The sequence below is a fragment of the Blennius ocellaris genome (genome assembly GCF_963422515.1).
Source record: "Blennius ocellaris genome assembly, chromosome: 1".
In the NCBI taxonomy this organism is placed as follows: Eukaryota; Metazoa; Chordata; class Actinopteri; order Blenniiformes; family Blenniidae; genus Blennius; species Blennius ocellaris.
In genome coordinates this window covers 20,860,910-20,988,560 of record NC_137650.1, presented here as the reverse complement: position 1 = coordinate 20,988,560, position 127,651 = coordinate 20,860,910, and the positions used below count along the sequence as shown (strand labels likewise).

The 127,651-nt window shown below is 38.6% G+C and overlaps 1 protein-coding gene across 1 annotated transcript; it reads right to left on the bottom strand.

Moving 5' to 3' along the window:
• Positions 1 to 18,485: 18,485 nt before the first annotated feature.
• On the bottom strand, positions 18,486 to 89,256 carry spon1a (spondin 1a; the record flags this gene model as incomplete). The annotated part of the gene is made up of 16 exons (XM_080500331.1): positions 18,486 to 19,389; positions 19,492 to 19,758; positions 21,657 to 21,821; positions 22,678 to 22,845; positions 23,198 to 23,368; positions 27,103 to 27,285; positions 27,396 to 27,471; positions 28,300 to 28,440; positions 30,794 to 30,995; positions 42,538 to 42,602; positions 67,093 to 67,241; positions 71,537 to 71,659; positions 72,122 to 72,195; positions 80,821 to 80,954; positions 87,603 to 87,709; positions 89,025 to 89,256. 16 exons carry the CDS (start codon positions 89,254 to 89,256, stop codon positions 19,226 to 19,228), a joined length of 2,421 nt encoding a protein of 806 aa, XP_080356457.1. The 3' UTR covers positions 18,486 to 19,225.
• Between the last annotated feature and the right edge of the window lie 38,395 nt (positions 89,257 to 127,651).

The following is a 127,651-nucleotide window of genomic DNA, read 5'->3' as shown; positions in this document are numbered from 1 at the left end:
AGTCACAGGGGGAATGAGCTGATGGGGAGCAGGTGCAGAAGCGGAAAGTTGCCAAAGGGGTCAGATGAGCAGGTATGATACAAACAAAAAATACTCACAAGAAGAAAAAAAAAAAAAATCACCCCTAGACCATGATGAAGCCCTGAGAAATATTTACAGCACACCATATACGGAACCATATAATGCCTCTTTGTAATGAATGTCTAGTTTGATTGCCTTGTTAACTAGTTAAATTTGTCCTCTATGGCTGTATCAAGATCACTCGTAAATATATACAAGAATATTCACGGCAAAGAACATCAACTCCGAAATCAGATGAAATAAAGTACTAAACTAAAAAGTCTTTGGATGTTAAAGTCCTGTGATGAAATAAACACAAAAAGTAAAGAAGCAAATGAAGTCCGGCTGTGCTTCACAACAAGAATACCCATCTGCTCAACAGCACATCTGTGAATGGTTTGCATGTTCTCCAGGTATCCTGGTTTCCTTGAACATTCCAAGACATTCATATAAGGTGAATGTTGCCCTGTATATATGTTTTGTGTACTTGTCTGTCTGTCTGTCTGTGTTTGCTCTATGAGGGACTTGTGAACCGTCCAGAGATAACTTACCTTTTACTTAATCTCAGCTGGAATCGACTCCAACAGGCTTGTGACCTTAAATTGGATAAAGTGGCTACAGAAGGGATGGGCGGAAAGAAAGTTAATTGACATCCCAAGTGTTTTCATTCTGTAGTTATATTGTGCTTTATAAACAATGAATACATTCCACTTTTCAATTTGATGACAACTTGTAATTAGTGCACCAGGGTTTCCCAATTAATTTGGGTAAAACTAGATTCAAGACAAAACCTTACTTGCTCCCACAGCTTAATCAAAGTTCCAACATGCAAACTTAAATAATATAAGATATGCTTTACCCATTTCAATTACTGGAGCTGAACATATTCAAGAAAAAAAGGTAGGAACATGCAAGAAGGAAAATACAATGGAACTGCTTTTGATTGGGGTTAACAGGTGTTTTGTGATAGTGTTTGAATTATTCAAGAACATATTCATTATTTCAGCCTTTTTCTGGGGGTCACACTTAACAAATGTGCTGAAATTGTTGCTCATCTAGATTAAACTTAACAAGAGACATCAAGCAGGATTAGAGTTCAGATCAAATGGGTCTGCAGGACCAGCGAGCTCCATGGATGGCTGCTTTACAGAGGTATTGCATAACAATGGTCATAATAAATCCTTACAAGGAGAATCATCTATTGCAATGTGATAAATCCTGCACTTAGCCCAAGGTATCTTAGTAGTTCTTTGCTTTGTTGCCGAGCTACAACTAAAAGTCTGCATTTCTCTTGTGGTTTAATGGCATGCTTGCCTGCAGTGAGAGTAAAAAGACACATTAAGCTAAGCTCAGCTGCTTTAAGCAGCTCACCTACAGTTAGCTGTGAATGATTGAGCTCGCTTGTACGTTCAGACACAAAGAAGAGTTAAGATCTCGCAGAGAATTTTATGCCAACACCCACCACAGCCATATCATGCTGAGCTGTGCCACTTCATGTCCGTGAACTCATCAGACGTGAAGGATGGATGTTGGACTTGAGGATCTGATGCACTGACCGGGGTTGGAAGTGATGCTTCACATACATAAGCACACCAAGCATTTCTAGATACTTGTACTTTCATGCCTGACTTTTCCAATTACATGATGGAACTCATGCTTAATGAATGATATGCAATCTCCTTCACTACTTTTATAATTATGAGAAACGTGTTCTCGAGGTTAGCGAAGTGGACTTGGGATTGGAATATTACTGGTTTGAATCCCCCTAATGACAGGTCACCACTGTGGGCCCTAGAGCAAGACCCTTGAGCCATCGATCCTACTGCTTCCTTGCTCCTTGCATGTAAAGTTAAGGTTAACTATAGATCAGATGTTGAGAAGTATTTTCTTCTCGGGGATCAATAAAGTAGGTTTTTTTCTTTAAGACCTTTTGAGCTGCATTTTTGTAGCCAATAAATATATTATTTTACCAAAGAATCTCCTACTTCATGTTTATGTTTATGAATAAAATCACTGAACCATAAGCATTTTATAGTTTATTTATACTTTAAGTGCTAACAACGCAATCAATACTTGTTAAAAAATATGTTGTGTTTATGGCATTTCAAACAATGTCTATAGTTGTGCTTGAGTATACATTTTCAGTAATCTGCTCACCACCATTCAAATCTTAACATTTGAAATTTAAGAAAAGGATACAGATAGAGAACACTATATTGGACTTAGCAGCAATGTAATAGTGATTAATTTTATACTGTGAAATCAGGTCGTCACTTGTTACTTTTCTTATCTTTGCCACAGAGCTGCTGTCTCTCTTCACTCTCCTCTCCGAGCTGTCTGTTAGCATCAGCGTTTTAGCAATTGTCTCCAGTAAAGATGTCAGACTGTAATTAACATGAACTTTAACGGCTGCTTTAACGGCAGCTTCATGATTCAGCATAAATGTTAGCCTGCCTGTGCAGCAATGTCTGCTGCTGTCTGAAGGCTTGTGCTTCATCTCAGCTGTGTTGTTGCTGTGTCTTCCTGTTGTCATTAGTTCATAAAATCAATTATTTCTAGACACTCAACATTATAATCTATATAACCTCCATCGATCTACCAGATTCAGCACCAGCTCCAGGAACGTATTAAGTGAATCAGATATTTGACCGATCCACACATATATATTTACACGCTAATGGGACAGGTATAATTGAGAGCACCATTTACAAGTAACTAGATTATATGACAAGTTCCTGAATTTTTCTCCCGAAGTTATGCCACTTCGCTTCGGAGCACAACATGTTTTGTTACTTTATTGATGATAGAAGACGGATTCGATGCACAGTGTTGTACAGGACTCCTCCATGTTCAGTAATGATGCAGCTGGAGGATACACTGTCACAGAAACCAGTGCACTAATGGTGCAGGGAAAATGCAGCCTCGTCAATGCAGCAGCACACTACTGAATCGTTCTGAACCACTTCCACAGCTCATTGCCATTATGTGTACAAAAGACAGACTCGCACAACCTTAAGTGTGTGACTTGATCCACATTTTTTAAACTAATCAGATCATTTATGATGCAGATTGAGAAAAGAAAACAACATTTATATTGAAAATAAACAGGTTTTGGTTTGTCAGTCATAAAATCGGTGATTAAAACGTTTCTAAACATCTGAATGTAAGACGAACCGTGGTCTACTATAACGTGTGAATGATGCTAAAAATAACCTGTGTCATACACTATTTTGGAAAAAGAGATAGTTAGACAAGGTGGAATGATATCTTAGATTTTATTCTCTCATCTTGCTCTTAGAAAAGTGATGCACAAAATCTGTGTAACCATAGAATTGTACTTGGGGCTTTGGGGTGGTTGTAATTGATTGAAACTGTAGATTTGACTACTGCATCTCATATCGGTTGATGTCTGTGTATTTGTGAAGATGTAGTTGTAACATGGGTCTGAAAGGAAAATGGTCTAAAATCTCTTTGGGTTTCAGACATAAACCTCCTCGGACATATACTGTTTGTGTGTGTCAAAACAGAAGACATACGACAGAAACGATACAGATTTTTTTTTATCCCAGGTGCAACATGACTTCCCTTGGCTATGGTCTGATTTTTCTAACATAGTCAACATTCTGTATGACCACAATTACAGACCTCACCCAGTTTCTGCAGCAGCATCGTGGTGCCTTTGTTTCTTTTCTGCTTCGAGACTTTATTGCTTGCTCTTCTGTTCCCAAAACAAATACCGCCACTCTGCTTGTCAGTTTCCTGAGTATTTTCCCTTGCATGATGGAACCAGGTCAGCTCATAAACTATTGTCAGGAAAACTCTTGAAGAATACCAAAACAGTTATGACATAATGATCTCCTTCTAAAATCTTTAAACATTGTTGTCATGCTTGTCATACAGTGGCAGGCTTCATAACAGAGCCACTATCACAAGACTGAAATACACTTTTCGTAAGCATGCATGCTCACACATGCAGTTAAGTTTTAGTATTCCCGTCGATTGATGTCACATTGTTGTACACATTGTCTTCATGCACGATCTCATCCAAAATATCTCCTCAGTTTATCTTCTGTCAGAACATCACATCTCTCAGTTGTAGAGCAAGTACTAGTATACTGTTCATAAGACAGACCGAATCAACAAAAATGTTATAATCATCACAAAACAGTTTGTAAGTTCCTAAAATACAAACACAATTTGCACAGAAATTGACCATGGACAAACAACTTATCACAAGCTTTGTGTCAATTATCTGTATGAGTAATAAAGTCTCACAACCGACCTTACAAAGTTACAATTCTGGGAACAAAAACAAGGTTTGACTTATTAAATATTCTCAAACAAACATTGAGTAAGATATTACTTATTGGGACTCTGTCTGCCCATCCCTCATCTCCACCTGCATGATTGGCAGACTGTAAGCAGCTGAGGGAAAGAGATGTGTTGCTTTGCAAGACTGTGTGTCGCCTCAGGAGGGATACACCCAGACAGAGGCTAACACCTGCTAAACCTGCTGAGGCCTGTGAGAGGATGCTACTATAAAAAGATCACGCTTTTTGTGTTGGATCATGTTTCTTAGCATCTTTTGGGGAAAACACACGCACGCACGCACACACACACACACACACACACACACACACACACACACACACACACACACACACACACACACACACACACACACACACACACACACACACACACACACACACACACCCTGTGCACAAGCTTGTTTGTACTAAAGGTTTTTTCCTTTTTTATTTTTGTATTTATTAATTCTGTACTGTCAGCAAGAGCTGCTAAACTTTACACATATACATATCAGATTTGACATTAATTAATCCTTAACTGTTCTACCTGTGTTCTCGTACCTTTCAACCACATTGTGTTGACACTCCTGTCCGGAAGGCTCACTCTAAAGTAACTACTCTCATCATCACCCTGAGCATACTTTAACACAGAAAAATATGTCCAGCTGGAACAACTATGGCTATAGACAATTGCACTGGCATTATTGTGAATCCAACACACAGTTGCAGGCCTCTTTTTTTTCATTAGATCCCTGCAGTACTCCTCCATACTACTTTATCAAACATGCCGACCTTAAAACCTGAAGCAACAGCCCAAATTGTGAGTCTCACAAAGCACAAGGTTGAAGTAATGTCAGGGCCACTTGCTCTTCTCACATATTTTCTGGCCTTGAAGTTTCTAATTTATTCTTGTGGACACCCACACCATCTAAAATCTGATCCTCGACATCTGTTGATTCAAGACTAAACTGCAATTTGTGCTGCATTTATACTACATGTAGCACCGTATGGAACTCAGTAATTAAAATATATATTTATATTGATGCTTCTCCACAGCCCTGGAGCTGTGAAATAGAATTCCTTCAATCATACACAGTAAATTGAATTTCCATTTGAAAGGGATGGGGCCATTAAGCTGGTTTCATTTAGCCATAAGGCACGAGGGAACACTGCAGCCTTGCTAATCATTATTACAATTTAAATCACCCAAATTACAACATTTCTGGTAGTCACATCCTGTAGGGGGACTTCCAGATGTTCTTTGTGTGGCCATGGCACATTATAGCAATTACAGATTAAATGATTTGCATAAACACAAGGAAACAATGATTCTAATTGTTAGCTGTTTTATTTATTTTGAAAAAAGACAAGCTGAGAGATGACTGCATGCGTCTATTCATTTCTCTGAGAAATCTGGCCTTAATCCTGTTACTATCTAATTAAATATATGATTAGAAATAGAAGCACCGTATAAAAATTTAAGTCTTAGGTTCATCAAGATGAATGTATCATGTCATTAGTGACAATGAAGCCAGAGTCGTAAGCCACACAATATTATTGATATATTTCCTGTTGTGCGCCCTACGATTGATTGTGTTAGAGTGATTTCTTTAACCTGGAGGGCTCTCCAAGCGACGTAGTATCCTCTCTGTTAGTCTGACACACTTCCCGAACATCAACAGCTTCACTGCATCTTTGTGAGAGAGCTCTGTAAGTAGACTCAAGGGAGGAGGGCAGGGCGATGGTTCACACAGTATTGCCTCTGTCTGTGTGGAAACATTTCCATGTTTGTGTTAATGTGCTTACTTGCATACGCTGTATAATGCATGTTTGTGAGACCCACAAGATATTGAACATACAGTGGCTGCTCAGGGACAGTGAGTAGTGTGGGACAACATTACCATGTCAGTAATAATTTAACAGACACAATCTGTGATGCTGGATGTGTATATTGCACACATGTCCCCTGGGTTCAGTATGTTTAGGCATACATTACAAGCTTCGATAACCAAATGCACCAGACATGACAGTATTGCAGTAGTGCAATTAGGAAAACAACAATATTTATGTGTGCATGTGTCTGCTCACTCTTGAAAAGTGTAATGCAATGATGCAAAAAAAAAAAAAAAAATTGTAACAATGCCAATGCTCTGATCTGCAGTTATACTCGAAATTATGTTTTTAATGCTTTCATATATATATATATATGTGTGTGTTTTTTAATCAGGTACATTAAATGTAGATTAACTGATAACACTGAGATGGATTTGAATAGAAATGATACACAAAATGAAGAGAAGACTCCTTTCTTCTGTAAATTCTTCTGCTATTATGCAAGTCCATGTTAAATTTTCAAGTGATAATCTTTCATTTTCATGTGTCACATTAGTGATCGTTCTAATTTTTACATCATGAATTCAGCAAGATTCCCTCAGATCAAGGTAGATTGAAAACCAGTGAACCACTTTCTGCATCTCACAGAGAGAAGAACCAACTAAGCTGAACCATTGCACCAAACACCAACAGCCAATCTCCTCTGATGATACCCCCCCCCCCCCCCCCCCCCCCCCCCCCACACACACACACACACACACACATGCCACACATGGCCTGTTGCCATGGTAACAGTGCAGCAAGTACCTCTATAGCTCTTATATCTTCTGGATATGGCTATCCTTTTCCATTCTTAGGTGACGGGATTGATCACAGTTCTCCTCACCAAAGTGTTGGCTCAGGGTGAGTCTTGCACAGAACACCTGGAAATTATCTCAACCGAGACTGGCTACTTGTTTAGCCAACAAACCATGTGAGGGAGACTATTGTGCCACAGTGCAAATCTGATCCGTCCATCCAACATAACCAACCAGTTTCTGATTATTATCAGGACAACATTATACATTCTCATTCAATTTTTGGCTTGAATATTGGAGTGAGCTTTAGATATGCATTTCCCAACTGGGTATTAGTGTAACTATATGCCAGCATGCTTCAATAACACCTCAGTATCATTGCTTGTAGACAGGAAAGGTCTTTTCGCTCAAAGGCTGCATTTGATACATTCTTTCCAGATTAGCTTAACTGGTTCACTTCATCGGCTGATACAGTCTAAATTGCTGAGAAACAATGTGCTTAAGTTAATTAAAAAAAAAACATTGTGTTCTAGGAATGGTTGTGTCGCACAATGTTATCATGTGATAACAGTGTTAGTCACAAAGGTGGCGGAACCTGTTAAGATGCAAATACCCTTGACAATCAACACAACCGTGTGTCTCGACAAGGGAAAGAAACCTGCTACAATATACCAGGTTGACATGTGGCTTCATATGAGGATCACTGAGCTTTATTAATAACCTTCTGTGATAACATTTTGTCCGGTCACTGCAACATCATTTCACTGAATCCTCGACCTCCCACTGCTGCAGACGAGCTTCTTATGGAAGTATACCTTCCATATATCAGAATATTCAAAGACCAAATTCTTTTCAACAGCAACAAAAACATTTCTCACAAAATACAAATCTGTTGTTTGTGTTAAGCTTCGTGATCAGAAGACACTGATGATGTGCTGTACCAAGTCTTCTTCAAAGCTCAATCGGTCTATAAATTACATTTTTCTATGGAATATGGAGAATCGATGGGTGTGTTTAGGAGCCAGATGTAGAGACTTTCATCTGCTCAGTACAGTCACCATGCTACTTTTTTTTTTTTTTTTACTTTGCTTCACTTCATACAGACTGACATTCTCTTCAGTCATTGCAAAGATCATTAGCCGCAGTTTGTCTCATTACATGTTTTTTGTTTCTACCTTTTGCACCAAGAAACAAATTGAAATGATGGTGCAGAGGAGTCCATTTCATACAAAAGTATAGTGACTGTTTAGTTTCCTGATCATTAACAACATTCCTCAAGTGGAGGGAGTTTAAAGTTTCCTAATAATAACTGTGTATGCTAAATTGGTCGAAGATTGACTTACAAACTATTTGTGCTGTCACTTTTGAAAATAGGTGCACAGTCTTTTTTTCTTTCAGCGGATGTATGTAAAATTACCTTTCCAGTTTCTGACAGTAAAACTCAAACATCCAATTAATGAAAGATGAGGGGAAAAAATCAAAAGAAATAGCAAACAAAAAAAAAATTGGCCTGCATCTGAAAAATTTTATAATCCAGACTAAGTATATCCCAATAATAAGTCCTCTATTGGAACCAAATTATTAATGCTGGAGTAAGAGCAGAATCTAATCAGATTGTCATGTTTACTGCCTGTATGTCTGTGAAACATGAAATATGTTCCCAGTTAGACCATAGATTGTTTCCATCAAATAATGAAGTTGAATAAGTCAAATCTTCAGTTAGTCGATAGTAACATTCTGAGAAAAAAGCTGAACTATTTCATGAATTCAGACTGCAAGTATTCTTGGATTAGAAAAATTCCAGGCAATCATCCAAATGGCTGAATTTGGACTTGATTCAATGTTATACAGTCGTGGCAATAGACAAATAGGTCTGAGGTTCCCTGGAAACCATGTGTAAAAACATGCATGTTTCGCATCTGTGTCTTTACATTTTCCTCCACGTTTCATTTGCCACTTTAGCTTGCATTGTCAAGTAATAAACAAGCCTCAAAGTAAAAGAAACTTGAGGCCTTTTGGTCAAAACAATTACACTGGGTAATTTTAAGCAAATAAACATGATTTCAAGAAGCAATACATATATTGCATGTGATAAAGAATTCCTTTGTGGGGAGAGAAGATGATAAGCGTGTCAGAGAAAGTAAGAGAGGGAAAGGAAGAGAGGAGGATTTAAATGATGTGGGAAAACATTAGAGGGAACCATTACATGCTCTGGCACTGCTCTGGGAGCCATTAGCTTGTGTAAACAGGTCATTCCTCTGCTGAGCTCTACTCATTGATTCGTAGATAATCTTCTCTTGCTCCTCCCACCAGCACTAACTGAGCTCAGCCTGCTCAGGACTGCAGTTAATATTGGAGGTGCCAAAAATGTTCTGGCTGACCTGAGAGGTCCATCTAATAGTTTTAGTACTTGCTAGTGTTTTGTTGAGCATACATTCATACTTCACGGATTAAAAATAGCATTCCTATCATGAATCTTGATGTATAGACCGAGCTCCTGCTGTTCCATCACATCTCTGGCGTACCGTACCATCTTGCTGCACTCCTCACAGGTGTGCGGCGCCTCTGTGCAACCAGCCATGATAACAGAGATGTAATCTGCCAGAAGCCATGCTTTTATCCATCTATCTCGTACAAATCTGTAGAGACCAAACGAACAGTTATTGCAAGCTTGTTGGCGGCTCCGTGTTGACCCCGGGACATTTAATCTAAGACCATGTACCTATACACCCTGTGGGCAGAATGAAACATGAGCAGATGACTGGATGATGCACAGATGCATGAGACTACAGTGTGCAGAAAAAACAATACTTCTTTAAAAAAACGCAAATGCTCTGGATAAAGCTTAGAAGCCTGACTTTGATAAAGCAGGGCTAGGAGGGGGATGGATGTTGTTGTTAGAATTGGACCTCAATTATTTTATACAATCGTCATTGCTTTGTGCAACAATAGATGTGAATTTTGCTCTAAATAGGTGAAAAAGAGTGCACAGTAGCAGATGGATGAAGGAAATGCCAAACCAAATATAAACTTCACTATAAATAAAAGCTGTAGCAAAGTACAAGTGATGTACAATTTCACCTAGGTCTCTTCCAAACATCGACTCAAAAGCAGCTACAGGACATTAAAAGTAAGTTTGTATGTGTGTAGAAAAGAAACCCCATCTCTGATTGTATGTTTCATCTAGTTGAATTGGAGCCTGACGAGAAGTAACCATGAGTATATGCTGTAAATAAAATCCAGCTGAATGAAGATTGTTATTTAAAAACCACAACTCAAGAAAATGAATCTCAAAACTGTATATTCTGCATTTTTTAATTCTTATAATCATGTTGCAATTCAATGGGTGGATGGCTTTTACTTTCTAACAAGGTAATATGATACACATTTTAAATATAATTATTTTCTAATGTTCAAACTGAATAAGAACAATAATCACATATGCATTGTATTGAAATTCAGTGAATACATGCGCAGATATTTTCTGAAAATGTTATACTTGTGGAAAAGTGTTAACAGTTTTACTGTGATCATTTCAAAATGCTAGTATTTCAACGTATTTTGCAGCTATTGGTCAATCTGTTGGTGCCAAGTTGAAATCACTTAATGCTTCAATATATGTGATAGAATTTCTTTTATGAAACAGAGCCAAAATAATTTTAATTCACGATGTTTTAAACTGGTTTATGTGTGAGAAAATCTTTTTTTAATCTCACGAAAGAACGTGTCATCTCCAGCTGAAGTTGACTGTGCGAAGCATCCAGGGAACTTGAGTGCAGTGTGAAACTATAGACACACAGAGAGACAGCATGAGAACAGGACATGACATGTGCCAAGTTTGGAACAAGGATTTGTCACAACCTTGAGGTCTCAAAGCTTTTCGCTGACTCTTGGCAGCAGTGACTGAAGTTCTCGAGACAGTGGAAATAATTCAACCACAGTCAACCTTACAGCGTCACAAAGTCCTTTAATATCCATCACAGGCACCCAGAAAAATAATTAACTCTGCTGAGGAGGTCGTGTTTTGTGTCTGATAGTCTGTTGTCCTCCGGCGATGGAATAATTGATTCCATTTTGGTGCTGAACTGGATTTTGGATTACTACACTAAGACAATTAGCCTATTTAGCCAAGCCTTTCAAAACTGTTGTTTTCAGCAATCAATCCAAACAAAGACATAAAACCTCAGGGTGTGTTTCCATTGTGAAGCAAACATTAGACATATTATTTGATTAATAAGCAAGATAAGGCAAGTTTACTTGTATGGCGCATTTCATTTACAGGCCACTTCAAGGTGCTTTACGACGTTGAAGAAAACAAGACATGCATATATACATACGTTTAAAGGAATAAGATGCAAGGAATAAAATAGACGGATTAAATGCAATACAAGAAGAAATCTAAATGTAAAAAAATGATAAAGTGTCAAGGCCTGCCAGTGAAGTAATCCCTCTGATGGAGTGCCGGCTTCAGGCTGCAGAGATAACTTGATAGAGTTCGATGGAAAATAGCTACTCATTTAATGAACTCTGAAGCTCATCTCTTAAGTCATACCAACCCAAAAAATTAATTGAAAGAAAGAAAGAAAGAAAGGAAGAAAGGAAGAAAGGAAGAAATAAATCAAATAAGAAGGAGATACAAATAAGAAGTAAAACAATAGAAACATGGTCAAATGGGAATGAAAATACAAAATGTCAAGTTAAGAAAGGCATCGTCATGACTTTGGTCTTATACTCTGTAATCTCCAAAATTGTTTGTTTAACCAACTTTTATCCCCTCATGGTTCCCCGAGCTTCAGCTTGTCACTTTATCAAACTGTCTGTCTGACTATGTCAGTAATAAACTGCTAGAACCAAGTCTGTCCTCTGCTTTTGCATTTGTTTCCTCTGCTTTTGTTCCCGACAAAGCAAGGGAACATTTTTTCTTTTTTTTAAGAAATAGCTTTGAAACTGTTCCATAACTGGGCAGCATTATAATTACAAGCTATCTTACCGTGCTTGCATCTGACAGTGGCAATGCTCACAGGTTTCTTTCTTGATATCCAGAATGTTGAACTGGTATGGGATGTGTCAGCGTTTCTGTGAAATAGATTGGACTTGCCCTATGGAGCTGAAACTCTAAATACATGGTCTTCTTCTAACTAGCTGATATAGATGGATGTGCATCACCTTCTGATTCATTGTGACCTAACAAGTCTGGTTCGAGCAATGGATCCAAGAGTTCTTCACATAGACTCTCTGAGGATGCAGCCACAGAAATATACTGAGCTCACACCCACATGTGAACAACCAGCTAAGAGCCAGTAGTGTAGGCTCTCTTCAGAAGCTGCTCTCAAGGCAAAATCATAACGAATGAGGTTAGTTTAATTAGACGCCACAGTGGATTATGGAATAGTCTCTAAAGAAAACAACATACTTAATTATTGATGTGAACACACACTGGTATAATTCTTTATTAAAAATTATAATACGCGATGATCTGTCAAGATCATAGCTGATGTGACTCAATAAAAATTAAAAAACAAAGTAGAGACAGTAGGTCCAACATTTTATTTGAGGTTTGTGAACATGTCGTATGTCTTGGTAAATAAATTCAAAATTGTTGATGACAACAGAGCTTGGCATTATTGGGACTCTATTTAAGTCATTTAAGCGTCAGCCAGCACTGATTAACATCAAATCTAACATTTCATTTCCTTCGAGTCCACTGATCTTCTATCATTCAAAAACAGGCTGCTCAAGGCTATCTATCCCTGTGTCGCATGCAATCTTAATGAAATCACTGAAAAATGTGTGATCTAGTCCCTACAAAAGTGTATGGTCATTTATATTTTACTACAAGTGGCATGACTATGTTGTCATGGTAACAAATCGCATCAACTTTCAGACTCTGGGTTTTTAAGATCCAGAAAACAAATGTTCTCAACAACCTTCGGATGCGATGTCAAACATGATGGTTAAAACCGTCCCTCCACCAGAAACATGCATGGTGAGGGCTTTAAAAGGCTGTTGAAACAACAAATAGTGTTGTAACATTTCGGTATGTTTCGCACCAGGAGAGCATTTTATTATCAGGAATAAGTTATCTGGACATTAACAATGTAAAGTTTTTTTTTTTATCAGTATAATGAATAACACACATAAATAACCCCATTGCAGTCTCAAGGACACAGTAAAGTTTGTATGCATAGAGTGAAAATGTATCCATCTCCCACTCAACACAAGAAGTTGTATAAATAGAGTACAATAATAATGATATTTTTTCTCGTTATATTCCAGCCCCATCAAGCGATCTTACCTTCTGTCTGTATGTTGGTGGTTGTGTGGTTTTCCTTTGACGGACGAGTTGTTCAAGTTGTACCCTGGATTTTGCACACTGCCAGGACTGACTGGCAGGAGCCCTTTTTGACCTCAAACTAAATGAAGTATATTCAGTGGATGGATTAATGTATATTGTCTAGTGTCACGGTCAGAGCTGAGGAGACAGCCAGTTCCAATGCAGGGTCTTTTTGTGAGGAGCTCACATTTTATGCTTGAAGACGATTTGAAGTTGTAGCTCTAAATAGGCTGTGATGTACACTTTTGTATATTTGTGCTCAGACTGGTGACATGTCCAGGATGACCTGGTCTCTTGCAACACAATTAAATAAAAACAGATATAGAAGATTTATACTGGATTTAGTATCTCAACCAATATATATAATAATGATTCTGTTTGCTTTTCATTGTCATTTTTCTCTTTTCATTATCAGTTGTCATCTTGTAGAACTTCAACTTATAACAACAGAGACTACAGAAGTCCCATGGTGAGGCTGAATATCCTCATAGTCAGATTCATGTCGTTGCTCTGCAAATTCCAGCAAAACATGTTTCCCCAGCAACAGTAAAACTACAGTAAAGTCCTCTTTTGCACAGAGAAGGCTTTTTTTTTTTCCTATCGTCTCTGCCAGCCTGACTAAAAGCAATGCCGGCAATGAAAGAGAAAAAAGACAGTAAGTAGTCACTCCAGCTTTAGATCTAAACATGCACAGCCTTGGAGACAAATAGCGAGCGATGCCCTGAGGGAGACTTTCAGCAGCCCAGACTGTAAACGTCACACAGGAGGCCCTGGCTCTACCTCTCTGGCTGTAATTGTTTATTCCACTAAAAATTCTGAGTATGCTGTAATGCTAACTGACATTTCACAGATTCATCCAAGTCCAAGTCTTCGTCGGCCATAAACTCAGGACATTGATTGTAGCAGTAGTCTATAAATTTGCGGAAAAGAGCCTTTGCAGGGCTCGCAACCTTATTGATTTTCCCTCTGAAGTTTATTAGATTATGAAATCCTATATTTCCCGTCTTTCTCTGTCCAGCCTGAAGAACAGCTTGTGATGCCAATAAAATGAGGGACCTACAATGTATCTCTATTTTCTTTAAAAATCTATATGGCTGTATTTAAAAAAAAAAAAATCCACTTCCTTTTTGGATTTTGTCAATGAATGACCCAATCCCATTCAATAAAAGCTCACAATCAACTTAAATTGAATCTATTTCTGTCTTCATGAAGCGTATGCTCCATACCAGTGCAGGGGTGCACCTCTCCTGGGGGCAACGGAGAACATCCGGTTGTGTAGCAGCAGGAACAGTCTGGAGGTCAGCAGGATGCCTTTCTCTGGCATTTCATCCTTCATTCTTTTGAGAAGAAATCTAATCTGAAATCTTTAAAAATGCAAAGGTGGAGGGTAGAACTGTCATTTTCTTAAAATGTGTATTCATGAAAATATATGTTTTGTAAGTGGAATGAGATCAGCTAAAATGGCAATAAAGATCAAGCAAGGTTCAAGCTTTGAAAATGACCTACTTTGTATTTTAGGATAATTTTAGAGACAGAAACTCATTATTTTTTTAATTCAAACTCTGTCGCGCTTGTGTGAGACTCTGTACTTTGAAGGTTTGATTCTGTAAAGTATTATTCAATACATATTTGATTAAATACTTAAGAAGTGTGTATGATAATTGTCATTAATATATAGTGTTATTTTGTTTACACCAGAGGTTGGGGCAATTTACAGATGTGTATTAAGAGCTTAAAATCTTAATTAGTTTTATGATAATCATGGGGCAACAGTATTGATAAAAAGAAAGCTACATCCTCAGGCTTCTATCGCTTTCAAATAAATAAGATGTTATACTCTCGTTGTTGTTTGAGTTTGCAAATAAACTTCTGAGTCAGTAAAACATTTCGCTCTTAGTCAGAAATAGTAGAAAAATGCCATCATAGTTATTATAGCCTTTTAAAAAAAACCCAACAACATCAATATGAAACTGAATTTGTTTAATACAAAGTAAAGCAATGTTTTTTCCCTATAAGTTAGTTTCATCATAGTAGGCCCATACCTTTATATACCAAAACATCATGACCACTGACAGAAGTGAAAAACATAGATTATCTCTCTACCATGGTGGAATATATTAGATGCTAAGTAAATATTTTGTCCTCGATACTTTAAACGCAGGAAAAAAGGCATGAGGATTTGAGTGAGTTTAGCTGTTAAATAGTGTGACGGTCAGATGGCTGGTTAGAGCATCTCCAAAACTGCAGCTTTTTTGTGGCATTCCTGATCTGCAGTGGTTTATTTCGATTAAAGTCGGCCAAGGAAGGAGATGTGGTGAACCGGCGACAGGATCATGGATGGTTAAGGTTCACTGATGCATGTTGGGAGTGAGTGTTGGCTCGTATGGCCCGATCTGACGGAAGAACTGCTGTAGCTCAAACTGCTGCAGGAATGAATGCAGGTTCTGATCAAAAAATTATCAAAATGTGTTGTGTATCACAGTTATTGTGTATGAGGAGAAAAGGCAGGACCTAAACAATACTAGGCTAATTGGTGTATTCAACAATTCTAAGCTGATAAGCTCCCAATGTAGATGGTTTTATGTATGAATTAAGTCGGGAGTGTCTTAAGCTACTTCTACGACCACCTGCTTGTATGACCATTATCATGCCATTAAAGGCTGTGATCATTTATATTTTGAAGTCAAAACGGGACTGGCAATCTGTCCAGCTAAAATTGTGGAAAAAAAAAGGAGTTACTGTTTGTGCATACAACGTTATGTGCATATTATGTGTCATCCTTGTATAGCTGCAGACATTTCTCTTTGTCTGAGTGTGTGTTTGAATATACGTATATTACAACCTGGTTATGAGTCTCGCCGGTAGGATGAGTGCTGCAATTGCTGTTGTCGTGCTTTGTGTGTTTTTTTTAAGCTTGGGCACTACTTTTAAAAATTTGATGTCAAGACAAAGTCGGTATGCCTGCCGCTTTGCCGCTCTCATGCTTTATGACACCTTCTCATGAAGGACCGGATATATTCCGCATGGTAATGGAGATCAATAGGGAGTGAAAAGCACCACTCTTCTCATGCTAGATAAACACTTAGATTTTTAAGTATATTTTAAAATATTAATTTATTATCTGCACATTCCACAACTTTTACATGTACTTTTTTTTTTTTTTTTTTTTTTAACATGGTTTTGGAGTAAATCTTTTTTAAAGTTTTCATTTGTTTCTGTGACTCGGGCAATTAACAAAATCAGTGATGTAATGAAATAATTCAGTTTTACCCTCCATGTATTACTGGGCAGCCCCTCCCCACACTAAAAACCAGTGGTCAACACTAAAAACGTTCATGTTTCCCAATGATGTCTTCCTCACTGATCTAAGCCTCACACTCAGCGTGTCCTTCGCTGGCTCTTTAGACTTTGTGCTTGATGTTGAGTAACAATTACATAACAATTGTTCACAAACTAAAACAGTTCCTATGAGCAACTTTGTGTTCACTTTAATAACCAGCAGGCCAAAGTTAACTTCTGCAAACAAGGCGGTACAAAATGTTGTACTCAACTGCACATTTTAACAGGGTCAGCCACAGCAAAGCATTGCAACTTGCATCAGGCTCAATCTGAACTCCGAGTGTGGTAGGAAGGTCATCTACTATGGTTCTGGTGTTAACACTTGCAGGTGTATGTGAGAGCGTTTTGCTTCCCGTTAAACAAAAGGGATTCAATTACTGCTATGGCCTTATCACTCAGAGATTGATGTAGGATATAGATATGCAGTACGTACAATATGAAATTACTTTCAAAGGATACATCCTAAATTTTAGACTTCAGGCTGATCATCCATGTTCTTTGTCCTACTGTAGAATCTCCCATGCATACACCCACTGTACACTGTTCTCACATCTTTGTTTTGCCTCAGGCACTTTGAAATAAGGACAGGGTGTTGCAGAAACTTACATGAATCTTGCCTTTGAAAAATGTCCAGGCAGTAAAATAAATACAATAATGGTTCTGAGCGATGATAAGGAATGCTATCTGACTCGTGGTTAATAGTCTATCTTAACATCAGCGATGAGCATTTCGCTCACCCTCAGTGTGAGCTTGAAAGCTCGCACGGAAAGGAAATAACATTAAGTGAAGAAAAGGATGAAGGGTTCAGTCTTCAAGTCCACACTGTGACCTGCCCCCACAACATAAATATCCATTAGTGTGTCCACAGACAGGGGGAACTCATTATAAAATCACAGATACAGGAAAGGTCTCCTTGCATAACTGCATCTTTGACTTGGTTTCCAGCCTGAGCTCAGAGATGCCGCTGTGCTAAAATCAGCCTCAGGCATCAAACTGGACTAGATGAGCTCTAAAACGGCTCCCGAGCAGATCAACAAATAAAAGATGAGATCATACTTTATGTCCATATTTATTTACCCATGCATGCTTCAATACAGCCTCCATAGCAATTTGTATTTTAACATCTCACTCACGCATCTTATAATTCCCCCTCCATGTTGCCACCGCCTGTGAAGTGTGTAGGCTTCCCCCCCATGTGTGGTTGTGTTGGCATGGAAACAGGAATGGCATTGTGATGTGTGTATTGAATTTTTCACCCCTGTCCCCAGAGCTCCACAGTGAGGAGAGCCTGACACCATCCCTTCCCCCCACCGATTACACAAGAGGGGAGGGTGCAGATCCCTCGGAGGTCTCAGAAAGCATGCTCATCTGAAAACTCTCCGACCTCCACCATCCTTTTAAACTAAGAACAGAAACCCTCCGTATGGATTAACAAAAGGCCATGAATGCTGTTTTGTGTCTCGTAAAATCACTTCCCTGTTTGACTGAGTGTGTAGAGCAGCTTGCTGCCACATGAATGGCGACATGCTGCATGTGATCTTAATCATTTTCAGGCAGCTTTCGGTGTCATTTGCAAATCAATTCACCAAATGAACCCAGTGTAATCATAAATATATTCACCATACATCCCACTGCCCCCTTGTGGATAACGTATGTCAGTACAGAGAGTTGTGGCGAGAGAAGTCAAAGAGCTTCAGGAATCATTAATTGAAAAGAGACTTGCTATCGCCATCTAGTGGCAAATCAAGTGTAAACCATGAGCTCCTCACACTACCGTCTCATTCCCCTGAAGAAAAAGACAGATCCATGTGACAAGTTGTCACATTTACTTTTATTGTAAAGGTGATATTATTCCAAAATATTAATATGTTAGAGGAACAGAGAAAACGAAAAGGAAAGAGGAACATCTACAAAACACCTACACAAGACTTTGGTCTTGGGACACATTCTTATCAAAAAATTCCACTGGAAAAAAATAACATTTTCTAATAATGTTCAAAATCATATAGATGTCAACTGTGGTGCATCTACATGTACAACAATATAGTTGGGTAAAAAGTTAACAGGCGTTTTGTATTCTAGAAACAACTGAACATTTTGAAGGCATATAAAACACTGGAATGGCTGGGCACCTGTGCTTTGAAGTCTGGAAGTACTACCTAGGGATACCACAAGATATAACTTTATATTTTTTAATTAATAAATCAATTTATTGTTCATAATTATTATAATTTCAAAGATAGTTTATACCACGACGAGTTTACAGTAATGTTGCAAAAGTCAGATGTGTATCAGAGCTTGTTTGAAAGCACAGAAGAATCAGCCAAGTTTAAATCCAGGGTTTTCCAGAGAGATCATTTAGTTTGTTTTTCTCTTGAGAAAAAAAAAACAAAACTCTGGATTTAACCATTACAGATTCATTAATGTATCATTTCAGCCCTAAACAGAGTGCATTGGGTTGTTATGTGACAGTGCGCCTTTTCCTCTTCCTCACTGTCAGCCTACCCCACCCTCTCCTCCTGTCCACACCTCTCCTGCTCACTCACTCCTTCCTAGCAGGGGTGCACATTGCAAGCCCTGATCTCCTTCCTGTCCTTACAGCTGGACAGCTGGGCGCCTTTAAACCTCTGCTTCACGATCATGTGTCGTTCTTGAACACCTCCAGCACATATCTTAGAGCACTCTGTCCAACTGGACCATGGCCTCATTCTACACCCTGAAAGACAGAAAACAAGAAAAAGAGAAAGTCAGGATACTGTTTTCAATCACCTGTGTGATGTTGTGGTTATGATTGATTGCGACGAAATTGGCTCCTCACCTGGATGGTCAGAGGCGCCTTCGGTCTTTCCCTGTTTGCTCCTCCTCTTTTCACGCTGTTCCTTGCGTCGTTTCTTCTCATCACTGTTGCCCTGTCCTCGGTTGCACTTCCTGACCTTACACTTCTTCCTCTGGATGGTTTCAGGACAGGGGTCTCCACCAAACTGGGGCTCCATTGTCACCATGCGTGTCCGGATCGTATGCCCCTTCCCGCAGGACTTATTGCACTCTGACCACTCAGTCCATTCTGACATGACACAATCTATGGCTTAAGACACAGACACATAAGGTCAGAGTGATGTATATTTTACAGAATGTAACAAAAATTTACAAGAAATATGATAAAGGTATATTCCAGTGGCAATTTCAGATCAACTTTGCATTGATTCATGCATTGACATAAATAGAATCTTCTTTAAAAAGCGTGAAGGGAAAAGATACACAATAGTTTAAATTTTAAAGTAAAAGCCACCAACCAGCATCTATCTAGAAATAACATTCATTTCCTCAGGATAAAACTTTGCCAACAGTATTAGCAGGAATATACAGGAATCCAAACAATTGACATTTTCTGGTGAGCCTGAATTCCGGACTAGTTTTACTCTCAAAATGTGAGATCTGACACCCCAGCTTTGATTATATTTAGAATATATGTATTTGATGTTTATTGACGAGACGCTGTCAAGTAGCTTTATTCACTATGAGGGCAGGATTACTTTGATCCCCTCCGGTGATGAAAATAATCCAGCAGATGAGGCATTGCAAGGACCAGAAAAGGAATTGATCCACCATCCCCCGGCCATGACAAATCACAACCGGGATATAATGTATGATTTCAGCCAAGTTTCCACCATCAACAAAACAGACCCATAACATAATAGCTGTTTCCACCTAATTTCTAGCTGTGATGTTCAGTAGGTTTTGCCTCTCCTACACCAGACATGTTATTCATGCATGCACCAACACTGTTCACAAATTACTTGGCTGTGATAAGGTTTCCAAGTACATAATCTTTTCTTGTTTTCTCTTGTCCATGTAGCCAGTACTCAGGCTTTTGTTTTGGCTTTCATCAGGCACAGATTTTTCTTTGCTGCTTCTCGTCTGAGTTCCATTAAGAGATAGGCTGCTGGCTACACACTGAGGACCTGGTTTAATAAGATCCTGCATAAAGTGTGCTATGGTGGTGCTTTCAATGTATGTGTGTTGTGGGTCATTTACTAAAAATAACAGAGTGATATTGTGTCAAAATGAGAATTCAAATGAGGGTTTTGGCTAGAAGCCACATTGGTTCTGTGTTCATTTACTTGCCATAAGGTGGTTGGATGGAGGGCTATATACTATACCATAGCTATATCTGAACATTACATATTAATCATTCAGCATTATCACCCACATTCAAGGCAAATTTACTAAATTGGTAATGCATGTTATTTTCTGTGTCTATTAGATGTAATCCCCAATGCATCCCATTAGTAGATGAGCTTCCACGCTGGTGGAGCAGGAGTGCATGTATCTATGAAGTTGAAATGTCAATATGACAGGATAAAGTTCAATAAATGATATGAAATATTAATATATAGGTCTATGCGACTGGTGACCTGTCTTGGGCATATCCTGCTTACACAGAGAGTTAGTTGCGATCCGTTTATGCACCTGTTGACCCTGAGCGGGATAAAGCATATCGATGATCAATGATACAGCTAACTGTCTCTTGAAACCTGATGTAGTATTTGAAAATGTATAAACCACTATATGGTATTGTTATCTGGGTTACAGTTGTACTGCCTTTTGTTTCATTTTCAAGATACACACATTTTATTATAAAGGTCACAAAACATTAATATTTTATAAGGCCTTGTTCGGCTTAGACCTCTGATTCACCTCCTCTCTGGATTCTCATACCAGTTTATCTCTTGGGAGAGTTTGTATAGCAGGTCAAACCTGAATTCATCACAATTTCACACTCACTCCCGCAGTTACTGTTAAAAATACACGGGATGAAAGTTGCTTCAGTCACCTTTCTGCCCTGGCTGCACTGAACTTCCAACCATTTTTACAACAAGGCACCGGGGTTCAGAAGAGGGATGGTGTTTTCATGAATTACCATAAATTATATAGGTTGACGTTCAGTGTGTGTGTAGGTAGATAAGTATATTTCCTACTTACGGCACTCTGGCAGCATGCACTTCTCCACCTGTTCTAACTCCTCTGTACACTCTCCCAGTTCCACCGGTGACTTGAGCATACGCTGCCGTGTCCTCAGTCCCTTACCGCAGGTCACACTGCAGTCACTCCAGTCAGACCACGGTGTCAGCATGCAGGGAATGGTATCTGCACACATTAGAAGGCTCTAAGAATTCCACTGCTAAACGTCTATCGCCACACTACATAAATATATATATATATATATATATATATATATATATATATACTGAACAAAAATATAAATGCAACACTTTTGTTTTTGCTCCCATTTTTCATGAGCTTAACTCAAAGATCTAAAACATTTCCTATCAACACAAAAGACCTATTTCTCTCAAATATTGTTCACAAATCTGTCTAAATCTGTGTCAGTGAGCACCTCTCCTTTGCCGAGATAATCCATCCCACCCTCACAGGTGTGGCATATCAAGATGCTGATGAGACAGCATGATTATTACACAGGTGTGCCTTAGGGTAGCCACAATAAAAGGCCACTCTGAAATGTGCAGTTTGATCACACAGCACAATGCCACAGAAGTCGCATGTTTTCAGGGAGCGTTCAATTGGCGTGCTGACTGCATGAATATCAACCAGAGCTGTTGCCGGTGAATTGAATATTCATTTCTATACCATAAGCCGTCTCCAAAGGCGGTTCAGTGTTGCGTTTATATTTTTGTATATTATATTCCTACATAAGGGTAATATAGGCAAAAATGCCTTTTGAAACACAATTGTAAAAAACAAGCGTGAACACAGCAACTATTTAGTATTTTTGTCACGAAAGGACAAAAAGTTGTATGCTTACTGAGGAAATGTCTTCTTCAGCTGCAGTTCAGACATTTACTACAGGGAATTCATATGCGGGTTTGCTTGTCTGCACTTAGGCTGGTGTCAGACTGCTGTCTCCATTTGCATAATGGAAGAGTTTTCTACAGATTTGCAGTGTATGAGGTGTCAGGATAGTCCTGTTAGTGTTTCTACTCACGACATTCTGGCATCATGCACTTCTTCACTTCGAGAACCTCTGCCCCACAAATGGAGCCATCTGCAGGAGGCATCTTCACCATGCGCTCCCTCCTCTTCATGCCAAGACCACAAGTGGCACTGCAGACGTCCCATTCACCCCATTCTGTAACCAGGCAACTGCTGGGAGCTAAGAACAAAAGAGAAAGACTAAGTACAGTCAAACAACAATGTTGTTTGACATTAGTTCTCCAGTTTGGACGATAAGACATAAAAAAAAACTAGGTTCGTTAAAGCCACTCTCTCACTGGGCAACAAGAAATCGCTTAACTTTCTTCTGATCTAATATTTACTTTATGTCTGACCCCCATATATCTGTCAGCCTCAGGTTTTTCTGACAGGTGCAAAGTACTAATGTAGTGTGATTGTAAAGTAAATTTGTCATTAGTTCATCTATTTTCTCTTGTTTATTTTGCATTCAACTTGTTAGGTGCGTCGTGAGGTAGTAGCTTAGGTGAGACAGAAGAAACCTGAAAACTCACAGCATTCTTCATTGACGGCACAGTTCTCAGTCTCCTCTGTGGGCAGTGTGCAGATCGAGCCGTCGTCAGGGAACTGTTTAACATAACGCTCTCGTGTACGTGTGCCCATCCCACACGTCATACTGCAGGGAGACCAGGTGATCCACTCTGACATCATACAGGTGGACGCATCTTTAGAGAGGAACAATATGTCAGAAAGAATAGCATAATTGTTTATTCACATATTGCCTAAAGCGATGGTCAGAACCCACTCTGCGTGTCTTTAGTCTGTATGTTTTTTGAGATTTCAAATTTTTAGAGGGAGAAGATAAATCCTGTATCATGTAGTTTTACATATTATTTCTCATTGATATTTTATGTATAGTTCATGTATCTAGTATATGCCCATATATATTTAGTGTAGTATCATACGGCTTTATTTCTCATGAAGAATGGTCTTCTTTGAGCACAGGTTGCCCGCCCCAGCCCAAAACTATATATCAGTCATATTTAAATCATGTCTTTACACCTTTACAGAGACACTTTGAAATCCAATCCTTCAAATCAATAATTCTGAAAAAGCATGTAACGTCACTCTGAGTCCTGCAAACCTGGGATGTCACCTGTCCGACAGTTTAACGAGCACATGAACGCATCACTCCAAGCTGTCATTTTTGAAGCTACGTTTGAACTTTAAGGCTTCACTTGCAAGTACAGCCACTTGTGACCATCGCTTTAATCGACATGTTATTCCACACCAAGTGCCAACTAATCTTGCACAATATATAATATACATTTCTTTACAGGCTTTACACAGAGTAATCCAAGCTCATGATGGCAACTAATTAGGAAGGGTAATTGCAAGCACTTGCTTACATTTATTTCGAGCTCCGAATGTAATTATGAAGGTTTAAATAAAGACCAAACCAAACAAGTCTTTCAGCAGGAGAGCAAGCGATGTGTGGATGTGCATCTAAAGTATACATGAGGAGAGGTTTGTCATTCTTTTATGCCAACATATACCAGCACATTAGAAGATGAGAAAAAATGGCATCCTATTTATTACCAACGCCACTTCTCAATGAATGAGAAACATAAATCAACCAACTAATAGCCATTTGTATTCATAAAAATAACTACAGCTTGAGAAAGAGAAAAGTTTGCAACACCTCCTGACTTCAGTATGAAAATGTCAACTGTGATTTAAAAGCTGGCGAACTCATCCTGCTTTTCAGGCACATATGTTGATCAATACCTGGTTTGAGTCCAGTGTTTGAGCCTTTGCATATTCTCCCTGAGCAGTGCACTCATAGGTTTTATCTGGGTACTCTGGATTTCTCCCACAACTAAACATATTTCTGAAATTAACTGTTGACTATGAATTGACCCAGTGTGCATGTGCCTAATTCTACCTGTTTACCCGGTGAAGGCTGGTAACTCATCCTCGGTGTATACTGCCTGTCAACAATGTCGTATTTCAAATTAAGTCTCCTGAATTTGAACATGTTCCGTAATCATATGCAACATCTTTGTCAAAAGCTTGACTAACAAAAAAAGTCATATTCAAGTGTAAAAAAAACACACAGCAGAGGCCTGTAGTTGGTGTTAATTTATTTTCTAAAGGTCAGATCAACCAAAACACATTTCTTTCTAATAATCCTTTTACACCCACTAGCAGCCTTTGTTAGTTAAGAAATAATTGGTGTCATGACACATTGAAGAAATAGAATGGACACCTGTAGTGAAAAAGTAATGGAAGTAATAGATATGCCCCATGGCCACTGATAGTGTGACAGATCCTTTTGTAAAGAGGGTTAAAGAAAAAGAAAAGAATGTCTGCAACTGATTTCTCTTAATCTCTTGATCGCACTATACACCTTTGTCCCAAAGTCAAGTGTGAATCTCTGACGCTAACAGTCAAACAGAAGCAGGAAAAAAAAGAAAAGGAAAACAAAGGGGAAAAAAACCTCAATAAATTCTATGGTGTCACCTCAAAATGAGAGACTTGGATTCATTCTGGATGCTCTTGTTTGTTTCCTCCTACAGTACAGAAACATGCTTTTGAAACTTACTCGTGACTCTAAGTTTTCCTTAGAGTCTGCAGTGATGCTATGAAATGTTCCTGTTCAAGTCGCACATTTAAAAATAGACTTTAAGACCAATGTCATAGAAAAATATATTGCTCTAGAATAAACACCAAGAATATTAGTAATATGATCGATGATAGTAATGATAACAAAAACTAAATATAGTATATAAATACTAATGGCAAATATAAGTGTCATTGTTAGTATATTGCGTAAATAGTGTATATAATTGTACAACTATAATAAGATATGATGTGTATACAGTACATGTGTATTTGTAACATATTGTGTATACTTCTATAAATGAAATGTATTATTATGTTTTCACTTTATCGATGAAGCTTGAGTTCAGAGTCTGATGTCTGCGGCCTTGCAACATCTTATCTTTGATTTGTTAATAGGATCAGGCAAAATAAGTATTTTACTTCGGCCTTCAACCCTTTCGGCCTTTACATTTGTCAGCCTATGGATACAAATGCTTATTTTATTTAGTTGATCATTGACTGAAGAAATAATTAAATAAAAAAAAATAAAAAAAATCCTTAGCTGTGAAAAGCTGTCTGTGACTGTCCTTTCCTGTGTTTTCCTTGTGATGGATGGATGGATGGATGGATGGATGGATGGATGGATGGATGGATGGAAACAGCCTATTTTAAATACATACATCCATTGTTTTGTCTCTTTGGTGACCCAGGATTCATTGAATAAGATGAGGTTGTGAAAAAGGAAAGAAGGTTTTTATTGCAAACAATCATTTTTTTTTATGGTATGGTTCCTCCAGAGGCTGAATCCTGTGACTAATTTAGAAAACTTTTTCATTTTACTGTTCATCTCGATTCGTTGTGGTGCTATTTCCCCTATTGTATCTTATTTACTTTTATATGCTTGTGTTATTGAAGACTGGCGGTGGGGTATTTTATTTGTATTCCCTGTACAACAGTTAGTTACATATCATTGAACAATGATATGTAACTAACTCATTGAACAATGATATGTAAATGTAATCCCAAAACTTAATAATTGAGGGCTTTCAAACTATATGATAAAAGCAGTTAAGATGCAAAGAATAGCCTGTTCTATCAACACTATTGATCGGCAGTAAAAGGCTTCTTTCACTGATGAGAAGAGGAAATGAAACCTATTGATGATCGTGAACGCAAAAGCGTGTCTGAAGCCTTCATTACATCATTTAATTATCTGTACAACATAATATATTTAATCACCCATGCTTGTTATTGACGTGTTGGTCAAAAGTAATTTTGACTCAACGGGGTGTTTCTGCTAATCAAAGTAATTATGTTTCGTTATGTGTTGGATGAGCTCACACTGTTGAACACTAAGAGACAGGATGACTAAGCTGCATGGACTCGCACCCTGAGGCAAAAATTGTTGTGCACAGAATAAAAATTAAAATAATGAAGAGATGAAAATATATATTAAAAAAAAAATCCTTGAACAACAGGCAGACATTTCCTTAGTGAATTATTATTTACTTTTATATTTAATTGCCGTTTGCAGTTTAACTCATCTTGCTGTAAAACTTAAAAGCCTGTCATATAAACAAAGAACTCCTCTTTGCCTATTTTTCTACTCTCACTTAATTGCAGCAGTAGAACGGTACGTTGGGTATTCGTGATGAGCCAGCACCAACAAACATGCTCCCAGTTCTTAGATGGTCAAACATTTACAAATGCAATCATTATCACAGAGATTTAAGTGGTCATAAAGTGCTTAGGGGCTGCTGAATCATACAAAAGTATTTGTGATGTTTTTCATTCACATTTTGTTCTATTCTTAAAGCCAAAACTCTGACCTTCAGTTACTCAGATGCATACTCACCCTCATCACTGCACCCAGGCCCCATGCAGGGCTCAAAATCCTGAGTGTGTGGACAAGGAACGCTGAGGTCCAGCTGGGCCTTCAGCATCCTCTGTCGCATCCGCTTGCCCTTTTCACACGTGGCCGAGCTGCAGGCTGACCACGGAGACCAGTTGGAGTAGATACATGTCTCGGGAGTGTCATCTGAAGGATGAAGACGCGAAGAGGGCACACTTTAAAAAGCTGTTCAGTATGCTTTCAATCTTGTATGTTTTTGTTTGAGAAAGGCAGTGAAATTGGAATGGGATATCGACCTTCCTCCTTCTCCTCCTGGGCAATGTCTGCAACAATGTCATCCACATTGTCTGGCACAATGTTGCACTGTTCGCCCTGCGGACACACAAACACAAGCCACCGAGCCTTCCTTTGAGATGGCTTTCTATTAGCAACCTTAAATCCAAAAGAATAATCTCTGAATTTGTAATCTTGGAGTGTAGTTTTCGGTGCATCAACAAGTTGAATAAAATGGGTAACCACAAGAAAACTCAAGTACAAAAAAATCCTTTTAATTCCTCACAGCTACCTCTAGGTGCCACTGAAGGACTGCTGCCCCTTGATCCCTTTCAGTTTCACCAACTATTCCATTATCTGTATGAAGCATCTATTTCTATATGAATTCCATCTGAATGTTGTTTCAACAATTTAAAAATATATTGTGTTCTTCCGGTTAAAATAACAAACAACTGAAGCGAAAGAGATCTTATTGCCATTTTAGCCATCGACACTAGTAAACTGTTTCTTGCTTTCTTTTTAATGGATATATTTTCAAGAATTATATCCATATTTAAATATAATAATACTAGATTGGAAATTCTGTCCCATGTTGTGACACTTGTTGGGCATTGTATGTTGACACTGTTTATCACTGGTTAAAAGTATATCTTGGTTATAATAATAAATGAGCCAACTTGGTAAGTCGTTTCCTAAATATTTTGTTACCTCCTGTTCACATTCAAAATCAGCTGTTTATAATTTCTTCTCCGGTCAGCATGGGCAATGATTGAGTTTTTACACTGTGGTGTGCTTTAACATATACAATATCCATCAAGTCTATTCATATAAAGGTTAAGAGGAACACACTTTCCTGTCTCAAAAAACTACCAATTATCTGTATTTGCATTGAGACATTAAAGATAGGGGGGAAAAAAAAAGTCTGACCTTTCTGGCAATACGCTCCACCACCACCCTGGCCACAGGAGTGATCGCGCCCCCCTCGGGATCGTAAAAAGGGCTCTGCGGATGATCTAGACTGGTCAAGGGACGGATTTTTTCCTGAGGTGCTGAGGGCTTGTTGGGTGACTAAAAGAACCACAGACAAAGACACAATAAGAAAAAGAATACACATGGGCCAAAGCAGCGTGTTTTGGGATTTCAAAAATATCACACTGAGAATTTTTGTTGTTGTTGAAGAATACATGTGCACAAGTATAAAGAGAACAAAGTGACCCAAAGTTACTCAACACAAAACTCCCACAAAGGACAGGTTTCAAAGTCAGAGAGCAGCTGTGGAAGACCACTGTAGTTTTTTGGGTTGTTTTTTTTTATGGGAGATGCTCTTATTAGTCAACAGTAGTAAAGGTCTGCCAGCATGAGGTTGATAGAAGCACCACTGCCAGAGGCGGCCTGGAGGCAGAAGACCAACTCATTCTTCACCACTCCCCCGCCGAGGCCACACAGAAAAACAAACTGTAGACTAAGAGAGAAACTCTGCATTTAGGAGGGACAAGGAAAATGAGGGGAAGGGTAATGAGGAGCCACTAATTAAAAGGTACAGTAAAATTAATGAGACAAAGGATGGAGTTCATTGTTTTGTTACAGACCTGTGCCTTTAACAACTTAAACAACAGAGAGCCAAAGCCCCAAAGTCACACGTACGCATGCACACACACACACACACACACGTCTACACACAACAATGCATATGGAAGTTTTAATAGATGTTTATGTTCAAAAATTTACTTTTCTCCCTTGATGCACTGCAGGCTTTTTCTAACATGGCTACAACTGTTGATCCTAACCTTAGTACCTTAAAACATGTCTTCATGTCCAAATGTTGTCGTTTTTCTCATGTGCAGACAAAAACTCGTGGTAACTCCAGTGATGCAGGTTTCACCAGCAGTCATATCTGCAGGATTTGTGTGTTGAATTTGTTGTTGATATTTTAGTTGTGTATAACTCACATGAGTAGTTTTAGTTTGTGTTAGAGTACAAACGCTTGGCTTTTATATCAGTTTACACATCGGACAAAATAGGATGATTCACATGCAGGTGATGAAATTCTCATCGTTTTGGCAGGAATGATATAATGTTTTAAAATTCATGTCACACTGAATCACAAAATGTGTTCCTGTATGTTCACATGTGAATTAGTTAAGTATTAAAGGAAGGAGAATGACAGTTAATGGTAATTGTAGCAATCAGGGACTGAAGGGTTTAACTGATCCGAACAGCCTGTGTGAGCTGCTTAGAATGCTGGAGATACAACTGCTGACTATGTTGATGGGTGGGTCAATCAATGGGTCAAACTATAATACTTTGTTTCTTGCTATTTTCAGAGAACGTGTTCCTTGCCCCACATGCAATGTCCCTGCCTTTTGTTTCTTCCTCTTTGCCCCATTCCGCTCTCTCACACATTTATATTAAGCGGACAGCTTGGAAATGACTGCTGCAAATGGTTCTAATTCTTTTAACAAAAGGTTTTACAAATGCACGTCATGAGATTTAATCCTGATTCACCAAGTTTGAGCAAGCACACACGCAAGTCAAGAGTGAGAGAACAAAAAACACAGGAGGAGGAAGAGGAGAATAAGTAATATTATTCCAGTGGCTGGCCAAAATAAACAAGGGAGTACAGTTCAGTGAGTTCATCTTGTGAGCGTGAAGGGATCAGCCAAAGGTTTCACAAATGTAGTCACAGAATTTGGTCAAACATAAAGCCTAATCTGTCGGTGCTGGCTGGAGACACTGAGCACACAGAAGACAGCACCTCACAGTGACGGCTGGGAGGGAGGAACATTGTTCAAGGCTTTTAGAGGAGAATTGGATCGGAGATGGCACTTGAATTGTTGCAGCCCGGCGCTTCGCCGGTGTGAAGAGGTGAGAGTGAGAAAGTGATTGTGAATGTGAATGTGAGCTGACAGGCAGATGAAGAGGAAGAGGTCAAAATGATGACAAGGTCAGTGCAAGGAGAAGCCTCAGCAGGCGATCAGACCAAAGCAGACAGGTTGTCCAGGCCGGAGAAAGGTGGAAGCGTTTCCAAAAAGGCCCTGATGTCTACAGGCTCATAACTCAAGCTGAGTCACCACAGGGGGAACGCTACAGCTTTTGTTGCATCATAGTAATAAATACTGTCCTTCATGAATGAAATCCATTCCTTTTGGTCAATTTGAAAGCAGGTTTGTTAATTTCGTATGGAAAATATTAATGATTGCAATGTGATGTAATCCCCTGGAGACCTAACTGCACTTAAATTCAAATATAAAGAACACCGCAAATGAACATGAATTAAACAAATACTGCATGTGACAGTGGATGATAAATTACTCAATGTACTGTGCTATTGTGCTTGTTTGTGGCAAATTAATCAAGAGACACAGTGATTTGAGTTTGTATTTAACATCTGGATGATTGCATGGATGGATGTTTCCTTCACCTCATATGTCACCCCACTGTCAGTGCCTGCATCCCACGGGATCATATCCTGCACCACCTTCTGGGCCCACCCGCACTCCTTGGTGCACAAGTCCTCTGCAGCTAGACCCACATTCCAGTCTGGACTCGGGCCTAACATGGTCAGGAAGGACATGAGGTGACGGCTCCGGTCCACTGAGAATTCAGCTGAGGGAGCAGCCCGCCTGAGGAGAGTGAGCACAAGTCAGTTTAAACATTGTGAGAGTACAGCTGTAGCCTCACTGACAAGGACCAGCCCACATTTTGAGAACACCAGGATTACAGTAAGTCAGTGTTTCAATGACCCTGCCTTATTAAAAACACCCTTCACCAAACTTTACCTTTCTTCTGCTCCAAAAGTTTTGAAGAGTAACAATCAGTAACATTTCGAGCCAACACAGTAAGAATGGGAAAGCTATGACTGCAATCAAAGCAATAAATTAAATGTTTTTTTTTCTCTCATGTATGCTCTTTTGATTTAGTTATATGGAGTTAGAAAATGGGCCCCATCACAGGCATCCTGAAAGACACCAAGCATAGAGGAAAATATAGTAAAAAAAAAAACTGACATAACATTTTCCCTGATGAAGCCCCTTGTGGTATACAGTACCTATAGGTATATCTGATCTGCTATAATATATAACTAGAATATAATAGAAATAATTTGAATATCTAAACTATCTAATACTGAAAACCATGTTAAAAAAGAAGCAGCGCAAACACCTAAAATTATAATTGCAAAAACAGTTTTTAAAGAGTGTTAAAAGCCTCTTTCGAAAGGTAGGTCTTCAAGGGCTTTTTAAAAGAGGCCACAGTCTGTAAGGTTCTGAGGTGGCTGGGTAGAGAGTTCCACACACGTGGTGCAGCTGCACAAAAGGCTCAATCCCCCATGTTTCCATTCTATCATACGGACAGCAATTTTCTATAATGTGATTCTTAAAACAGATGATGTCCCCATGAAACACAACCTCAATTCCACACGTGCATGCATTATTTTACATTCACATAATGCCCCTTTTGCCTGAACCTGAAACATAACCTTATTTCTTTACACACGTCTGCATTCTAGACCCCACAAAAGTAATAGTTTACACACACACACACACACACACACACACACACACACACACACACACACACACACACACACACACACACACACACACACACACACACACACACACACACACACACACACACACACATTTTTCTATTGACCAATGATTGACAGCTAAAACTAATTAGGATTTTTTTTTTCCGCAGTGAACACAACATTAATTAGGAATGGGAAGCTTCTTGTTGTAACTTAGACAATTAGCTGGTGATTCCTCTTCACCTGTCGTCATGCCCATATAAATCCCTGTGACTCCAGCCAACTCAGCCCTGCCCTCTCACACTCTGCTAATGATGGCCTCTGACATTGTGAAACAGCCCTTATCCCCTGGGAACACAAAACTTGACTCAACTCTCTCGGGCTTCTGCTTAGTCTGCGCTGCAAGTCAGAGGTTTATCTCAGAGAGCCACCTGGGCTCTACAAAAAGGTAAAGTGTAATTGACAGAAAAGAGGAGACAGAGCAAGGCTGGTAGCAAATGAGGAAAGGATTAATCACCCTCGATAACCTCACTGAAATGCTCCAGTAATTCAGAAATGTCTCTGGTTTTTAAATGGGCAGGCATATTTCTGGAGGGATGTTGATGTGAATAGTAGTGGGTGTCATGATGTTGCTACATATTCGGGGCTAATGATTCCCCTACTAACTCACTTGCATTTCACTGCTTCACATATCATTTGTGTGGGTGGCTAATCACGTTTTCTAGTTAGATATGCTCTGGGGTTTTTTCCCCCTTCATGGAATAAACAAGCTAAATAAAGTTATTTGAGAGCACAGTTTTAGTCCACCTTTGGCAATTTTGACTAGTTTAATTAATTCTTTGCAACTAAAAACCAGATTTAAAAAATGCAAGTTTATGGTAATAACTAAGTGTGAAGCATCTGTGCTATCCATTATAAAGAAGTGATGAGTTGAAAGGAAATTGGGGAAAAAAAACACTTCTCGACTAACTAAATAGTTTAATTATGTCTATCCACTGTCAATGGGAAAAAAAAAATTGTTGTGCAGATTCTGCAGTTTTAATGCCAGCAATGTAACAGGCTGCTCACTCAATACCACTGCACCACCTGATTGTTTTGGACTTGGTGGCTGGTGGGCCCACGTAGCCCTCCCATGCAGCTTGTTTGGACAGAGCCATATCGGGACATGCGGCTTACTTCATCACCAGGCACACGCCAATACAAGTTCCAGTGACTCTCGTCTGGACAAGATGTGCACTGTTCTTAGTTTTTTTTTTTTTTAATTGTCTGTCTAAATCTTCACTACAGATTTGTGCACCTTGCGAGTCATAACCAGGATCACAATGTGCCAAGGTCCAGAAAATCTTGTGGCCCTTCAATATTGAAAAGAGCAAATTGAGTGTGCTCGGTTGTAGTTCTGGCATCTGATTAGGATTGCCCCCAATTAGAGGATGATATGTCAAGATAGTACATCTCATTTGGTCGAGGCGGCTTGAGCTTTCCCCATCAGAGCTCCCCTGATGTTGCAGAGGAATAATGTGGATGCATGGATATGACATTTTTAAGGGCTTAAAAAAAATCTTAATACCTGTTCAGTACCACTCTACAGCAATTATTTCTGGCCAATTCTACATCATTAAAAGCAGATGAATGAAGGTATCTCTCATGCACTGCACACCTACACCAATTTCCAGGTTTTAGAAAATATTGCCCGGTAGCTAGTGGACGAGTTATTATCCTTGAAATTGGGTATACAACTATAAAACACTTTGAATCCCCACTATCAACTCCGGAATGTAAAAAGCTGCTCATTACCAGCTGTATCCTTGTCTTCAAAAGCTTTCCATTTTACACTCTTCACAAATACCTTTTTTCCTCACTGCTAATCAAGTGGAACTTACAGAACACCAAAGTCTTCGTCTGGTTATTAGGAAGAAGCCTGACAAGAGAGTGGGAGTGGGAAGAGAACAACAAGCCAACTTGAGTGTCGTGAAGGTACTGAAGCTGTCAGGCAACCAGTTTAATCCAGTATAAATGGGAAAGTGGCACAGAGAGGGGGTGGACTAATGGAAAGTAGTTTGGTGAGGAAACGAAAGCAGGAAGATACTGTAAGAAACGTGATTTGGAAGTGAGTGGGAAGATACGATGCAACGAGTCAGAGGTGGCTTCGCATCAGACTCTGATGTGAGGAACATCTCCTTCTAAACATCACAATATACTTAAAAAAATATATACTTTTTTTTTTTTTACTTGTGTCTATGAGCTTGTTGTTTCTTTATGTGTTATTCTGTGCAAAATAATAGTAAAACAATTTTTTTTGTGTGTTTTCACACAAATGTCCATCCTCTTCTCTTGCTATAGAAGAAAGTCATAAGTCAGACGACTCATCCAACACTTGAGGGCGTTTATTATTCATTTGCAGTTTCTCCCCTGCATCAAGAGCTTTGCTGGCTTCCAATATTGGCTCGAACTGTTGGGGGCGTGTAACGCACATCCGTCACGATTAGATACTGAAAATGTCAATCAAATCTGGGCTACTTTACTACTCTTTTCCCCTCAAAAAGACGTAAATATGCCGAAATCAAATAGCACTGGGACATTTCATGGGGTCGTCAAGGGGTTAGAGAAATTGCACCAGACAACTGATGTGCAGACAATCGATGTAAGTGTCTGACGTCCATTTGGGACTGACCAAGTGAGTGATGGAATCGTGATTTCATTAACGAAGGGGGCTTGATGGGGAACCATTTTTCAGGCTTGGCACAGAAGTTTGTTATAGTCAAAGTGGCACCTTAGGTAAGTGCAACACCACACCGATGTCCAAAGCCTCTAAAATAGTGATATACTGACATTTCAGCAGTTGTTCTGACAATAAGTTTAAGTACTGACTACCTCAATGTCTGCTGACTGTAAGACTGATTGTCTTCTTGTGTCAGCAGCCAGTGACAATTACTATACTTAAATGTCATATTTGTCTCGCTTCTCAGCAAAGGCAACTTTTTTTTGCTGCTTCTTCAAACATCTGCTTCCCCCCCTCTGTTTTTACTATATGAAGAAATCAACAACTTTAGTTTATCTTAAGTCTTCAATGGTAGAAAGCAATTAAGACGTCTCAGCTTTGTGTCGCAGTAATTACAGGCTGAACAAATCGAGAGTGGGGTGAGTGCACCGGTCTGACTCTAAAGGAGGCGTAAACAGAGTTTAAATGGAAGAAAAGTTAGATATGCAATTTATCATCACATTACATTTCACAATCTGACTGCTTTTTGCACTCATTTCATAGGTAAAAAAAATAAATACTGTTACATTTCAAACTAAGAGGTGGAAAAAGCTGATCAACAGTCTACAAACAACTAGAGACATATTTAAAATAATCCATGATACATTGTCCCTGACTTAAAGAGACACCGATGTTGAATCAGATTGTGGCTTTTAGGTTTGATACAACTTGATACAGATGCAGTTTGAATTATTATATTCCCCCAATACACTGTTTATCAGGATCATTGCCTGTCTTATAACAATGCTTATGAAACAATGTCAAATATAATGGATACTTACTAAAATCTGGCACACGAGGAGGACATTTCAGCCCATGTTTGCACAACCACATGTGGTTTCATCCTCACACAAACCATTGAACACAAGTCTCTGCATCAGATGCATCATTCAAAGCTAAAAGTGTGTTAATCACTAAACACACACGTAAACACACAGTCAGTCGACAATCACCTCACTTCAGAATGCATAGGTAACAAGTCAGCCCACGCTGAATCCAGGGTTTGTCGGCTTTTCTCTTTTGTGTGCATCAAACTAGATGACTAGTTTAGAGAAGACCTATACAATTATCATAAAAGGGGAAAAGCAAGAAAAAGAAAAAGCTTTTACTGTTGAAATGAGGGCTACTTTAGCCAAATAGATCAGAAAAAGAATTCATGTACCTGTTTAGAAGCTGCTTAGAAAGAGTGACCTGATTCAAGGTGAAATACATGTACGCAATTTCAGTAGACTTTAGATTTCTGTAAAATTTAAATCAAATTCTACCTTGGCCATAACTTTATTTTGATGATTTTTGTGTTAACTTCTGGTCCACAATAACCTATTTTTACACTTACAATGTGCATCTCTCTGTGTGTTCACAATATGCCATAGAGAAAAAAACCTCCCAAAATTGTGTTTCCTTATGAGTTGGCTTACTTCAGTTGGTGCTCATGTCTTAAAAGGTTGTAAAGGAATGTATCATAGTAGTATTAAGTAGAGCTTTTAAAATGGCATTTGCTCTTACAAGAAATGTATTACCGTATGTTTTACACTCTGTGTGTATGTCATTGTTTTTTGTCTGTTGGGTTTTAACTATGCCATCAACTTCAAAACTGTTAGATTTTGTTGCTTGTATAGTTTTGTCAAGATCATATTAACTTTTTTACATGATTGTTGCATGCTATATTACGTCATGATCATAAAAGACAATGACACACACACACACACACACACACACACACACACACACACACACACACACACACACACACACACACACACACACACACACACACACACACACACACACACACACACACACACACACATTCTTTTTTATAAGATATTGCTTGACAATTACAACTATAAACTTTCGCCTGCATTTCCATTGAAGTTCATAGAGTAATTATTTGGATATAATTTGTCTATGGTGCTACCATTTTCAATTTTATCTTGCTCTCTGAAAAGATATCACAGCAGCTTCAATCAATATGGATGTATTAGTAGAGGAGCTTCAGTTGTGTGTCTTTTTTTCTGGAAAATATATTGTCACATTTAATAGTTTCTCTATTTCTCTCTTTGCTTGGAATCTCCTGGGTTTGTGGGGACTGCTCGAGACATACTGCAGTAATGTTTGTGATAATGGCTCCATTTCTTCAGCCTCATTCTGTTCTTATCGCCCACCTCTCTTCTCCTTCTGTGTTTCCACTGCTTTGGCTGCTTTTGCCCTTTGTTAGAGCAATTATTTTACCTTTTATGACCGATTGAAACAGTGCACCATTTTTTACCAAATACAACAGTGTTACACATGAAACACAGTTAGGTTTTTTTTCCACATACATAACAAAGATGAAAATATTCATGTCAAACGGTTTTTGAAACACACACACACACACACACACACACACACACACACACACACACACACACACACACACACACACACACACACACACACACACACACACACGATATTGCACAGCTAAAAAAGACCTTCAGTAGACAGGTTTCCACATTTAGTAGCATCACCACTTTGAGGAGTCGTACATACAGTGTTTAACATCTCAGTTTGAATCCATTTACTTTCATATCCAGAAGTTGAAAGTATCTTAAATAAACCTTACCACTGCATGACCAACATTTTCTGCGCCCTTAAACAGCGTGCAAGCAATTGCAAATAATGTGTTCATGTCTTTCTGTATACTTTTTTCCATGGGCACTCATTTCACTGTGGGTACATTACTTCAGGTCCCTATTTTTAGGTGAAGACATGCTGAAGAAGGTTAGGGTTTGGGTTATGCAAGTATGGCGAGTTTCGAGTAAATGTGCTGGAAACCAATGCAAGTCGGACTTGCTTTCGATTTTTTATTAGGTGCAAGTACGTTTTTCTTATAGTGGCTTTCATTTCAATCTTTTAGTGCATCAGCATTGAACAATGAACTGTATGTCTCAGCTCAGGGTGGTATATTTCCTCAGCTTTTTTGCAGCCGTATTGTGGGTTTTATCTTCCTTCCCCAGGCACCAGATGTGTGACTTTATTCAAAAGTTTAGTTAGTTTCCAAAACCTTTCCACATTCAATATGTTGACTTCTGTACTTCTTTTTGCAGCTTTGTCAAACAGAACACCTGAAACTGTTAAGTGGTCGGGCTTTGATATTTTTAATTGCAGCTCCAATCGTCATACTCAGTTGCTGGGATGAGTTTCAGAGAATGGATTTAACACCTTATTATCCTATCAAGCCAATTATGATGAAGGAATTGATGTTTTCAAATACTGAAAACATTTATAGCTTTCACAATGCATTCATTTGCTTTGTACAGTTTATGAAAGGAGGGCTGCATGGAAATCAAAAGATAATTAAACCTTATTTATTTTTGTTTCTTTGAAGGAATGAATGTAGTTATTTTAATTAACAAAAGCCACCAATCATTTACTGTATTTCCAGACTATCTGGACCTTATAAACCCTCCGTTGTTGTTTGTTTACATACTCTGCTTTAGACTAGTTGTTTTGTTAACTTTTATTTTTGCACCTTCCGTGTTGATTCTGAGTGAGCCAACACCGGCGTTGTAAAAAGTAATTCCCGGCCAAAAACGAACACCCGTCCCCAGAAGCAGCTTTTATCAGGATTTACATCCATAACCTAAAAATATACTAAAACTGTGCCATGTATCACATATGTATATTAATCCTATAAGTGATGTACAACGTATTTTACATGTAACCCATTGTAAATCATCTCAATTTGCAGTTTGGTTTACAAGTGCAAACAAGGAAAACAAACAACTCAAATACATAAACACTGAACAACAACTATTGACACGTAAATTACATGCAAGACGATGCTATGAGCTGCAAATCCTTCTTTGTTAAATTGTAATTTTTTTTCTGCACAGAAGAAACCTTCCCAGAGCTGCCATCTTAGTTACTGTGTTGATACAGTTTAGTATATCTGTATATTATGGCTATAAATCCTAATAAAAGCAGCTGGAACAGAACGGTCACCAGTGGACCCAGTGACAGCCAGTTAGTGCGCGCTCCTGTGCACTTTTTGCGCAGTGGAAATGAGGCTTATGTGGAGTCTGTATGTTCTTACTGTGTGTCCATGGGCTTTTTTTCCATATACCCTGGCTTTCATCCAGTCCTAAGACATGCATGTCAGGTTAATCTAATGTCTCTAAAGTGCTCATAGTCAATTGAATTGAGCATTTCCTATGGTGTGTCTCTGTTAGTTCTGTGTGTGTGTGTGTGTGTGTGTGTGTGTGTGTGTGTGTGTGTGTGTGTGTGTGTGTGTGTGTGTGTGTGTGTGTGTGTGTGTGTGTGTGTGTGTGTGTGTGTGTGTGTGTGTGTGTGTGTGTGTGTGTGTGTGTGCGTGCTGAATCCAATGTTACTCCCAACAGTGTGCCAGTGCCTCGCATGGCAGCTTCTCCTATTAGTGTGTCAGTGTGGAAATAAATGTCTACATTAATAGGAGAACGTAACTGATAAAAGTGCCTTGAGACAGCAGAAGTGTTAAAATGTCCATTTACCATGCCTTTTTCTAAATGTCTGCTAGGACTGGATGCTGCCCCAAGAAACTTTAAGCAAGATAAAGTGGAAGGATCAATATGTAAAGCGAGATATAAAGAGGGAACTTGTGAGGTGCAAAATGTATAATCTGCGAACAAGATGTGTGGAGTCTTATCTTATAAGCTGCTTTGCTTTGCTTCATGCTATAAATATGTTTTGTTGTGGTTATGTTTCTTTATGGCACTTTTAAATAGAAAAAAAAAAGGTCTATGTTGTGGATAACAAAACATATTTAGTTTTAACATACAGTGACATCAACATGATGCATTTTTTTAATTGAGTAAAAAATTATTATTTTAGATTAATACATCCATGACATGGACAAAGTTAGTGATTAAAAAAAAATAATTTCCTCTCTGTGCTTCAAACTACTGTAATTGATCCGACATACTTGCATGTACTGTACACAATCACTGTGTGAAACAATTATTTGGCTGCATGAGCAGCACCAAGTAAGCTAATTAGCCCTCATGGATATCATGGCCTCTGTTCCTGCTGTGTTCTTCCCTTTGGAGACTAATCTCAGAGCCCTCACTGAGGCCCTGTGGTTGTAGAGACAACACAACACAAGCCTTTGTGCAGCTGGAATTCTGCTACACAAGCAGAGTCAAAAAAAAGGGTTCTTGTTTCTTTCATGAGAAATAAATTAAATGGGTCCTATTTATTAATGTAGGAGTGAATTAATGTGCACATTGTGAGCCTGTGTAGCTGTTACTTCTAGGGCTTCTTTCATTTGGGTTTCCACATATCAGCAAGCACTGGGTCCAACTTTGGAAATGATAACTTAGCCTCAGAAACTTCAAACTTTGTGGGCTTTGGTACAGAAACCCACAATGCTGTAAGATTGATTTCCTGCCCCGCAGGCACACGCTGCTTTTCAGTTATTTTAATATTTTCTAAAGATCAGCTCGCAGAGAACTTGAAAAAGATAATCCATCACAGCTGACATATCTACAAAAGAACATGCCAAATAGTGAAATAGTGTCTAACTTCTACAGTTTAATCAGTTTCAATATAAATGACTGATTTCTTATGTCCTCAAATTCAAATCACATCAAATGCAATCACATGGGATTGTCATAGTGGAACTGCTTGTGTATAACTGAGCCACCACAAACACTACACTGTTACCCAAGAATTATTAAAGGTCAGAGTATTACATACCGATTTAAGGAATTTACGGAACAATACTCAGAAACAAGAAGTTAAAGGAGCCGACAGAGGAGAGAGTAGCAGAGAGACTCTGGGCTGCAGATGTTATCAATCTTAAATTCAGTCCTGTTTCTACCTTCACATTAAGTCAGAAATGTGTGTGAGATAAACTGTGACATCTTTAATGGAATGAATTTCCTTTAAAAGATTTAGAACTTGTAAAAATACGGAGCACCTTTTTACTTTATTGCTTCATACCCAGTCAGTCCTGATGCATATTGATCCCATTCTAAGTTAAGAGAAACACTAAAGTATTGTCTATGGACACAACTGAGAATGTTTGCTTTAATTGTTTTGTTTTAGTTTGTGAAGGTGAGCAAAATTAACAGCTCTGTAACTACAGTAAAAGCCTTTGGTTTCGGACAGTCCTGGAAGGGGACTTTCCAAATCCAAAGCTATAATATAATATGTTCAGCTCTGATTTTGTTGAAATTAGATTTGTACTGTCTTAAAAGTAGATCTTGGAAAGGACCCAGTCCTTTTTGTGGAAGGCTTTTGTTTTTGTACCCTGGTAAGCTATTGTGTGTCAGCCTTTGAATTCACTGTAATGTTTCAACGAACCAGTTTGAAGTGGGCGTCTGAAGCCTATTTAGCGATAAGCTTTTTTTCTAATGTACTGTACAGCATCTATCGATCTATCTATCTATCTATCTATCTATCTATCTATCTATCTATCTATCTATCTATCTATCTATCTCCTTACATTTGGGCACTTTGTCTACACTGATTACTGCTGATCGGAATCTATTTTCTTAAAGAGACCTTAACAATATTTTATTTCCATCAGTTGCTGTTCATTTACAGACTGTGACATTATTTTTTATATGACTGACACCTAAACATTTACTTTGTTTTTCTTTTACACTGCATTGCCTCCAGACATGTTTTCAATGGATGAAGTGAAATATGATCCTTCAACATGGTATATTTTGAAAATGACCCAAGACATAATGCCATTTGTTCTTCGTGTCTGGCTCTTATTATTGCTCAGGGTGTTAAAAAACAAAACAGTAACCGTTCATGCAAATATACAATTGTGTCAAGTGGATGTGTCAGAACTTTTTACAACGTAACCCAGAAATAATGGAGACAATTGTTTTTGGACCCAGAGAGGAAAGGTTAAAAGTCAGTGCTCATCTTGACTCCATGTCACTCAAGACAATAAACCAAGCCAGAAATCTGGGTGTAATTATAATAAGCTGCAGCTCATCCAAAATGTTGCTATGAGAGTCCTCACCAACTCAAAGAGTGTGGAGCACATTACACCTGAGCTACGATCTCTGCACCGGCTGCATGTGTGGCATATTATCGAAGCCAAAATCTTACTTCTTGTCGATGAAGCTTTGAATGGTCTCGGGCTTAATCACATCTCAGATTGACTTGTAGAATATGAAACACACAAGACCCCTAAGATTTAATAAGTGTTTCAGAGTCAGAAGAAGCAAAGGTGAAGCAGCTTTTAGTTCCTGCACTCTTCAAACTGTGCAACAAACTTCCTGCTGACACGCTCACTTCTTGTAAATCAAGACTGAAATGTCACGCTTTGCTCAGGCTTTCCATTAAACAATAGATTCAACTTATTTCATTACCTTTGTCTTGATAAAGCCTTTACTTAATTTCTTATCTTTTTGATCACTTTGTTCTGATGTATTTCATAATCTTAATCGGTTAGGATTAATCGCCTAAATTGTTTTGCTTTAATGTATTTCTTGTAATTCTTCATTCAGCACTGTGAATTGCCTTGCTTCTGAACGCTGCTCTATAAATAAACTTGCTTTGCACTGTTTTTCACCTTCAGAAATCTCCATGTGACTAATATTGCTCCTCCTTGGCACCAGTCTGCTCAGGAGGAGCTGATTTACTCTGGTGAAAATTTGACGCACACGATGAACTGAAACTGGCATCAGTTTGTGTGAAAACATACTCACTGGTCACCCAGTAGGCATGAAACAGTGAAAACAATGTTAATTCATTCCACGTGAAGTCAAGTAGAGGAAAGATCGCCCATTATGCGATTGTGAGAATTAACTGAAGTGTAGTAATTTCCTGATAAAACCTGCAGTCAATGTTGGATGTGCAGGAGGTATTAAGGTACTTAAAATATTTCACTTACACGTTAAGTGGCTGCCAGGCTGGCCACTGCGCTTTCATTTTGATGACTGTCAGGACCTCATCGCCCTACAGGAAAGAGACAGATGAAAAGACAGAAAAATTAAATGTCAGCCCACTGAATTAATCGACCCTTCATTCTCCGATGACTGTGCTTCACAAGTGAATGATTGAAAAGGATCGGTGGAATACTTTTTTCCATTTCCACTCTTTATTATCAGGAGGTCAAGATATATGTGTGGTCAAAGGAGTTAAAAGCAGCAAGATAGACAGAAAAGAAATAGGGAAATGCTCGGAAGAAATTGCAGGTCATGGATTTCAATGAAATTCTCAAAACATCTACATTGCAGTACTTTTACATATTCAGGATATTAATGTCCTTAATGGCCTTTAATAGTACTGGCATATCCATTACCAGTACTGAAATGACAAATGATGTTTACACAAGTCACAAACAGTATTGTTTAGAATTTCCCACTGATGCTAATAGTTTAAGGTTTATGACTGACCAAGTTAGTTTTGCAACTTTTCTGGCATGTAAATACAAGAACAAAACAAAGATTGTCCTTAAGATGTATACATTACAAATGGTGATCTGTAAAAACACTTAATTACTTGAAAATCACAAATGGAGATAACCAGCGTAACCTTCACAATTTAGTATTTTTGTTGTATAGGATTGAAATAAGTAATGTTAAGGCCTCTCTTTTGTTCTGACCCATCTATTGTCTTCACACTTTTTGGGGAAAAATGTAATTAGATTAGCCATACATTTACTCTGAAGAACAAATCTGTTAGTATGTGTAAGCTACAATACTGAGCAGAATCTGCCATGGAGATGCTTAATCTTGTCAGTCAGATAATAGTAAACATATTGTCCATCTTCCAATTCATAACACTCCTGATTTCCAGAGAACACGTCTTTAATGAATGCAAATTAGATGAAAGGTCATTACTTCTGATTGAACAATGTATGTAAATATGTGCAGAAATGTGCTTAAATGACAAGAATACTGCTGCTTCCTCTGGCCCTTCCATTGTCTAATAATTGTTTTTACTCTCTTAACCAAAATGTCAGCATCTTTTGTTGTTCAATATGATTGCACCAAATCCTGATTAGCCAAGCAGGGTAATCCTATTTCAGACCGAATTCGTGAATGATATACTTTTAATCTTTGCATGATTTGACAACCTGACACAGGAAGCGTTTCCTTATTGAGTAAACACTTAAATCATATGGTGAGACACTTTCAAAGTTAAAGTAACAGCATCTGACAAGCACAAAACTGAAAAAGTCAAGCTGTCAGTTCAGGTTCAGGGTCAAAAAATGATTTCAAATAGTGAAAAAAGTCCCTAAGTGTCCTGGCCTACAGAATGATTACATGCGTATAATGTCTGCAAACAACGTGATTGCGAGTCATTTATATGTGATGACAACACAGTATCTTCGGGTAAATTAAATAATACAATATACTTTGACACATTTAGTTTTGATGACTGAGTGTGTATTTAGCAGTCTAAAGTGGTTTGGGAGAGGAATGTGTGCACCCAAATTCCCAATGAGAAAGTGAAGAAAAAGAATACTTTTTGCTTTGTTCAGTAAACAGAGTAACTATTGATCTTTAAGTCAATCTCTTACCAATCTTTGAGAAATGTTGCTTGAGTTTACTTATGTAGATCACACTACATGTATATACTTTTTTGCTTAAATTGATGAGACTATATTAGTCCCGGTGGCTGGGGCAGATATGGCTGAGGCTGCTTGAACAGCTTGTGGACATGATATTGACATATCTGCAATTAATCATGACACTTCTCCTTTCCATCAAAATGTCTTCTGAGCTAACAAGGGGTGGCTTTCTGGTAATTAGCCTGTCATGATGGGAAATATTGGATCACATCCTCATTATTGCCCCTACAGTCTCCTGCTGACTGCATCATTGCTGCTGAGAGGTGCCACTGGTACTGGACTCTCTTTTCTGCACTATACTCTTAACTGACTTCTCTATTTTCCGTCTTGTTCAATACACGCTCAAACACAGGCACGCACAAAGGATGAAAGAAACAGATCTAATGAGCAAGCACAACCCCAATTTCAAAGAGGCTAAGTTGGTCTCGAAAAAGTTCTTTTTTTTATATACAGGATTGAATTCCCATAAATGTTGGTTTTTTTCTGTATTGCAACAAAGATTCAAGATTTTGAAAAATAACAGTCCAGAAAAAAGTTTGCTGCTTTGACTTTAATGGTATTGACAATTAAAACAAAAGTTGAGATGATGGCAGCTCAGGGCTGATGTAACCAAAAATGAAAAGAATGTCTAAGAAAAGAATTACAGAAATAATCATATGCAGCAACAAGAACTAAGTAATAAAAAAGTAAACTGAGCTAAAAAATGTATTGCTGTTAATTCAAGATATTTGACTTTAAAGAGGCTACATATGATCATAAAACCTTCACTCTTGTAGCTGTAATTTAGAAGAAAATTGCCAATCTTGAATAAATGACTTTGGAATAAACCATTACAAACATGAGAAAGGTGATATTTACACAGCTAAATCTGAGCCTTGTCATCGTTGAATACACATAAAAAACGAAGCAGGAAACACTGTCAAACCCATTCAAATCTGTCATGAAATGCAGCTGTTCCTCTTCTCTTGCACACTTGCTCATGCATTACTTGAGATTTTCCAACTTGAAAGAGTGAACAACCTTCTGCTCTGAGTCCATCCATTAGAGATGAGCATTTCCATGCATTAGGATGCCAGAATAAAATGATTTTTACTGCTTCACACAACTTTGCTGTTGGGTTTAATGGCTGGTAGCACAGAGATTTATGAGCATAATGATATACAGATCATTACTTTGGTACAAAATCCCAAGGTCCTCAAATCATTTCTCAATTACTAAATATAACTGGGCATGCCTATGCCTTATCTTCCCTCTGTTTTCAATCCAGGGCCCCCATTATCATTTCTGAAGCAACGGCCAACAACAGCGTGTCTCTTCTGCTCTCCATTAACAAAAGGAGATGGGCTATCTTCTTTCAACAGCCTGCTTGTACTCTATAATAGAACTGATGTTGTGATTTTTGTTGTTTATCCCCTGGCTAATTTGATTTCAGTTCTGTTAAGCTGTTTTGATATGTTTCTTTTATGTTGCTGTTTTCATATGTTCAGAAACAATAATATAGTGAATTTGTATGAATACACTCGTTATACTTTTGTTTCACACAAAACCACCAGCCACGATTTCTTTTTTATTTACACAACAGTAACTCAAGCAGTTGCTGGGTTGCTGTTAATTGGTTTGCTTAACCCCACAATTTACTATCCTCTCATTGGCAAGTTTTTTTTCCCCTCTTGTTTCCTCCTGCCTATGTCAAAGGCAGATGGAAAGCGACAGAATTTCAAAGATTACATGAGAGCGGAGCCTCTCCTGTTTATTTCCACTAATGGCAGGGATAAAATTGAACCCCATTAGTCATATAACTTGTCCCTTGCTTCCTCTGCCAAACACCATAATAGTTCATGCTCAGACAGCCAGTCATTTCCCTCTGCTAAATTAATATTGGCAAAAAGCTCATCTGTGATTTTCTTAAATTCTGCAGGATGGCAGCTAAAGGACAACCTCTCAGGAACTTATTAGAGTAGACTTGAGAAGTGTCCTTTCAATTTTTAAGCGGTGGTACAGAAAGCCATTAGAAATCCAAACACTGCAGCTTCTCAACCATCCCGCCTTGCAAGGTTCCCTTTTTCACTGTTTTTTTTTTTTTTTTTTTCAAACCGATTTGCCAATTTATGGATTTGTCTCCGGTAATTAAATTGCATGACCCTGAGTCGAGTCTCATCAGTTCTTGTGCTGCTTGAAATAATGCGCTCAGTGTCTGATTTTTTTTTTTTTTTTTACATTAAAAATAGGCTTCCAGGAACTGTGATGCCTCCATCACCACAAAGTTCAGTGAATAAATGAATAAATCCCGTGCATTGCATTTCATCTTTCTCCCTCTTCATGTTTCGTCTCTGTCGGACCATGATGGTGTTTCCCGTGAACACAAGATAATTAGCACAACAGTTCTGACTTTAGGGAGAAGCTCGAACAAATGCTGTGACTAAAGGTTTTGACCTTCATCTACATTTCAATCAGCTTAACTCTCACAATTCCCATCAAAACTATTCAAAATGAATGCAATCTGTTTTAATCAGTAGTATTGTGCAGACACTCCCCGCTGTATAGCTGCGCCCCTTATGCACTGTATCATTGTTACATTGGTCAAATGGACAGATTGTTTATTTATTTATCTGTCTGTCTATCTATCTATCTATCTATCTATCTATCTATCTATCTATCTATCTATCTATCTATCTATCTATCTATCCATCCATCCATCCATCCATCCATCCATCCATCCATCCATCCATCCATCCATCCATCCATCCATCCATCCATCCATCCATCCATCCATCCATCCATCCATCCATCCATCCATCCATCCATCCATCCATCCATCCATCTATCCATCTATCCATCTATCCGTCTATCCGTCTATCCGTCTATCCGTCTATCCGTCTATCCGTCTATCCGTCTATCCGTCTATCCGTCTATCTGTCTATCTGTCTATCTGTCTATCTGTCTATCTATCTGTCTATCTATCTGTCTATTTATCTATCACACATATTCAGTGGTGCAAGGCGGGAACGAAGCCGATTGGCTTGTACAAGTAAATTGGACTTACTTTGGCAAAATATTAATATTAACATTGACTTTTGGTTTTGGTTTGTTTAAATAAAGGAGTTTTTCGTTCCACGGCAGTGTCTGGCATCTATTGAGTCCACCTAACCACACACGGACCGTAACGATTTTCTTGTTTTTAATTCATAGAAACAGTCCCATGATTGACATATTCAGCTTAAAAAAAAGGGCTAAAACGTATCTATTTGCAAAGACCTATGACCTTTAACAATTCTATTTAATGTGTTTTACCAACTTTGTTGATTCTTCCCTTTATCCAATTTTATCTTTCATTTTTATTTGTATTTGATAGGCTTTAATTTCCTAATCCATCACTCGAACTTTGATGCCTACTTTTATCTGATTTTATCTTTCATTTTTATCAGTATGTTTTTATGTCCTTATTCTCACTTGTAGCATTTTGAGATTTCTTTCCAAAAGTGCTTTACAAATAAAATGTGTGTATTCTTATTATTAAAACACAATTTTTGATTTCGTTTTACAAACAGTGAATTTTTCTCTGAAGCCAACAAGGATTTCCTTTGATTTCTAATTGAACCAAAAATGCCCAGTCTGTGCAGCTCAGTTTCTTTTATTCTTCAACGTATTCTGTCTGCCTGATACATGCTCTACAGCGGATTAATCAAGTGGAGTGAGGACAGAAAGAGAGAGAGAGAGCGGACAGCAAAAAGACTTGAAATGAATTGATGGTCTTAAAACTCATCAGTTTGTATGAAATAGATTTGTAAACAAAAGTTTAACTTTTTTTAATTTAACCTCCTTATAACATTGATATTTAGGTTTCCAATTTTATATATATATATATATAATAGAGTAGAACTGAATACGACATCGGCAAGATTTCCCATATAGACATGTTTTGTTTCCTCTGAGAATTTTGTAAACGGATTGCATATATATATATATAGGGCAATAAACAGCTACGCCCTGCCAGTGATCAGGTACCCTGTGGGTATAATAAGGTGGCCAAAGGAAGAGATACAGACCACAGATGTTAAAACACGAAAGCTCCTCACCATGCATGGTGGGTTCCATCCTAAATCCAGCACCTTGAGACTGTATGCTAGCCGTAAGGAAGGAGGCCGAGGACTAGTGAACGTGAGAGCCACTATCCAGGATGAAACATCCAAGCTCCATACGTACATCAAGGACAGGGCTCCAACGGATGACATACTCAACGAAAGTCTCAGACAATGGCGAGATGAGGAGGTGCTGGAAGAGGGACCATCATGGGAGGACAAGCCCCTACATGGGATGTTCCACCGGAACTTAACTGAAGTGGCTGATCTCAAGAAGTCCTACCAATGGCTAGAGAGGGCTGGCCTACAGAACAGCACAGGAGCAGGCTCTGAGCACCAGAGCGATAGAAGCCCAGATCTACCACACCAGACAAGACCCAAGGTGTAGACTGTGCAAAGAGGCACCTGAGACAATCCAGCACATAACTGCAGGGCGCAAGATGCTGGCTGGGAGAGCATACATGGAACTCAATAACCAAGTGGCTGGCATAGTGTACCAAAACATCTGTGCGTAGTATGGTCTGGAAACCCCAAGGTCACAGTGGGAGACACCCCCAAAGGTGGTGGAGTATGACCGAGCGAAGATCCTGTGGGACTTCCAGATACAGACAGACAGGATGGTAATGGCGAACCAACCAGACATTGTGGTGGTTGATAAAGGGCAGAGGAAGGCCGTCGTGGTGGATGTAGCAATACCAAGTGATGGTAGCATCAGAAAGAAGGAACATGAGAAACTTGAGAAATACCAAGGGCTCAGAGAGGAGCTGGAGAGGGCTTGGAAGGTGAAGGTGATAGTAGTGCCCGTGGTAATCGGAGCACTCGGGGCAGTAACCCCCAAACTGGAGGAGTGGCTACAGCAGATCCCTGGAACAACCTCGGACATCTCAGTCCAGAAAAGTGCAGTACTTGGAACAGCAAAGATACTGCGCAGGACACTCAAGCTCCCAGGCCTCTGGTAGAGGACCCGAGCTTGGAATAGAAAAACAGGTGACCACCTGCGGAGGGCGAGAGGGGAATTTATATATATATATATATATATATATATATATATATATATATATATATATATATATATATATATATATATATATATATATATATATATGTAAATTGGTTGTTGATTCTTTTCCAAGATAACGTCAATGTTCAATATCTGGCAGTTATTCAATATCACAGTGTGATTTGATTGTTCATGTTACAAATGTATGATACACTGGTGAACTTGTCTGGATGGTCGTACGGCTAAAGTCACGGGAGCCTCTGAGATGTCAGGTATATTAGCACAAAGCTCTACTTTTCTGGCATCATGAATTTTTTTTGAATTTTGCAGATTTCATAAACAGTGTAGGAGTTATTGGAAGTTTGCCTGCCAAAACCTGTCAGAAGGAGCAGAATAGATATTGAAAGGTTAGCTGGTCTGTGAATAACACCAATAAAAAAAAAAATCCAATTCCTATCAAATGTGTAGTTGTAAATCCAAAGAAAAAAATTGGACAAAAACCCACATTAAGGCAAAACAACCCTGTAATGGCTGCTGTAATAACTGAACTTATTATTATTTGGACAGTAGCGTTATACAGTGCAGCAAGTGCATCAAGCCAATAAAAGCCCTTTTAAAATTGTTCAAGCTGAGCATGTCTTTTTTTACTTTCATGATGACAAATTCAAGTTCCTTTACATGGTTCTAAAAGAAAAGTTGCTCATTTCTCATGAAAACACCTTTCCTGCCCATTTGCACCTTTGCCTGAATCTCTCCCCGTGTTATCCCTGCAAAGCTTGAGATGCAAATAAGAGGCAAAAGTGAGGAAAGCCTAGAATGAAATATTGGTGTCCATTTCCTATGGGCTGTATCTAATCTTTTTCATCTGAAAAGTTAGTAGCAACACAAACGTTCAAACTGCATAATTCCTCTGCAGCTCTCGGCACAGATCAAGAACGAGGGCAATACTTTATAAGTGACGCATCGCTGTTCATGCTCAGTTGCACAAACCAACCTGAGGTAGAATCCTTTACTTCAGTTTGTCACTGCACATTCATTTGGATCACAGCACCATATTAACATGTGGATGTGTAAATAAATACTTACCACCTCATTTGATCAACTCAGACAATAAATAATGCCAGGAATATTTGCTAGAGACAAACTATCAAGACACTGATTTATATTTATGTATTAATGTGCATTTATAATCCTACAAGATTGTGCTTGTGAGCCTTTGAAATAGCCACACTAAGAGCTGGAAATGAGCCCATTGTCAGAGTCTTCTGAACCCACCAGGCCAAGTCTATCCTGCTGGGGTGGAATTGACCTGTCGTGCTCCCTCACACTGAGGAGATCAGCCATGAAATTGGCTTACAGCAAGCTGAGGGTATAGTCTTTAGATACCGCTGCAGCGAGGTGATACCCGAGTCGTGCATGGTTCTCCGATTGGCACGGAAAACCTTAGCAACCCCCCAAGTTTTGTCCTTTTGGTCCATTACTCAGACTGCTGTGCAGAGAGGTTGTTCTGCAAGCCCAGTGGGAACCCTTGTGCTTCTCAGACATAAATGGTTTATTCTTTATGATCCAGTGAGGACAATGTGGAGGAGAAGTTCAGTATAGTATATGAATATAATTCCAAAAAATACTGTACAATCAAGATGTGCAAAAGTTACTTGGGTACTCTAATCAAATTCCTCAGGATTTATAATACTGCATTGAGTCATTCTTTAACAGTATTGATAGTAAATGGAACATTAGTAAATGTCATCATTGTAACATTTTAAAGGTAAACGTGTGCAGGCATCCAAAGAAGTAACCAAGCGAGTTACCTATTTTTGTTTGTTTGCTTTACAAAGGATTAGATGTTATAAAATACTAATTACAGCAAAAGGCTCAATCAAAAAAAAAAAAAAACAATGTGTGTATGTTTCTGTGCATATTGATCCAGTTTTTTATTGGCAGGCTTATGTAATTAGATGCCTGGTCATGCATTAAGTGGTTTTCTAATGGCAAAATGACCATACACCCAGAAGTCTCTGTGAGCATGCATGTGTTATAAGCCAAGTACGTTCCGAGTTTGTGTCTCAAGATTGCATTAGCTCCAACACAAATGTGAAATAAATAGCTCCCTCATAATTGTTAATGTTTAGTCCTTTTTACCCTAAGAGTGTGCTTTAATATGTCTCTGATATTCCGAGCAGGGTTTATGAGACAGAAAGTTGAACTAATCTGCATTCATTTAACATTCTGCAGCGCTTGTCTTGAAATGTTTTATGCATTCCTTTCAACAGGTTGAGCGAATTCAGTGCATGCATCCACATAATCCACATATTTAGCCTCCTATGTGTATCATGTGCTTTGAGCATGTTTGTGTGCACTGCCAACAAAGACCAGACTGTGACCACCTGGAACAATTGCAGCAAAATCCCAAGTGTGAGTCATTGGTCTTATTGCATTTCAGACTCTACGGAAGACTCTGAAATGCAAAGTCTGAGGGTTTGTTCTGCAAGGTTGTCACTCCTTTCTCTTTCTCAATATTGAATTATTATACCAAAGTGCACCGTGAGAAATATCATATATTTTTTTAAGTAATAGAAAAGACTTCCTTCTGAAAGTCACTCCTTTATCAAGAGTCATAAAAGAAAACTGACCTCAAGTAGCACTACAATGACTTATTTTAAACTCATTTGTGCCCGTGAGTTGTCCAAACCTTAACATTATACCCTGAAAAAAATGATGAAAAAAAATGTTGCAGAGAAATTGGAAATGAAAGGCCAAATGTTTCATTTCAGAAGGAAGGTTGGAGGTAATAAATGGAAGAATGGTAGGTATAATGGAAATCAATAGTTCAAATGTTGTAGTCAAGTTCCACAGTATAACGAAAACATTTCAGTTATATGACAATGGATATAGATATGTGAAAGGTTCCATGAAAAACATAATTACCGAACAATTTCCTAAGCATCCCCAAAGTTATTTCAAAGAATGCACCTCACAACCATACAAATTTCATTGACAGGGTAGATTGGCTTAACCCTACCCATGGCCTTACAGGCGAATAGAAAACCTAATTGGCTGGCTGGCCGCTGCTGTGTGACACACCATAAAAAAAATTAAAATTTTTAAAAAATGCTTATTGCACAAACTGAAATCTGTCATGTCACAGAAAGAAAATATCGTAAAAAGCTCAGTGGAGTCATTTCCACAGCAGAGAACTGCTTGTATCCATTAGAGAAGACACATCATCCAGTGCCGATGACATACTCTCTCATCTTGAAGGGAAAAGATTCATCTTGCATGAATAATTTCCATCTAGTTCTGACAAGCGCAGTGAACCTTCATTTGTGATGCTTGATTTAGCAGTTGTAATTCCCTGTTAGGCAAGAAACGGCATTTAAACTGGCATCATTGCAAATAAGAATAGGTGAGGAACAGAGTCACAGTGTCAATGTGGTATAATACCATCTGCTTGCTCCACTGACATTTCTAATGGTTTAAAGTGAATGTGGCTGTGAAGATGGCATGTGCTTATATACGGCAAAGAAAGCTTTGACAATTAGATGGCTCCCTGAAAGGTGCACTGGGTTTAAGAAGATGTACATCTTCAAATAAATTGCCAAGAACACTTTGAAATAAAGCTTGCCACAAGTAATGTTCCAACAGCATTTTCAGGATGACTTTATTGACTAAATTTGACGATTACTGAAACATTTATTGCTCTTCTTTAGTATCTCCTCCCTGAGCCCCCCCCCCCCCCCCCCCCCCCCGCCCACCTCCACCACCACCAGTAACCAGATGGATTGAGGGCGAACATAACAAACAGCAAACATAAATTATAGTGCAAAATTAGACTAACAAAATATCAGTAAGTTCACCGGAAGGTCATTATATATAAAAAAAATAAATATATTTTGATCTTTGTAAAACTTCATATTTAACATGTGTAAATATGCAGTATAGATGTTTTTCAATTTGATTTGGATTTGAAAGGTTTATTTTGGACATGTGGGAACAACAGCCAAACAAAATATAATAGTAATCAAATAAAAACACAAATAAACAAATACAACAAAGCAAAAAAATAAGTAAGTCGCTTAAAAAAAAGTCTGAATGTCAGGCCACACAATTTCAGTGGTAGATTAAACTTTTTTATGCTTCCAAAATACTTGAAAAAAAAATGGAAATCACCCGAACCCATTTGTCCACTCCAACCCCTAAATTACTTTGTCACTCCATTAAAAAAAATCCCTCATCTATTTTTATTTATTTATTTGCTCTTGCCAATATTGCTGTCACCTCTAAAAGCATCTGCTTGTTTGTTTGAATATGTTTTTTTTTCATTTGTTATAAAAAAATACAACATTCTGCAATTTCTGTTCAAAAGGCAGTTCCAGTCCTGACTTGCAGATGATGCGAAACTGGCTGAAATCTGTCCAAATTCTAAATAAAGTGCATCATACATCTGTAATCAACACTCTCTTATATGTGGGCATTTAATTGCCAGGAAAATAGAAGCACTTGTTGAGTATGTCTCACAATTTTCTCAGTGATGTCATGGGAGATCTTCCTCATCCATTCCAAAGTGAATATAGCATTCACCCCTCAGGCTGCCGCAGCCAGATTTCACAATGAAAAACAAAAGAGTGTCCCACCACATATCCACCAGTGAATGACCATGATGATGTCCCTGTTTTCTGCTGTAGCACATGTATTTGATGAGTTTCAACTGCACTTTAACAATGGCAGTACCGAAATAGATGTTTTTTCTTTTCCATTTATTTGAAAATTATTTAAAATGGTGTTTCACTTCCACCAGGATGAGTGCGGAAAACTTAATAGGCCCTCATGTTTAAATTCAAGTGATAACTCAAACACACAACGCGTGCATGTATCAGTGGATGGAATATGTTTAAAAATATGCATTTAAATGTTGAATTAATCAACATTCCCCTTAATATATCTGACGCTCATGAAATATTTATTTCAAACCTACTGTTTGGGGTTAAATTCTCATTAAGTTTTCTATTTCCCTGAGTTTTGCTCAGAAAACAGATGAGGCGTCAGAGATGACCAGGTTCCCACTGCAAATAAAACTGCAGAAGCATCTTTCATGCCAGCAGAGCCGGCCTGCCATTGAAGCAAATGCACGGGGGGGGGGAACTGTTTTGGAAATTGCCAAGATTATTCACACAGTTTCTGGTGAATAGTTATACTAATGGCTATTCCCAGTTCCTGGTAGGCGAACATGAGGGAGGTAATATCACTCACTGCAACGGAAAAATATCAATGATGCTATTTCAGCAGCAACTCCTTTGCAGTTCCCTTTGGTATAAGCACCACAACACACACTCATACAATCATCATGCTAAAAAGATCATTAGTGCTAATTACAATGCAAATACTTTTTTTTCCCCCCCAACTCATAAATATCTTCAGCAAAGGTTATTTCCTCTGTGTGTGGCGCAAGATGCTTTGAATAGATGAATACTTCATATGCTTTTCAACTTGGAGAATATATCAGCGTACCATGATTATTTCTGCTTTGTCTGTTTTCATATTAAGTGAAAGTGAGATCTCAGATGAAAAACAACAAATTTGTATCTGATGCGAACACTACTTGTAACCACTATGTTTGTCTTTTTGAAATGAAAAAACACTTTCAGTGATACAATGATTACAACGATGTCAAAGTGGCCAGATGATGACTACCAATACACTTCAATGTGGAGTCATCACATTTATATAATTGTCTCTTTTCTCACTCTTACCTCCAAATAATAACATGAATCTTTTATATACTTTGTGGTAACAGAAACTGAGGGGGTGAATATTTTAATGGCGTGTGTGGAGACAATGGGGGCTGTTATGTTTACCCATATTAATCGGGTTCTATGATTACTATCCCAGTGGAGCATGCTCGATATAATCCAGATACAACTGAGTCAGTTCAACATCCAGTTTGGTTGTTGACTTGGTTATCATACTAGCTAGAGGTGAATGTTTCAATATGCAGCATCTCTGTGATATTGTAAATTGTCTTACTCTACAGTATTTTATTGAAACCCTTTTTGGGGGGGGATCCTAAGTGTCTCTTACTTGGTCTCACAGATAATGGTATTACCACCAAAAATCCCAAGAGGCTTTACAATATCCTAACATTTGCTCATAGGAAAAATATCTTATCCTTTTGGATTGATGCAGCTGCTCCAACTATAAAGTCATGGCACAATATACTGGGGACTGCATTCCAAGTGAACATATTATTTGTATGTCTCACTCAAGGTTTGATGTATTCTGCAGAGTCTGGGATCTTTCTTCACAACATGTCGGACCCACAATAACATCAACGCTCTTACAGGGATTCCCAGAGTCAGCATAATCTGTTTTTGGCTGCAACTCCCTTATCTGTTTCTACTAGGATTTATTTATTTTGAGCTAATACCTTATCTACTTATTATCAAGAAAGATTTGAAGTTAAACGCAGATATATAATGCTGTATGTGAGTTATTGTGTTGTTGCCGTGTTTGTTGTTTGCCTGAAAATGTAATGTATATGTAATATTATTTAACAAAAAACATAACACTTTTTTGGGGAGTGAATGGAAAGAAAATGTAGTGAAGACAAATTTGAGCTCGAAAAGATGATGAATAGGTCTAACTGGTGTGACTCTAACTAAGACACCTCTGTAAATCCTTTGATGAATTATATGAGATTCCTTGGGAAATCTGGCTGGATAAATTTGCTGCTTCACATCAGACTAAGTGCTTCCTGCATGCAATGTTAAGGTCAATAGCTTGAGCTTCCCTCTGGATATATAAGTTTGCTGCCATGTTTTCACTCAGAAAAAAAAGCTTTAATCACTGAGTGAGGAAAACAGAGTATATTGCCTGTTGCAATGAAAATATTTCAACAAGGGATGGTATGCATCAGCCAGAGAGGGGTGGTGGACTCCCTCCCCTTGTTCAAATAGGACCTTGTTTTCTGCTAAGGTACATGGAACGCAAGCTCAGAGTCTATTGTAATCCTGCTGATGAATAAACCTCTGGTGGAGGTAATAACAAAGTTGGACACTCACGTTATTGTTGCATTATACTATTCCCATTGCATGAGTCAGTGGGATTCTGCACAGTTTGGATATGGCTGAGTATTTCATTCTGCATTCAGACTGGTCAAAGTATTCCCTCGGACAGCACAATTATGTGAAATTAAGAGCTATTTTCTGCCTGTGAGCCAAAAGCCCACTTGGTCTGGAGCAGCCTTTTCCCTGGGTGAGATAGGTGCTCCTCTGATGTTGTAATCAAAGTTCCTCTCAAAAATCTCTGATCTGTCTGTCCCAGCACGTACTCAAAACTATTAATAGACACAGAAAAAAATGCTCGGAAATTCCAATGGGATGCAAACCGGCTTTTATCAGCACATAGCGCAAAGGCTTACACTGCCTTCAGGTGTTAATTAAATCTCCACTGACATTCCCATATCCTGCTCTGCAGAATAGGCTGCAGTTCAGATTTCGCATAGGTGAAGTCACTTCAGTCACAGCAATCTCGCTCAAAACAAGACAGGAGAACATCCCACCAGTGACGGAGAAAATGTGGCGACAAGAGAATTGTCAGTGCTAAAGGCAGATGAGTTTGCGAGCGCTCACTGCTTCTCTGGAGAGCTGTGAATTGATTTGCTGACCGTGGCTGTCCTCGGTGGCAATCTCTGAGCCTTGCAGTGCACTCTGGGAGGCTGTAGTGGTGCCCGGCACACTCATTCATCAAGCCGCCTGAGCCATCATGCAGGCAACTCCGGCAAACCTGAGCCCAGGGCTAGGGGATATTATTAGAGATGAATTGAGGTAACTGCCTTTGATGACCCAGTTCAGGGTGCCTGTCGCTCTCTGAGCTTTTCTTCCATTTTGCTAACTTTCATTCTTACTTTCAGAATTCTTACTCTATAAGGGGGTCAGCTGCTATTGTGGGCAGCTGTACTGCACTGCGGAGTGCATAATGATCCTGCATCACATAGGTGCAATACTGTTTAATTAACGATAGCAAATCCGGACAAACCACCTCAGTCACAAGTGGATTTTCATCAGGTCTCAAGGATTTACCAGGTAAACAAGCCATAAATGTATTTTGTGCTCACCTATCAGCTTGCAAGCTCAATGATTGTGATTAGGACTCGAAAGTATGATGTGAAGGATAACCAGCTGGTGGTAAACATCATAAAAAATATGTTTACCCCTTAATCGATTTTTCTCAACTTTGAAACTGATGACTGCCAGTAGAAGAGCACAATTATTACCAATTCAAACTGAACCCCAATGCTTTAAATTAAAACAGGCATAACCCATCTATGCATTATTTAAGAATTGTATCTCAATCAGCTATGCACCAGAATACATAATTTGGCCCAAAACACACCAGAGACATTAAGTAGGCATTACCGCCATGAGGGAAAAACACAACAAAAAACAAAAACATGCTGAGGGCAAAACATCACTTTGTAGAGATACAGAGTGTACAAAACCTGTTTGGGCTTTATCTCTGCAGCATTGGGTAATATGTTAGCTCCTTTAAACACGTTTTCAGAAAGTCGCCCACAGTACACTGGCACCAATCCGCAATCTGGAACAGGAGAAGCGAGATAGAAGATGGATGGATGGATGGATGGATGGATGGATGGACAGAAACTCATAGTATAAAATATGGATTTTTATGAAACATGACCACATGAAGAAGATGAGTCAAAGCTGTGGAGGACATGTCAAGGACTAAAATAAACACTGTGAATTCTAACTTGAATCACTATATAGCGAGACAAAAGTGCAACAATGTTCTCATTAATCTTCACACATCAACGGGTTACTGCATCAGGCTGCTGACCTTCAAACACTAAAACTCCAACATGCTTAAAAATACCCCAGCTTCACTGCCTTTCAAACGCCTGTCATCCATGTATGTAATAAAGGTTATGTATTCGTGCTTTGAGGACAGAGAGGAATTATATTCAGAGATTGTGTGCAGCATGTGTACAAATGCGCAATTTCATGCTTCTCAAAAACCAATGCACTGACTTGCATTCATTTTCTTCAAACTTTCTCTAAACTCAGCCGTGACTGTTACGAACTCTAACCTCAGCAAAAAATCACCACCTTCGTTCGACCTTAAAGAACATTGTCTCGTCCTGAAAATGTAATTTTTTTTTTCTCCGATGGGTGCCTTCTGTCTAAACACAGGAGACAATCTCAAAAATAGCGGTGTATAAACAGATTTAAACACACAACCACCCCCCCCACCCCCTCTCTACCTCTCACTCTTACCACCTACACAAAGTAATGGGCTTTTTTTTTTATGTATTTGAAGGAAAACAATGCATTAAATATAAAATGCTGCACTAAAAGGAACTGAATAAGTAATGACTTGAAATTAGCAAAAGCTTTTCTGATGCAAAAGTAGATTCTCTGGAAATTAAATCACTGCTGCTTTCGCTTTACAAAAAGCTATTGTGGACTGACAATAGTGTTGATACCAGGCGGGGTACATAGTTGCAGCTTGAATGATTCAACACATAATGAGACCGAGAGTACGTCGCAAAAAATAATAAATAAACCGAGCACATACACTGAAATAATAACATGCTTTGGAACTTCATTTGTTGTTGACTCCTGTGCTGCTGTCTAGCTCAGCTCCAAAATATGTTAAATTAAACTCATATGTGCACCCCACCAACAAATCAGCTTAACGATCAAGTTAATACATTTGAGTAGAAAAAGGGTAGCTTCTAAAGACTACAGTTTTGTTTCTTGCCTCAAATTCTGCAGGTAGACTGAGCATTTATTTCCTGTTACATATTACACTTGGCACAAATGTTAACAAATGGATTTGCAGAATTTTTGATACTCACAGTTCTTTATGAAAGAACATCTATGTCTTGCACAACACAGCGACATTTTTTTCAACAACAATCCTTCAACATTTACCAACATTTAGAGGCCTAACCACATTTTTTTTTTTTAACTATCCTCTCACCTGATATTGGAGAAACAGAAATCTTCTGGTCTATTTCTGCAGATGTTTCTGCCAGTAGAGTTTCTCCACTGTTTTGGTGCTTCATACATAACACGCAATGACATGGGTGAAAGTGCCACTATGATTCATGTGTCAGCGAAGCATGCGGCTTGTGCATCTTGTGTGTTATTACCCCTCCAAACAAAAACACGTAAGACTTGATGTGTTCTAACCTCTAACCCAAATCTGACCTGCGCTATTGTTTTATAATTAATCATCAATGATTATCATTTTACAGTGTCAGATAAATGAATAATGTCTCATTGCTTTTGAAACAATGACAGTCGATTCTATTAGGCACTAATTTATACCAAATATCCCAACAGGTAATTGGATTATGACTCTCCACTCTAGACTCAACAACAAAATTTGATGGCAAATGATCAAATAAAATTTTAGTTTTATTTTGGTTTTGGGTTTTTTTTGTTTTTCTGTTTGTTTTTTTTGTTTTTTCCATAAATACATGTGTGGCCATGTCTTAACATCTACTCTGTCCTTAACTGTCAATCAGTGTCTATCCCCTTCATCTGTTTGACCAACGCCCACAATAACAGCCTTTAGGTTCCCAAGATACCAAATGATATGGAGATTGCTGTGAATGGGTGGCCTCAGAGCCATGGTCTCATTTACATAGGGACAACATAACAGGTAAAGCCATTACTGAAAATAGATTTCTCGAGGCCAACTCATGAATAAATATTGTGCAGATTTATGGTTTACTGTATTTAGTTGGCCTTGAGAATCTACAAAATATAAGGGCTGTGTTATTTCATACTCCAAAAGTTCACTCAGCACATTGAATCCTTTGAAAATACAATAACTGGTGCAGCTGTGACCTCCAGATATGTCACCTTCATTATCTGCTGCAAAAACCTTAAAGGCAAGTATATCATAGTGTAATCTGCAATTGGTCACACCAAATGTACAATAAATTGGACTGGCTTCACTTCCTAACAGATAGAATGCAAAGGAAACATGCGCATTACACAGATTGATAGTTGAGTGAGCTTGGAAGGACATACAGTCACATGCATTTCTCTTTTAACTATGTATTCTGGTCTTCTACTCAAAAAGTGCCCAATTCCAATTCAAACACTTTCCATTTGTTTTGCAATCTCAGCACTATTTATGTCACTTCCATGATTTGCTTTATAAGTCTGACAACTAAATGCGAACCTAACGAGAATACAGTTAGTGTTAAACAATTAATCAGTTTAATTTACAGGTTATTCAATTAATAAGAGCACGTGTTTTTTTTATTATTAATAAAGGCTGTAAATGTATATTTTGTGATGTTTCATACATGTTTTTTGCTTATGGGTTTCCATTAGAAACCACAAATAGAAACCACACTAAATCAAAACATTACAATGTGTACTATACAGTATATTCAAATTTTTCCCTAAACTGTCATATCATAGTCAGAAAACTTTAGACGCATCCAAATAAAACAACCAAGACAAAAACAACCAAAAGAAACTAAAGTGATGAAAACACATTAAACATTACTGCTCATTTCCTCTTTTGGCATTACTTTCATATTTAACTGAGGTCTATGGGCACTGGCATGGTGCTGTAGTGCAGTCACCTCTACCCAAGATGTCTGAGATTCCACAATAATCCATCTTTTATCCCCGAGACTGTAGATGGAGCCCTGCGTTCTGAACCAGCCGGCGATACTAAAGACCGGTTAAGTCAACATTAGTTCCACAGACAGAAAGTGAGAGAGAGAGAAATATGCCAACAGACTGAAATACCAACCAGAAGCAAATGGAAAACACCTGCTATCTTACTTAAAGTTCTTCATTAAAAAGTACATATAGCACACTCAAAGCACATATTTCGTGAGCCTACCATACTGCTTTCCAAAATATTCTTGCCAGCTGTTACGTTCGAATTCTGCCATAGCAATAACAGTCTTGGGAGCCAAGGCAGGCATTTCTGAGCTTTGTTTTCCCAAACAGGAATATCTCTGCTGAGCTCACAAGCTAACTTGACAGGCCAAGAGAAAGCTGCCATCTGAAATTAAAAGAAATGTTCTTTTTTGTTAAGGAAGGCAAGAAGATACCCAGAAGGCAAGCAAACACAAGAGTGGTGTACCAAGGGAGACGTGGCCAAGAGAGTTGGTATTTAACAAGTCGGAACGTATTCATGCTCCTATACACCCACTGGGGTTTGGCATAATCTACCATGGCTTTGGCAAAGTTGGATACGGAGTTGGGGTCAAGACTTCACCCTCTGGGAGGCCCCCCTGGAGTTGATTGCTACCCTATTGTGGCAGACCGGATTTCACGGAGCAACACGCGTAAAGAAAAATGCTCAAGAAATAGAAGGAACACGGTGGACATTGTGCTTTGGCTGAGGGTGATTGTGATAACTCAAACAGTGAATGAAAGACAAAAATGCCCCTGCATATTTGAATTATTTTTATCTCCTGAATCCAGTTGTGCTGGAGTGACGTGGTGGTGTAAACCATCAAATCTGCACTCTGATAAGACACATATACAATCAGACTTTTATTGTTTCAAACATTTCTTTTCACCACATAGTGCACAATAATTAATCCACATTACAATTGAAGGATCTTCCACGAACAAAGATTTAGTACATCACCTCTTTGAAGTGGGTTCAATGGGTGAGCATGCCGACACTGCTTCATTACATTTTAACATGGCTGAGAAAGGATTTACTTCAGAGGCACTCAACTGGAGAAACCTGAACTTCTGAATCCGAACGCTACTTAAAGACCAGCCCAACCACAAACTGACCCCTTTTATCAAGCTGCTGTCTTAGTGACTGCACACAGTAGAGAAAACAGCAAAATACTTTTTTGTGTGAGTCCCATAAACGCATTTGTACAATCATATTAACTCTAAGTGCTTCAAACTACAGATGTGTACTTTTTGTGTATAAGTAAGAAACAACCCTTCTGCCTTTTCATGACATCCTGAAGGGAATGCATGTCATTATTGTAAAATGCATGCTTAGTTTCTGCAGCGAATACTGGATTTTCTCATATAAACCCTGGCAGGAGATAATTAGTGAGTCCGGAAATTAATGATATGTGAGGGTTGAAACACCAATTCTGAATGGCATCAAGGTGAAGAAGGGTTTGATCTCTTAATGTTTGATGAGAGATTGGATCTGAAAAGGACATTAGAGAAATTAATGATGCAAGAAAATAACTGGGCTGAAGTCACAGCGTATTTTTCTAATCTGTCTCGTGTAGTTCTCTATGCCGCCCGGGGAAGAGAAGAAACTGATCTTCAAGGCTTGACTGTTGTTATTTCCTACTCAACTGTGCAGTTAAAGGTAATAAATTCTGTCTTTTTTTGTGTATTTATCACAAGGAGATGAAAGGCTGATTTTATACAGAAAGTTAGTCTTGTACAGCGATGAAAACAGTAAAATCCAGTTGTCAGTGATCTTGGAGTTACTCAATGGTCCAATAGTATTCTGCGATGGGAAGTCGAACCACATAAATCAATCAAATTGGAGGAAAAATACTCTTTGTCATAAAACTATTCATCTTGAAATATGAGAAGATGATTTAAATAATAAGGTGGTCTTCCCCGTGAGCTCATAAAATATCAAATGTCAAATTTTACACTATAACAAAACCTGGTGTGTTTTCTGATCGATCCGATCAGTGATACAGTATGTCTTTGGTGATTGAGAAACACGAAGAGACATGTGGGGAATAAATGCTCCACTGCAGTTGAAAAGTGGTTGAGACATAATCCTCAGCACATAAGATACACATACACCTGCCCATTGAGCCAGAGTCAAGGACCCAAAGGAACCAGCATATCTATTATTCTCCACCCACACTGCTAACTGAAGACCTCCCACTTACAGATGGCAGACTTTGCTGTTCTCATAACAACCAAAATGCTATATTATCTTTTACATTCTTGCACAAGAAGAAAAGCAGGAGATTTGATAGAAAAAAGAGGAATGTTTCATTCCCTAATAATTGTTTTTTGCTTGTCACTTCTAATGCTACTTCCATGTTGGGCCAAATGATTTGACTACAGTAAGATGCAAGTGACCAAAAGAATCAGTTTCATTACCTAATTCCTGCTCTGAAATATTGTGCCTTTCACTTTGAACAATCACAAATAATGTAGGGGTCACTTCTGTAAATGTTCCACAAAAAGATTTGAACAAACATAAACAATGTACTTAGGAACAGAGCTGAATCAAGTGACACGGATCTGTATTTTCTGTCATTAGTCTGTAATGTCTCTTTTTGGCTTTTGCCTGAGTGGTGCTGCCGCTGCTTCGTGGCACAGCTGCAGAGCTCATGATAATAGAGGATTCCATGAGCGTCTGTACTGTGCAATAATGAAAAACACCCCATGCTGCGAGCGGAAATGGGAGATTTCATAATCCGTCTGAGGCCTGGGCCCTGGTCGCTGGTCCATGGAGAGAGTCTCATTAAACTTCTCATTAGTGACACACTGGGATTCTGTAATGACTGAATGCATATACAAATCACCTCAAACATGAAAGGAGGGACAACAGCGATGGACCCATGCGGCATCCCTGCGCTGCCAAGTTCTCTGATAAGAGCATTTGTACTTGGCAAACTGAGCAGTTTTACACATCTGTTTACAGTCAGGAAGTCCTATCTGGGGGGAAAGGGGGGGGGGGGGGGGGGGGGGGGGGGGCTTTTCCATTCTGTAAGTCACATCCTGAAACTGCTGCATGTGGATATAAAACATGTCACCTGTTTAACATCACAAACTGCATGAATCGGATCGAGATACCTTGTCATCCACTCTGTGCAGTTCATTTCTATATGGGAATTTATCAATAGTACAATATATATGTGGAGCTACATCTGCTGAGAGATTTAAGGAGGGATATACAAGAGAAAAAAAACATTGTCCAATCTCGCAAACTTGACCAATTTTATATAAAGCATATCTATTTTTAACTTTGATATACTAAAACTAAGCTGTCTTTTTCACAGACCAACATTTTTTCCATAAGATAAACCAGACAAAAAAAATACAGCACTGTTGTTTGTATTGCAGTTCAAAAAAAATGTCTTAGGACGTGTCTATTCCCAAAAGACAAGGCCTGTAGAAACTGTTTCCACCTCAGATCTGATAGGCAGGCGAAACAAATGTCGAGCACACATTATTTCTATCTCTGGAACGGGAGCAAAGTCGGATGGAAATAAAGCCATCGTACTCTGAGTTGACATGAGCATGATAAAGAAGGCTGAGTGACGACGCCAACTGCAATGCACTATCTTTGTAAGGACCACTTTCAATTTTAGATCATTGACCAGTTTTTAATTTGTCACACTTCTTCAAAGGACCATTTGATGGTTGACGTGTGGTTTTAAGGTTAAGCTTTGGCTTGTATATAAGTCATGGTTGGACAAGCATTTTGGGCTTGGCACTTAGTTTTGATGGTTAAGGTTGACGTAAGGAGCCAAGGAATGTATAAAAGTCAATGAATGTCCCCACAAGGATAGCCATAGGGGAAATGGTGTGTGTGCAGATGTTTGCGTGGTCTGCATGCCTGCTTGGCTCTGCAAATGAAACTTTGTATGAACACTCTGATCAGTGCACCCCTTGGCTGGAGTGAAGCCTGGCTATGAATATCAATTTTGCATTCATCGCTAGCTTCTCCCCGCTGACGCCTCACCTGACACAAAAGCGAATCAGCTTTCTGTTTGTGTCAGCGTTTACCAAGAAGCGCTGCATGGCTCAAAGGAGAGAGGCTCCTTCACCCAGCCTCACTACCTCAAGGACATCGACAGACACTCCATGTTTCAGGAGTTGTGGAAAAGTGGAAACACTGAACATGTGAACTTGGGAGCAAAACATTTTTGTAGATCCTTGTAATCAAAGAACTATGAAAATCATCCACAGCAAACTGGGGTGCCTCAGAGGGTCAAAATAATGTTCATCCACATCAATGGCACACTATAAGTGCACCTGAGCATGTAGACAGTACAACACTTAGGATGATATATGAAAATGGCTATGCTCAACCCGTACACGGAGGATCTAAAATGTTGATTATTCATGGCCTTATTCAGCATGCGACTGGCTTGGCTCAGACCAATCAGGGTTTATATTGATTGAATGTGTAATTATCACCCCACTTTCACATATCAACCAATACCAGTTCTCTGTTGGGCTTTTCTGCCATGCCACGTCTGATGATGAAATGATCATGCTTGGTGGTAAATTTGCCTCATTTCTTCTCATTCAATCTTTGTTCCATATAGTGTGCAGCCCTATAATTTTCCAGTGCATACTCACAGCTCACCTATAGAAAACAACTGATTGGCTATAGCACATGAACATACTCAATCTCATGTAAGTAAATTAATAGCAATTTCATGTGTAATCACTGTAGGTAAACTGCAAACAGAATCATGCTCATTTACAAATCACTGATAGATTTTTTTTTTGCAGCACATTTACTGCATTGGTCAATCAAATCTAAGACCTTTTTACTCTTGCCCCGAAGCTCAGAGGAATCACACATAATGATTCAGGCTGACAATAATACCAAAAAAGAATCTGCTGTAAAAGCAGTAGGAAAGGAGCAAAGACACGGAGACCCCATTGCTCACACTATGCTCTCATTATCTGCTCCAACTTCAGGCCTTCGATATTAGCTAACAATAAGCACTCTGCAGGTCCATCTGCTCTGCCAGCATGGGTGATTCTAGGACTCAGAAAACAGCCATGAAGATACAAAAAATAATATATATATATGTGTGTATGTATATATATATATGTGTGATATATATATATGTGTGTGTGTGTGTGTGTGTGTGTGTGTGTGTGTGTGTGTGTGTGTGTGTGTGTGTGTGTGTGTGTGTGTGTGTGTGTGTGTGTGTGTGTGTGTGTGTGTGTGTGTTGAAATATTAAAGAGAACTGCAGCCAAGGAGGTAAGAAGGATTTAAGGAGTGGGGTGCGAAAATTGTGTAAAATTATGATTTATTGCAATAAAGTGAGAGGCAAAGCTTTAAAAAGTTATTTAAAGGTGAAACTAAAGTAAATTTCCTTTGGGCACCGTAGGTGAGACATGGCTGATGACAGACAATACAGCTACCTCTCATTTCTTTCCTAACTCCTCCTGAGTCATATCAGACTGCACTGTGTGATCAAAGATTAACTGGTCTGGGTGACCTGATAGCCGAGTGGTACGGCACATTATGTGTGTCAGCAGCGAACCCACTGTCTGATTTCTGGGTGGTCTTACCATTTATTGCTTGACATTTTCCTACTCTATTGTCACATTTCCTCTCGCTCTCTAAATGCCCTTAAAATATGTATATATATGTTTTAATGACACACCTGGGGGAGTTACTTCTAACCTTTTCTTTTACTTTACAAGCCAGTTCCAGCAGCAGCACTACCATTAAAGTACATAGGTGATGTAGAGGCAAGCTAAGAATAGCCCAGATGCTTGAAAGTACTAATCAATCTGGACAACAATGTCAAAGCTGTTCATCATACATTAAATTCACAGCCACTACTGTGTTACACAACTCATCTTTCACCAGCTTTTGCTAAGACAAAATATTCTCAAAACCAAGCGGTAATAGTAATGACAGATTGGAATAGAATAGAATAGAATAGAATAGAATAGAATAGAATAGAATAGAATAGAATAGAATACTTCATTGTCATCATACAAGAACAACTGAATTAAAAGACAGTGTTCCGTGCGTGCTTATTTCTTTTTAATCACCTTCTCTCAGGACTCTCTTACCCTTTGTCTGATCTCCTCCTCCATCTTGACCGGGGAGCCCAGCTCAGCTACTTGTTTCACTCCGTCGCTGGAAATACCGCCGTATTCCCATAGCACATAGTTCTTAGAGTGAGAGGCACCAATGATGGCCGACCAGTGATTTGCACGGCCTGTAAATCCAGACAAAAAAGCATCTCAGTAAATGTTATGCTAAGTTTCAACATTCTCATTTCAATGAGGATTTTTTTTCCATCTTGAGGCAAAATTCAAGTGATGTTAATGCTGATCAATTTCTTACATTTCATGCTTGTTAACAAAGTGGCTCAAGACAAGAGTGTGTGTGGGCCCAAGTATGTTGGACTCTACCAAAACCAAGTATCTTACATCTATGGGATTATTAATGTCCACAGATGTATTAGTGGTAGTTTTATTGGGACAGAAGAAGCTCAAACCTGACAGTATCCCACTTTAAAAACAGAGTAACACAGTTCATCTGTGATTGACAGGCATTATGCCCATGTTTACGGGTCATTTTCTAATATCTTTACAATCTCAGTGCACTCAGTGGTCTGCTATCAACAACAACCTTGGTCGGCTGTTATGATCTTGCATCCTCCTATCATGTTTTCTGCTATCATATATGCCCCTTCCTAGGTGCACATGCAGTGAGATGACATTCAGCTGCATTCAGATAAAAGCATGATAATGGTCTAGCTTGTCTGATCAGCACACAATGCATCACAGATGAAAGAACTGGTCACCTATTTCTATCTTCTGAGAGCTTGTCAGCTGAAAGATTAATGCTGTACCATGTAATTGAATCCTGTCAACTTCACAATTGGGCTGCACACCTTAACAGTACCTATTAAATCTGGGTGAGGTGACCTCATGCAGGTCAAAGGCTCTATTTTCATCTTCATGCCATTAATAAAGCATCTACTTTGCCATTCTGGATGTCACTTTGTGACTTTGCATCAGGGGGGAAGAGCTCAACATGTTATGATCCACATTTATCATAATTTTATTTGTGTGTTTGGAGAATTCTTTAATCCACGGATCCTGAAATGTTTTTGTTTAGTGTTTCTACTTTTTTCAGTGCACCATGGTTCACGGTTCACTTTTTTCTCTTTGGTGATGTTAAACTGGAGACATGACAAAAGGGATCCTTTCCTCATTTTAAGATGATTACACACTTCCAGCCAGCCGAGTGACTTAATTAAATTGGACTCAAACTGCCCTTGGCTGGTTAATTCAGGACAATGAGCTTCATGTTGCTTACATGATTTTTAAAATGTCATTTAAGCCCATTTCCTACCTAAATTAGCAGCAGATCAATACTGTATTAAAACACTTCACTAATGTTTGTGCTGGAAGTGTTTTATGGCTGAAATGGCTGTCTTCACATCAAAGGAAAAGAAGCTGCAGTTTGAACACAAACTACCATGCTGTACCCATGAGCTTTTACCAAGTTCTTAAAGAATGATGACATTTACCTAATTTTAGCCATTACATAATTCTATTAGTAACTTGCTTAAAAAAAAAAAAAAAAAATGTTCTTTTTTTTTATAGCCGCTGTTTGATTGGTTTTGAACATAATTTCAAAGAACCAAATAAAAGACTTGGACCGTGTCAGTATTTTTGTAATGGCAGCAAAGACATGCATTTTAGGTTAATTAGTGACACTAAATTCCCTGTGTGAGTGTGTGTGACTGTCTGTCACTCTGTTTGCCCTGAGAAAGACAGGAGCACAGGCCAGGGTGTATCCTGAATTCACCACTAATTAACTAGCATCGCATTCACGATCCTGTGATATTTACTTAAAGTATAAGGCAGTGGATTTATGCCCCGTTTACACGACAACGTTCCACGTGATAACACCTAATCCATTAAAAAAAAGGAGTGCGTTTATACTGCAACACACTGACAACGACATGTTTAGGATGCTGGGCCACGTGACGGCGCTGTTGCTTGATTTTGTAATGAAACTACACAAACATGTGCAGAGAACAGAGAACAATACAATAAAAACGTGAAGAAAATGGAGAGAACCCGACATCCGTATGGACTGACGACACATTGGATGATATCAGGGGTGAGTCTCAAATATAAAACTACTGATATGGACAATAAAGCTAGAATACAGTCTGCAAGTCATACCACTATAACAGCAGTATCACTACTGAACTAATTTACGCATCACATCTTAAAAACAGACACGATTTGGACTTTCGTACTACTAATATCAGAAATGCACAAAGGCAAATGTTCTTTATTGATATTTTGTGGTATGTCCTCAAAGTGCTCTGAGAGTACATCAGCTTCCTGAAAAATGAAAGGTTTGCCTTCGTTTTTATGGGATCACCAATCAACCTAACAAATATGTCTTTACATGTGTGAGAAAAACTCCCTAAAATCCATGCAAGCTGAGAAAACCATGCAAAGTCCACACAGGAAGGCCAATATGGACACTAGTTTTAAACTATTCACCTTCTTGTTTTGAAGGAACAATGCTCGTGTTTGCACTTTCAAGCCACCAGCAACTAAAACGTTGTTGGACCCAAAATCAGGAATGACATGAGCAATTCCCTTGCCAAAAAACATTGATCTGTGTCTGACAGTTTTATACATAGGCTATAAATTCTTTGTTTTATCCTTGAACAACCTCATCTGAAAATAATGGAAAGCTAATGGATGGTGTGATTCCAAAAAAAAACAACATTTCCAATGTATAAAATCGCTGCCTATTTATACGGATTATTAAGTATTAAGCAGGCTAATAAAACAGGAAAATTCTTATGTGGATTTTTTTGGCTTAAAAGCATAATAAAGTAAGAAAATGAAAATGCAGCTGTAGCATCCAGAAACTTTTGGATCATTGAATCTTGAAAAACCTTTTCAGATTTATGAAGGTACAGCAATGCGAATCAATTGTAATCTATGTTATAAAGTGTTTAAGCCAAGAGGAAGACAACAGTTATTTAACAAAGAATATACATGATTGTGAGTAGATGTTGTTCTTATGTGCGTATATACTGTAATTCAATACAGTGCGTGCCTTAGGTAGCAAAGCCAATATGATGGTTTATATTCTCTTGAAGGAGGACTCTGTATAGCTGTATGCCTTGTTCTTTCATTCTCAGTCTCTTTTTCGTTTTTGGGCTAATCCCATCAGAAGTGTTTGTTGACAACCAGGCCAGTCTCTGCCACAATGTACTCCCAGCTTCCAAGTGAGCTGCCATTGCTTGGGCTGAATAGCCATGCATTGTTGCATGACTGACAATGGGGACGAAAAGGAGAAAGAAAATAGAACTGTCAAGGTTATCATCTCAGCAGTACATAAAAAAACAGTCTCATTGGCCCGTTTTACATTGAATTTTTTTTAGTGTGTGGGTATGTGCAAGCACGGTGGTCTACTGCTCATGGCAATACACTGTGTAATATTTCAGTACGGTTTGCATTAAAAAAAAGAAGAAAAAAAAAAAAGTACTTTAAACAGGACCAAGAAAATACAGATCAAGTGAAGAAAATATGTACAGATTGTCGGTGGTGTATTGTACAGAGTGAATAATATTGTGATAGCTGACATGTTTCACCAGCTACTTACCCAGAAAATGACTTTGTGCAAGGAGAAATCAAGATGTATATAATCCCAGGAGTTGGGATATAACAGAAGCCACATGGCTTGCCCTATCCTCTTTTAAAGTTGATCCTTCTGCCAGGTGTGAGTCTTTCGACTGTATGTGGGGGAGATTGAGTCACATAGAAGCTGTTCGCTGCATAAGACAGTGAATTAAGGCTACTTTCGATCTCAGGGTTTATCTTATTCCACTCTAATCAGTATATTGATCTGACTGGCGACAGGCTGATTTAGACAAGAGAGGCAGTGTAATCTTTAAGTCCATTCACATCCTGATAGTGTGGCTCAAGGTTATATGCACATCACACCCATCCATTGTACTGTAGCTCACCACCCACATCACTTCTGAGAGCCACGTGGAAGGGATAAACCACAGAGCTAAAACGTGCCCATAATGGAGTTTTACTGGTTCCCGTGCTGAAATCAATGCTGTAACACAAGTCTGCCTACATTCTGTATTTTGTGAGCAAATCCTAGAACTAATAACAGAATATACTGTACGGGTTTAAATGTCCCAGTCTATCATGGCTATTATGAAAGAACATTAATTCTTCTTATATTATATCTTCAAATATGTTCAAAATGTCAATGTCATCTGTTAAAAAGAATTTCTCAACTGCAGTGCAAAAAGATTTTAACAAAAGTTGCTCAAACAGAGGTTGCTAGTGAGAAAGTACTGTACATGCTAAAGAATGGGTTCAGTATATCACACAGACATTTTCAAGCAGTCTTTGAGTTTATGTATCTTCTGTTCCTGCCAGTGAAGAAGAGAAAGGCGTATGACAGAAATTGACAGACAAAAATGGACGGCAGGTGATTGTTGCTTACGGGGATAGTCTTTGGGATGGATCTTCTCAGACCAGTTTCCGTAGAATGTGACTCTGTACTTTGCTGTTCCACACGCACAACAATTGAGCAGCGGTTTCTCTGTAGGATCTCCATACAAGGATTCTGCAGAGAAATGAGAAAGAAAAAAAAAAGAGCCAGGGAGGAAAAACAGGAAAACTGTGAGATACATGAAGAGAGATTGCTCATTAGTATAAGAAGAAGACGAGAGTGGTGCCCATCATACAGGAAATAGGTAGTTAAAGAAAGTGGGAAGCCAAAAGGGAGGAAGGGCATGAGAAAAAGAGAAGATGTTCAGCGCAGTTCTTTTGATCTGTTGCTCAGTGTGGCATCCAATGCCATGCACAGCTAGGGGGTCATACTCATTTACAATCATTCACATGCCAGAGTATAACAGCTGACAGGAATGTCCCCGCACTAAAATCAAGAATGAAATAAAATTGAGAAGAAGAAGAATAAAAAAAAAGAGAATATCAGCGGGGAGTGAAATCGAGTACCAGCAGGGAGATGGAAGGAACAAGAAATTCATGGTAAATTATTTATTCCGTGTCAATAAAGGAAACCTACCTTTCTCACACATCCGCTTGGTGAGTGATCCTTCATCCTGGAAATAGATTATTCTTTTTTGCACTATGCTGGCCCTTCACAGAGAGATAGAAAGTGAGAAATTCAGTGATCGGAAAGTTTGTTGGTGGTGTAGTAAAAAGCAAATGTAGACATTAAGGGAGAGGGTGAGAGTCAGTGACACAAAAGGGAAAAAGTAAATATTATCTTCAAACCAATTGTGACACTTTGACAGTTTAAAAGAAGATAATCAAAGGCAACACACAAAAGTTGTTTTCAAGATAATAAGATTCTGAGCCGGGGATGGCGGCAGATGTAACAGGTGCAAAGTTATTCATAATCATCGTCTTGTTTTTCCAGTATACTCCTGAAAGCAGGTCTATGAGCATACAGGGAAATCTAAAAAGAACCAAGCCGCCATTCAGACGGTGGGCTTTCAGTTCAGCATACAAAGGCCACAAAAAGCATGCATCACCATTAACATACATACGGCAAAATGACGGGCTGAAAAGCTGAATGAAAATACTGAACAAGAGAAAAAGTTCCATTAAGAGTAATTACAGCACTTAAGACATTCCCTCAGGAAATTCACAGAAATGCAGAGATATGCTGTCCTGCATCGTGGCCCAAGCACTACATTAGCAGGAAGTGATTGACAGGCCGACAGTGATGTTGCCTAAATGTGAGGCCTGGCAAAGAAAACTCCAGATTGAGCTGTCTCAAGAGCTTGTTCAAGGGCTTGGTAGAGAAGAGGTCTGAGAGCAGCCTTGACATGTAAATCAGTCACAAACAAACAATTTCAGAGGCCAACAGACTTGAGAAAACAACAACAATTCTTCTCGGATCTCACTTCCTCACATACACCAGTCTTTACAAGAGCCATGGCTGCAAGAGGGTTACCAGGGAGATAAACCCCAACCAGGACGTGCTGAACTGAGGCACAGGAGTAACTTCTAATCCAGCTGGATGCTTTGGTTTCTATTTATCCTGGAGTGTTAGAGTCAGCTCACCAGTGAGTGAAGTGATCTCTGATATATCAGAAATTGTACATCATATTCAGGCCAATTCAAGGTTGATTCACATCAGTCAAATATAAACTCGAATCAACAAATGCTGAACATTCACATTTAAATTTCCAGACAATTCTGTGGGGAATTGATAAATTGGACCAGCTTTTTAAAAAAACAAAACATGCGTATTTAAGATGTTACAAAGAATGTTATACCTGTATCCATGTCTGACAGTATTATCAACTGACAAACAATAGACCTAATAAAGAAAATCACAAAGCTCTCTTAAGAGTAGTGATGGGTTATTGATTGTTTTACTTCTGGTGAATGCTACACTTTCATCAACACATTCATCTTTATATCTCAATGTGTGCCCTTTAAGTGTCATATACGAATTCATTTTCTGCTTGTAAGATATTACAGGACAGTGAAATTGATCCATTTGCACTCACTTATGATGAAGCTGTCAGTTTTGTCAAACTCGTTCTATAGAAGAGGGCAGTTGAGGATCAGGACAATCATGGAAATAAGATTTGGAACTACATAATATGGTCTTGAAAAAAATCCACATTGCTGTAAAGAGTTCACATACACCAATGGGCAATTTAGAGTAATTTGCGAACTCTGAAAAACATATTTCGAATACAATGAGATTCTTCATTTGTTAAGTTTATAGATTTGTATCAGCCACTCTCAACTCACTCTCAAAAAAAAAAAAACATACTACCTTACTGCCCATGTTCTATTGTATATGCACATTCAAATAAATAGGTCTAATGTTTTCACATGCATGAAAACTGTACAAAACACAATGTCACAGTAACATTGTTGCTTGACCGCCACCAAATCCTGATGAGTTATGCAATGAGTGTGCGTGAACATCTGCGATTAATAGGAATATATTTCTATGAGATTTTGCATACACAGAAATATGACACATTTAATGTCAAATATGAGACTGACCTTTCCCCACCACAATGTAATCAGTTCACATGGGAATTAAAAGTGAACATGTCTGCCAAATGTTAAGGAATCTCCTCTGGAGATCTGGCATTGATTGGACGAGCATAGACACAGGTGTGCATGTTAGGGTGAAAGTGCAGGAAGAAAACATTGTGCTGTTAAGGTCAACAGTCATCATTTAACGGGGATACTGCTTGCTTGTTCAAATGTGCAAGAAATTGTTGTTCCTGCACGAGTCCTGTTATGTATATTTATTGATTCGTTTGAGAAAGAGAATGTGTGCGATCCATATTCATGTGATGAATGACAGCAATAACCAGGCAGTAATATGGTACTGTCAGCTCTCTTAGTATTTGTCAAGCGTATTTACCTTTTAAAAGTAATTTGAAGGTCTGGAAAAAAAAGCAAGGCAACTAACAAAAGAACAGAGAGCATAAAAGTCCCACCAACCAGGTAATCACTTCAAAACTTCCATTTCAAACAGAAACACTCTCAGCGGGTTATATTTCCTTTCTCTGTAGACAAACAGATTCTTACAATAAGAAGAACAGGTGAGCATTATGAAAAATAATGATCTCCTAATAATTTTGACATAATGTGAGAAATTTTAAGTTGAATGGTCCTCTTTTGCTTTTCACCATATTATCGATTAACAAAGCTGAGAAACAGAATCCAGGTTTGTTATAAAGGAGTTGTTAACCACAAAATACACAATCAAAGTACAAATTACCAAAAATAAAAAATAACCATAAGACATCCTGTTCTTCACCATGAATTCACACACACACACACACACACACACACACACACACACACACACACACACACACACACACACACACACACACACACACACACACACACACACACACACACACACACACACACAGTAGCTCGTATTACATTGTAATGGTCACAATTAATCAATGAAGTGAGTAAATTGAGTGTATATTTGGGTGTGATTATGACGTATGGCCAAAATGACCTCACAAAACACGGATGAAATGACTCGGAGTGAGAGACACCACCGGCGCATCTCTAATTGTTCATGCTTTAATTCAATCTCACCCCAATTTCAAATATCTCCCCGAGAGAGAGGAGCACACTCTGCCTCACTGCTTGCCCACTTTCCTGGGCTGGCCAGACAATCAAGCAGAGTAATGCTTATTTAACATCCAATTTAAATTCTATCTGACTTTGCTGGATCCACACCACTGCCGATCCCAATCACCCCAAAACTACCCTGATTTAAATGTGTGTGTGTGTGTGTGTGTGTGTGTGTGTGTGTGTGTGTGTGTGTGTGTGTGTGTGTGTGTGTGTGTGTGTGTGTGTTATGAGAGAGAGAGAGAGAGAGAGAGAGAGAGAGAGAGAGAGAAATTAGTAAACAGAAAAAAAGGTTAAGGGAAAAAAGTTATTTCCTTCCTGTGGCTGGATAAAATAAAAGAAGAAAATAATTTCTCAAATCCCTGTATCTGCTACAGCTCCACTCCAAAATTAAATCATTTTCATTTTGTTCAATCTGTTTCCACTACAAATAGATTAAATGAATTATTTTAGCTTCTTCTGCTCAATGACAGAAAGAATTTAGAAGCTGAACCAAACTAAACTAAACTAATAGCAAACTTCCAATGAGATGCTATGGAAATTTCTAATGACCCACCTGTGCTTCATGAAGTGGGTGTGGCACACGTCGGTATTTTGTGTAGCTCTTTGACACTTTGAACAGCAGAATTTAAATTGTTCTTGTTGTTCTTCAGTCATGTCCATTTAGCAGGCGCAAGCAGTAACTCTCTTGAGTCAGTGCCATATTGCATCATGCTGTAAAGTTTGAGAGGTCTCTTCCCTGCCTTTTTACAATCACAATGTGGCTATGACCCTGAGAGCAAACAACTGTGTTGGGAGTGTAACCGCCCCCACTTTCCAAGCTCAAAGAGGACAAAATGGGTCAGCAGAAAAGCAAGTATATTTGTCATCACCTCCCTGATCACTAAGTTTTACACTGTGAATTTGCTGTGTGGCATCAGGCTGTGAAAGTCTTACTGTAATGTAATGTGTAACACCTTAAAAAAAAAAAGTGGTCTGGTCGCGGTTTAGTTCTATATCAGGACTATCCACTGGCTACCTTGTACATTTAGTCTTTATGGGTCTTGCGGTTTTAGCATCCTGAAGGCCTCTTTCATCCATCTTATCATTGTGCTGATGGAGATAAACAGGCTCTGACAGCTGCATGCGGTTGTAACATTCATCTGGCCACTGATGCACTCAGACAGCCCATCAAAACACATCACACGAACGTCCACATGCGAGCCAGAGGGAAATGACAAATAAATTGCTTCCCACCTACAAATGAAAAGATACCAGATAATAGCAACTTCAGTGGTGACTGCAAAATATAGATTATATTTGAATGTGACATACCGTGGTTGTGTGGGACTTTGAAAATGCCATGGCAATTGAAGTGTGACAATACCACTTTATTGGAGTTGTACTTTTCCACATTGGACACTAACAGGTCATATCTGATTTTGTCATTCAATTAGTCATTAAGTTCAGTATTTGATTAAGACTACTTAACTAGATTAATTACATTCTTACTTGGTGAAATATGATGTGTTGTGCTTTGGAATTACATAGTGAGATAGTGTCTGAAGAACAATCAGGATAAAATAAAGGAATAAAGATTAGAATATGTAATCAGTTGTATATGTAAGGGCACATTAGCAGGCTGCTGTTCTGTATTTCTAATCAACTGATGAATGTGCAAAATAAACTTTCTGCTGTTTGGCAGTGGCCAATTTACCGTCTTGTTCTCAGATAGTAACATTACCTTGAATTGTTCACCCAGAGGCAAACAAATCCTGCATGAGGTGTTTATCTCTGCTCATTTATTAATGAACGCAGTGTAAAACAATGAGGATGCACTGCAGCTTCTGCTTTTTTAGCACTGCTGTCACCGTCACAAATTAAAACGATCACTATCATTGGGAGTGATTAGCTTACCTAATATACCACAGTGTGTTCACTTACCAGGTACAAGGTAGTGACAAAAAGCATCACTTTGCACTCTGGAAGGGTAACTAATCTAAACTCATCCCTAAATTTCAAGATTCAAGAATGTGTCTGCACATTCCTTTCCTTACATTTTTAAAACTGGCTTCAAAACACAGAAAGGACAGTTAGAGATTTGAGGGATTTTATAATTGCAAACAATAACAAGGCCAGTTACATAAAGTTACACGAGTTAAATCTGTATGCATCCCATTTAACTGTTATATATCTGGGACTCGCCATGTTTTACACCATAGTCTATTTTAGTGATGTGTTGTCGTACTGTTTATTTCGTATGTAGCATCAAACACCTGAAACAGTATGTTTCAAAACGAATCAGTAAAAATTTCATCCTGGTCCGATTATTTGTTGACTGTCATTTCTTTTGAATAATGACAAGTCTTTCCTTTCTTCTGTCTTCAAACACATTAATTGCTCTTGAGGTGACATGTTACTTTCCTTTATTTTCCCTCCCATCACTTCGACACTAAAGGGATTTGAAAAGTATTCATACCCCTTGAACTTTTCCACATTTTGTCATATTACAACCACAAATGTAAATGTATTTTATATTGAACAGCAGAAACCCAGTGCGTCTGAGCCTGTTTCTGCAGGTTTGTTCCTGTTAAAAGTGATTTTGTTCTTTCCATTGTCACTTATGCTTGCTTGTGTGGAATTGTCTGGATTTTCTCTGTAAGAGTGCCTTTAAATGACTGTGTTGTATTTTGAGCTATACAAACAAAATTGAATTGAATTGAATTGAATTGAATAGAATAGAATACTTTTGAAAGCCACTGTACTGGAGCAAGGTGCTTTCTCCTAAAACATTGCGCCGATCCCTAAAATAAACTGACTGATGGAATGTTATCTCATAATAAAACCAGAGCTTTAATTTGGACTGAGATCCCTCAAAAGAATATTTTACTATGACAGTTAAAAACATATACTTTGCTTTGTGATTGGGTAAATTCCAGGACTTCAGCTTTCTTACCTTAACTTGAGTAAAGGAGTTGAATAACTACTTCTGCGTTTCACAAAGTCTTTGTTTGCACCAATACAAACCTACGCTCCTATTTAAGTAAAGAATGTGAGTCTTTTTACCGACTGTGCATGAGGTATTGTGATTGTTGTGTATCCACACCAAACGGCAACATCCATGTGTATTGAATACACCCAAAATACAACTACATGTAGCAAGACTTCAACATATATCCTGCATTTGATCCAAGAGCAGTGTACACAGCAGGAACACAAGCCTGGAAACCCAGGCACAATTTTCACTGAGCGTATAAGTCTACTGAAAATAGATCTGTTCAGGGGATTGAACGAGCATCCTTGACTGACCCTGTCATCAAGAACCAACCTTTGACCAAACCAAACCACCAAGCTCAGACTTTCCATCTAAAAGACAGCGGCGGCCCATCAATTATACTGAAGCAAACCACTCACGAGGAGCAAGATTTGTGAGACAACACGAGTCACAGAAGCAACAGGAGCTCACACACATGCCACACACGTACACTTCTAACCTAATGAGCAGAGCTTTCTAATAACAATGATGTTTTACAGGCAGGTATACTGACAGTGACAGAGCATGTCTTCATATGAATAAAACATTGATCTTGCTTGTGGTGGCAATAAAACTGTCTTCTCTAAGCTAATCTATAACAAAGCATTTATCATTTTTTTATGCTGGTTCCTTCTGAGCTCCTGTCCTGTTGATTATAAGCTATACTTATACGTGTTTGTAAATGTGTCAATGACACATTTACAATACAACTTGTGAAAATTGATGTATAGCCCTCTGACCTCTCTTTATGAGAGGAAAGAACTGTACTTTTCTGTTATTCTTAATAGATGTGCTTCTTCTATGAGGGAGACTTTATTAATATTTTGTTGCATTGCAGCAGATATAATAAATCCTTGCTGTCATTATAACTGATGATGAACAAATATCCATTGCCAGTTCGTAATTATCACTGTCACAAGCATTGCTTTTAAATTGTGAGCTTGTCTGTCCTTTGTATGCTGGTATTAGAGCCGTATCTCTCCACTCTTAAGTGTCTCTTTTGAGCGCGTGTGCTCTTTTGCACTGTTCAACTTGTCCCTTTATCCACACTCTTTCCTGAATACAATTGTGCCATCATCCCACCGGTCTGTATGAGGAGAGCAAGTGTATCATACAACATGAAACACTGTGAAAAAGGCTATGATAATACCATCCAGTGATGATGAAAACACAGAGGAGAGATAGAGATGGGAAAAAAAACAACAATGGCAGACAGGGGACAGGGAATTTCACATATTTCTGGGAGGGCAGACCATGAGGAAGAAGAGAGGAAAGAAAACGGAGACTCATCCTGGTATAGGAGTCACATAGGAATGTGCATTATTAAGAAATTCAATCTTTTTATCACCGCATTGTAAGAAAGTACAACCGAGCTCTGACTATGCTCAAGAGAAATAGATCAAGTATATAAACAGTTAAATAATACATTGATCCGAAACCCCTCTGATGGTCCCTGAGATTCTTTCCACATCCTTTAGTTCAATATATCTTTGCCATAGAGTACACAATTTCTGTTATGATCAGCCTTCAACTTAACATGACTATCCTCCTTTATCCGCACAAGCCCGGAGGAGTCCTAAGAGCAAAATTGATTGGTGTCCGTCAGCGATATATTGAATCGAGCTGATGAATATATTATGAAGCTGAATGAGAGAGAAGATTTGATGAATATTGTACATTTCAGTGTGCTTACGCTGGGAGGAACAATAAATAAATACAGTGTCATTACACTTGTGAACTTGATGTATTCTGGCAGCAGAGCTCAGAGTCCCACAGAGATATAATGTGATTAAATCTCTATTATGAGCTGTGCTTTAAAAAAACTAAAAAAACAACACAGCATTAAAGTTAGTTAAAAATCTTTCATGCATACTGTTAAAAGTATTACAATAAATGGAAAGGCATATATGCATGCAGATTATAAGTTTTCAAAAAGCACTACTCAAAAGTTATGATTTAAAAAAAAAAAAGATCAAAAAATGAAATAAATGTTTCACCAAAACATTACTAACAGCTAAAAGTGGATGTTTAGGTGCAATGACACTACATGTACATACAAAGCTAATAAGCTGTGATATATTACAGTCACAACTATGATATGAAAACTTTTTTCCCCATTAGACAATAGGTTCATAAAACACAATAGATTTTCTGTTTCTATTTCTATATTCTGAGTGTACCAGAAATATTCCTCTGTAGATTTGCAAAAAATAAACAGCAACACATTTTACAAGTCTCTAGTAAAACCAAATGTTAAGTATTTCATAATAGTATTTTTTTACAGAATTTTCAACAAACAATTCCTCTTATATATGCATACACATCATAAATCTGACAAATCGTGCCTAAAATGATCAATTTAAGGCATGAAGTATGCTTTAAAATGACTCAGCCATAGTTACTTTGTTTTTACTCCAAGATGCTACTTGTAGACGAGATTGAATCTCGTATCAAGAATAGTGAAGAGAAAAGAAAACATCTACAAGACAATTACTTACTAGTAAAGGACACAGTTGTACAAACGAACAGTCATCTTCCATTAGCGGAGTATCATGTATGTTAGTCACTGGGCTGAGGACTTGCCTCTCTCAGAAAGGCTGCTGTATACATACTTGATAAGAACACAGCCGGAGCCACCCGGGGGCGCAGTCCAAAACACTTGGATGCTGGTCCGCCTGCGAGGCGTGCTCTCTGTCACAGCAGGTGGACAGTTGGTCATGTACTGTGTTTCCTCCTCATCAATTATCTGGAAAACATTCACATACACACCAGGAAATCAGTAATGAATGCTCTTGAGAAATGCTCACCTTTGAAGGACCCAGAAATAGCACATGTGATTTTGTTCTTGGCAAGTTGGTTCCCTTTGTCAGCTCTCCAGCTTATACACATTATTAGCAGCAGAAGTTGAATTTAATTTGCATACATCATGCCTTACTGTACGGTTATCCAACAAAAGCAGAAATAATGCACTGGTTTGCAACCAGAGATGTCTCATAGATTGGTGACTATCATCAGATAATGGGAGTAAGTGTATGTTACAGCAGAGGCTTGATCTCATTTTAGGATTTGTGAACCTTTCATGAAGTCACAAACTGAGTATTGTGTTTCTGGTGTTTCATATAGATATTTTCCTTGTGATTTACTTGGATTTGTCGTTTTTGTCTTGGTTAAATTGAGCAAAGTTAAACTCTTTATTAGAGAAATCAAACCTTGGTGCAACTGCTAACAACTACAAGATATACTGAATGTGTCCGAAGACTTTTTTCTTTTTTACTTCTTTTTTGAATGGTCACAAGAGAAAAAGGTGGGAGCAACTCCCTCTGAGTGAGAGAAACCAGATGGAAGCTGGTGTTTTTATGGTGTGTGTCCATATGAAAATCTATCACTGTCACTGTGCTGAGGATACAGACACAAGCTGCTCTGGTCTTCAAGGTTCATAACCCAATAAAGATGGTTATGGTGTTTCACCCAGAACAGTGATTAATCCAGTCTAGTGGCATGCCGCTCCGTTCTTCCATTCTATACATCGTGTGTCACTAGTAAAACAACATTGTCATTCACCTGGCGCTGAGATGTGTAGAAGCTCAAGAACCGACCTGTGTTTCCAACATAGATTTGTCTGAATGTGTTTGTGGCAGGTTTGTTGAGGAAAACTAAAACACTGCATCTTCTTATCAGAATCACAACCATTATGTTGGTAATCTCATACGAGCTTTAAAAACATTAACATGGCGAGTCCATTTGCAGTATGGGTCATGCAACGGCTCTTCAAGTCGTCCGTTTGTTTTTCTTTTTGTTGAGGGAGACAATCATAAATACTGTACATGTCTATTCTAATCGTTAATAAAATGTAGATACTGATTAAATATATAATTGAACAGTAAATATAGGGAAACACAGCAGTTGCTTTGGATTTCTCGATGATGATGTCAAACAATAATATACTCCCTGCTAGCACCGTTATCTGCGGTTATTTGCAATGGGATCATGAAGACATCAGCAGAAGATGAACTGCCAGAGACTGAAAGGTTTCCGTATGTCAGCATGGGACATGTGAGAGATTATATAACGATACATCCTGCTGTTGTGCTCCACCAGCTCGTGTGTTCTCATGCTGTTCATTGTCAGTTTTCTTAATTTAAGCTTCATAATACATCTTGTGAGTTGTTAACAGCCTTTAGGAAAATTCCAGCTAGAACATCAGAACATTTGTCCTCCTGTCGTGTCCAGTGCTGGAAGTAACACATAGTAACACCACTGCTTTTGATGGAAAAAAAATAGAAAAAAACAATGTGTATGCACCACCATTTTATTGTGACCCGCGTAGTGCTGAAACCTCCGCTAATGTGTCACAGCATCATTACTAAATGTACATTATTAAGATATCTTAATTACAAGAGACATTTGAAAGCAACTCACAAGTTACTTTATTATTTTGAAACTGTATTAATGTACTTCTTCATAGTAACTTACCCAACCCTGGTAAGGTCTTTTTTTTTTATTGTTTAATACAGTTGACTCCACATTAGCACTTGCACACTTCATTCAGTTATGTGCATGTGACATAAATCACACAGTTTGCAGCAGCAATAATAACATGACACGCATAATAAATCATGCAGTTTGTTGCCAACACATTTTCATAATCGATTTTTGTCGATATAATTGATTCCTGGTTGCAGCCTTGATTTAATGAGCTGGAGTGGATAGACGAGGCATGCAAATCACTCATTTGACTGTGATTAGAGCCAAAAGCAATGCGGTATTAATTGAGAAAAAGTTCATTTCCTCCACCTGAATGGGCTGAAAGGGTGTTGAAAGAGGGCAGGAAATTGGGGGGATTATGACAAGTGCCTTTTATGAAATGTCAAACCAGAGGAAACTCGCAGCAGGTTTGTTGCCAGATTTCACAAAGCCAGTAACAAAATACCTTGACTTTTCCCAAAGAAATTCCCTGGAAGAAATTGACTACATCTACTACAAAACAATAAATGTGCACACAGAGGAGTTTTTCTTTTCTTTTTTTAATTTAAATGGTGTCAATGATTGCTGTTGAAGTTATGCAGTATTCAAATTCCATGTTTATTTCCCAGGACAAGAGAGTGGTGCGGTTCCTGTGAGGACAGTAAGTCTCTCCTTGCGCCTGAGACAGAAGATCCCCTGCCAATAGGAAAAGGTCATAGTTTGCCTTTTAAAGCTCAAATATTTCTACTACACAGTGCTTGGATTGCTATAATGTAATTAAAGCTGGGAGACCGGGCCAAGAGGTGAGAAGAAAGTCTCTCGGAATGTGATGACTTGAGGTGCTCTATATTTCTTTGAAAGCTTCGACCAAATACTCATTATTATGATATACTTAACAATAACCAAATTCTCCACATAAGTTCTGGAAGTGCACTTGTGCTAGTCAAATACTTAATAAGTTTGTCTTGAATAATTGGCTAATGTTATGGAAATGCAGGCCATCTTTGAAAGGAAAACACTAGTGAACAAAATGGCTCACTTTATGACAACTATATATCTACTGAGTACACTCCTTATGACATACTGCTTTATGCGGTGCATGAGAACTGTAAAGCCCCGAGCCATTCTTGAATAGAAGAGCTAAGGGAAATAAAGGCAGTCACACCTGAGAAGAAAGTAAAAATGAGGGAGGAGTGGCTGGTTGATCATACAATGGAAGCAGAGCTCCAAGCGGGACTCTGTGTTTAACTGAAAGGGGCTGCAACTTCTTGGTCAGGATGAAGCGATTACTAGAATAAAGTCACAATAAAAGGAGCATGGCGCCAAATGTATAATTTGAACATTTGAATATATTCTCAAACTCATCAGGACTGAATAGAAAAAGCTTTGGTAAAATTGAATTCCCTTCCGATGCTCAATAAGTACGTTAACTTCAAGATGCAAAAATCATGACGGTATTTTCTAAAAATCACCAGATTTCGTTTTATTCAAACTGAAAAGCCCAAATGAATGTTGCCCTCTCCACTCTCTACTGTGCACTTGAAATACTCAGCATCTCATTGATTTTAACTGGACAGAAAATGAGTTGAGCTGGTTGCATGAGGGAGCACAGCCAACGATGTAATATTCACTGTGCAGAGACCAAGGATCCGTTTGATAGGAAGTGACATCAGGCCAGTGAAAGCACGGAACTTTCTCACTCCATAAAGCTGTCAGCAGAGAATTTCCTTTGTCATGCTATGTTATGAATGAGCTCTCTTTGCAAGTGTCTGTGTCTGTGTGTAAGTGTGTCCAGGCATGTGTGCCTGTGCCCTTGTTTCACTCTCTTTGTAGGGTCCGAATATTGAGAGCATACAAAATCTGTGAAGGCTCTCACCTAATTTTAGGAACTACATGACAACATAGTATTTTTAAGGTTAAGATATGAATTCCAAGGCTATGGTTACTGATAGTAAAAGGGTCAGAGAAAGCTTTATTTGAGTGTGTGCGTGTGTGCATGTGCGCATGCGAAGGCAGTTCATGTGTATGCAGTCTGATCTCCGTCTGATGGATTATCCCCCTCCTCTTCATGTTCCCATGGTTCCTAACAGGCATCCTGGGTTGTCCTGACTGGACGACAACGCATGTAAAGCCGGTGAAGTCTCATGGGAATGCATTGAAAACCCGCTGCAAGAAGAAGAAACCAATTTGCTCCAAAGTGACCTATGATCTCCTTTCAGTCCCCAGTTTGAAAGTCTTTTACCATACCCTGACACCCATTGTCAAATAACACAGAACAAAATGTGACACACTAGTGAAAAAGTGAAATCGTCTTTCTTGATTTATGCATCAGATTTTGCAGCTTATCAGCCTTAACGCTCACTGCTGGTCAGACTCAAATAATAACATTAAACATCAATCTTAATTAACAGGCTCACTCTAGGAAAGCATAATCGGTGCATTTTGCATACAATCCAAGTGTCAAAACATCTTTGCTGCCCTAGTGTAAGATCATGACTTCCCCCTTTGTCTCATCACACAGACACACAGCAATTTGCCTTTTCTTGTCCTATAATCTCATCCTGCTGAGAAGTAATGTCCCGTCGGACATCGCCAGCATTCCCTGCTGGTTTACACTCCTGCCAAAGAAACACACATACACACACAGTGGCAGCTGACCTCCCCAGTGAGCTCAATAAAAGTGCTTTTCATCAAGTGGGGAGCTGTCCTGAGACGGCTGAGATTGGGCACACCAGCAGATTTCAAATGAGCTGTATGTTAAATAAAGCCCGACGTCTTCTGTTGCAGATTCCTTTCTCTCTCTTTTTTTCTTTCACAGCCTGGAGGCTGGTCCACCCAGAGTTCTTTCAGAGCACAGGGATGGTGTGTCTGTGTGCTTTCCCGACATAAGACGCATGAAACACAAAAGACTCACTGGGCAGGTGATAATGAAAAGATCTCTTTGGGCAGCAGTTTGTGTGTGATACGCTGTCATATATTGCTTGCGATGAGACAGGCGATTGTCCAAAGCGATGCAGAGAACCTCTGACTTCTCAAACCCTGACATAAATCACATCATAAGTGATGAGATGCCCACTTCCCTTTTTTACTTTTAGCCAACATCTAAAAGTTAGTGGTTACATATCTTTTTATTTTACCGAACATTTTCTGTGTATTCAAGTGCGGAGTAATGGGACTGAGTGGGATTCTAATGATGCACGGTTGCCCCTCTTTACTCCTGACACTTAGCACCTTTCACGCCGCATCACCCTCAGCCATATGGCTGAGGAGCAAGCTCGAGACTGACATTCAATAATAACAGCATGACATCATTTGCGAAGACCAATAAAAATGGGGAACGAAAAAGGCCGGTGTTAATGCTGGTTAATGAGATGTGAGGTGCACACAAGACAAAAATAAAATGGTCCAGTTTTTTATGTCCTCCGCATTCAAAGCTCAGGTTCACAAAGAGCGCCACAGCATGGCAGCAACCGTGATCAGAGCAGCCTGAGGACTGCTGTGCGAACTTTGTCGTGAATTGCAGGAGGGACTCAGTAAAATAATAGGGTTTTATGTGGGAAGCAACTGAAACCGACAGGTTCACAAGAGTCTGGAAAACAAGAAAGCCACACGTGCTTTTAAAGCCATTTAACAACTGCTTCTTCACAGGGTATACTCCAACATAACATATGATTTCAAGCACCGAGCAGGAAAGGGATGTGGCTTCGGTTCAGACTGGGTGTCTGTATGTGATTTGATAGCTTGATTCCATACATCTGTATATATAGTACACTGGGTTTACCTTTGTACATTATGCCCCAGTATTACTCTCTATCTTTAATAGAGGGTCCCGCACTTGCCCAGCTACTTTCAACAATTTTAACAGTTTGTGCTCTTATGCACCACATAAGTGCAGTAAATGTATGGACACTGCAGCCTTGACTCAGATGAAATAAACTTTGAATGGCTGTTATAAACTAAAATGGAAGACAACAAGAACCAGTAAGCACTGAGGTATTTAAAGGTTATGAATGCCGTTAAAGTTTCATAATGCTGTCACCTCACAATCTGTCCCACACTGTGAACATGTTGAATTAACAACTAAGGACTTTACCTTTTGTGATTCACACAGCATTATATGTTTACAAGATACATAAACTAGAAATGAAGTAATGTAATAAATCTATCATTTATTACATGCTCATTATTTTTCCTCTGTCTAATGACTCTCTGTTGCACTCTTGTTCTCTCTCTCACACCCACACACACACACACACACACACACACACACACACACACACAGAGCATTATAATTACAAAGACCTCACATATTTGGCCATTATAACATGTGCGTAGCAGCACCAATTTCCTTGCATTCCCTTTTTTTCTTTATACTCTTGCCCCTCTGTTCCCTTTCCTACCGTCCTACAGCACTCCTCCTAGAACTGCCTATGTAAAATGCTAATTAGCCCTTAAACCAGTCTGACTGTACACCCCCTACATACATGAAATGTATACCTGCATATGAATGTACAGCTTCTTAAAGTCTTCGCACTTGCACCTCGACAGCCTGGTGAAGCACAGATGTGTGGAGCTGAGCTGAGGGTCGGCTCTTTTCATATGCTATATCAAGCCTGTTAGAGGAGCTGAGGTGAGAATAATCACACTTGGATATGTGAAGCCTGGAAGGCGGTAGAAGCAGGATCTCCTTTTCTGTCTTCGCGCATCCTGCACAGTGCTTATGCTGGACTCCAGACGATAGATAGTATTGGCATTACTGTTAAACCAGGTGTAGTTAACAGGGTTATTAGCTTGTCTTTTGTTAATATCCAAATGTATTGCAATACATGATGATTTGTCACATGATGAATTGGTTTTCTTAAAGTGTCTCAAACAATGGGGGGGGGGGGGGTCTATATTATAACAGTGTAATCATTAGCTGCTACCTTACCTGGAAATTCCCAGTGTAGTCCTCGTCCTTGTCTCCTTCGGTGCCCTCCTTTAGGGCAATAAGTGTGAACCCTCTGAAGTAGGAGGGGCTAGTTGCGGACAGAGTAACTAAATGGAAACAAAGAAAAGGGAGCATCCATCACTTAACATGGATGAATTATAATCCTCACTCTGAACAGGGAGCTAAAAGTGACTCTCAAGAAGTACGTGCCAGAGTGGTGTTGTGGCATCTGCAAATTACTCACAGAACGTTCTGATAGATCTAGAAAAGAATCCTTTACCCAACTCTTGTCTGTATACTGACAGTCCCAACATGGCAATGCACCCATACATAGATTATGTGTGTATTGCTTCAGGAAAGGTTGACGGTGTCTGCAACTTTAGTTTCCGCTCTTCTGACTTATGAAGTTGCCACTTTAATCATGTAAAACTGTTTTGTGTAATGGCAATAAGCAAAATGTTGAAAGGAGCAGAAGGGCAATGAAGGAATCAAGTTCACAGAACAGATGGCACATGGCCATTCACTGCTCACAATAACGCTTCAGAACAAAACAAATCAGAGACTCACTTTAAACAGGTCGTTTTTCATACAGGTTACAGAAAGCAGACAAGAATTAATTGAGAGTTTGGGGTTGTTTTTTTTAAAGAATAAAATATAAAGCTTTTGAGCATTTTCACATTGTGCCCCTTCAAATGTAAACACATGACTACATTTGAATTATTATTGTTGCTCTTGTTGCTGTTACAGCGCCAGTACTACACAATTTAGTTGTATTTGGTTAATTTTCTTATGAAAAAAGTAAGAAAAGTTACTAAAAACCAGAATATACAAAACACAAAACCATGGCTTTCTTTGTTGCATAGAAAAACAAAATTTGATAGAAACATAGGAGCTCAAAGCAAATATGGTGCTTCCCTCCAGACATGGTGCTCTTCACCCCGGGGATGATGGAGCAGATTCAGTTTGCTCCAGAGCTGGGAATTAACCATCCTACCCACCCCCACCTCTTTTTTGCAACCATATATGTCATTTTCAAGAAATATATACTTTTAAACTATATAGTCATTGGGAATGAGGACACGTAATAATATACAATGAAATCAGCTATGAGAATGTTACGATCAAGTTATGAAGATCAAACCTCTGGCAGCCTTCTTGAGAAATGTTTTAGCTTATTGTTCCCCGAATAATATGGGAGGGTCTCTTGTCTACAAGGAGATGCAGTTATTTCTTTATTCGCTCCCCACAGTTGACTTTCAGTGCGCATTCACTTAAAAGGGCATCAGAAGTAGATTGTGGGGAAACTTATTTTCAAGTTTGCACAGATTCCCGGTGAATGACAATGTGCACATTATAGTGCAGACATCGTAATCCACTAAAGAAGAGGATTTAAAAAAAAAAAAAAAAACCTCTGCCACCAACCTCTGTATGTGCTGCCTGGCTGGTAGCTCTCCGGATCTCCCTCGACGCGCAGCATAAACTCGTTGTTGCCCTCCTTCCGATTGCTCTGAGCCCGTAAAATCCGACTACAGTACCCGTCCGATTTCCCGGCTCTGTCAAACGGCTCCTCGGTGAATGCAAACATATTGCAGCCCACCGAGGAGACGAGGCAGAGCAGGAGCACGGCGACGGGATGTGGTCCGGCGGCTGTCATCGCCAAGATTTGCAGCGTCAAAAAACCAAGTTGACGCGAACGAAGGAAACCCTGCCGGATGGAGGAGGAGAGGAAAACCGCTCGCCCCGATCGACTCCCGCCCGGTTCACTTCTGGAGGAAAACTTGCCAACTGCTCAAGTAGACTTGGGCTGAGGGAGAGGGAGAGGGAGAGGGAGAGAGAGAGAGAGAGAGACAGAGAGAGAGAGAGAGAGAGACAGAGAGAGAGAGAGACCGGGATGGTGCTCGTGCTGCGCTCTCGCTCCAGCAGGATCTGCAAACTGCGTGCAGCTGCTGGGAGACTGAGCAGGATAGCAGGGGTCCGGGGGAAATGGCCAAACGAGAAATGAGCGCTGTGGAGCTGTCTCCGGGGCCACACGGCTATTTACAAACCGCCAGGGTGATGAATACAAACCAACAGAAGCAAACAGACAGGCGGCCATTCCAGCCGGAGAGTGCTGCCTGCCTGCGAGGAGGAGGCAGCAGTTCCTGACATACTTGGACACAACTCACAACGCGTTGTGTGTGTGCGTGCGTGTATGCGTGCGTGTGTCGAGTGTGTGCGTGCGTGCGTGTGCAGGAACACGTCAACACGCACACAAAGCAAACAATAAAGCATGCTGCACGGTTGTCATGGTGACTAATTAAACAAGAATTTTGTCACCACTCCCTTGTTAGCATTTTATTAGGTGACTTTTTAGTGAATGATGACGTGTATATTTATAAATGTTTTAAACAAAGGTGCAATGACTCAACATCCACTTTATTCTGTAAGGATTTTACAGTTTGGACCCACTCTAGGCCTTCAAAACTGCCCTTATTCAGCAAGGATACGGAAGTAATTGCCAGAGATTTTAGTCCATATCGAGTTGGTAACATGAGGCAGTCTTTGCAGCATTGTTGGCTCGACATCTATGATGCAATGGTCCCATTGAACCGCTTCCCATAGGCGTGCTATTAAATTGGCGATTGGAATCCAGTGAAGTCATTATCATTATCAACGGAAACTTATGAGATGATTTGAACTTTGTGTCGTGGTGTCCTTTGGGAGTCACGAAATAGGTCTGTGGCATAAAAGGATGGACATGGTCAGCAGGAATACTCAGCAACACTCTGGCATTCAAACAATGCTGGATCAATACTAAAGGCCCCAAAGTGTTCCAAGAGAATATCTCCCACACCATTTCCACCAAGCGGTGGCAGCCTGAATTATAGATGCATGCTTTCATGTAGTTTATGCCACACTCTGACCGCACCATCTGAATGCATGAGGGGAAGTCAAGAAAAATCAGAACAGGCAATAATTTTCAAAAGATTTATTGTCCAGTCTCAAGTTTCCGGTGTGGGTTTTTGGTGCTGAAGCCCATCAGCTTCAAGGTTCAATGCGATGCGCGATCAGAGATGGTTTTCTGCAAACTTTGGTTGTAAAGAGTAGTTATTTGGCTTGGTGTTGCCTTTATTTCTTTCTGTTCTATTCATCTTGAATCAGCCTGCCCAGTCTGCTCTGACCTCTGGCATCAACAATTGCATTTTCACCAATTTTTCAGACCATTTTCTCTGAACCCTGGAGATGGTTGTGCCAGAAAATCCCAGTAGATCAGCAGTTTCTGAACTGCTCAAACTACCCTGCCTGGCACTTAGACTCATGCCACATTTGAAGTTACTTGAATCACATTTCTTCACCATTCTCATGCTTGATATGAAGTTCATCTTGACCGTGTGTGTGCCTAAATATTTGGCGTTCCTGTCATGCAGTTGGCTGATTAGCATTAGCATTAATGAGAAGTCCAATGTATACTTAATAACGTGACCATTAAATGTTGTAACGGGCACCCACTATAGGTTTTACCTTATTTGTGCCCCTGCTCAATTATCTGAGTAGATAATGGAAATAGATTCATGACGTGAGAAAAAGAAAATAACATGATTGAAAAAAAATCAAAGAAAGAAACAAAGAAAGAAAGTGCATACACCTATATTTTAGTGACCTAAAGAACCCACTGAGAATAATTGATCCTTGCCTGCAGTGTTCTGAATAATTCATTACCTTAGTCATTAATTTTGAAAGTAGCACACCAGTAACAGATTACTAATACAATTGAAGTAAAATTCCCCTTTTTAAAATGAATGAAATTTGTGAGAGCGAATTGCTCAGTACACTTGTTGTAACTAGAAACTGTTGAAGACTGGCTGTTTCTCTGTCCTGCTCCCTGAAGACTGTCAGCTTTAGAGTTAGCCATCGTTAGCCTGTCTCCACAGAACTGGAGACGTACTTGTAAGCCCTGTATTAAAACACTGTGCGTGCGTGCGTGCGTGCGTGCGTGCGTGTTCTTTTATTTATATAACAATATAGGTGAGCCGAGGTGATGTCTGATGTAAATTGTATCCCCACTGTGGGAGCTTGTGCATGGGCTTCAATAATAGCTGATGAACTCCAACAGACCAAAGCCACATGTTTTGGAACACAATTTGAATTCTAACTAATTGAAGGAATTATACATATCAATTATTGTAATTTGTCCTTATCGAAGGTATACAGTACAGTACCCATTGCTATAGCCCATGTTGTCACTCTCATTCTGTTCTCAAGCATATAATTGTAAATGTGCTAGCGACATTACTGAGACTAAAACATCCATCTCATGCGGGTTATGCTAGATTGTTGTTGGCAGCAAAGTGTGACATTTCCAATGTACAATATGCTTTATTGTGAGAAATGTGATATCTTTAAGAAATCAAGCCACACAACCCCATGACTCCTCGAGGAAAATAATGCTTTGAAGGCCATTCACTCATCATGGTATTGGGATTGAAATGTCATATGAGCTCCATTCGATGAAGATATTCCTGTGATGAAGCAGCCCTTAGGTCTTGGTAATCCTCTACATTTCACTCAAGCACAATATGCAGGATGAATTATTGTGCAAAGCATGACAGTTACTGCTGGCATTGCATTCAATTTTCTGCTAAAGTACATGGTACCAGACAATATGCTGTGAAAATTCACAGTGTCCATATTTCTGATTACTGATGATACATGAAGAAAAAAAATCAAGACAGAGTATCATGAGACTTGATTCACACATTCCTGTCTTCTGTCAGAATGGATATTAATGACCTGTGAGTTTCTCTGATTTGATACAATGTTGCTACGAGCTGTTGTTCACATCCTGACATCTTAAATCAAGGCACCAAGCATGATATACAATATGCAGCCCCAGCAAAACACCAACATGTCAATATTGCCAAAATGATAAAGCAAACATTTAGCTAAGATCTTCAATTTGCCTAAAATCACCCTTTTTGTTGGGGTTTTTTACATCAAAAGAATTTGAAAGAATACTAATCATTTGAAATATGTGTTTGAAGTGATGTAAGTAACACAAGGTGGTTGACACTGAGTTCACAGTGACAATAATCCAGCTTGTTTTCTGGCATAAGGAAAGTTGGGGGAATTTCTTTGTTCTTCTTGTGTCTGGAAGTCCTGTGACTTCTTCGTATAATCCAAAGATATGCTTATTATGTGAACATAATCAGCATCTCTAAATTGTCTGGAGGAGTGTATGAAACTGTCTGTCTGTCTATCTGGCTCCATCAGCCACGCAAACACTAACATGGATGATTGTTGTGTGCTCTAAAACTGTTGGCTTCATCTTTGTATTGTGACTGTGTCCTTTTCTTTTTTTCCACACTGTTTTGTGTGTCTCTTATGAACATATGTGCACACATGCTTGCCCACTCACTTTTAGACTGTTTCAATCAGCATTAGCAATCAGAATGTCAATCGAGATCAACTACCACTCGCGATCACGGCCGAGTGCTCTCCATCAGGCAGAGTGCCCTTTTTGTCCAGGTATGATATAATCTATTAAATTATGAATACATGAGTTTTTCTGAGTAACATTTAATCAAGACATTTATGCATATTTCCCTTGTTACATTTCTTGATTTACTGATTGTATAATTTGTTAGCAGCCAGCATTTCTAGCCAGGCAGTGTTGGGCTCAGTAATGCAAACCATTGGGAATTTAGGGATGGTATTAAAAGCTCGACCTCTGTCACTTGCTGCACATAAAAAGCAGTGAAACCAAGACTGAGCCAGAGAACATATGTGGTATTTGTCTCTAGCCATGGTAGATAAACAGGCGACAGGAAAGGAATGTCTTTTTAAATTTATCTTGAGTTTCACTTTATTTTGACCTTCTGCATCGCATTGAAAGGCATAAAAAAATTATTATAATAATCCTGATTGTTTATTGCCTCTATCTCTTATCATCCTTCTTTTCATCCTTTGTCTCTTATTTCTTACGTGTCAGTTTCGACAAGTGTCTGCTCACCATGAGTCCTCTTCTGAATGAAATGAAGACGTGATATGTTAAACGTCAACAAGAAAACTCCGGGCGATAAAATGCAAGATGATGAAATAATCCTGATTTCTTTGTGGTCTTGATATTGCTCACAAGGTAAGCCATGTTTTATCCTTTGGGACATTTTCTTTTCTTCTTTTGTAACGCCCCTATAGTTTATTTTAGTTCTCCGAGGGGTCAGTGGGCATGTAAGAGTAATGAAAGCATTTGTAGTGGGCACCGACAAACCAAGAGTGGCTGTGTCCTCAGCGTCTACCGCTGGGTTGATGGATGAATGATGGGGGAGGAAAGAAACAGCGTGTAGATAGCGGAACGCTACACCAGCAGGTGTCATGAAAGCATTTTGTCTCACCACCCTGCTGCGCTGCATCTCTTCAGCCACCTTCACTACCAATCCTGCCTTCTTCCTTTTTCCAATACCTGAAATACAGCTGAGAAAAAAATGGACATGGACCATTGTTCTTATGAATGACATTATTATTTTACTGAAGAACATGCATAAACAACTTGGATTTAGAATCCATTGAATCTTTTCCATTCATGAATCTGTTTACCATTAACAAAATCACAAATTTCTATAATACAAAACTATTCATCTGTTTACCTTTAGTAGTTAGAAGGTTTTCTTACAATTTAAAGACATTTTAGTGTTTTTATTTTTCTTTCTCTTCATATAAGTATTTTTTGGCAGGGACAGAAGAACGATATAAGTGGTGAAGTTGAATGAGGCATGAGCTGTCATTCCCTTGACAACTATTCTTCAGTTGCCCTTGAATAGGGCACTTAGCCCCAATCAGCTCCGAAGGGAGCTTGTGAGATTCAATAGCAGGATACTGTGAATGTACTGTCACTAACAGGTACGAGTGTGTGCAAAAACAGGCATGTGAAACACAGCAATGCTGAATGCACCCCTGACTTTAAGCTGACCTTTGCTAGACCAACAGCATTTTTTTTTTACTGGTATTATATCAAAACTGATTCCTTTTCATTTTGAAGACAAAACAAAACTGGATTCGGTTTAAAACCTGAAAAGAAAAAAAACTCCCTGAGGACATTAATGTAAATAAAATTGAACCTGCCTTTGACTTCAGTTGTAACAGTCTTTTCATTATGCATTCATTATGTACTTCAATATGACAAGTTCCATAATTTATTAAACAGTGGCAAATAACCTGCGAACATACCCTCAGGGCAAATTACTGTTTCTCAAATCAATGACGGTTGACTGTGAATGTAATTATAAAAAAAAAAAAAGGAAGAAAAAAAAATCACAATAGGGCAAAAAAAATGAGCGATATATTTGCTGCTTTATCTACATGGTGTTGAATCAGCTGTGTCTGGCGTTGCAAACAGGACTCTCTTTTCTGGGCAAAACACATGTGGTCTGTGGATGTGGTGCTATCGGCACATGAGGTTGTTTCAGTTGGTCTAGACACCCACGGAGTGTTTTTCTCTGTAGTGACGCCATAGTCTGCTGCTTGCTTCTGAAGTGGTTTCTTCCCCGGCCACATTTAAAGCATCAAATCAAGAACAGTCTTGAAAACCAGACCCACAACTTCCAAAAACAAACAATCAAGCACAAACTGATGTGGTTATAGATATTCACACGGTAATTGGTGCTGAATGCACAAAGTACAGCGTAAGTATCACTTGAAGCAACTTTGAGAAAATTGGTAGTACTGTGAAGAGATTTTCTGTAAAACATAAAACTACAACCAGGTGGTGATTAATTTGGCTTAAGATGAGAAAAGAAAATGAGGAAAAAAAGCAACCTTCTTCACATCTCCACCTCTGCTGTCTTCCACACTTGTTAAATCAGTGTGGAAATTATACAATTTGACAGTCTGCTATTTTATATGCCTTATGTGCTAAACAATATAACTCATTCAGTAACATAAGACAGATTTATGCTCTTATTGAATGTCAAACCTTGAGCAGACTCTTCAGTGTCAGGCCAGACAGTCTGACAGTAGGTTATCATGACTGATTTACTTTGACCTCAGCTTCAGTGAGAGGTGGTCAGACTTCACTGTCACTCTTTGTTTCACAAGTGGGCCCAAGACAGCGGCATATGCGGTTGCGATCGTCTTCTGACCTTTGATGCTGTTCCTAAGCTGTTCCTCGGCTGTTCCTCAGCTGTTCCTCAGCTGTTCCTCGGCTGTTCCTCAGCTGTTGCTCAGCGGTTCCTCACACATTCTTGGCTGAACTTGGCTAAATAGCTGGCAGATAAAACTTTGATAGTAAAGGACAGATATGTGATTTATTTACAGAACATTTCCAAAAAACTAAAATGTCCCTTTGTGATTTGAAAAAAGTTTAATTGTTGTGTTCATTTTCAATTGTGTCAAAGAAAGGCTGTAAACCCTCTCTACTCCCCAGTTTACCAACATTTACAGTGAAGCCAAATGCTGGCAGATTCACACACTCCTGCAAAAGTAGAATCCTTCAAAATGAAACCAATAATCAGTTTTCTAGAGCAGGAAAGGCTTAGGCCCCAAGCACTTTGGCATCAACTGAAGTGAGTGCCTATGTGAGTTTTCAAGGTCAGGCCAACTGCTTAATCTTTCATATTTCTTTTATTTATGTTATTATCTAAAGGGTAAAATCAACATTAATATTATTGCCGCTATAGAGGGGTGCAATGTTTAGTCAGAATGAAAGCTACCAGCATAGCGCATCACAATTTATTTTCCATATTGTCCCCTCCCTGTAGAACATTTCACCGTCATCTTCTCACCAGGTGAAAGCTGCACACATGCACAACCATCCATATGATGTAAAACATAGCAACATGATTCATCAGTTCAGCTTTTTTCTTTACACACTGGTTCAGGTCTTCTTGCTCATGTGCCTATTATGAGTGCTATTAGCAGGATGTGGGGGTCTGTATGGGTACTCGGAGGGGTCTGCCATTACACTGCCTGCCTCATGCACAGAAGGCTGCAATGCATTGCCTGTTCTGTAATCTTTTTAGCAAAAGCCATCACAGAGGTTTTCACCTGTATGTGTTGCAGTGGGAATACATGGTTCACAAGGGGCAGCCTCTGTGACAGCTGTGCACCGGTGACTCCTGAGCTCCCATTAGCCATCCCCAGTTTACAACACGTACCATTTTGGGAATGATTTTCTCCACTTCCAGCATATCAGTTTCAAAAACTGACAGGCGTCATACAAATGAATAGAACTTACCTCACCATAAAGTGGACTGATCGGCATATATACTGAATCTGAGGATTAGAAAGAGTGTGCTATACCATATATCATGATGGGCAAAGTCTCCTTGTTATCCTCGCTTTCTCCACACATCTCTGAATTTCTCCACTGCTGCACAGGTCTTTGAAAAATCCCTCATGCTTTGTTGTTTTCTGAGAGAAATGGAGGTCAAGAGGGAAAATCAAATTAGGTGCTCATTTGATCATGGTGGAGCAGAAGAGCCTGCTCATTAAACAGCCGAGCCCCCCGCTGCCGAGTCATTAAGACTATATTTACCATGCAATAGAACCATGTGCAAAAAACCTGAAATGATTTACTGTGTTGTTTCTACTTAATTTGAAGGAGAAACTGAAGTATTTAGACAATATTGACAGAGAGGGCGAAAAACTCTTCTTCGGTCAAAAACATTTAATTGTTAAATGTTACAGTATTAGCATTTAGTGATATGGAAGTAATCACCTTTTTCACTTATACATTTCAGACAGACACGTCTGTCAACTTTAAGGTTGAATGCCATTAATTTGCTTTCATGTGTATGTATAAAAGTCTGTAATGTCACTTGGCGCAGTCTACCAACCTTGGTCTGCAGATAGAGTTAATGTCTTTATTTCCACCCTGGCACTGCACATTCAGCCCCCCATCTACTGCTTTGGAGGTAATGCATTTTGATGTCCGTCTAAAAGCCAGAGTGAAACATGTGCTGTTGGGTGGCCAGCAAACGTACGGGGGCTATCACAAATGATTACAGTCAGCCAGAGGGTGACGGAGACCGCCAGGTGCTGAGGCCTGCTGAGGCATTACTTATTGAATCCTGTCTTTAGCTCTAAGGAGACCAGGGCCATATCTAAATGGCTTTGAGGAAATTGCACACCCTGTCAGACACTATTAGTTTCTGTATCAGAGGCAAGAATACCCTTACTATAGTTTGCCACTGGTTTATATGAAAGCAAAAATACAGTGTGGGATTTGTAAAGATTAATTCGATGGAAACTTAGCAAAAATTATGTTTTGGGTGAAATTGATCACAAAACAATAAAGTTACTGGCAACTGCTTTGAAATGAATTATCGTCAAAGGTTAATCAAAGAAACGATCCCACATCAAAAATTACAAAATTACACATATCCCTAATGTAAACACTGATCACAATGATAAACACGTTTAGCCTCTTCTGCTGCAGCAGCCTGTTGTCACTTCCATTCAATTCCATGACAATAAACATGGTGGAGAGCCAGGAATCATGGCGACTACTCTATGATGCCACACTTTTCATGTTTTCTAGTATCTCAAGATGCCAGCAGAGATTCAGTCGACAGATACGATCTTCAAAAGAGCAAATTTGGACCACTGGTATCAAAATACCAATAATTCACTTTTCATATTTGTATTCCAAAATGCTCTGAGTGGCATACTGAACATCCTGTACCCAGGACTAAATCCACATAAAAACACAACAGGTATATTTCAAGTTCATGAAAATGTCAGTAAAACAGAATTGATTGAAATTTCCACAGTCGTATTTTCTTGGACCAAAAGCTATGTTTGACAACAATGAAATGCTTTCAGTAGCCCCAAACATGATGAAATAGATGATACATTCAAATTAATCGTTAAATGTGTTTTCAAAATGCACAAAACATTCAGCTGGAAACAAAAGTTTCAAAAGTATCAAATATTAAAAGTATCAAATACCTTTATTTGCATTATAATGCAAAATATTTGCAGGAATTAAGAATTTGATTGGATTCACTCCTATATAACTACAAGAGAGGACAGAATATAGCAAAATGAGTTGTACATGTATTTCTGACATGTCTGTTAAATGCTCTGCATACATACACATCAACCGTCTTTAGCTTTGTGCTGTGTGGCTCACACATGTTTTTACATTAAAGGCACTCACGCATTATCAGGTTTTACAAACAATTTTATAAAGTTTATAAATGTTCAGTGAGATTGAGGTCAGATAGTTATGGTTAAAAGACCATGATGGTCAGTACTCCCATTCATACAGGCATATTTGGATTTATTTTCCTGCTGCATATGGAAAACTCCAAAATTGTGCGAATTTCCAACAGTCATTCAGTCTTAACTTGTAGTCTGTTACCCAGGACTTATAAATGATATTTTATTTGATTTCAATCAAGTCATAACCACGTCTTGCTTTACATCGGATATCCTTATCTATTCATCAACTGGCAAACCAACATATCTGCTTTCACTCACCACATTTGTTGTCTTGCGTCTGTGCAAGTCATTTACCACTAAACATTTTACTAAATAGACTCGGGATATTTTTCAAATGACCATTTTCTAATATGGACACTCCATTGTGACATCTGCAGCTGACTGACTGTCACAACTTCTTTCTGGGGTTTTTTATGACTCACTTATGTCCTTCTACAGTGATGATTACAGGGCATAAACTGAACATAAACCTTGACAATATGTGAATGTTGGATTGTGGGTTGATGCTTATGACAGCAGACATTTAATGTACATCTCTTACAGGGATATGGGGCGCAGTGTCCATATAAAGTTGAAAGCCAAGACACCCAACTGTGTAGTCTGGCTTAAATGTCACATTAACATCTATGCTGCCTGTGCCATAAGTGCTGTGACATTCAGTAACACTCTTCTAGGCAACAGTCCCTCGTTGGCATATCTTTGAAAATGTCTATGTTATTGTATCATGGACTGTCAATGGATGCATTTATTTGTCCTGTATCTTGTTTTCTCACTAATCTAAAGGTACGATTCTTAACGCACTTCCGCAAGTTCACGAACCTGCTGTGTCTATCTTGTTTATGATGCTTAGTATTTTGTAACCACCATTTTCAAAAAGCTTTGACCTTTTCTCAATCTCAGCCTTCCACTTGCACCTGACCTTTGGCTGGGAAACCGCGAGCGTTAGCTGAAGACGCTCGTGTTCTCTCTTCTAAAATGTCATGCCCGGAAGCACTACAGGTCCATATCTGTGATCTCACTGCTTCCTACTCTGTTTCTACTGGAAATCATGTTCAAACACCAACTTGCGTAAAAAAAAAAAAAAAAAAAGTTTTTCAGTCGAATGTCGGATTTGACCCTCCCAACATAATATAAAAACACAGGCTGCTTACAGGGTAAACACATTGCAGACCACACAGAGAAAAAGAACATTCTGCCTGCCTTGAACCAAACTGGCATAAAGCTATACCTTGTGCTTTGCGGTATGAAAAAAAAAAAAAAAAAGAATTAAAGTGTAACACAAAGGACTCAAAGAGAAATGTGCGTTATCTTCAGATTTCAATTTTCACTACATTTCACACAACAAAGAGTTTGAAGAATAGGTCGTATCACAGGCTACATATTGTAACAACTCACATATGCAAATGAAAATATTGACTGCAGATAAAGCTGGATTTAACATTCCCATCACACTGTGCAGTATGTTGGTGCAGCACGTAGGATTTACAAGGATATTTATGTCTCTTCACCCCCGTAGTGTGTCTATTTTCCTCTGTCCTTTCTTTTTTTCTTTATCTTTCTGCAGGTTTATCTGGATAGTTCCAAGCTGTAATCTGCATGTACTGGCCTCACCAATATTTCCAGTGTGTATTGTTTGTTGTTTATCTATGCTGCTTATTTCTGTCTTTACTCCCGCTCTCTCTGCTCATCGCTCAACCCAGCTGGTCAGGGCAGATGGCCAAACACCTCTGAGATGGTGGAGTTTGTCTCTCCATTGTTGCTCAGTTGTTGAGGGATTGTTGATATGTTGTGCAAGCTTCTATTAAATTGAAATATCTTGATTGTTCTTTATAAATTAGCCTTGGGAACTTTGTGAACTTCATAAAGTTTAAGACAATATTTATTGTTTCAGGAATTTCAGTGCAGAATGGTCGGGGAGTACCATTAATACTATCTGTAGCAGCTGGGTTTGCTAGTTTAACTCATAAACTGTACTCTATATTTTATAAATTTCTGCCATGTGCTTGAAATTATGTATTTAAATCAGGTTTGTTTGTTTTTTTAGTATTTTGCAAACCTCTCTTAAAGGGTAAGTTTCACCGGGCCTCGACAACAGGAAGAATCTATGAGACAGTAGGCTGTCTTTACCATGTTTTTTTTCCTTTGGTGTTTGAGAAAAGACAATATATATATATAAATATATATATATATTTTTTAAAGGTGTAGGGTAAAACTGGTAATTGTTCGATCACAAAATAAATTTTTAGAACTTCTGCCTGTACCTGGATTTTTTCCAGTTAATCTGGTTTCCTGTCACAGGCCCAAAAACAAGCATGGGAGGTGAACTGATAAGTATAAAAACAGTTCAATAGGTGTGTGTGTGTGACAGTGTGTGGTTGGCTGTCTCTTGGGGTCTGCGGTGTGCCCTGCCATTGTTCATAGCTGGGATCAACTCCAGAACCCCATGAACCTGAACAGAATGAAGCCACATGAAAGATGGATACATGGATGGACTTTTGAAGCTGAATGTACAAGTTTACAAGTTCATATTATGAGATAAAAGACTTTTTATTTTATAGTAAAACAAAAAAATAGGGGAAGAAAAAAGAAACATCTTTCAAAAGATATATGCGTGTTTGGCAGGTTTAATTTTCTGAATTATAGGCTATATTGAGGTAAGGTCTTTTTTCTTTACAAATTTTTTGAGATAATAAAAGACAAATAATTGGACATATTTACTGATACAACTAAAGTGTCCTTGAAACTGCCTTACTTTTTGTGTGATAGTTGTGCTGGTAATGGAATTTAAACACAGCGAAACTAGTCTGTTGTCTCTGTTTGCTTCATCTTCGTCTCTTTGTCAGTAACTTGTCTTGAATATTATTGCTTCATATTTATATTTTGAAAGACAATCTCATGCTTCACTGTTGCCAAAACTATCCACTATTCACACTGCAGGCCTTCCCAAACCAGTCCTGCTTGATGCAATGTGCTGCTGTCTGCTTCTTTTAACATTGAATTCAACATGTAACCACAATGTAAGCTCTAGTTCCCCACACTGTGCACTCACCTCCATCCAAATTAATAGTTTAGCCAACCAACCTAGTAATTTATTGCCTGTTTCACCACATAAGAAGCCTACTGCTACGTTCAATGTCTTTTTCATTACTTCAATCTGTGAATTAGGCTGTCCTGAAACTAGAATAGTCTGTCACATCTGAAAAATAATGTTTTCAACTTACCTAAAATATGTATTTAGTACAAGCAATGATCATGTGAACAATTTGTACATCGTGGCAAGTAACAGATACAAAAATATGTCAAGAAAATAAACAAGCAGGTATTTCACAAATATATGTTTGTTCTGTTTACTGCCTCCATATTGCGGAAAAAATGATAATCCTCTCTCGATCTTCAGCCTTTTCTCTTGAGTCCCTCCACAGCACACATTAACTACATCTCACAATCAAATATTTTTCACTCCACAGAGGACCCGCATCAGTCGATTTCCAATACAACATTGTCATACACATAAAACTACAGGGATGTAAGCGTTCTCCACTCCAAGATGAGCATACAACCATCAATCAACCAGCACTACCTACACATACACAGACATGCTGCCTTTCACAATAGCCTCCAGCCAATAAACAGATGTAATTTTCTCTAACATGTAAGTTCCATTATCCATGGGGATAGCTCTTAGTCTCAGAGATCATTACAACAGCCCCTCACATCTCGCCCAGTTTCTCCATCACATCATCCACTTCTTCAAATCCCAATACCTTCACATGAAAATACTCTTCCCATCCCCTCTTTCCCGATATAATCTTTGCTTGAGGCATTACTCATTTCTGCCTGGCGTGATGGGAGGTGTGTTTTGATACGCTATGGACAGAATAAGCTCACGTTGTGCATGTGTCTTTGATAGCTACTGAAATGAAAACAGAGTGAAAGGCCTGTATTAGCGGGTTTGAGCAGTGTGTTGACAGCTTTGTAGCTTTTCACTTTTTATGTTTCCAACATAAAAACATTCAGGCCGATAACAGTTGACAGTTTGTTTAACTGGATCGAGCAATGTGATAAGGCATGGCAAGGTATGTGTACAACAACCTGCTTTGATATTCTATCAGTTAGATTCAGGAGAGTTTGTTCAAGACAAGCAAAACGAGGTTACCATATATAAAGGGAGTCATTTTGAGAGAAAGTTGGCCAACCTTTATTCCAGCAATATGAAAGGCAGTGCAGGTTATCTTCTTCATCCTAATATGAGGCATTAAAAGGCAGACTTTTAAGTCCCATCACATTACCGGTCCTTAATGCATAGAATTTGTCAAATAAAAAAAATAAAAAGTATGCAGCTTGTTGCTATCAAGGTTAGGTTGAGATGAAAGAAAGAGCCAAGTCGGGTTTTTTTTTTTTTTTTTTTTCGCCTGAAGGTCAGTCAGGGTGATTTTATGCCATAGCATGAGGGAACAAGATAATGAAAAAAGTATGAAACACAAAAAGAAGTAAGAAGAAAGTCTTTGGACTAAATTCATATTCCGGGCATCATTAGTTTGGAATGACTACCCTGGGTACAGATGTGGTTCAGACTGTAAAGAGAAGCAGAGTGTTTGGGATGTGGGGAATAAAACGTGTGACATAAAACTTCTGAGATGGCAGCAGATGTTATGGCCACTTCACCAAGGATTTATGAGTGAAATTACAAATGACTTACACTTGTAACCAAGTCCAAGGCCATGTTTCAATCCCTTTTTTTGTTACACACAGAAGAGGTAAACTCATGAAGTCTCCCTTGTGGGGTATTCTTGGCTGTACTTTTGTGTAAAAGTGGTCTGGTCAGCAGCCACGCTGAGCAAGGGGAAAGGCACTCTTCATATGCTCCTAGGACAATCAGGCCTGGTTGACAATTAGCTGGCTGAGGGCCCTTCTCAATGCCACCATCGGGTGTCCTACAAAGACAAGTGGCCCCAAGGAAGGTCAGCACAGTTAATATAATGCAGATTACAGGAGAGTTGAGCGTTTGAAATCACACGACAGTGATTTGAAGAAAATAAAAAAAAATCAACAACAATCAGTGATTCAGATAAATGAATTTTTATTCCTGCTATTCGCAAATTACCAAGCTACCAAAAATGATTTAAAATTTTAAATATTACTTTGATTCTAGAGTTATTGTTTTACAAAGACAAATGTGCTGCGGGAAACTTTTTACGCTTCTCAAGATTGCTACAGAAAGTAAAATAAATGGTAAAAAAAAAAAAAAAAGAGAACATAAATAAACAAATGCATACTTCACCGCGCTCTGTCTGACTCTTTCCTGAGATTGACAGAGTTTGCAAGCATCCAGAAATAAGGAGTGGCTCTGATGTGAATGATGAATTGGGATGCTTGTTTCTTCTTGGTTCTCAATAGCTCTTTGTCTCAAGCATGCTTTGGCCAAAGTTGGGGCCCACGCAGCCCCGGAGAGCTTTCCTACACCTGAATACTAATGAAGAGCTTGTGATCTTAACCTGACTTTGACTTCAGCAAAGAGGAGACAATGTCAAGCACTCTGCTGGTCGGCGGTGGAGTGTTGAAATGAGCCGTCTGACACTGGGCTGCACAAGATCAACGGGAGAAAATAGCAGAGGGCAGAGAGCAATGATGTGAGCATGTGAAGGGAGTCAGCGTGAAATGTTCGCTTTTGTGTTATACATCCATTCTGTGATTGATTTACAAAATGTACTGAACCCCTTCAAGTTCATTATAAACTTGGGTTATTTTTCTACTTGAATAGCATATAAATAAATGGGACAAAGGGGTTTTGGAAAGCATCTGCTTCTGAGCTATCGACCGATCTCCCCAGAGACTGAAGGTGTAAGAGCACTGCGGGGAGCAGTGGAGATGTTTTATAACTGGAAACAGAAAGACAGTTATCAGGGATGAGACAAGGCTGGAAAACACAAAAGGGAGAAAAAAAAATCCCCACTCTGCTTTTTATTTATGTATGTTTGCACGTTTGTGTGTTGCTTAGAAACATGCCAGAATCCGTTTCAATGTGGTCTTTTTGAGTGCCAGCTGTGGGCCACATAGACTCCCACTCACTCTGACTGCACTCGAGAGAACGATTCATACTCAATATTTGATTGAGCGGATTGAATCTCGATGAAGGATTTGTGCTGGGGGATTTTTCCAGGTGTTATATATTGTATGCCCATGGCATTGCAATTAACACTTTTGTATTTGAAATACAGTCAAACAAAAGAGAAACAGGTACAAAAATGTACATTTTGAAGTTATTGTTTAGTAAGTCCAAGATGTAACTATGAACTTACAATAAATGTTAATTCATATAAATGTTAGGGAACAAGTCAAACTATTTTCTCAACTGTGTTTGCTTTAGTATTGGAAGCATTTATTACTCAGTTTTATTCTTGCAAAATGTTTCAAAACCAAGTAGAGTGGAAAAAAGACTTCCACAATTCAACAATTTTTTTTTATGCAGTAAAGAATTTACTAAACTAAACTAAAGGAGATAGCAAACAATCAGGTTTTTAACAAATGTTTCCAGCCATTTTTGTTCACAACGAAGTCAGTAACACATTTACAGCTGCATGATCAGGGTCCTGTGAAAAAACCTAAATAGGGAATAGTGTAAAATCCACCTTTAAATTCTTTGATGTCCCCATCCCACCTGACCTCACCTTCATCTCAAACAAGAAAGATACAATCCTCCCTCATCATTCGTCGATTGATCTACAAAGAGCCTCCTGACCTGCTGTTGCTCTGGAGGCTTCCTCAACTGAACAGACAACTGGAAGGACCTGCAGCAGATGGTGATGGTGGCGTCAACCACTACCTCCCCTCTGAGACATTTACACTCAAAAGCTAGAAAAGAAGGACAGCAGGATCGTGAAGAAGTCCATCTGTACTGGACATGATCTCCTCCCTGCGAGGAGGGAATACAGACTCATGAAAACTTCAATCAGAACAATAAAAAACTGCTCCCCTTCTGAATATCAACACACATACACACTCACACATGCATGCCTGCACGTTTTACAGTCCGTTTTACATCAATAATTTATTATTCATCTTGCAATGTCAGTGAGAGCTTCTAAACATTTCCCCCTACACATTTCACATGAAACGCTAGATAAATCCTTAAATTCTAAATTGATTTATTCCACATTGAGGTCAGCATGATAACACAGACATCTAATGTCACAGTGCTATCAAGTTTTAATCCTTCAACCACCCTATTTCCATCTTTTTTATTCCATTCTCAGTCACAAGCCGCTGGTGTGAATCCCAGCCGACAATGGGTGAAAAAGGCAGGATATACATGCTGGGCAGGTCACCTACTGCACACACAAAGAGAACGAAAACCACACACACACACACACACACATTATTACCGGGCAATTCAGACACCCCAGTGAGCTTCGATTGCATGTTTTGGACCGTGGGGAAACATTCTTGCCATGAGCCAAAAGTACTAACCACCACACCACCATGTGGCCCCAGACCTACCAAGTGATAAATAAATGTAATGCTTCACTCCCTCAAATAAAGTTTGAATGTAACGCAGAATAATTTTGATGGGTGTTGGAATATAGATTGAGTGACTGCCATTCAAATTATTAAGATAATAACAGCACAGAAATTCAGTAGAATAGAAATTTCTTGTGGCAAAAGGCATCATCAGCACAAGAAGACCACCTAGGGAGGAGACAGAAGCCTCGAATCTTTGTGGCAAATGAGCTCTGTTGAGCAACAGGACACTACTGAATGCATTATGTCCCTCAAATAACCCTCTGCTGGGTCCATAAGATATATCACACATATGTAATGCAAGTGTGCATAACCACTTTTATCCTTTTGTGAATTATTCTTTGGCTGCATTGAAACCGTGTCTGCTTGCCATGCTGTGAATTAAATAAGAAGTCATACTGTAGCTTGCTAAAGTTTCCTGTGGAAGTGAGGGCAAATGAAAGGGTCCCAAACTCCCCACAAAGACAGTTACAATGCTCCTGCTGCAAGATTTAAATTATGCATTTACTCCCCCAAAAAATCCTCATCATTGTGGAATTGATAAACTATCCACAAAGAAGCCAGATAAATTAATTCTCAGTGGAAAGGTGATTTTAATTACGCCAATCTACTGCATCACTCTATTTCTCCTGCTCACTCATTGTCTTTCACATAATGCAGCTCATCAGTGCTGACAAAATCACTTCCCATCAAACACAGGTAGAACAGCATGTCCTTTGATAGCGGTGATGAATTTTTTCTGTACTGCTGAAGAGCAGTTATCCTCTTCCAAATAATGATACAGCAGGGCAGTATTGTCAAAAGCTACATAAACATAGCAATGAGTCCACAATGTCCACCTCAGACTTCTGTGAATGTAATGAAAACACAGACATTGAAGTTTAATAGCTGAGAGTAGAATATAGATCTATAAGGTAACATTTTTGAACCACGATGTTTTAAAAGTCATCATCCCAAAAAACGTAATTAACATTTTTCATTCAGCAATATACAATTTGCATCCTATGCATTTAGCAACATGCACTGTCGCTTTTTGTGGGTATACTCCTTTTGGTAACCACGTCATTAATTTAGTTAGTTTATTACTTTTACTTCAAATACAGCAAACATCATATGTTAAATACATAAACTTAAATAGAACTATTTTTTTAATAAGGATCCAATCAATTAATGTTGGAACTCACAATGGATATACATTGGACAAAAATGTAAACAGTTTCCAAATGGAAAGAACACAAAACACGTGCTGTTTTGATGATACAAAAAATTACCTAAATAAAGTGAGTCACTAGAACAATTTGAAATTGAACCCTAAAATTAAAATACATAAAAAATTCCTGAAACACTTAACAGTTTTTTTTTTTAATTGAAATGATTGTTGCAAACTGGTTTGATGGATTAAGTTGCACTTGCTTATTGTTTGCATTATGAGAGTTAAAAGTGTAGCACTATCCTTAAATTCACAGGAAGTTCTAGGCAGCATGTCATTGGTCATTTTAGTATTTACTAAGGTTATTATACTGTAGCTTTCTACACACTGTTCAGTTTCAAATCTCAGGCCAGGTTTACCTCAGTTCACAGTCCCCACTTCTGATATGTTCCGGGGAATAATCTAAGGTGAAGCTAATTACTTTAAACAAATTCAGCAGGGTTACTCTGCAACTCATTTAGGACAACTAATGAGTTTCAAAGCACGCATTACAAATGCATTCATCAAGAACAACAAACCCAGCTTGACACTGGTGCTCTCTCTGGCCACCAGACTCTGTGTTTGATAATTTTTTCCACTTCCTCTTTTATTGAATGCACTCTTGAGGTGAATTGATTAACATTTAACTTTCATGTGAAGTTGAAGAAAAAAAGCATTCAGGATATTGAGCTATGTATAAAGTGGTTCCTTTTTAAAGAAACAACTATAAATTCTCAAAAATAGTGAACTAATATGATTTCCCTTGTAACTCCAAGCAAGTAATGCGCCAACTGTTAATATCAGTTATGCCTTCATCTCATAAAAGGTAAATACACATTTTTTTACTGCCAGTTCTATCTTTCAGAATTATGGCTTATGGCTGCAGGGCAAAGCATCGCAAAAGCAGTGTAGCTCACAAAGGAAATTTTACTCTTGCAGAGTAAAATAGTTATTACCCTGATCCTGATTTACCAAGGCTGACTGGACATAAAACAGCAACATATGCATATTGTTACGGCCCATTGACTCACTGTAAGGCTTTCACAGTGATGTATTCATACTCAGTTCACTTGCAGCTGACAGACATTAAAAGCAACCTGTACCCTGGATTAATATACATGCATATCTCCTTTCATTTGGTTGTATATTCAAGGAAACAAAAGATACCATTTTCAGGTTTTGCTGCCAAACAAACCCTGAATCTTTATGTAAGAATTGCCTTTGAAGACATATATTTTAGATAATTACTTGTAAAAGGAACAGAATCACACTCTGTAATAAATATGGTTTTATCACCCACTGCTAAATATAAAAAGCCCTGCCTTTTCAGTTTTATATGTTTGAGACCCAGTACGGTTTTAACTTATAATAGCAAGACTGATTCTTGAAACGGTAATTTAAAGTAAGGCAGAAAATGCATTTGTAATAAATAGAATGAAAGAAAGAATGAAAATTGAAAAACCTGAGAAGGACAAGACAATGGAAAAGAAATGTTTTGCAAAACGTTAATTAGGATATTTCTATCGAGGTGTTTTACTGATTATCATGAGGATATTTTGGTCTCATTATGTTCAACCAATTTTCAGTATTTTGCTCATTATTGTTGAAACAGGATGAAAGGAATAGCGGGCGCCCCAGTATGTTCTTTTTTTTGTTCATCTTCCTGTAGGAAGTTTGTGTCCTTCGGATCACCTCAGTTTGCTAATTTTAATGCTTTTTTTCTTCAAAGGCACTTGCTGCACACTTGAGGTGGGTGGTAATGAGATAAATTACAGGGCTTCATTTAGGTACTTTTTCCCTCTTTAATCTAGTATATAGAAGAAACTGTGACAGTGTGAAAGAATCAATAACCTCTTTGTTGTGGAGGTCAATCCAATAATGAGATGCAAGAGAATGTATTCGCTTGAAAAATAGTCATGGAGTTGAAATAGATCGAGTTGCACGCATGTATTGTATGCTTTCATGCATCACTTTATTCATTTATGTATAATTGAATAAAGGCCAACCAGTCTTTTTGTTGAATGACTTTTAGTAATGTATTCCTTCAAATTAAAAATATATATATATATTTCCTATAAGCAGCTTTACTCTTACACACTTTCTTACGCCTTTGAACTCTTGCTCTTTCGTACTGGGCAGACTTGGGTTCATTATTATACGCTTACCGTCAAAATCAGCTGCTGTCCTCCAAATTCATGTCCAGTGACTTCTTGAAGCCTTGGAGATATTTGGCACATCGCAGAGGGATTGTTAGTTTACTATGACCAAAGACAGCACACAACATTACATTACTCATAGCTGCACTTGGTTAATATTGGTATGTGCATTGCAGATGAGATTCCAGTAACCATGAGTAGTCACACATCCTTAGTGAGTTTTGGATCTGTCCAAAGTAACTACTCTACATTGTCAAACAACAGTAAACAACAAAAAATCAGAGGGTTTGGCTGTGGATCAGTTTGTAAAGTAAGCTGCCTTACCACAGTTGGCGACTCGATCCCTGCTCTCGCCCTGACCATGTGTCAGAGTGTATTTGGGATCACAGTACTGAACCACAGAATCCTTCCAAAGGAGGTCGAGCACCTTGCGTGGCAGTGTTCACTGCTGAATCTGTGCAAATGATTTGAGTCTGTTTACCATTTGCAGATGAGAAATGGTTCGGCCATTGCTATTTCTGATTTGGTCGTTAAGACAAAGACAAATAGAAAGAAAACTGCTGAGTACAATAAGAAGATGGGTTCCTGTCCATTGTACTGCCTGGTACATTTTCAACTCTCATGAGTATGGTCAAAAGTGGAAATGTGGTCAAATTCATGTTGGAATGCAGAAGTGAGTATGTCATCTGATGTGATGTTGTGACATTTTTTGCTGAAAGAGTTACAAACGTGTCACAAACAGCAGGAAACAAACATCGCTGGATGCAGTATATGAAAAGATAAAAAGAACTCAGAACGTCCTAAAAGGATATTTTACTCATTTGGAAAGGTTGTGATGAAATATTTGTGCAAAAAAATTGCAGCAACATAGAATTTCTTTCGAGTGCTAAGTGGCCATTACAGAGTCTCATTGTGATGCAAGGCTGGGTGCTCCTACTGCGTCTGCAGTTGGCAAAGCTCATTCAAACATCAGGAGGGCCGCAGCTGGGAGTGAAATGTAATGGCCTGTTTGGTTTACATGAAACTGTGTGAACAAGTTGGCAAATCTTTTTTGTAGGGGGAGAAATACCTTCATTAGCATTGACAGCACTTCTTCAAGCTTGGTTGTTTGCTTGTATTTGTATATTTAGTCCTAAACAACTTTTGGATCAGTTTCAAATGGGTTCTGTGTTCCAGCATTCCTTATGAGGATGTTCTCAAAGTGTTTATTGTGGTATGTATTTCAGATTTCCATACAAGACATAACATTACAGTTCAGGGTTCTCTACATACTAGAAAACTATCAGTTATCAGTTATGAAGCCATTGAACCCCAGATTGCTCCCATTGGACTGACAGCGCCTTGCATGGCAGCGGCATCCATTGGTGTGTTAATGTGTGTGTGAAAGGGTGAATGTGAATAACAATGTGAAGTGCTTTGGTGTTGCTCACGCAGTTGAAAAGCACTGTATATGGGAAGTCCATTTACCATTTATTACCTTTATTTAGTTCTGAAATATTCAAAATGCTTTCTCAGAGGTACAATATTTAAGTTTAGACATTCAAACAAGCAATTATTTGCATATTAAAGTATGAACAACTCGTGTGATACACTAGAGGATAGTACTATAGACACATTTGAATATTTGAGAGCAAGTATCACATTAGTGGTGGCTTAATTCTGTCACAAAAGTTCTTCCATATCACTTTGGACTTTACTTGTTTTCTCTTTATTGTTGTTCCATTAAACTGAAATTCATCTTCAATCTGTCAGTCATAGTGCAATGAGGTCCATTTTGTTTTGGGAGTCAATTATTGTTATAACTTAGTTGATATAATTTACACGTTCTTTCTATTTTAATGAAACAAGACATGGTCAGTCTGCCAAGTAACGCTATAATGAAAGGACAACAGAATTGTTTTGAAAAAAAAACTATCTAAAAACCAACTTCACCTGATGTAGTGCATTCCACAAAAACACACTATGTGCAAGATATACAGTTTACTTTATAAACAGCCAGATCATTAACATTGCATTGCTGCAATCAACTAGTTTTAGTTGTCCATTATTCCTGGTGACTGTTATGTCTGCATCATTGATCCAGTTGCATCAACAAATTTAAAGAGTCTTCCCTATGTTCTTTTCACTCACCCAGATTCTGGAGATATTCAATGTTTTCTGTATCCCCGCATACAATATACTGTATGTGGCATGAGGACATGCTCCAAAGTCGGCCTCGCCCTCAATCAATCACAGTGACTATCAATCTATTGATATTGTATTGTCCAACTTAAAGTCATCGATGCAGAAGCCAATCCTGGCTGACTGTGCGAGGTTATTTACTGGACAGGTCATCTGTTCATCACAGGGCAAAGACAGAGAGGCACACAATCATACCTATGGACAATTGAAAGGCATCAGCTAACAGGTAACAGACTTTCAAAATGTTCAAATCATTTCTCTGCATCCCATTCTATATTTCTAGGAGAAATGGACTGCCATAGTATGGCACCTGGAGGGCTGATGGGAGTCAAAGGTTAAACTCAAAGACCCACAGTGCACCTGTGGGATGCGCACCTGCAAAATTCAGAGCCCAAGTCCATTTAGCTAACCTCTAGGCCCTTCAAATCTGCACACCGGGAGCCTGTTGGAGTTATTTTTTGTTGTTGTTTTTTTTTTTTTTGATACAATGATATTTGCAGTCAAATATTGGAACAGTGACAGAACATAATTGTAAACGTAAACAAAGATGTTATACTGCACTGCTTTCAACTCATTAAAAACATAATCATCTCAAAAGAGCTATAACTGCGGACCATCATCTAAAGCATGTTCCTTCCTCTTCACCACCAGGACAACTAAATGAGATTCATCAGTGAATTAGTGCAGAGGACCAAAGCAATCAACGTCTCCAGCTGTTTCATACTGACCGTGGATCAAGTGCCGCGTGTCTCAGATAGGTTGTACATATGCCAACATGATGAGCGTGCCATTTACGCAATGACCTTGATAAAAGTCAGGAGAGGAATTCAATTTTTGAAGCTTCGCCATGGCCTAATTAGCTAAATTCCAATTAAAAATAAATATATCGGCAGATGTTACCGCCCATGATTTTTTTAGTGTACTTCTCTTTGGCCTAATAATGATAAGACAAATGTAAAAGACATCAGGGAGGCTTTTCAGTGAACAAGCTTCATTTGCAAGTACTAAAAGAATCAATTAATATTTTTTGTCACATTATAAATCTGTGTTCAGTATTGTTGTTCCCAAATTTTGTACAATGCCCTTCATTGCATTTTAAAAGAATTCAGTCAGGTTGTTCAATCAACATAATTAACAATAACAACCAGGTCACAACAGTCACAAAACATTTTTTCATTGACAAGAACATGAAGCATGCTCTTAGGTTGAAGTACATTTTTCTCTGTTTCACACATATTGCATACCGGACTGTAAAATTCTCTTGTAGATGAACAGCAATAAAACATAATTTTTTTTATGGAGCCCTCTCCCTCAAATAGCTTCTAAAAAAGTCTAAGAATGCCCTCTCTGACCTCTGGCAGATACACATGCCTTAACAACATGCCAAAGCAGAAATCTTCAAAAATAAAAGCAATCTTAGAGATCCGCTCTTGGTTGGAGAAGGTTTCTTGTTAAAGTTTTATTTGACTTGTGCATGTGTGATTTAGACAACCCCGGGGCAGGTAAAGCCTCTGGTCCTTCCCTTGATTTCTTCTCTCCTTCCAATGAACTCCCAGACCCCAGAGTAGGAAACATTGTGTTTGAACCTCTCTTCAGAATATAATACCTAACAGCACAGACAAGCAACAGTGTCAAAGGTCCTTGGACTCCTGTCAGATTATTCACTCCTTGCTGCTTTTTAATGACTTCAAATACAAAAGAAAACCTTAGAAGGGGATTTGACTATTTATTTATTCATTCATGTTTCATTGGCAAACGCTCATGGTGAAAGTAAATGAGGTAAATGTGTTGCAAATGAGCACTTTCTTCATGGCAATGTTACTTTTTTTTAAAAACAGGTTTATATTAGGTATTAACCATTTATATATCAATAGGCATTTGTAATAAACAGATCTAACATGTATTTGCAGAATGTCCCTGTGTGAGTGTATTGGCTAGAATAAGAGTCATGGGAATATAGTCAATGCACACAGTGCAGTCTCAATCTAATGGTTCACTATGAAGGACCATATGCTTATACAGAGGCTGCAGGGGACTTTAAAAACGTTCATTGTCTCTGAATGGAAGGCGACAGCTCATAAAGAGACTGCACCCAGATGCAGTGTATGATTAAGGGGCAATGACATTTAATATGCAGTCCTCAGGAACTCCACAAGGACGTAGCAGTGTCCTCCAATCCCTTCCATACAATGAGCTACAACAAATCTTTCATATCTATGTCCCTCCCTTCAAAACCCCATTCAGCCAAGTCAGTTTGTTTGAGGGTAAGATATGAGCATGCCATGTTATTTCCAGGCTGTGGCCTCCCTTAAAATTACCAATCATTCCTCCCGCTATGGAAAGTGGCCACCCATTGTATGCTTTCTCGCTGGACATGGACAAGCCAAAACAGCATTGTACTGAGACAGAAATTTGGGAGATATTCAGATGGGAACACTGAGTTCCTGTTGTTAATCTGAAAAAGATATTTCCACAGACAGACCAATATATATAAAAATGAAATGAATTCACAGCAATTTATTCTTTTCTTTTTAAGTTCAGTTTAGATCAGCAGTTTGCAGAGCGTGGGAGGATGTGCCTTTGTTTTCAGAAATCTAATAAGTCCAATAATCTGTAACTAACCATTGATTATTTAATTTGATCTCTGATTTGATATCTATTACAGTTACAATAAATTACATTCTAAAAAAAAAAAAAAAAAGAGTGTTTAAATGAAATAACAAATACCCTCAAAAATGAAAAATAAATCTTGCTGAATTTTTCCAGATCTAAACCCCCCCAAGGTTCTGTGGCACCCCAGGGGAGGCCCACCCCTCAAGGTCAAACTGAGAAACCATATGGATTAATTTCTTACAGAGCAATCATCTTTCTATAAAAGTTGTGAAATCGATGAATTGAGACTAACTGTGATGATCACAGCCTGTGCGTGTTTATATTTGGGTGGGGAAGAATCCAGTATGGTTGGTGTGAGACATTCTGCTTCTGACTGCATGGGCATGTCGTGAAACACAAACATTAAATATTAGTGGTTATACATTTTATTATGTCCGTCAAGTCCAAAACAAGCTGTAATGTTAATATTTAGACTTTCCTCCAAAGTAATCGTCCGCGTGTTAGTTATTATTGCAGCGTTGTCATTGTTTCTCAATAAAACTCCACTTTAGTGTGTCAGAAAAGATGAATTGAGCTATTCTGGCTTGAAGGTCAGACAACGCAGTGTGCCCTGGAAAGATGTCTTGCTGTGAATAACAGCTCATAAAAACCCTGTTCAAGACTGACTCGTCAAGGCACCGAGCTTCCAAAATCATGCTACACAACAAGTAGAAAATTAATAATCAAAAACAAAATCACTGTAGCGGTCGCCGGTAATACGCCATCACGCTTATTTTCTAACCTTGCAAAAAAGATATACAGACTCAAAACCAGTCAGAAATCGAAGGATTAGAGGATAAGAAATACATTTACTCACCAAAGCCACAAAAACCTTTTTTTTTCTTTTTTTGATAAGCTCCATAACCTTAACATTTGAGTATTATTCGTATTTTCTGCTGGACAAAATATCTGTTTTCAACTTCTCACTACTGGCAGGCTGTGGAATATTTTAATTTGTACATTTGTAAGCATTGTAAGTCATAAATGGATGTTTGTCATGAGGAGACAAATTTATTTTCTCACTAAGAGCTTTTCACTATGCTATTCTGCACAAACATGAAGCACACACCTTCTCCTTGTAATGTACTGCTGAAAGGGCTCAACAATCACATTCCCACAGCTGTGAATAGTCAGCTGTTCTCGTGCTCTTATAGTTTTGTGTTAATTTCACTGAAAGACCAAAGTAAACCTTGGATTTAACCACAATATGGACCTGATGTGGAAGAGCAACAGCGAGGGGAAACCGATTATTCATTGTACAGGCTACTTTTTCAGAAAAATGTAATTACTTGTATGAAAAAGCCCATCATTTCAGGAAATGCAAAAAAGCAGACTCATGGGCTATTAGTTCAATATCCTTAAGTTAATTAAGGGGCATGATGGACAAGAAAGAATTGCTATGTTCCTTTCTCTGTGTTCATTCTCGTCCATCCCCTGATGTTAGAGAACAAGGAAAAGGCTTTTTGTAAAATTGAGGTTGCATCAGCAGAAGATGTTCCAGCAGGGTTAACACCACAATTACCAATCTGTGGCCGCGGACAATGTTCCTTTAGTGGTATGCATTGGAGTAACAGAACAAAATGTTACCTCCCTTCACAAGTAATTTTCTCCACAAAAAAAATACCTTGGCGCTAGTGTAATGTAGGAAGATTGAGCTTGTGAACAGGGATTGTAGTGAATTTGTATGATATTTGTCCAGTACACCTCTAATTTCTCTTACGAACAGAATAAAGTAAGTCTTTTGATCTATAAATTCAGCTCCACTCGTTTTGAAACTTTTGAATTTATGAGCACAAATGACTATTTCTGGCCAATTAATTTATTTTACTGAAAGTGTTGTAGATATCATGTCAAGTGCTACAGGGTGGTTGAGACCCAAAGTTGCCAGTTTGATCCACCTCCTCAACTTGTCCACTGCTAAAATGTCCTTGTGAAAGATGCCCAAACTTGAGTTTTTCCAAAAGGTATCTGTGCTCTTTGTGTGTGTGAATAGTGTGAATGAGAATCAGCTAAAAAAAATGCGTTAAGGCTATTCGAGTGACAAAATATGTTATGTGACTGTTGCCCGTTAACACATAGCTATTTTAGTTTGTCAATGTTTTATTGTTGATAATAAACATCAAGCAGAGTTCCACATTCAAATCTGAAATAATAAAGACTGCAAAAATTATGGGGTGATGCAGATGTCAAACTTGTTTTCATTGGCAATTTTTGCACTGTAATTAAAAAGAACAAGTGCAAGACAATTAAAATCTTGATGAAGCTGCTGATTCTCACTGCATTTCATAGATCAGTTCAACACATTTGGACATTATGTGAGTAATTTGATTTAGAAATACAAAAACTTTGTGCAATGCTCAATCCACAAAAACACATCTCTGAAGAAAATAAATACTATGTTAGGTTTTTCTAAATGCTCACCTCAAGGATTTTGGAACAGGCAAAGTTAACTGTTTGGGGTTTTTTCTATCAGAGAAAGAACATCTTGGTCATTACTACAGAGAACACTATGAACTTTTAATTAAAAAACAAAAACATATTTAATTTGATGAAGACTTGGACATACATCACAATCAGGGCTTAGAGTAATCCACATGGTGCGTGAAATAATGTATTCATGTAAGATAAATGAGTCGATGGTGTGATAAATGATTGTGGAATATAATAAAGCCATAATCTCTGCTGACTTGTTTTTCACTTAAGTTTACAGCTAAAGGTTTGATTTTATTGTAGTGATGTGAAAGTTCGAGCATTGTGTTATCCCTACTGGGTCTGGTCACAGATATCTCAGAGTTGCTTGCAAATGTGTTTATCAGCTGTCAACACAACTTCTGCAGGACAGCCGGGATCTACTAACAGAATTTGATTTGAAGACAACCAATAAAAAACCATTAACTCCTGTCAGCCACAAATGTCATATCCTTGACCTTTCATTTTTTTCACAATATGTTTATTGTCATTTCATCTTTACCCCATGTTCATGCATTATTTTCATTTTCTCTCTGCAATACAAGTCCAACGCTCCTGGACAGTTCCCTTGTCCACATGTTCAATGTGGGGGGGGCCCATACTCTTCCAACAAAGTGCAAAAGCTCTCTGAGCCTGGAGAAGTCCAAAGTCCAAAACTTTATACTGTTAAGAGCTTTGTAAAAGGTTTGAGGGCTTCGTATATTCCAAACACACGTAGTTTGGCATTATGGGCATGAAGCATGATTGAGAATCATTATCTTTTTCCAAAAATATTGGACCCAATCACATTCATAGACAATGGAATAAGAAAACTTCCCCTTTACACATTTATTGCATACGCCTGGGGTGTTGTTAGACATGTGTTGGAGTTTACCAGGAGTTAGGCTATCACTTTATATTGCAGTAGATGAAACCGTTTATCGTTTGTTTTTGTGCCTTCAGACAAGTATCGCACCAATCTATTGCATCAATGTTTTCTTGTATATCTGTTACTCTCTGACCAGTGAGCTGATGTGTGTGTACATTCTCTCTTCTCTCTGGAGATCGTTACAGCTCATCTGACCATAAGGTCTCAAGGATTGCCCTCGCTTTGTAAATTTGGTTTATTGGCCACATTGCATGAGCTTCCTGACTCACCCATCTTCACACCAGAGGATCTATTGCTTCTTTCTTTTCATCCATTCAGACATTTAAAAAGAAAACCACTCATTTAGTTTTGGTTCCTCGGAGTAGATTTATGTATGTAGACATAAGCTCTCCTTGAGTTTTATTACATTATGAAAATAGTGCATGCTTCACACACTTATTTAGTTTTTGTTTCAAACAGAGACTGCTATCAAGTGGCTGCATAGTACTTATATCTTCAAGTACATACATTTATTTTTTAAAGTTTTCTCTGGCCTGGTGGTGAAGTACCGTCACACACAGCCATACTTCTGTCCAGCATCAATGACAAATGATTTAAGCAGCAGGAGGGATGTTTAGACCAAAATATTATCAACAATATTTACCTTTGGCAATGAAAGTTGGGGCAAAGATTATTTTTTTTCAGCCTTATTTAGTTTAGTGTAGTTCAGAGTGCAATAAAAGGATAAACAATTACCCAAAAAGCCACTCAGGGGAACTGGATATATTTGTATTTTGGTTTGGTTACTCTTCTTTTCAAATAAGTAATGAATAAGATAATTGAATTGCATTTCTACTTTACTCAATAAAAAGGGATTTGTTATGTAGGTGATGATCTTGTGAATAAATAGACACTTGTTTCTCTTGTGCTTTTATTACACTTTTAAATCTTCTCATGCCAAATTAGTTCAATTTTGAGCTGGGTCTGTAGCCTTAAGCTGTAGTGCTGAACGTATGCATTAGTTATAATGTGATATCATGAATCTGCTTGTACTACTTCCATGATCTTGATTACATTAGCATACCAAAAAATTATTTTATGACTGTGGCATCGAGATTTCAATCAAGAAAGAAATGACTGAATAATAACGATACCATGTTAGCATCCAATGAATATGTATTTTGTCTTTGCAGACAACATACATGTATCGCTACTTTACAATAGTTCTGAGTTATAATGTGAATGAACAGTATAGCTTCCCAGTCAGGTATGACCTTTTGGGGACCATGTCCAGCTTCATGGATTAATGCTGCCTGGACTGGACTGGACTGAGTAAGTGACCATTTACCCAGAGAGGCAGGAGAGCGAGCACTAACCTAAATACTGCTTGCTTTGCTCTTCTGTGTGAACCAAAAACTGCTCCGAGGTGGAGATGAGGGGTACAGAAAGACATAAAACAGGAGCAGAATGTCTTGTTTCTCTCACTACCTGAGTCCAAGCCCAGAGTATCAGTGTCTGGTTCTACATAGTGTGATTTACGAAGCAGTGGCAGAGATCCATTAGCAATGAAACAACATACCCCCTATCCAGGAAGTGATTTATGTATTCAATAAGCCTCTTTGGCTTCCATTCCCTCCTTTGCCTCATTTCACTTCCTTATACCTGACAGCAGCAGTAAGACAAGTCACAGTATGGAAAGTGCAATTTACTAAGATAGGTGTCCAAGGTAGGCGAGAAGAACACAACTGCACTGCAAAGCTGCCGTTATGGATTTTGGCTGCTTGGTGAGAATACCACATTGACTCTTTGGTAAAGACTTGTAATTTCAGAAAGTTGTTCAATTTTGACCAAATTCTAAGAGGTTACAGGGCAGAAAATGAAGCTATTTCATCAATGCCTGAGGCAACAACTTGGGATTTGCTGCTACTATCAGATTGACTTTGGCTGAGTCAATTGTTGTTAAAGCTTGCAAATAGTAAACATTGCATCATGACTCTATATAGACCAAGGGTAACTTAATTCTCGTAAACAGTCATGATGATACCTTTCTTTATCACCGTCAGTGCTACAAGGACACGTATGGAGAAATCCAATTTAACAGAGTGAATAAGTTTAGTCTTTCCACGTTTACTGGAGCTGATGCTTAAATCTATTGAGTTTGTATCAACGGATAGCTAATCATGAGTGTTATTAGTCAGGACTACCACTTGCACTCCAGGGAAGATGTAACAGGATGTGTTGTTAAATTGCCAGTTAAATTGCCAGATGCTTCAAAAAACAAATGTTGCCAAGTACATGTAATATTATGTTTTAGAGTCAAACAATACAAAAAAAGTGACTTTGTATTGATTATCCAAAATTGTCCAAACCTTCTCAGTTTACAGAGGTACATATATACTGTATATATATTTCCAACCGGTTATAATCTGGGAATATAGTGATTCACAGCGTCAGCTTGGAAAAATCGTTGAAACAATCCACACAAAAAGGACCCGCAAGCAAGAATTTAACAAACAATATTCATATTGTGAAGTGAGAGTGCTAATTGCAACACCACCAAAGGGTATTTTGAAACAATGAATTATCAAAATATCTGCCAAATTATTAAGATGACTTATCAGTGAATCAGCTTGTTTCAGCTTCTATCAGGACAAATCCCTGCATCAACATGAAAATGCAGAATATTATTGTTACTGAAATCTACAACTGAAGTGCTCAAAGATACAATAACAAATAGTGTTTTTACATTTTTATTTTAAAGAAAAAATGTCAAACAAAGAACAAACAAACGAACGAAGTCAATGTGCAAGACTGGGTGATCTGGATGATCCAAAGTGACCAGGCATAGAGCAGCTTCCACTTCATTTGGAATGTAAAGAATCAAAAATACGCCAGAGTCCTTTCCAAAATAAGCATTCCCATTTATTGTGAAACATCAGAATAACAATCTGATTTCATGACATAAATAACACTCTATCACATACAAAAATCCTCTATAATTTAGGCAGATTTTGAAAAGCTCTCAGTAATTGTTGAGCCTCGGACAGAAATAGCGAGGATATAACTAAAACTGGCCACATTGTGGGAGTGTCAGTCAGGAAAATTGCACAGAAAGGAGCAGATGAGTGAGACGGACAGAGGACAAGGGAAGGAGACTTGAAGGAGGGCTGAATAAGGAAGGAGGGAGTACATAAAAAGTGGCAAGTAAAAACCAAGCAGCCAAATTCTGCTGACGACTCCAATTTCAAACAGCTGGGTAGGGAAACTCACAGCGGTCTTTAACATACGGTATCACTGCGCAATTAATCTATAGAGGGAAAATATGGGAAGGACAACAGAGGGAAGTACAAGGAGCTGGTAGAAGGGGTCAAGAAAGTAAGAAATCAGCAGAAAAGGTTTGAGGAAGAAAGAAAGCTGCTTACAGTAACACCCATTAATTTCCCTGAAGACAGGTGCTGAGGATATTAATCCAAATAAGAGACCTAGGCTTTGCCAGCCTTTCTACTTCTGCTTCAGCCAAAGCTCTGCCTTTGAATGCTTTCTATTAAAAATGGGACAAGGCTGTAATTTAATGAGAGAGTAGCAACGAAGAAATCCAATATTCTATTCAAGTCCAACTTATTTCTACATGTATATTTAAAATATAGCCTGGGTGGTTCATAGATCAGTTCTCAGTCCTGCCTTTTATTACAGACATTTGTTTGATCTTTTTTATTATTATTAATTGTCTGAGGAACGAGAGAAACAAGCTATGCAAAACAAAACCCACGAAGCCAAATCAGACCCCAGCATCCCACAGAAGGCCCTCCAGAATTTTGAGATGAGTTTGGGACCTGATCTGACACCGGCTCAATTGAGAACCTGTGACTCCTAAACACATTATTTAGAAGGCACACCGCTGTTTCTTTGGCAGAGACAGTTTAGACATGGGGTTGAAGTATTTCGGAGAATCCATCTCACACAGAGAGCATGACTGTGTTACCTTATGACAAGGGCAGCATTGCCATGAAATCCATTGCAATGTTGGATCAGGGTCATCGAGGCACAAGACAAAAAACTGGACAACAAGAAGTCCTATGTTGGCGAAGTGCGTCAGTCCCTCCTCTGGATCATGGCTACTCTCCCACCTTGGCCAAACACCTTGTCTGGTTTGAATTCACCCATAACACTCTGCCATGCTCCTCCACCGGACTGTCCCCACTGCACTACCAGCTTCCACTAATACCAGCTCTGGAGTAACAGGTGGGAGTTCCTTCCACCCTGGTTTTCAACTTATAAGCAGGCGGCTAATCGACCTCGCTGCCAGGCGCCTCGTTATAAGGTAGTGCAATGTGCCTGGGTCTTCATCGAGGACATCTTTTTAAAATCAAATTCCTATAAGTCGACCCCTCATTTTATTGGTCCATTCCTATTGTCAAAAGTTATTAATGACTCTGCTGTGAGGCTTAAGTTACCCAGGACCATGAGGATCCAACCGATGCCAGCTGCCTGGGAGAGAGCTCTTGGGAACCCCCCTAGGAAAATTCTTCCACAATCAGATTGACATAAAAATACAACTGTGAGAAACAATCAGCATTTTCTCTTCCCTTCCTCCAGTCTGATCATAAGTTCATTCACAGAGAACCAGTTCAATTAAGTCAAATCATGTATTGGTTTTCTTTTGTTTTTTTAAGGGAATAAATAGTTCCTTTGATGTTTTTATACCTTGCAAAATCATTCTATCATCCCACTCCTGCTGTAGGACATCCATCGGCCACCACACAGTAATTATTTAGATTTATTATTTACACTTCAAAGCATATAAATTGTCTTTTTCTGTAATCAGACATCTTTTTTAATGATCACACAATACACACAGTCTCACAATCGGGACTGGTGGATATATTAAAAGATAGACAGGCATAAACATGCTGTACACAAGTGCAGAATACAAGAGCAGATCTTCTCGATTCTCATTGTATCAGTTTATTAATTAACTCCTGTTTGTTTCGGCTCATTCAAAAAATGATGTCATGATTTTCATGAAGCACCACGAAGCGTTTTTGATTAGCTGCCACTGCTGGATGCTTCTGACTCAGAAACAAGTCAGACTTTCAATCATCACACCATTAAAATGAGTAAAAACACTATTTTAGCTCAGACCCAATTAGGTCACGCAATGTAAATACGCCTGATGCTGCTTCTTGAATCTCTTAGAAAAGTGTTTTTATATCAGGTGTGTCTTATCTCAACGGTTGTTTATTGACCAGTTCTGTGGTCACTATCAGCCGTGTATCAGTTGGGCCTGGATTTTGCTTTGGCCTCATGCTAAGATGAATGCAAATGAAATACTGTAATGGTGTGGCTGCTGAAGGTTCATCAGATGTTATCAGAGAGTGGATAAAATTGAATTGGGTGTGCAGGGTGTTACAATTTATTACTCCCTTTATAGCAGCCCACAGAGCCTGTGACCTAAGCACACATTTACACAGTTTCTGTTACCAAACAGGACTGGGAAACCCAGCTCAATCGATCATTAATATGCATTAAGCATTATTAGACAAATACACATTTCTTTAAATCTAAGAAAGTAGAGTATCTGCTGGGGAAACAGTGGGAACACTGGCTACATGAGAATGTCCCTCTGCCTCGTATATATATGCAATCGTGCCTCCATTTATGGAAGACAACCTGCATTGTCGTTGACATTGTTGTCAAGAAAATAATCAAAAGACATCAGGTTGAAGATAGATCTTCCAATTTGATCAATTAGCAAGAAAAAGTGATTCATGTAGGAATGAAACATAAAGGTTACAGACTAATTAAAAATGAAAACGACACTAAAACAAGTTATTATATGTAATTATATTTTAGTCACAGTATCAGTGAGCACATTCTTAATTCTGCCAATGCAATAATAGATTTATTTTTCCAATTCTTATTCTTATTAGTATGACTACTACTTGTAATTTCACAACTCACACTTTAGTTTCAAATGTATGCGCTTTAGGAAAACAATCCTGCAGACTGTAAGGTGAGGCACTGCGCTTCTGCGTCTACTGAAAGCTTGGACAGCCCCTAGTGTCTCTGAACAGCCAATACATGCAAGGAAACAGTGGGAGAGTTTTCTGTATTATGCGGTAATGTAGGGCTACAAATCTTATAAGTCACCAGGTTATAGCAGTGATTTGATGATTTTTGTGAGGAGGTGGACAGCTTAAGTGGACTGCAGTGATGTACAAGACTGGAGGAGGCAGAGAAAGAATCAATAGAATTACATGAAATGGCAGCTGAACCACACAGAACTTCACCAAAGGTTTAGCTATTTCGAGCTCATCTTCCCCAACGCAGAAAGAAGTTGAAAATATTTATTTACTGTAAGCGCATGATTTATACCAACTGAAGCGTCATTTTGCAAAAACAGCAATCTACAATAATTTTCCTGTTTTATTCTGCACGGCTCAGAGTCGCAGACGCTAATGAGGCTCTGTCAGTCTGGTTCTGAGTCTGGCTTTCGATCCACCACCCACTGAGTTTGCACATTAAAATTACATCACCGGGGGAGAGTTCAGCCAGTGGAAAACAAAGTGTCATTTTCAGGCACATAAAATTATATGGAGACAAGAACAAAATGGTATCTTTTGGGATAGAGATTGTCATTAGAGAATTTAAGGGTGGATTGATATGTTGGTCTCATCAAGGACTTCTGACTCTGCAGTTGCGCTTCGTTTAACATGTCATTGCGTATCCTGTAATGTCTCAGACTGACTAGCTTATTACGGAAAAGTGGTCTTGTTCATTGTCAGAGCAAGAAAACATCACTTCACAATGTCACAGAAGACTACCTGGTACTTTCATGTCTCTTCTCTTCATTTGACCTGTCCTTGCAATAACCATTTTGGTAATTATCTCATCTTGGTGCTGCTGCCTGTGCAGAAGGTTATATTATAATTACTTTAAGTAGCCTTTATTAGACATAATAGACCCTCGGAGTTCGATTACATTTAATTACACCTGCCAAATTAGGTTCACTATATCGACACCGCACCTGGGAGAGAAGACATTAAATACAAGTATGTATGTTTATCAGTTTTGTGCATGTTGCTGCGTTAAAATGAAGGAGACACATTAAACGGAGAGCAAAGATGTAAGTGAGGATGCAAGTTGACTTTTGTAAGCCGGGTCATCAGGAGTCATGCAACAGCACTTTGGAGTAATTTCCCTCATAACAAACCAAAAGTGTAAAGTTTTATTGTTGTTTTGTTTTTTCAAACCAGCTATCGAATATGCCCGAAGATGATTTGAAGAACGTTTGTTCTACATCAGGGCAGGGAAATCAGTTTTCATAGAAAAAAACAAAAAAGAAACTCGGACGAATGTCGAGGGCTCAATTGTTTGTTCCTACTCACCTCTGCTCAACTTGAATGTCTCTCTTATTTTAAAAAAATGGCACGTTATAAAGAAGTTGATAAGCAACTCTTCCTGCTCTGCATGAACTCACTTCTTTCAGGCTTGGTCTGATGATGATGAGCCACTGTGTTATCTTTCAACAAAATATGGGTAAAGGTACTCCCACGTGCAAAAAATACAAACACTGGAATGATAAGGCTGTCACCTTCACAACACAAAGAGGGCAAATGTATTACAATCAGGTGAATGTTTCATTTGATTTGAAAGTCCTGATTGATTCCTCAGAGACTGGTCAGGATCATTTAAAGTCTGCATATGCCCCGGAGGCTGTTCAAAAACCCGTGTGTGTGTGTGTGTGTGTGTGTGTGTGTGTGTGTGTGTGTGTGTGTGTGTGTGTGTGTGTGTGTGTGTGTGTGTGTGTGTGTGTGTGTGTGTGTGTGTGTGTGTGTGTGTAGACAGTGAGTCATGTGCTGAATGTGCAATATTCAGAATGACTGCAAGCTCAAAAGCTGTAAAATGCTTCATCAGTGTAATAACATTGAATGTAAGTTGTTTTCTTGTAAAAGGATAAATGGAAAGTGCTCGTTTAGAAATGGTGACATTCGCAATACCAGGTTTTAACTTCTTGACTTTCTAAAATGTTCATAGAGGATTGTTAAACCAATAAAGCTATACTTACTGTTAACATCCTTTGCCTTCTTAGCCTTTCAAAAGCTTATGTTAAGTAATAACAAATACATTTCTATAATTGAAAGACCAGCTTCGAGTTTACAAGACATACTGAGGCAAGTTACTTTTGAAATCGAAGCTGATACTTACAAATCATACACTTTAGTAAATACTGTCATGTTGTAAGTGAGCATACAGAAACTACTTGAAACAGAAAACTATGAAATAAGATTGAGTAGATATGTTGTACAAAATCAAACATGTTTGAATATAAGGTTCTGTTAATGTTTGAAGATTTCAAGTTTTCATTTTTGTGTTTATGTGTACAAAGTCCATTTTTGAAATATATCAAAATCGAGACAAGTACAACTTTATTCCAGCTGCAGTATATCACGCACTGTCAGCTGGTGTCCTCGCTGTTCTTTTTTCCACTTCAGGTGACATTTAATGCTAAATTAAACTCCCAGTAAAACTCTTTCTGCTTTAAAGAAAACAAGATCTGAGTGTGTTGTGGTCAAGCTTGTACACCATTTTAGATAACAATAAATCTTTGTTCCTGGAATATGAACATTAGTTGGCTGGGTTTAGGCTGAGCCCTGGTGGGAAAGTGCTGCACTGCAGATACGTGTGCGCGCACACACACACTCACACAAAAGCTGACATGTTCGCTCATCAAACAGAATAAATACCAAATATTGTATGACATTGAATGACATTGATAATAATAAGCATAGCATGGGGTCACAACAGTAATAGATTATGAGCTTTCAGTGTGTAAATGGATGTTCCAAGTGTAACATTGAGTCAATACGTACGTATGTATAGCAAGACTTTGCACACTCTAGCTATGCATGCGTGCATAACTTTTGTCTTGGTACTCTGGTTTCCTCCCATAGTTCATATACATGCAAGAGAGGTTCATACGTTCAATCTTAATTTATGAATCACTTTTCAGCACTTCAGTGTCTGAAAACTGTTCTTGACATCCTCCTACAGGTCCTCCTCTAAAAATTAACAAGATAAAAGTATCATTTATTTAGAAAAGAAGAAAAAAAAGGCAGATTAAAAATGGGTGATTGCAAGGCTGTTTTAAAAAAGTAAATTATAAACTCTAATTCCCTGATAAGTGTGAATGTGTCTCCTTGAATTTTCCTTGTGAGAGCCTGGCGACCTATCCAGGATGTACCCACCTCCACCTACTGTTGAAGATTTATGTATTCGTCCGATATAGTTTTGATACTCGTCATGTTTTAATAAATCTGCAAACATGATCAGCCGCTCTGACTGCTGCTGATTGAATCATGCAAACCTCAGATTAATTTCCTTTTTTTGGCGTTTGTCGATCACAGTTCTGTTTGGGAGCCGGGTTTTCTGCTCATCACAGGAAACTGTAGGACAAACTGAGGAGATACAGGTACATTGCAGTAAGCTGCTGTGTTACTTAGCCCAGTCATCTGTCAAAAGAAAACAGACATCCCAAAGATGAGCAAATTTAGCTATTTCATGCATGAGATGAAAAAATGTCCCAATTGCAGCAATTTGTGTTTGAGGACTGTTAATGATGGTTTGACAAGCTGACAGACCATTTCTCAACTTCTCCGCATATCAGTATGCAAAATGACAACAATGTTCATGAATGACTGCTATAACATTCAAGGAAAAGTAAGAAGATGAAAAAAGGACTCGAACATAACTTCAGTAAGTGTAAAACATGACAATTATGTGCCAAGTTTGGTGCTATAAATAATGAAATCCTGTGACCCCGCTAAAGTCATGCAGT